Source organism: Dromiciops gliroides, chromosome 5 (genome assembly GCF_019393635.1).
Source record: "Dromiciops gliroides isolate mDroGli1 chromosome 5, mDroGli1.pri, whole genome shotgun sequence".
NCBI lineage: Eukaryota > Metazoa > Chordata > Mammalia > Microbiotheria > Microbiotheriidae > Dromiciops > Dromiciops gliroides.
Genome location: NC_057865.1, coordinates 182,512,325 through 182,643,079, shown reverse-complemented (window position 1 = coordinate 182,643,079; position 130,755 = coordinate 182,512,325). Strand labels below are relative to the sequence as shown.

At 37.3% G+C, this 130,755-nt stretch overlaps 1 protein-coding gene and 1 pseudogene across 5 annotated transcripts; one reads left to right on the top strand and one right to left on the bottom strand.

The window, feature by feature from the left end:
• Nucleotides 1-11,091: 11,091 nt before the first annotated feature.
• AEBP2 (AE binding protein 2) lies at nucleotides 11,092-70,720 on the top strand. Of its 5 annotated transcripts, none has more exons than XM_043966678.1 (10): nucleotides 11,092-11,914; nucleotides 25,899-26,106; nucleotides 34,206-34,313; nucleotides 43,854-44,040; nucleotides 46,020-46,144; nucleotides 49,452-49,519; nucleotides 50,185-50,298; nucleotides 50,559-50,625; nucleotides 52,661-52,687; nucleotides 69,859-70,720. In XM_043966678.1, exons 1-8 carry the CDS (start codon nucleotides 11,208-11,210, stop codon nucleotides 50,611-50,613), a joined length of 1,572 nt encoding a protein of 523 aa, XP_043822613.1. In that variant the 5' UTR covers nucleotides 11,092-11,207; the 3' UTR covers nucleotides 50,614-50,625; nucleotides 52,661-52,687; nucleotides 69,859-70,720. The 5 variants fall into 5 exon arrangements, with proteins under 5 accessions (XP_043822613.1, XP_043822612.1, XP_043822615.1 ...); XM_043966677.1 differs by lacking the exon at nucleotides 69,859-70,720 and adding an exon at nucleotides 53,219-53,236; XM_043966680.1 differs by lacking the exon at nucleotides 50,559-50,625.
• A 47,209-nt stretch (nucleotides 70,721-117,929) lies between these two features.
• Nucleotides 117,930-124,259, bottom strand: LOC122728882 (annotated as a pseudogene).
• Nucleotides 124,260-130,755: the final 6,496 nt, after the last annotated feature.

Here is a 130,755-nt window from a genome sequence, read left to right as displayed (position 1 = left end):
GACACATTCAGGGAACATATATGCTGGGGAACATGTATGACCAGGGAAACTCTTGCCTCCAGTACTATAGAGTCACTGATGTTTCCTGATGACATCATCAGGCTGCTCTCTACTGAGATGCCCTATTTCTTGCTGTTGGGCACTTCTACTGAGCTGTTCCTGCTGCTAGTTTTCTAAAGTCTACTGTCTTTTTCTTCTCTTTTCTAGAGGTATAATTATTCATAACATTTATCATAGTTTTTAAGTCTTTCACAGTCATTTTCCTCTAAATGTTATAATAATAACTAGCACTTTAAGGTTTGCAAAGTACTATTATCTCATTTTATCCTCAATAATGCTGAGTAGGTGCTACCACTGCCACCATTTTTCTTTTTTTGTGGGGCAATGAGGGTTAAGTGACTTGCCCAAGGTCACACAGCTAGTAAGTGTCAAGTGTCTGAGGCTGCCTTTGAACTCAGGTCCTCCTGAGGGGCCGGCGCTTTATCCACTGCGCCACCTAGCTGCCCCTGCCACCATTTTTCAAATGAGGAAACTGAGGCAAATAGAGATTGAATGAGTTGCCTATAGTAACACAACTAGCATGTGTCTGAGCAGGAATTTGACCTCAGGTCTTCCTGATTCCAGGCCCAGTGCTCTATCAACTGTGAAATCATTCTTCTGATTTTGTTCAATTTCCTCTGCTTCAGTTCATCCAAGGTCTCCCAAAGTCCTCTTAATCTACCACTTTCATAATTTCTTGTAGTGTAATAATTTTCATTGCATTCATAGACTATAATTTACTTCATTATGCTCTAATTGATGGGTATCCACTTTCCAAATTCTTTTGCTACAAAGATTTTTTGTACTTATGAATTTTCCCTTTTCCTCTGATGCCTTTGGGTATAATACTAGTAGTGCTGTTCCCAGGTCAAAAGATATGCAAACCGCCCATCAATTGGGGAATGGCTGGACAAGTTGTGGTATATGAATACAATGGAATACTATTGTGCTGTAAGAAATGATGAGCAAGAGGAGTTCAGAGAAACCTGGAGGGTCTTGTGTGAACTGATGATGAGTGAGATGAGCAGAACCAGAAGAACATTGTACACAGTATCATCAACATTGAGTGTTGATCTACTGTGATGGACTATATTCTTCTCACCAATGCAATGGCACAGAAGAGTTCCAGGGAACTTGTGATGGAAGAGGATCTCCAAATCCAAGGAAAAAAAAAAAACTGCGGAGTATAGATACTGAATGAACCATACTATTTCTTTTGTTTTTGATGCTGTTATTTTTTTCTGTTTTGAGGTTTTTCATCATTGCTCTGATTTTTTCTTTTATAACATGACTAATGCAGAAATATGTTTAATGTTATTATGTGTGTATATATATATATATAAAACCTATATCAGATTACCTGCTGTCTAGGGGAGGGGGGAGGGAGGGGAGGGAGGGAGAAAAATCTGAAATTGTAAAGCTTGTATAAACAAAAGTTGAGAACTATCTTTACATCTAATGGAAAAAAATAAAATACTTTATTAATTAAAAAAAGATATGCAAACTTCAATTATAAAGTACTCTCATGGGAAAAGGTGGGTGTCCTTAGGTATTCCTCAATAAAGAATTACACTATTGCACATAGTACAATTAGAATTAAAGCTGTCTTTTATTTGGCACTAGAGAAAGTGACCTAATGGGAAGTCAAAGACTTCACCCCTCCCCTCCAAAGTGGTTTAGAAACATTCTTCTCCTAGAACAGAAGGAAGGCAAAAGTTTTTATAGAGGATAGATGGAGTGTCCACTTGAAAACAGAAAGTTCCTTTTTGAAGTGGGGTGGGGAAAGCCTGAATGCTTGTCATATTCCTGAGAGTTTAGGGAGATTTTTTTGAAATGATGGTCCAGACATCTGGGGTTATCTCGGTCTCCTAGTTCCAGTCACCTAGCTGTCGCTAATAACAATAATACCCAGTATATACATAGTGCTTTAACTTTTGCCTATAAATATTATTTTAATTTACCTTCACAACAGCCCAGGAAAATATCAAAACTTTTGGGACTGGGCAAAAGCAGTCTCATAGGAAAATGCATACCTCTAAATACTTTCATTGACAAAACAAAGAACAGATTAGTGGCATAGAACTAAAAAAAAAAAAGTAAAAAACCAACAAAATTTTAAAAGCGAATTAAACACTAATAACTTTCTTTTTTTTGGTGGGGCAATGAGGGTTAAATGGCTTGCTCAGGGTCACACAGCTAGTAAGTGTCAAGTGCTGAGGTCACATTTGAACTCAGGTCCTCCTGAATCCAGGGCCAGTGCTCTATCCACTGAGCCACCTAGCTGCCCCCAATAACTTTTTTTTTTTTTAAATTTAGTGAGGCAATTGGGGTTAAGTGACTTGCCCAGGGTCACACAGCTAGTAAGGGTTAAGTGTCCAAGGCCAGATTTAAACTCAGGTACTCCTGACCCCAATAACTTCTTAATTACTACTAATAACCTTTTGTCAGTCTTCATTTGTTCTTGGTATATTTTTGCAGCATGTGATACCATCTATCTCCCTTTCCTCTTTAATAATCTGTTCTCCCTGGTATGACATGGCATTGTTCACTCTTAGTTTTTTTTTGCTTATCTGTCTGACTGCTACTCAGTCTTCTCTGCTAATTAATTTTTTATGATTTTTTTTTTTGGTGAGGCAATTGGGATTAAGTGACTTGCCCAGGGTCACACAGCTAGTAAATTGTCAAGTGTCTGAGGCTGGATTTGAACTCAGGTCCTCCTGACTCCAGGGCCGGTGTTCTATCCACTGCTCCACCTAGCTGCCCCTGCTAATTAATTTTTTAAATTCCCATCCCTTAAGTTTGGATATTTCTCAAAGTTCTTTCCTAGTCACTTCTATATATTCTTTCTGTTGGTGATCTTATTCACTCTTAGGGGCCCACTTACTATATTTTATCTATACTGATGACAAAACTATAAATACAATTCTAATGGCTCCTTTAAATTTCAGTACTGTTGCTCAAAGGGCCTGATGGATATCTTCATTTGGGTTTCCCAGCATTTGCAAAAACTCATTCCATCCCTTCTAAACCTGTTATTTCCCCTCTTGTTTATTTCTCTGAAATATTTTTTATTTTGCACTCACCTGCATATCAATTTGATTGCCAACTCCTACTGTTCTATCTTCATAATATTTGTCACAATTGCTATGTTGTTTGATTAAATGTTATTTTGTTTTTAAATAATGTGGTCTATAAAAAGCAAACCCATTACTCGGGGCTTGGGAGCTATGATTTTGAATGTAAAGAGATCCATATTAAACCTAAAGTAACTTTCTGGGCACCCACAAACTATGTATAATTTTACAGAGGAAGATAGTGGAAGATTATGGGCATTCAAAAAACCCCGGAAAAGTGACTGAAATGAAAACGTCTGTAGAAAATTTGGTCTTTCACAAAGCAGGTACTTAATGTTTGTTGAATAAAATTACATAAATAAATAACAGCTGTTGCTTAGCTTTGACTTCCTCATTTATGTTAAAGAAAAACATATTAATATTCTGTACTGTAGGCACAAGTCTGCTAGAAACAATTTCTATTAATTTGTTATTATTCTAAATTTAAGTATTGTTCTGCTGGAGAGATGTCCAAAGTGACAGAGTCCTCTATACCCTTCAGTATGTCTTTCCCAGAAGACATTTTGAAGTAATATTTATAACAAGATTCTTGAACACAGGAAAATTTCAAGATGATAAATTACACAGCTGACGATAGGGTAAAAACTAATATTTTTTTCTTCATCAATTAGAACAATAGTCACTTAATTTTGGACAACCATTTTCCTAAAACGACTTAATCCTTTGAAGACAACTCACTCCAAAAGGTTCTTTCCCCAGACTTCCTCCTCCTTCCCCCACTCCACTAACCTCCCCTCCCCCCCAAAAAAAACCCAACCCAAAAACAGGTCCAGGAAGTAATCCAGAGACTTCTTCCCTTGGGTCAATATGGTAATCCCTTCGGGGAAAGAGGAAGAAGGACCCTGATCTTAACTAAATATGGAGAATTTCTCATTCAAAATCTGGTTACTACCCTTAATTTAATGTCCTGGGTTTGTTCTTGACCTTTTACACACTTTCCTAAAAGTCAGGGGGTTAGGCCAAAGAGAAAAGGGGGAAAATATTAGTGGAGAATATTCCAAGAATTTTGATTAAGTACTGATAATGTTACCTTCTTTAATTAAGTCTGGCTTTAGAATGGAGAAAGTTATTGCTTAATATTTTGAGTTAGAATAAAAAAATGAGGTTTTAATATGTTTCTATATCTATAACCTGGAGATTAGTATGCCACTTTAAATGACACTATGTCAAAGCAGGTTTTTTTTTTTAAATCTTAATAGTATTTAATTTTTTCCCAGTTAAATGTAAAGATAGTTTTCAACATTTGTTTTTATAAGATTTTGAAATTCTAAATTTTTCTCCCTCCGTCCCTTCCCTCTCCCCTCCCCAAGATGGCAAGCAATCTGATATAGGTTATATATGTACAATCACATTAAACATATTTCTACACTAGTCATGTTGTGAAAGAAGAATCAGAACAAAAGGGGAAAAACCTCAAAAAAGAAAAAAAAACCTACACAAAAAGTAAAAATAGTATGGTTCAATATACAATCAGATTCTAAAGTTCTTTTTCTGGATGTGGAGAGCATCATGAGTCCTTTGCAGGATTTTTTTTTTCAGAATATAAATGAATAATAGGAAGACCTGAGTTCAAATTTCACATTACTTAGCTGAAAGATGCTTAATCTCTCTCAGCCTCAGTTTTCTCAAATATTTCAGTGTTGTAAGAATATAAAAAACACTCACCCATATTGATGAAATATATTAAAATGATTCCTACTGGGCCTAATAATTGCTGCCACACATTCTCCTCATTGCTCATAGAAATTTCCCTTCTCTTTGGATCCTGGTCAAATACTTTGAAATTGCTCCCTTCAGTGATTTATATTGTTAGCTTTTGCTCCTTGCATCCCATGTTAATGACTTATATTAATAGCATTTCAGTTTATACTTCCAAATGATTTGAAAATGGCAGGTAAGAGTTTATATGCGGATATAAAAAAAGGGCAGAAACAAGTCCCTTCCCTCGAGGAGTACATATTCAAATGGAGGAGACAACATGCAAACAGCTTTGTACAAACAGGATGTATAATACAGGATTAATTGGAGATAATCTCAGGAGGGAAGGAATTAGCATTAGAGGGGATTGGGATAGACTTCAAACAAATATTGGGGTTTCAGTTGAGATTTGAAGGAAGTGGTTTAGATGAGAGAGAGAATTCCAGGCATGGGGACAGTCAGTAAAAAATGCAGAGTTGGAACATGGAGTGTTTGAACAAGGAGGCCAGTGTCACTGGCTCCAGTGACCTGAAGGGGAATAAGGCGAGAGAAAAGACAGAAGAGGCCTGGTTACAAAGGACTTTATGGACCAAACACTTGGATTTTATATTCGATTTTGGGGGTAATAGGGAATCACTGGAGTTTCAGTGTGTGTTGGGGGGACAGAGGGGTAAATGTGGTGGGATTACATGACCAGGGCTAAGCTTTAAAAAGTTGACTTTGGCAGCTGAGAAGAGGATGGGTTGGAGGAAGGAAAGACTTGAAGGAGGGAGAAGAACCAGGAAGCTTTTAAAATAGTTTAGGCTTGGAGTCATGAAGGCTTGCACTGGCAAGGTAGCTGGGTCTGGGAAGAAAAAGGGGCGGACATATGCAAGAATATTTAAGAAGGTGGAACTGACCAGAGCTGGCAACTGATTGGATATGAGGAACATCCAGTTTAAGTTGTCCTACAGGCATTGGTAGATTTTAGACTGGAGGTCAGCAGAGGTGTACGACTGGATAAATAAATCTGAGAATTGGCTACATACAGTGGAATCAAATCCTTGAGAAGGGATGGAGGCTCCAGGTGAAATGTTAGGTGGAGGTGGAAAATTGGATGAAGATTCATCGAAGAAGACAGAGAAGCCCACAGAGAGGTAGGAGAAAAGAGACTCTTAGGAAGATCAATTTCAATTTGAAAGCTGAATGGAAAATGGCCTGGAAAGGGGAAAGACTTGAGACTGGGAAACTAATCAGTGCCAGAGTTTTGGAGGGAGGTGATGGGATCCTGTACGAGTAGGGTGTTAAAGAAGAGATGTTAAGAAAGTAAAACTGACAGGACTTGGCAACTGAGGTGACAATGAGGCAAGGTTGTCAGAGTGACTGGGAAAATGATGGTACCCTCAAAAATAATAGGGAAGTTAAGCAGAGGAGAGGAGTGGGAGAGAAGTTTTGGACATGCTGGATGCCCAAGAAGCAGAAACCTGAGACTAGAGATCAGGAAAGGTTAGAACTAGACCTGAGAATCATATGCATAAGATCACCTAGGGAAATAGTATAGAGGGTAGTGCTCAGGAAGGAGCTCTCTGGGAACCTCATGTTAGTAGTCTTGACCTGGATGAAGATTCAGCAAAAGAGACTGAGAAGTGGTCAGATACATAGGAGGATAACTAGGAGAGCTCAATGTTACAAAAGCCTAGAGAGAAGACAGTATTAAGAAGAGGGTTGTAGGGGCAGCTAGATGGCACAGTGGATAGAGCACCGGCCCTGGAGTCAGGAGTACCTGAGTTCAAATCCGGCCTCAGACACTTAACACTTACTAGCTGTGTGACCCTAGGCAAGTCACTTAACCCCAATTGCCTCACTAAAAAAAAAAAAAAAAAGAAGAGGGTTGTAATAGAGGAAGTCATAGGCTGCAGGGAAGTTTAACATGTATAAAGATGGAGAAAAAGCAATTAATGGATCGTTGGTAACTTTAGCCAGAAGGCTAAAAAAAAAAGTTTTAGTGCAAGTGAGGGTTTAAAGACATAGAAGTGTTGGTAGGCATTAGGGAAGGAAGCAGTCATTGGACAGGGGGAAAGAAGTTGAAGATTGTGAGAAAGTGGGGATGATAGGGGCAATTTGTTGAAGACAGAAGGGGATCGCTGGTGCATGTCGAGGGGTTGGCCACCTTTTCATGTGAGACAAGTGGAGGAGATAGTAGATAGTGGCAGAAGACATCAGGATGATGAGAAATGAGAAGTTCTAGAATGTTCAATAGGTAAGGTTCTCGGATAAAAAGGTAGGGGGAAGAGGGAGAAAGTTTAGAAGAGCCAGTGTAATAAGTTGAATAGTGAACCAAGATTGTCTTGTTGCAGAGAGGAAGGATCCAGTTGAGATTATATAACACAAATTTGTAGTGGTCCCAGTCAAATGGGTTTAGTGATTTTTTTTTTTAATTTTTTTGGTGAGGCAATTGGGGTTAAGTGACTTGCCCAGGGTCACACAGCTAGTAAGTGTTAAGTGTCTGAGGCTGGATTTGAACTCAGGTCCTCCTGAATCCAGGGCTGGTGCTCTATCCACTGCCCCATCTAGCTGCCCCTAGTGATTTTTTTTCTCTAACTTTTTCCAGCTAGTGGGAGCAAGGCAAGTGGATGATGGAACTAAACCAAGGCTGTTTTGAAAGAGCAAAATCTGTGATAGGGTAAGGGAAAAACCAAGTTGAACTGTTAAAACCCTGTGGGAAGGAAGAAGCATTTAAATTGTTCTGGGAGTGATGGCTTGGGAAAGAACCGAGGGTCAGATGGAAGGAGAGCACTGAAGACAGATTAAGAATCTCTAAATGGGAGAAGAGGGTGGAATGACAATAGTCTCAGATAAAGGATTGCTTTCAGTCTTCCAATTTTGTAACTTTAGCATTATGCTCGATTTCTCCCTCTCTCCTCATCATACTTTTCTAATTAGTTGTCAAATCTTGCCATTTCAGTCTTCAGGATTATCTCTTTTCTGTTCCCTTTATTTCTACTCAAAAGTTCAGGCCCTTATTACCTCTCCTTTATATTATTATTTTAAAAAAATGTCAATTAGTTTTTATCAAAGGAGCTAGTTAATTATGTCAGGTAGTCCAGCTTTTGATGTAAAACATGTATGTATTAAGCATTTTTCATGTGCCAGGCAAAGTGCTAAACTCTGGGGATACAATTACAGCTATCCAAAAAGCTAAATCCCTGCCTTCCCGGAGGTTACATTCTAATGTGGGAAGATAATCCATGCTAATTTGTTTTTTTTTGGTGAGGCAATTGGGGTTAAGTGACTTGCCCAGGGTCACACAGCTAGTAAGTGTTAAGTGTCTGAGGCTGGATTTGAACTCAGGTCCTCCTGACTCCAGGGCCGGTGAAGATAATCCATAAAACCGAGCTGAAGGAAGTTGGGGAAGTGATACCTGGGCATAGATAGTAGAGAGCTCTCCGGAGTATGAAGCCTGGCTGGTCTTGGCCATTTCTTAAAATGAAGGCTCTGGGGAGAAGAGGGCTGAATCTGTAGGAGAGGGCAGACAAAGTATGGTGGCAGACAGGTTTGAAAATATTTATCATAACTGGTATCAATTTCCCTGCCATGACTGCTCCACAGATGATGATAAAGGGCTGATTTGCATATGGTGCTTTATGCACATCATCTAATTTGACCTTCATAATGTATCCCTATGAGACGAGTAGTGCAACAATTACTGTCATTTTACAGATGAGGAAATTGGGGAGGTGAAGTGACTTGTTCAATAGTGCAAAACAAGTAAATACTAAGTCAGCTCAAACCCATATCTTCTGAACTTAAATTGAATGCCAGAAAAAGTTAAATTCCCAATAACTAGTCATTCTGTGGATATAAACACTTATGTTTACCATGTACTAAATACTTGGGAGAAAAAGAAAGTTAAGACAGTCCCTGCTCTCACAACCTAATGGGGGGAAAACAATATAGAAACAATTCTATACAAATACTTAAGAGAGAAGGGCTCTAGAATTTAGGGTGATCCCCCTTAATTTCTGAGAAAGGTGGGATTTGTACCTAGGACTTAAAAGAAAGCAGGGGGGAGAGAGAGTTCAGAGTGTCTTCCTGGAACAGCCAGGCAACAGCCTGGCAGCCAGTGCCACTGGATCAAAGAATACATGGGTTAGGGACAGCGAGGTGGTGCAGTGGATAGAGCACCAGCCCTGGATTCAGGAGTACCTGAGTTCAAATCCGGCCTCAGGCACTTGACATTTACTAGCTGTGTGACCCTGGGCAAATTACTTAACCCCAAAACAAAACAAAACAAAAAAACACAAAGAATACATGGGTTAGTGGGAAGGGTAAGGTATACTAGATTTAATACATGGCTCAAAAAATTTTACTTTCAGAACAAGAGTACTGAACAGTAATTGAATTAAAATCAGTTTGTTTCTATTACTGAAGCATAAAACTATGTAAATTTAATATTTTCTTTCAGTGAGCTTTTAATATATAATGGTATTTATTAGTGGTGACTTTTATTTAAACAGAAACTTCAACTTCCCTAAAAATATTTCGTGCTTTCTTTTTGTAGAGAGATTATTCTTGGGAATCAATCATTTAAATTTTTTTTAATAATGAAGGTGGGTAACATGCTTTATCATCTGTCTTCCGGGATACATGGTTGATCATTGCATTGATCTGGGTACTTTTTTCAAAAAGTTTTTCAAAAGCATTTTTCTTTACAGTGTTTTTGTCCTTGTACAAAATGTTCCCCTAGTTCTGCTCACTGCTCTACAACAGTGCAAACCCAAGGATTCTATGAAATCTCTTGCCTTTGTCATTTTTTTATAATGGAATAATTATTGTCTTTGCTGGGCACCCTCTTAGATTTTTTTGTGCTTTCCTTTTTGTCTTGAATTAAGCATTGCTTGTCACATAGTTTAATCCCTTTCAGGATCTGGATGGTTATTTTGCTTGGGGCTATTCTCTCCACAGCATTATCCTCCCTCTAAACCCTGCTTAATTTAGATTATTGTAACCGTCTCTTTGTCTCAGCCTCAAATTTCTTCCCCTTTTTCGTCCATACTTTTACATTGCAAAGTGATTTTTTTAAAGTATCTTTGGTCGTCACTTCCCTACATTCCATTCCATAGACTTCCTATTACCTTTATTTAGGTTAAATATAAACTTCTTTAACTTCTAACACTCCAAGCCACCTTTCTTTTTCAACGTCATTGAAAGTTAATTATCCTCCTCCCCCAAGTCGCCTCTCTGTTCACTTCCCTGGTCTCCATTCACAGGGAATGCCTGGACTGCACTCCCTCCTCAGGTCAGCCTCAGACTCTTCTTCCCTTCATTTAAGAAGCAAGTACAAACCACTCTGTATGAAGCCTTTTCTGAAATACTCCACTAAGTGCTCGGTGCTCTTTGCGCTTCTCCATTAGAGACTAAGTACCTTGGGGTTAGGGATTGTTTTCAATCCTTTATCCCATAGTCCTGGCATCGTGCCCAGCAAACATGATTTTTCTATTTCCCTTAATTGGCAATTTCTCATCGTCTCCAAAGTGTCAAAAGGTGTCAAAAGGACACCTCCCTCACACCCTTCTTCCAGGCAATCACCAAGATCCATTTCATTCATGGTATAATAACAAGAGAGACTTACTTGGACCTTGAGTAAGGTACTTAACCTCTGAGCCTCCGTTCCCTCAAACATTTTTTTCAACTGTCTACTGAATTTTTCCATATCTTTTTGTTTCAGGCACTTATTACTTTACAGCTGAAATACTTCATTTTGTAAATATCCTTCTCTTCCCCTACTCATCCCCAGGAGTAATTGTTGGAGGCATAGCGGCTCTAAGCACCACCCTGTTTTGCTGTAGGCACTTCAAAGCTCCATACTGCCCCCAAGACTGATGTTCCCTTACATAAGTAAATCTGTTCCCAAGTTCGCCTACCTCCCCACCATGGAGTTTATTTTCCTGCATTTGCTCACAGGTGCTCTCTAAGGGCTTGGGATACCAATTTCCTCCAATCTATTTCGAGTGTGTGGCTACGTAGTGGGGCTGATGAATTGGAGAAAGTGAAACTCCTAAGGAGCTTAGGGGATTGGGAGAGAACTAGACTTAAGCGCAGAAAACGAGAAACTGGGTTAGAGTGAAAGATACAAGCTGTCTCCCTCCCTTACCATAGCCCCCGCCCCGCCTCTCGCGCAGGCGCTCCATCACCCTACAACTATTCGAATGCGTGTGTGTGCGCGCGCGCGCGCGCCTGGTGACGCCGCTGGCAGTCCCTCCTCCTGCTCTGCGGCGGCGGCGTCTGGGGGCGGCGTCAGCGTCGGCCCAGGCTTGGGCGATTGGAAGGGAGGGCAAGAGGGAGGGAGGAGGCGCCATGGCCGCCGCTATCACCGACATGGCCGACCTGGAGGAGCTCTCCCGCCTCAGTCCTCTGCCCCCCGGCAGTCCCGATCTCACGACGCGGAGCCGGGCCGGGCCCTCTGGAGGAGAGGAGGAAGAAGAGGAAGATGAGGAAGAAGAGGAGACGGAGGCGCAGGCGGTGGCAGAGCTGCTGCTGAACGGCGACGGCGGGGGTGGGGGCGGCGGCGGCGGCGGCGGCGGCGGTGGTGGTGGTGGGGGCGAGGCGGAGACGATGTCTGAGCCGAGCCCAGAGAGCGCCAGCCAGGCCGGGGAAGACGAGGACGAGGAGGAAGAGGAGGAGGAGGACGAGAGCAGCAGTAGCAGCGGGGGAGGCGAGGAAGAGAGCAGCGCCGAGAGCCTGGTGGGCAGCGGCAGCAGCAGCGACGAGACCCGCTCCCTCAGCCCCGGTGCTGCCAGCAGCAGCAGCGGCGATGGAGACGGCAAGGAGGGCCTGGAAGAGCCCAAGGGACCGCGGGGCGGCCAGGGCAGCTGCGGCGGCGGAGGCGGCGGCGGCGGCGGGGGCGGCGGCGGCAGCAGCAGCAGCAGCGTTGTCTCCAGCGCCGGGGACGAGGGCTACGGCACCGGGGGAGGCGGAAGCAGCGCTACCTCGGCGGGTAGGAGAGGCAGCCTGGAGGTGTCCTCAGACGGGGAGCCCCTGAGCCGCATGGACTCGGAGGACAGGTCAGTGCCATCCCGCCCCCCTCCCTGGAGGCCGGGGTGGACTTCTCCGGCCCTCCCAGGGAAGTCTCCTATGGGTCGGCGATCTCAGTACCCCGCCCCTCCGGAGGGCCGCCGCTGCGGATCGGCGGCCAACTCTCAAACCAATTTTTTCCTCCCATCCTTTTCCCCGCCCCGTTTTTTTTCTCCTGGTTCCCCCCCAACAGTCCCAGAGAGGGAGCGAGAGAGACCCAAAGTCTGACCTAACTCGGAAACCCGCCGCCCGCAGAGGCTGCCCGAGGCGGTCTGCCGAGAGGCCGCGGTCCGTCCGATCACGCCCAAGGTTAGCTTCAACCATGTTCACGAACAGTTGTCAGAAGTATAATTGACAAGTGTTTTCCAACATGGCTGGTCTAGCCCGGCTGCCACCACCACACAACTTCCTCGTCCGGGGAAGAGCCTTGGCTCTCTATTCCTTTTTTAAATCTAGAAAGATTTTTGGGTTTTGTTTAGTGAAGTGAACAAAGTTTCTTAATTCAGTCCTGGAACAACGTGGTACCAGGACATTTTCTAATATGTTTATTTTTTCCCCTTTATTTACATGTGTTTTGCTGGAATGTGGGAGAAGCAGAACTTTTCTTAAGATTTCCTGGTTGAGTGACCAGGAAATAAGTTAAATGGGATTCTTATAGTCCATAATGGTCATTCAGATACTTTTAGGAGGGAAAAAAAGCGGGAGGGGGACGGTTTGCAATTTTGTTCCTAACTGTGCACTTGGAAGGCACAGAGCTGTGCAATAAATTTAACTGATTTTTTTTGACTGTACCAAATATCAGCAGTCCAATAATGAAATCTTTCCTTATAAACTTTTAAAACACAGTGTCCTGATTGCAGTTGACACATAAAGCACAAGGCTTGTTGCCATGTGGCGCAGAGGCCTTGTGTGAATTTTCTCGTTTGGTAATATTTGTATCCCAGTCACAAAACAATTAAGTGCCATAAATATAGAGATTTCATTGCTTCTTCTATGGAGATGATGCTTTTGAAAAAAAATTGCCATTTTTGTTAACTTGATTGCTTTTCATATATCTGACATAATATGCTGCTCCAGGTTAACGATCTGTTAATTGGATTTTAATTTGTAGTAGAATTTCAGTAAGATTGGTAGTGGGATGCAGCCAAAGCAGTCAAGAACCATTGGGTTAAATAAGATTGGTAGCATTAATATTTACTAAAATTAAGTCGTGTAATACTTCCTGGGGAAGAATGCAAATGTTTAGTGATCATAATTGCCCAAGTTTATTTGGTAAATACTTTGTTACAGATAAACATGCCAAAGTTTACAGTATTTTGATAAAGCCATCTAAGCTTGTTTGACATTTCTTTTAATGCTTAGTGTAGTAACAATCTTTAGAAGATGGCTGGATGCAAGGTATAGCTTTAGTAAGAATTCAGTACTGGGGAATCTTATTAAGAATGTGTTCTACCTAAACAGAACACTTTAGGCCTCATGCTCTCTCTCCTTACAGTAATCAGAACATTTGTTTATTTAATCATCTCCTAAGGGCAGCATGGTATATATTACTTTTGAGTGATAGACTTGGAATCTGGAAGGATGAATACCACTTCAAACATTTAACAGTTCAGTAACCACCAACCCACCCATCCCCCTCCCAAACAGACCACTTATCTTTCAACCTCAGTTTCTTCATCAGTAAAATGGGGATAATAGCATCTATCTTGTATTGTCATGAAGATCAGATGAGTACTTCATAAGCCATAAAGTGCCATTAGTTTAATGTTGACCTGTTCATTTTATGAATTCAGAAAAGTGGGAAAAGTAAAGATATATTTGCAGCTCTCTGTGTAGCCTGCACTAGGATTTTAAAGACAAGTATAATTATCCTAAAACAATAATTGTAAGTTTTTGGAAACCACCCTTTCAAGCTATTCTCTGGCATGTAATCATTCAAAAAATGGAACTTAATGAAAAGCCATAATGAGTTTATGCCTTTTAGGGGAAGTTTTTATTGTTTAACCCCCAGACAACCTAACTGTTACCTTTTGTTGACTTGGAACAATTTGTGTATATTACCTAAATTCGGAAATATGTTTCTTGCAAATTATGATACTAATCTGGAGAACAAAGGTGTTTTATATATAGTTTGACTTCATATTAGTAATTTTGGGGGGCAGGGGAAAGAACCTGATTACATGTAACCTTTTATGCTATGTTTACAATTTTTGCCAAGGTTTGGCAAGAAACTTTTCATCAGATATTTAATGTGGAAGTTGCCCGGAATGATCAGATATTCCTTTCATGGATGAGGTGGGACTTGGAACTGGGACTTGAAAATTGTAAGCTTTGGATGTTCAAGAGGAGAAATAGTTGATTAGCAGGAGAAACAAGCAGCAGCATGCCCCATGCTAGTTAGATATGGGGTGGACTTACCTGGCTAGACTTGAAATGCTCTTATGGAAGAGGAGGAGGAGGAGTTAAATATGAAATAATAGTTTGAGCATTGATATTAACTTCATGAAGTTTAAATTGCATCCTTTAAAAAAAACTAGCAAGGTGTAATGGTACAGTTAAAATTGGTTGCAACCCCATTTCTATTTAACTTTACCCATTGTACTTTGGGTCATTTGTCTAAATTTGTTTGACTTTGTCAGCTGTGTCAGAATTACATTTATTTCTTAAAAGGCAGTTTGAAGCCAGTTTGTGGCAGACCTAAAATAAAGGATAAAGATTTGAATATGTTAGAATCAATTTTCCTTTTTGGAATAGGGGAATGGTGAGAGTGAATTTCAAAAGATGCAGGATGAATTGGAGATGTTCGGTTCTGTATATAATTTTAAGAAAAAAGATAATTGAGGCATGAGCCAATTAAATTTTATTCACCTGAGAGAGTTCCAGAGGTATATAAATTCTAGCCTCATTTTCTTGTCCCTAGGCAATTTTACTACATGAATGAATTAACCCTCATTTATGGAGAATATTTTCTATTCTAGCATCCTCCCTTTTTCCTTCCACCTCTATTTACTTGCAGTTATAATTTATTAAGTGTTTGCAAATAGGAGTGTGGTACTTTGAATTTAGCTAAAGGAATGAAAGCCCTTTTTGTAACATCTTTTGTATCAATGTCATAAAGGTCCAGGAGATGGAGATTCTTTTCTTTCAAAGCTGTAAAATGAGGTTCCTCCACCTAGCCTGAATTTTGTCCTCCTTCAGTTGAAATTGGAGAAAAGACAAGATTTTGTGAATCCCTGTTTGCAATTATTAATTTTAACTTGCTGCATTTTATTTAACATTTCACAAATGTTTTCCATTATCCAAAGTGATAAAAATCAAGGAAAATTATTTCAATGGAAGATAGGAAATTTCAAGTTTTATGGGTACATGGTAGAGGCATTGTGACTTAGTGGATAAAGATTGCAGTCAGGGAGAATTGGGTGGGTATAAATTCTGCCTCTGATATATATTGGCTCTATGCCAGTGGTGGGTAAGCCATTTAAATTTTCACTGCCTGGGCAACTTTTTAAGGCTAAAATTTGCAAAGAAGGTTCCTGTCTCAATATAAACTTTTTACTGGTAGATCCCTGGACCACTGAAATCATAGGTCCAGTTTAAAAAAAAGTGAGTAGGCCTAGTTAATTTTACGCTTTTACTTGGTGGCACAATATCCAGTAAATTTTGAGCTAAAAGATTACTAAAGTGTTATGTTCTCAAAGATTTTTTTTTGAGATTTTGTTTGTTGTCCACATGGAAACACCATGCATGCCAAACGTGAATTTATTTTCCATTTTATTTAAGTTATTTGTTTTCAGTATAGATTCAGCATGGACTCAAGGCTATCAGTTTCATAAAAACTTGCCTCAGCTTGTGATTCTGTCAGTCTGTTAGAACCCAGGGTTACCTCTGGCATAAGATATCAGAGTAGGATTTTGTGAAGACACTGAAAATATGCTGCTGGTTTTTTTTAAAAACAGATTTTTCTCTAGTTTGAGATTCTCAGTTCATAAAGGGCAGAGACATTTTCTTCAGTACACAGGGTAATGCCATGAGGGAAGCTTTTCTTTTTTTTTTTTCCTACATTCTTAATGATGGCAAAATCAATTTAACATTGGTTTAACTAATTTTTACTATTTGAGAAGCAGGAAGCAAGATAAACTTTTATTGCTGTTAGGAATAGTAAAAATCAAGTTGTAAACTGAGGAACTTGAAGCCAGAAAAAGAAGCATTTGCAATATCTTAATGTTACAGAATGAAATATTTTTAAATCATTTCTGGATATGGATACAAGACTGGTATTTCAAATGATGATAAAAATCCAAGGTATGCTAACTTTTGTTTATGAAAGTGTTTTCCAAATAAGTTTGCAGGAGTCCAGTCACATACCTAGTTCCTTTCCTAATGAGTAGCACATATTTGTGGAACAGTGATTTTTCTTTTTTGGGCCAACCTGTGATTTCATCCATCTGGGAAACTCCTAGTATGGAAACTCATAATTCTGCAGAATGACACCAAAAGATTAAAGGACTTCTCTGTGGTTACATAGCTAGTATGTTTCAGATGCTGAACTTGAACCCAGGTCCAGATTTTCTTGACTTGAAATCTAGCCTTCAATCTAGTATACCACATGATCTTTCTGTTGATCAGCAATATGTAACAAAGAGATCAAATAGTACTTGAGACAAGTATAATTTTATTTCACTGTCTTAACTAACAACTATTACTTCTATGATTGACAGAAGTAGCACAGCAGTCACTGTCAAGGAATTTACAGTTTGGTTGTGGAGACAAAGTCTAGTAGAGTAGTAGAGGCTGGTTCTTTCTCTTCCATTCAGTAGGGAAAGATGTGGGTGGGCAAGGTTTGGATAGGTGATTTTTGTGGTATTTTGGGCACCACACCAAAAATAATTTAGGAATGTTAATGAAGTATATTTATAGAAGTGTGTTTAAAAATCTAAATGTGGGTTCTAATCTGCCCCCCCCCCCAGTTTTGGGGGGAAACTGGCTAAAATCACTAATAAAATTCACCAAGAGTTTTTAGGCTTTTAAGGGTTTATTAAAAGATATAGGGGCAGCTAGATAGCGCAGTGGTTAAAGCACCGGCCCTGAATTCAGGAGTACCTGAGTTCAAATCCGGCCTCAGACACTTGACACTTACTAGCTGTGTGACCCTGGGCAAGTCACTTAACCCCCATTGCCTGCAAAAAAAACCAAAAAAGAAAAAGATATAAGATAGTAAAGAGAGAAAGATAATGAACAGATTGCTTATAGCATGGAAATCCTAGCCTTCCTAACAGCCCACGTGAAGTCCTGCCACCAAACCAAAAGAGGAAGCAGCCTTCCACCAGCGTCCCTTCCTACTTTTGTGTCCTCCTCCCAGAAATGGGAGGCTCTTCAAGTTGGTTGGCTGAGAGCAGTCTACTAAATCGATCAAGTCAGACTCCTGGGTGTCTACCCTGTTTGTGGGATCAGATCGGGGTGGGTATAGGGGTCAGGCAGTAACAAAGATAGTTTCTCAACTTAATATTTTTATACAAGAAAGGTCTCTTTTCTGACTAATTAGACCGGTCTTTATTCACTTCCAGGGGTCTAAGTCTGTGATTGAGGAAGCAAGGTAGTCCTCCTTAGAGATCATTAAGCATCCTTTTTGGTTGAGGGGTCAAAAAAAAGCTTGAGAAAGGGAAGGGTAGATTCATTCCATGGCTACTTTGTAAATTCTGGACCTGTTCTTAAGACCATGACTGAGAAACTTGCCTTGAGCCAGTGGACTTAAGTTATCCTCTTCATTCTTTAGGTGAGGGTCTGCTGGACTCAAGACAACCAAAATAAAGGAAAAATATATCAAATACCTCTCTTACCTCTGATTAGCAATTCTTAAGTGTGACAAAATAAAAAAAAACAGGTTTATATTCACTCTGGTCTTTCTATTCGCTTTGAAGTTTTGTTCACTTTTTGATAAATCTAGATTGCATGAATGCTGGGGTTAAAATATTCAGTGTGGGGCAGCTAGGTGGTGCAGTGGATAGAGCATTGGCTCTGGATTCAGGAGGACCTGAGTTCAAATGTGGCTTCAGACCCTTGACACTTACTAGCTGTTTGACCCTGGGCAAGTCACTTAACCCCAATTGCCTCACAAAACAAAACAAAACAAAATATTCACAGTTGCAAAATACAGTTGAAATTCCAGTAAAGGCAATTTTAACTATTGACCAATGGTAAAAGGCTCATTAGAAAGTATTTATCTTGGACAAAGTTGACCCTACCATAAGAGTGTTCAAATGCTTTTGAGTTTTTAAAAGAAGGGTATGTAGATATTGATTTCAGTGCATTTTGACTCTTTCAATTATATACATAGAATTATCGCATTTAAGAACAAAAGGGGTTATTAGCGCAATGCCTGGCACAGTAGGCACTTGAATAAGGTCCTTTTAGTTTGGTATTCCTCCTATATTTTGTGGCCTCTTTGTTTGCAAGTCACTAGGATTACATGAGTCTTCCATCTCAAGGAGCTCATGATCTATTATGCAGAAAGACTCATAATTTTGTTAAGAAAGACTTATGATTTTGTTAATGTGGATAGTGTATTCATTCATTTGGCCAGGAAAATAGTTGTGAACCTGAGGATCACCCCTTGTAAACACAAACTTGACTGATCCTGTAATTGACAAGTTGTTTCCAGGCCTATCCCAGGAAACTCTTCTCAGCTATTGGCATAGCTTTTGAGAACCCAAGGTTACCTTTGCCACTCATTGGCTTGATGGATTGCAGAGAAGGGACAAGTAGACAATAATACATGGTAGAATATGATGTATTTGGTTTATAATTTTAAATGACATTCAGATTTTTCAGTTTATATTTCTAATAGCTAAACAAGATCAGCTTTCACCATCAGTTAAATGGGAATCAACCTCCCAGGATTTGTGTAATTTAAGATTCTAAATGTGGATTCTAATGTGTTCCCCCAGTTTGGGGGAAACTGACTAAAAATCACTGATAAAACGAGTTTAGGTTTTTAAGGGTTTATTGGAAAATAGAAAGAAAAAGATTGAGAACAGAATTCTAACAGTCTGGCATTCCTATCTTTCCTCAAATCTCCTGTGAAGTCCTCTGCCGCCACCACCATCAAGTCCGGAAGCCAAAAGGCCCGCGCTCTCTGCGCAGGCTCCCTTTCCTCCTTCCTGTCTCCTCCCAGACCATAGGAGGCTCCTCCAGTTGATTGGCTGGTAGACTTGATAGACAGCACCCATGAGCAAGCGTCATTTCCTGACGCCAAGGAAAAGCCACAATGCCTCTGAGGCATTTTCCTCATGGTGGAGCTCTCCACAGCAAGTCTCCAGTAGGTGGCGTCATTCCAATCATTACAGATTGTTGTAAGGATAAAATGATAGTTTCTGTAAAGTGCTACATAAATGCTTGCTATTGCTGCTGCTGTAGTACTTGCCTCCTAAGATTTTTGTCAAAAAGACAAATGAATTAAAAATAAACTTCAATGAATTCCTTGAGTACCACCACTTCAAAATAGATCCATTCAAGGTGTTAATTATATTAATGGTTGGCATTCTTTCTGTGTACCAACAAATGATTACCTCCATGTCATTGTAGTACTTTTTTCACAGATGAATGATTGCTTGCATACCATTTCAGAGTTTTAATACATTTTTATTGAAGATTTAAAAAATTTAACCATGTCATTCTTAATTCTGTCCTACATGTAGTGATGCAGAATGAAGCAGAGCTAAGAAAATGAGTCATATTGACTACAACATTGTAAATGGAAAGAAACATAAAATTAAATTAAAAGTAAAGTCACTTGTTCTCTGACCTTTGAACAAGCCACAGTCAGCCTAAGTTTTCCCAATTGTAAAATTAGTATAATAGTACCTACATCTCATTGCTTGTCTTTCATTTTCTAAGAGGACCAAGGACCTGTTTGAAGCAGACACTCTCTTAACTCATTGACAGGTTCGGTTACCTTCGATGTGGTTTAGCCCATCTGTCAAGGAGGTTTGCCTGTTCATGCTGCAGGAGACAGAAAAGTAGCCCTGAAAAGGGTTCAGCCAGCCCACACACCAAAGCCTCCCAGGGTTGTTGGGAAGATCAGATAAAATATTTGCAAAGTGCTCGGCACAGTGCCTGGCACATAGTAGGGGTACATAATAAATGCTTCTTCCCTTCCCTGCCCCCTATTTATTATTTTTTGTGTGAATAGTTGTTTGCATGATGTATCTGTGCCCCATAGACTGTGAGCTCCTTGAGGTCTTTTGCCTTTCATATTCCCAGTGCTTAGCAGTAGCACTGTACTGCTGTAATCACTTGACTGGCTGATCTGGACCTGTTAAAATGATTTTAATCATAGGAAATTCTCCATCCATAGAGATAAGAGTAGATAAATATATAAATATAAATTACAAGGTAATTTAGCTGGTGTTAGAGCTAGTTCTCCACTATAACAAAAGAAAAAAGAAATTGATCAGTAAAACTGATCTAAAAATAGGTCTTATGTACTACATTGGTGGACTCCCCACTTCTGCAGAGGTGAACTAAGTGTGGGGGCTATCTTCTCATCTATCTCTTTGAAGACATACTTTTTTCTTTGTTATTTTTGCAATATGTGCTTTTGACCTTTTGGTGGTGTTGTTTCCTTGGCTCTGTCTGCTTCATTCTACCTGTAGATTTTTACAAGATTCATCATGCTGCATTCTGAGACCATAGTAATTGCATTCATGTACAATGTTGTCTTTAGGCATTCCCCAATTGGTGGGTATCTACTTTGCTTCCAATTCTTTGCTGCTACAAGAGGTATGGCTATAAAAACAAAAATTAAAAAAAAACCACAAGAGGTATGGCTATAAAATGTTTAGTATATATGGGGACTTCTTGGGATAGAAGTCTGATAGGACATGGTCATTTTTAGTCACTTTGTTTGCAAAACTCCAAAATTACTTTCCAAAATGGTTGTACCACTTCACAGTTCCACTAGCAATACACTAGCATTCCTATCTTCCATTAACACCTCCAGCATTGGCAGTTCCATTTTTGGGGTCATCTTTGCCAAATTTGCAGGGCTGTTTATTGATTTGGATTTTTTTTTTTTGCGAGGCAATTGGGGTTAAGCGACTTGCCCAGTGTCACACAGCTAGTAAGTGTCAAGTGTCTGAGGCTGGATTTGAACTCAGGTCCTCCTGAATCCAGGGCCACTGGGCCACCTAGCTGCCCCTGGAATATTCTTTTTATGTTGTGTAAGAAGTTGGTGTTAAACCCAATTTCTGCTAGATTGCTTTCCAATTTTACCAGCATTTTTTAAATAAAAAGGAATTCTTTACTAAGTAAACATGTTTTCTAGTTAAACACTGAGTTATTGAGTTTGTTTTTGATTCTCACTTATATCTAGTCTATTTTATTCATATGACTTTCTTTTAAAGGAATACCAGATGGTTTTGATGACTTGTGCTTTATAATAGTTTTGGAAGTGCAATTCCCCACCTAATTCCTTTATATTCTTGATTTCTAGTATCTGGTACAGTACCACAGTCAGATCATCAAGATAGTTATTCTTGTTGGCCTTTTCCAGGTCAGAAAACAGACCTTTTTGTTGGCCTTTTCCTAATTGATGTTGTCTTTTTGGGGTATCATGTTTTTGGGTTTTTGTTTTCCTTGCATTTTGTCTGAATATAGGTTATATTTGACTCTCATTCTGGTTTTGGTTTTTGGGTTTTTTTTGCGGGGCAGTTGGGGTTAAGTGACTTGCCAAGGGTCACACAGCTAGTAAGTGTTAAGTGGATAGAGCCGGTGCTCTATCCACTGCGCCACCCAGCTACCCCCTTGACTCTCATTCTGACTTGACTAAAGCTTGGGTGTTGCTGTATCTGAATTTTTAAGCCTGCTAGTTTCTCCTGCAGTTGCAGCACTGGTAATAGTCTTTCGCTGAAAATATATTGGAAGAGTGTAAGAAACTTGCTTCTTTCTTTAACTCTTCTTCCTGCCCCCCTTGTCAACTGCCCATGGTAAAAGAGGAGTAATGAATGCTTCTCAGAGATGTTAAAATACTTGTTATTGGCCACATGTGGGAGGTGGTATTTGAATCTAGGTCTCCAGCTACTTATTCTACTATAATACCATATTGCCTCTATGTAATAAGTAGCTAGCATTTGTTAAATGCTTTAAGGTTTCCAAGACTTTCTAGATATTCTCCTTGATCCTTAAAACAATATTGTGATTTAAGTATTACAGGTTTATAAAGTCCCAGGGTATTAGAGCACCAGACTAAGAATCAGGAAAACTAATGAGTTCAAATCCAGTCTTAGACACAGGGTGACCCTGGGTAAGTCATTTAGCCCCTCACAGCTGTAAAATGAGCTAGAGAAGGAATGGCAAACCATTGTAGTCAGTAACCTTGCCAAGAAAACCCCAAGTGGGGTCACAAAGGGTTAGACTGAAAAACAACTCCCGATCATCACAGACTGTGAAATTGTTTTCTTTTTGTCTGTGTGATAAGTTCTTTTTTTTTTCCCCCATAACAAAGACTGTATGCTTTTCAGTAATCTCCTTAGCTCTCTTTTTCTTTACATTCTCTCTTGGAGAGTTTTTCTTGTCCCATGTTTTTCCATGCTTTCCATTGGTTTGTTACCTATGTAAATTGATTGCCACATCTGTATATTCAGTCCTGGGGCAGCTAGGTGGTACAGTGGATAAGCACTGGCTCTGGAATCAGGAGGACCTGAGTTCAAGTTTCATCTCAAACCTACTAGCTGTGTGACCCTGGGCAAGTCACTTAAGCCCAGTTGCTTTAAAATTTAAAGCAAAATATAAAGAGCCATCTCAAGTCCTGATATTTTGCCACTGGATCCAGATGGCTCTGGAGAGGTTGGTGACCTTGCACAGCCCTCCCTCACTTAAATCCAGTTCACTCACTGCAAGTCATGATATCACCCTGATGTCACCGTCCCCTTTGAGCATGAAGAACACACAACAAACAAAACATGTTCAGTCCGAACTTTGCCCCTGAGCTCCATCCATGCATTTGCAATTTTTGATCTGTTTGGTCACTCAGCTATTCCTTTGGCATCACAAATAGAACATATTCAAGCTCTTGATGTTTATCTCTACTTCCTTACAGTACCAAGCATCAGCTTCTTCCATAACTGGCACAGTGGACAAAACAATGAAGTTGCAGTTGAAGATTTTAGTTTGAATCCCACTTACTAGTTTGAATTAACAGCTTTAGTTTCCTCATCTCAAAAAATGAGAATACCCATTTCTCTTAAAGTTTTACAGGATTATTATGAGGGTCAACTGAGATAAATGTATCAACTATTTTCTACTTCCCAACTCCTTAAAACTCCATCCTTCTGAGTGTTTAATATACTTTTGGAATGGTTCACTTTTTGAATTAGTGAGGTTTCATGATATCTGAGAAATACCATTCTGAAAATACTTTATTCTAAAGGAATTGCAAAGCTATTGTATACCCTCCCTTATTTTGAAGATACTTTATTGATAGCTGTTTTTTTAACATTTATCCCCAGTATATCCTTCCCTCTTCTCCTCTCAGAGCCATCCTATATAGGAAAAGTATTTTTTAAACAGAAAAAAATGAGCACATCTGTTCAATACATTGAAAACGTCCAGTAACCCATAACACTTGTGGACCTCCCACTTCCAAAAAAAGGGTACATTAGGAACCAGTCACGTTTGATGTATAATTCTGTTACATTCACTTTTGATTTGTGTATAGTTCTTTTTACTTTGTTGACATTGTGAATATTGTTTTCTTGGTTCTGCTTATTTCACTATTCATGGAGATCTTTCCATGCTTCTTTGTATTCACATATAATTTCTTACAGGGTGGTAATAATCCATTACATTACAACTGTGTGCCACAGTTTGTTTAGCCATTCCCCAACCAGTGGGCATATGTCTACTTTGTTTCCAGTTCTTTTCTATCACAAAAAGTGACTTGCCGTCTTTATACCCCAGGCCTATACTTTGGATCTGCCTTTTCTGTCATGGACTTTGGTGGTCCTCTTTATTTGCTAATGCTATTTTTAGCATTTTAAAAATTATCAGTTCTGAATTCTCTTGCCCCTCTATCACCCTTTGAAGGCAAGTGATATATCAGTTAAATATGTGAAGTCACGCAACTAAGTCTTTTCATTATCACTCCTCACCCAAGTAGTTGCTGAGTATTGTTAGTGCTTCCTGAGCAGCATCTTTCACATCCATTCTTTTTCTCATTCATACCACAACCACTTGTTTGGACTATTTTAATATCTTCCTAATTATTCCTGCTTTTAGCTTCTCCCCTCTCATTTATCCTTCATAACATTGCCGGTGTTTTTTTTTTTAACCTGAAATTCAGCTCCGTTCTTGTCATTCTTCTGGTGAAAAGTGCAAAAAGCTTAATTGACTTTCTATTGACTTTGTGATATGTTTAGGCCTTTCTAAGCCTTCATAGATTCCCAACCTTTTTTTCCTGGATTATTATACTTTCCTTCCTTTTTCCCTCTTATTCCATCCAGACTCTTATTACATTAATGGTTGGCATTCTTGCTATGTACTATTAACATTACACCAATCACCACAATACCTTTATTCAGGCTGATCCTCTTCTCCCTATGCCTAGAATGTTCTTTTCTCATCTTTGTCACTTGGCACCTATGTCTTTGAGCACTCAACTCATGCCATGAGGCATTTTCTGATTTTTTTTTTGCCTGTATCCAGCTAGAATTAGTAAAACGCGAACTTTGAGAGCAGGGACTGTTTCTGTTTTTCTTAGGTACTTACCTATTTGTCTATTTGCAGATATGTGAATAGTTTTTGAAGGATTTTTGTTTTACATTTAATTCAATTCAGCAAATTCTTTCTTATTGCTAAGGTAGGGGTATACAAAGAAAGTCCCTTAGGGAGCTTATAATTACACCTAGAGTTCCTAGGATACCAATGTGGTATTGGGTTTACTAGATAAGTTAGAGGGGTGGCATAAGTTCCTACTATGTAATTTTAATCTAGTTCTATACCCCATTTTGTAGATGAGAAAACAGGCCTTTTAGAGATTGAATAACTAAACATAGGTTATACCTCTACTCATTATTCTCCAGTTCTTTTTTTATACTACGCCAATCTAGACATGGGTACTTATGTAATTAAAGAGTAATATGAGGAAGGTGGTAAAGCTGGTAAAAACATCTAGTTAAAATTTGTAGATAACATGGAAGCATTGACTTAATAAACAAGAAACATAATTAAGTAAGATTTGGTGTCATTCCATGGAATTTAAAGGGAACAAACAGAAAATTAGCTGAAGTTGTTTCCTATCTCCATAATCACATGAATCACAAAATGTCTTCTATGCCCTTTCTTGCTTAATTTCTACCTTTCCCTGCCCCACCCTTATGAAGGAAGAGGAGTAGTAAATGAAGCAGGCCTATCTAACCATTTGACCTTGTGCTTCCCATCTCATATTGCATTTGCTTGTCTTCAAATCTCCAGTCATTTTTTGGGGGGGAGAGAGGAGTAGCACTTTGTCATACCTTTCTTATCCCAGTGATAAGAACCCCTATACATCCGAATTTCCGTCTTTACCAGTTTCTTTTCAATTCTTTGAAATACTGTACTTGGCTTCAGCTCAACTTCCAGCCTCAGTTGGGAAGAGAAATGGAGCATACTCTATATATCATGACTTGACTCCTGTAGAGTATGATTCAAACCCCATTCCCCTCCTCCATTTTCAGCACCCTCAAACCTCTGATAACTGACATTGCTCTTGTATAGGTCCTCATCACCTTATGCTTGGACTGTCTTTTGCCTTTATATTTTGCCTTTGTCCCCAGTGCTTAGCACAATGTAGGTGCTGATTGGTGTAAGACATTTAAAAAGTAAATTTCGATTCATATAGAATGTCATGGTTAAGATATAGAAATTCAGGTTGTAATATTAGTTAATTATAGGATGTCTGCATTTTTGTATTTCTACAAATTTTTCTTTTCTTTTTTACAGCATAAGCAGTACTATAATGGATGTAGACAGCACAATTTCCAGTGGGCGTTCAACTCCTGCAATGATGAATGGACAAGGAAGCACTACTTCTTCAAGCAAAAACATTGCCTATAACTGTTGTTGGGACCAGTGTCAGACTTGCTTCAACTCTAGTCCAGATCTGGCAGATCACATTCGTTCCATACATGTAGATGGTCAGCGAGGAGGGGTTGGTTTTATTCCATTTTCTTCTCTCAAATCCTTAGCTACCCTATTTGAATTATTTTATAATTTGGAATTGCTACCTAGCATTTCTGTTTAAATTTGTAGAAATTTTGTTTCTATTTTATCATACACATCATTTTTCTTTATTGGAAATGCATTTGTATTACTATATGAATATCATTTTACTTAATAATATTTTAAACCAGTTTCTTCAGTATAGCTAAAAAGCAAGAGGGAAAAGTCTGAATATATTAATTTTAATAGTATAGCAGTATTTTGTTATTGCGTGCTGGGTTTCATTTTATCTTTTTCAAGTAAAAGATTTTGCCACTTTTGCTTTGTTTTTCAGGCTTACTTATATTTAAAATATATTTTATTGATGACTTTTGAAACCATCACAATGATTTCTGGGGAGAAAAACAAAATACCCTGTGACAAAAACAACTGTCAAACTAAAACATCCAATAGTGATCACATATATAAAACATTCTCTCCTGGTGATCTCGTTTGCTATGTATTATTCTTAGAACTCTTTTCTATCAATTCGTATAACTCTTTCTTGCACGCAAATAATCATTATCTTCATATAGTCATTTTTAATCATTCTGCAAATGATAGTCATCCATTGGATCATTTATCAGCTATTGCAAGAAATGATGATTATTTTGGTATTTATTGGGCCTTTTGTCTTTGTCTTAGATATTTTATATACTTGGGAATAATATCGCTGGTTCAAAGGGTATGAATAATTTAGTCACTTTTCTTGTAATTCTACACTAATATTCAGACTGGTTTATTCATAGTTGAGCCAGCAGTGCAAACAGGGTATGCCTGACTTCCTAGGGTCCGGTCCCTCTGACATCAACTCATTTTGCAATCTTTATACTAATTTGCATGGTACAAAATTTTTTTTACAAATTTTGAAAGTTTTAAGGTAACAAGGTTTCCTCATAAACAAAGATAGCACCAATAGAAAAATTAGCAAGAGCTTTATAAAATTCTAGCCCTGTATGCTTTGAGTTAGAAACATCCCTATTATACATTGGAATATTTGTAGCAGTTCTTTTTGAGATAGCAAAGTAGATGCCCATCAATTAGGAAATAGCTAAGCAAGTTGTGATACATGAATATAATTGAATATTGTGTTATAAGAAATGATAAATAATGATGAATACAGACAAGTGTGGAAAGATCTATGTGTAGTGATGCAGGATGAAGTAGGCAGACCCAATGACTATAAATAGAAAAGCATAACCACTCCCCAAAATCTTGTGATTGCTACAAAATTTCACTTTGAATTAAAAAAATTTTTTTTATATCATCTTTTCAGAAAATGATCTTCCTTCCCTGTGTTCCCCTTGAAAAAGGGACACGGTTAACTGCACAATGAACTGAAATTAACCAACAAAATCTGACTCTCTCTCTCTCTCTCTCTCTCTCTCTATATATATATATATAAAAATAACCCTGCCCCTGCAAACAAGGGATGTAATTGTGTTTTTCAGTTCTTCTCAGAGGCCAAACTTAGCCATTATTATAGCTTTTTTCTTTCCATTTACAGTGAGATATTTACATTGTTTTCATAGTTTTGCTTACTTCAGTTTGCATCAGATCAAATTTCTTTCAATCATGCCTTTAACTTCAATTCATGTTTTGTAATGTCATGAACCAAAGAATTACAGAATACCCTGTAATTAACCTCAGTTGACAACTAATAGTTGAGGGATATCTTGTTAGAAATAAACCTTAGTTCATTAACGAGTACCAGAAATATTTTAGTGGTTCAGAGTGCATATATAATAGGGAAATCTGTTAACCAAGGCTAAGGACAATTATAACAACTAAATTCTTGGGTCTGTGCTTCTGTGCATGACTGGGTTTCAAACACTAGCAAAAGTTTTGACTGATTTAAAAGTAGCTTTCTGTCCAGTTATGTATTCTGAGTTGTCCACGCTGTACAAGCAGGTTTTTTTTCTCTCTTGAGAAACTTAGTGTGTGGTGTTCCTTCTTTTGCTATTTTGTTTGTCTTAAGCTTTGTTTCTCACTTACTCTTTTGTAGCTTCTCTTCCTTGGTTGGTTTCTTTTTCTTTTGTAGGATGGTGTCTGAAGATTTGAAGCAGACCAACCACCCCATGTTGATATTCCTATTTTACTACTTTTAAATCTTTGAGAAATAGTCATAGTGTATTTTTGGATATAATCATCTTGAGGAAGTCTCTAAGGTCTTAGGTTATACTTCCACAACAATATCTTTTGTAAGAAATCAAAATATTTAATTGTGGTCAGAATTAGACAAATTCCACATTTGTATCTGTTTTTAAGCAGGGAATTGTCTCATTCGTGAGGGTGGTGAAATATGCACTTTATACATAGCTTTAAAATTAATTTGTTTTAAAAATGAGAATACTTTAAAAAATGTTAATTTTTTCACTTGTATCTTGCAAAGGAATAGGCCTTTATTTGCATCTGACAATTTTTAGAACAAAGAGTCTAGTTCATCCCTTTCCATTACTTTAGGTGGAATTTTACTTTCCCAATATATTTTTGTATAATTTTACTGCAAAAAGTCATGTTAATACAACATAATGGATTGATATCTAGCTGTGTAGCCGGGAAATTTCTGCAATAATGGATTATCTTTTCCACATGTGTAAATTGTTCTGCTGAAGTAGTACATTTCATTTATATTACTGGTGGATAAATTTTATTGCTTTAGTAGTTTAACTCAATTTCCTGATGTGCAGTTAGATTCTCTGTTAGGTTGCATTAAATTCTTTTGCACTGGTTTTATTAAAAATAATCCTACATAAAAATGTCACATACATACTTACAGTGTGCAGTGTTAGTGATGAAAAAGGGGTTCATCTTTTTGTACTGTCACACAAACAAGCCCATATAAATTATGCACACTTTCAAATAAATACACTGGTACATTTGTTCAAGGAGATTGACCAAAGTGAAGGAGAATAAGACTGCCCTTGGTTCCCAGTTTTGTACCAGCCTTCTTCATCTTGGGCATTCTGGAGAAGATCCTTGAAGGTAAGGTACTACTAAGGAACAAGCCTGTGCTTTAAAAAAAAAAAGTAAGGTTTTCTGATTCTCAAGAATGCTGAGCTAGCCCTTAAAATTTTGAGATCGCAGCTTTTTAGATATGGTTTGAAGGGACTTTAGTACAAAACATTCTTTAAAAGAGCTAATATATATTTGTTGTACTACCTTAGGATTAAAAACAATTTCTTATCACAAAAAATGGTGTTTGAGTATTTCCTCAACATTTGATTATCTCTTCCTTAACTTGTCCCAACATTACTCAACATTTATGTAGTCCATAACAGTTTACAAAGCACTTTCCTCCCAGTGTTCTTGTGAGAATGTGTAATTGTTATTATCCTTTTAGAAATAAGAATTTTAAGTGGATTACCTAAGGTCATTTAACTAGAAAAATGTCAAACTATGACTTCCAACTGGGGGCCTTTCGTTCCATGCTAGTTTTCTTTTACGTATCACTACTTCATCACTGTGTGATTAGATTTATGCAGTATAATGTCTTATAACATTTAGCTTGTCTCCACATTCATAAAATCAGACTGTCAGGATTAAGTCTGTTTTTCGATTGCTAAAGCTCACTTAGGATTGTAGGAGCAACTCTTAACTTTTCATATCCTTGGGTTTTTTTTGTATGTTTTTGTTTTTTTTTGGTGAGGCAGTTGGGGTTAAGTGACTTGCCCACGGTCACACAGCTAGTAAGTGTCAAGTGTTTGAGGCCGAATTTGAACTCAGGGCCAGTGTTCTATCCACTGCGCCACCTAGCTGCCTTTTGGTAACTTTTAGAATGGCCTGGGGACAGTGAGAAGATATGACATGTGACAAGGCTTGTGTATGTTATACTCTCAGATTCTAGAGCTTCCTTGAACAGGATGTCCGGTATGAATGTCAAATACAGCATGTGTAAAACAATTTAGTATCTTCCCCCTAACTTTATCTTCTCATCTTCTTTATTACTGTTCAAGATAGCAGTCATCTCAGTCATGTGTTTTCACAGTATCTCATGCCCTCTTCTCTACTTATGGGTAGCACTCTAAAAGATAAGGGCCATAATTAGAGTGCTACCCATATCTTTTGCTTGTACTACTGCAGTAGTAGCCTTCTAACTGATGTCTTTTCAAGTCTTCCTCTTCCAAACCATTTTCCAAATGCCATTTCACCTACCAGCGCCACCTTGTTAGCTATCAGTGGCTTCCTATAGCAAATATAGCAAAGTCCCCTTCCTTTTTTGTATACACTTCATCGTTCATGAATTCTGTAATGTAGTTGCTATAGCAGACTGTTGGCTTTTATACTGTACCTCATCTTCAGTTTGGGGGCCTTTTTTCACTGATTGTCTCCCTTGCCTGAATTTTTTTGTGAGGGTTAAATGACTTGCCCAAGGTCACTTAGCTAGTGTCAAGTGTATGAGGCCTGATTTGAACTCAGGTCCTCCTGAATCCAGAGCCGGTGCTTTATCCACTGTGCCACCTAACTGTCCCCTGCCTGAAATACTTTTATCCATCACCTCCCCTTTTGTTTCCCCTGATTTCCTTTAAGACTGACCTCAAATCCTACTTTAATCAAGAGGCTTTCTAGTCTTTCACCTATTAGTATCTTTCCCCTTGAATTACCTTCCATCTATCTATATCTTTTATGTACCTAGTTATTATGTACCTGTTATCTCCCCCTTTAGAATGTACCATTCTTGAGAGCAGGTGTTGGATTTTGTTTGGTATTATAAAAGTTTTATATTTCCAGTCTTTCACAGTGCCTGTCCACTGTGCCATGTTGACTCTTTGTCATAGATGATCTTAAGATTGATTTGTGTGTGTATAAAATTTGTGTAGTGGTTATGTTACATTATATATTATAAGCCACTACATATACATATACATTTATTATGTGTAAACAGTTTAAAGCTAATCCTCCACCCTGCCAAGGAAAAAGATAATCTTTTGATAGGCTTAATTTTATCATTATGCCTAGTGGTAGATAGGAAATGTCTCCAGTTCCTTGGAGTACCAACATCCTCTGGGGTTGGACCAGGGCCTACTCCTACTGAGGGGAAAAGGGAAGCTGGAGGAAACTAAAACATTATCTCCAAGTGGGTTTCTTAGAATGATTTACTTAGAGACTAAGGTAAAATATCACCTGAAAATGGGAATACTTTCTGTCTTATTTAACAGCAGAGCTGTTATCACTTCTATACATGAATAAGAAAGTGCTTTGTAAACTTTTTGTAAACAGTTTTTAAAATGTATATTAGATAATGAAATTTCTCTGTCATGGGGAAGTATTTCTGATATGGAACTGGCTATATTTCATTAGTTTTTTAAATCCTAGGTTAAACTCAGTTTTAAAATATTTTTGAAGACCAAATTCATATACAGTGGCTTTATATTCAAAAGTCATCTGTCTTAAAATCCCACTTTGGTTAAGACCAGCCTGCCTACTTTATTTTATTTTATTTTAATTTTTAATTTTTTTTTTTTGGTGAGGCAATGAGGGTTAAGTGACTTGCCCAGGGTCACACAGCTAGTAAGTCTCAAGTGTCTGAGGCTGGATTTGAACTCAAGTCCTCCTGAATCCAGGGCCAGTGCTTTATCTACTGTGCCACCTAGCTGCCCCCATAGCCTGCCTACTTTAATATGAAATCTTCAGCATAAAGAAAAATGGCTTTGAATTAGGGTTTTATAAGTGTTTTTAGAACTTTGCATTTTTTGATTGCTTTTTTTTTTAAAATAGGGAAGATTCTAAATAGGAACTATTACCATAGTTATTCTAAGCTTTGGCTAGAAGGAAAGGGGAAACATTACTATTTGTGGCCATAAGATTGATCTGGGATCATCGATATTCTCATCTGTATGTAACTAACCAAAGATGACTTTTTAAAAAGTTTAACTACTATACAATAACATGCCATTTAGTGTTTTTCCTTTCAAATTGATTTTAAAAGCAAGAATTCATTTTGAAAATGTCAGATCATGCTAGGTTTGACTTTAAAATACTGTAGTAGATAGAATTGAAGGGTTCCCATTGCTTTTTGAATTGATTTACTCATTAAATGGATTGTGACAAAACTTGAAAAAGATCCATATGAGGTTCACTTCCCCCCGCCATGAGTTGTTTTCCAAAAATTGGGTTAAGAGAATGTCTCCTTTTGTCTAGAATGGATTAAATAATGCTGTTTGTCAACTTATGCCAAGAGCTATTTACAACTGGAGTAGAACTCTTATGTTTTAGCAGTCATTCATAATTTCACATGATCCAATGCAAACACAATTATGTACAATAAAAACTAGTTAAAGCTTAAAAGTTGGTTGTTTTAATAGTGTCATTTATATATTAAAATGTATATGTGTGTATGCATGCATACATACAATGCACATACAATGTGTGTGCATGCCTATATCTCATTGTTGCCCTTTGATTAGACACAGAGATGAAATAAATAATGAACACATTATTGTCTGAATTAATGTATGAAAACAATATTGGTATTTTTTTTTTTACCAAAAGTAGGTTTCATTTTATTGGTATCTTTTTTTTCCCCCAAAAAGTAGGTTTCATTAAAATAAATTGGTTCCTTCTGTTAGTGGTAATTTTTTACTTCTTTAGATTTAAACTGGTTTAACTAATTATCGAACCTTTCACCTGGAAACCTCAGTTGGACATATAAAACCTATAGAGGGCGCTTTATGGAGGAAGTTTTAATTTCTATAGCTACTTTTCCCATATGACCTAGTAAACCTATTCTTGAAAAGGCTAGAACTTAGTCTTCCCTTCAGTCGACTTATTTCTTTAGTTCTCTCCAAAGTAAAAATTTTTGAGCAAATATAATTATTTTTGAAAGTTTGCTTGTTAGGCATTACCTGTCTTTATTTGAAAGCTCTTTGGTTTGAAATTTTGTTCCCTTTGTTCTGTGCTTTTTACTTGTATTCTGTTCTTAATATACAAAGTGATAGAATTTTATGTGCTTTGAAGTATGGCTCTAATAATTTCATCTTTTAGATAAAAGAACAGTGCTTAAATCCTCTGAAAGTAGTAATTATAATGGATTCATACTTTATTGCTGATGTTGAAGAGCATTCTTTTGATTTTAAATTTCAGAAACAGTGAATTTTTTTTTGTGTCTCACTGAGTAAGATTGAAATGGGATGTTGAGGCTTTTCTGTATTACAGAATGTTTGTTGGACAATTAAAAACCCAGTCATACTCAGGTTGCTTATACCCAAGAATGTAAATAGATTGTAATAGCCAAAGAATAAAAATTGTCCATGCTAATAACTTTTGCAATCATAATTTGCAACTTTATATTGTAGGGAAAAAAGTCAGTTTTTGCTTCCTTTCATTCACAGTCAAGATTAGTGAGAATATTTTTTAGTGAAAAACTAATTAAGAATAAAATATGCTTCTAAGAACAGTTTTTATAGAAAAGCTACACATTTTAATCAGTTACCAGCTTTTTATTTAGAGCTTTCAGACATCTTTGAAGCCAAGAAAATGTTTAAATGTTTATTCCATCTGCCTGAAATGATTGTTTATTTGTAATATTTTGTTTACATGGAATTCTCTCTTTATCTTAGAAAATGTTATAATTTTCTTTTATAAAATTTTCTTTAAAATGACCAATTAACATTTTGCTGGTTTTATATGCAGTAAGTCAAACTAATTTATACAAAAAGAATTAACTTGAAAAAGCAAATCAACTTAATGGTTGCCAATTAATTATGTATTTTGTGGGGAGGATACATGTTAACCAACCTCTTTTTTCCCTTTTAATGATGTTTTATTCTTCAATGATGAGTACATTTGGAAAAGAAGCAAATAAACTTAGGCTATCTTCTAAATAGCATCTACAAATTTGCTTAAAACTTTTATTATATATGCTGTAGTCATTATTACTTGACATTTAAAAATTTGGCATCTGAAAAGTTTACCATTTTAAAGTTGTATCATTCACGGATTTTTAAATGATTTAAAAGTAGTTATGGAAAATGTTTTTGAGCTGAAAAATGAAATCAAAGAATGTTGAAATTTTTATGGGAGAATTAATGGGAATTTTGTTCTTGACAGGTATTTGTTTGCCTATGGAAAGGTTGTAAAGTATATAACACTCCTTCAACCAGTCAAAGTTGGTTACAAAGACATATGCTGACACACAGTGGAGACAAACCTTTCAAGGTAAAAAGTTTTTGCAACTTAAATTTGTATTGCTTATTTTTTTATTTTTATTGCTTATTAATGAACAGTTTGTTTCAGAATAATTGCTGAGGAAGAAAACTCTCTAGAGATTGACTTTTGCCCTAAGATACACTGTCAGAGGAAGAGTTAGAATTTAGGTCTCCCAGTTCCATTGTTCATTCTTGTTTATAGCATGCTTCTTACTGAATGTTTAAATGTATCTCACATGAGTATTTCCTGCAAAAATGCAAATTTTAAGGTATATGTATCAAAGTATCTTATGTAACTCTTGTCCATACCCTTCCATAAGTTTGTTGAAGGGGGTCCACTGGGTGTTTGAGGTGAATATACCAGGGGAGTACATGGATGGTATATCATTTCCTTTTTTAATTTTTATTTATTTATTCATTTAATTCTTGTTTAGAATTTTATTTTCCAAATTACATGTAAAAGCAAATTTTGACATCAATTTTTTAAAAACTTTGTTCAAACTTCTTCCTCCCTTCTCCCCCCCCCCCCCCCCCAAGAACTCAAGCAATTCAAGGTAAGTTATGCATGAGTAGTCATGGAAAACATCTCTACATTAGCTAGGTTGTGAGAGAAAAAACAGATAAAAACAAGACTTCAGATTAAGAAGTCTCCCCCCCCCCCAAAAAAAAAATTTCAGTCTGTTTTCAGATACCATCAGTTCTTTCTCTGTAGGTGTATTGCAATTTTCATAAGTCATTCAGAGTTATATTGGATCATTGCCTTGCTGGAAATACCCACGTGCTTCCCAGCAGATCATCTTACACTATTGCTGTTATTTTGTATATAGTACATTTCTCTCTGCCTCAGTTCATGTGGGTCTTTCCAGGTTTTTCTGATAGCTTCCAGTTCATCATAATTTCTATAATAGTACCTTAAACATGACAAAGAATTTCCTTCACAATAGCCCAGGAGAGTAGGTACCATATGTTTTGTCATTGTAGTCAATCATCATAACTATTTCCCTCCATCCTATTCCCTTCCAACGATATTTACTCTATTTCCTATCTTATTTTGCCCTATTCCTCAAGTGTTTTGCTACTGACTGCCCCCTCCTCAGCTCTATCCTCCCTTCCTCCCTTCATTCACCCTTCCCTCCTTATCCTCTTCCCCTCCTACTTAGATTACTCCTCCCAATTGGGTGTGTATGTTTTTCCCTCCTTGAGCCCACTCTGAGGTTAAGGTCTTTGTGCTAATTCTGTTTTCTTAAATTTTTCTTCTTCCCTCCTCAGCTCTCCCTATGAAATCAAGCAATTCAATATATGTCATATTTGTGCTGTTATGCAGAACATCTTCACCTTCCTGGAAAGTGTTTTGCTTTTTACACCTCCCTCCCCCAAACTTCCCTTCCCTCCTTCCCCTCTTCTCCCACCCCTCCCTTGTGTCCTTCCCCACCCACTTTTCCACAGGGCAAAAATGTATTACCATGCCCACTTGAATATGTATGTTATTCCCTCTTTTGAGCCAATTCTGATGATAGTAAGGTTCACTCACTGCCCTATTCCTTCCCCTTCTTCCTCTCCCCATTCCACCTCCCCTTGCCCCTCCCCCAATCTATTCCTCCTTCCCCTCAACCCTATTTTAAAGATGTCATCATGGGTTAGCTAGGTGGCACAGTGGACAAAGCACCAGCCCTGGACCCAGGAGGCCCAGAGCCCAAATCCGGCCCCAGACATAGGACACCCCACCCTGTTTGCCCCACAAAGAACAAGGATAAAAAAAAAAAATGAGTGCTTTACAGACATCATCCCTTCATATTCAGTTCAGACTTGTGTCTTCTGTGTATTCCTTACTGAGAGTTCTTATGAGTTGGAAATACTATCTTATGTAAGAATGTAAACAGTTTAACCTTTTAATGTCCCTCATGGTTTCTTTTTCCTGTTTATCTTTTTATGCTTCTCCAGGGTCTTGTATTTGAAAGTCAGATTTTCTATTCAGTTCAGGTCTTTTCACATTGAAATCCCATTTTTTTTCCTCTGAAAGATTATACACAGTTTTTCTGGGTACGTGATTCTTGGCTTTAGGCCTAGTTACTTTTACTTTGCCCTCTGGAATATCATATTCCATGCCCTCTGGTCCTTTAATGTAGGTGCTGCTAGATCTTGTTTTATCCTTATTGTAGCCCCACAGTATTTGAATTCCTTTTTTCTAGCTGCTTGCAGTATTTTCTCCTTGACCTGGGAGCTCTGGAATTTGGCTATAATATTCTTGGAGGTTTTCCTTTTGGGATCTCTTTCAGGGGGTGATCAGTAGATTCTTTCAATTTCTATTTTAGCTTCTGCTTCTAGAATATCAAGGCAGTTTTCCCTTACAATTTCTTGGAATATGATGTCTAGGCTCTTATTATGGTCATGGTTTTCAGGTAGGTAGTCCAATGATTTTCAAATTATCTCTCCTGGATTTATTTTCCAGGTTAGCTGTTTTTCCAAGGAGATATTTCACATTGCCCTCTTATTTTTTCATTCAATTGGATTTGCTTTACTGTGTCTTGATTTCTCATAAGGTCACTAGCTTCCATTCAATCCTAATTCTTGGGCAGTTATTTTCTTCAGACAGCTTTTTTTTTTTTGGCAGGGCAATGAGGGTTAAGTGACTTGCCCAGGGTCACACAGCTAGTTAAGTGTCAAGTGTCTGAGGCTGGATTAGAACTCAGGTCCTCCTGAATCCAAGGCCAGTGCTTTATCCACTGCACCATCTAGCTGCCCCTAGACAGCTTTTTAATCTCCTTTTCCATTTGACTTTTCAAGTTGTGACTTTTTTTCTCATAACTTTCCTGCATCACTCTCATTTCTCTTTCCATTCTTTCCTCCCTCTCTCTAAATCTTCTATCTCTCCTACATTCTCTTTAAAGTCACTTTTGAGAGCTTCCATGGCCTGAGACCAGTTCATATTTTTCTTGGAAGCTTTGGATGTAGGGGCCTTGAGGTTGTTATCTTCTTCCGGGGGTGCACCTCAATCTTCTTTGTTGCTAAAGAAACTTTCTATAGTTCTAAACTTTCTTTGCTTGCTTATCTTGCCATCTTTTACTTGACTTTTAACTCCCTAGTGGGGGCCCTGCTTCTAGGCTACACTACTGTCCCCAGCTTTAGAGGGTCCTAGGTGTTTTGGTTTGAGGGAGGGCAGGTTTTTCTCTCACCTGGCCTGTTCTCTGGTCCGGAGATAACCTTAAGCCTACTTACTAAACAACCAGCAAAGCTTTCTATGGTGTGGTTCTTAGCTTGGAGCAGCCTGTACCCCATCTCTTCCAGGGCCTCCCACCACTCAGGATTTCTTCTTGATTCCCTGCTGGGGAGGGACAGCCGAATTCTTCCCTAGGTCCTGCTGACACCCCTGCACTGTAAACCCTCCCCCCTCCCCCCCCCAGCCGTTCAGCTCTGTCACCCAACTGCAAGCTCAGTTCTAGAAGACACTGGTGCCGTAGCTGATTCGGAAGCTCAGGGTTAAGTTCCTTTGGTGAGGCGTGCCTGGGGTCTGGACTTTACCAGTAGCTCAGTATGTGCCCCCTTTAGTCTGTGGCTGAAAAATAAATCTCAGCCTGTTTTTTGTGGGTTTTTCTGCTCCAGGGGTTGCTGTTTTGGGGGTAATTGTATCAGGAACTGTTCGTTTAATGTCTTTCCTCTGCCTACTTAGCTCTTCCCTGGTATATCATACTTTTGAGTTATAGATTGCTTTGATATCCTCTATACAACTTCAGCTTTGTAATTCCTTGTATTTAAGGTATTGCAGCTCATTCATGGCCCCTTGTGCCTCTCCAGGGTTCTTTATGTTCTTTAGCCCTTAAATTGTTCAATGACACTCCATACAATATTGCTATTAAAAAGGTACACTTGCGTTTTAGGGGGGATGTGTTTGACTTCATCCAGTTGTAATTGTTTAAAAGTAATCCTGCCTGCTTTCCTCCTTGTTCAGTTCTAGACCCATCTTGGCACAAGATTTAAAAAAAAATTTTTTTTTATTTTTTGCAGGGCAATGGGGGTTAAGTGACTTGCCCAGGGTCACACAGCTAGTGTCAAGTGTCTGAGGCCAGATTTGAACTCAGGTTCTCCTGAATCCCCGGCTGGTGCTTTATCCACTGTGCCACTTAGCTGCCACTCTAGACCCATCTTGGCTTTTTGTTGTGTCCCAGATGTCTTTCTAATTGCACATAATAGTCAGAGATATGGACAACATTCACTGTTTTCTAGTGTGTCTAGTTAAGCCAGTTTCTTTTTAAGCAGCTAGCTTGTTGGCTCAGTGGATAGAGTAATAAAAGCCTGAGTTCAAATCCTTGCTCAAATTCTTATTATCTCTATCTTGGATAAAGTCATTTAACCTCTCTGCCACAACACAGTTTCATCTATAAAATGGGGATAATAAATAGTACATACCTCAACAGAGTTGTTCAGAAGATCAAACTCTGCCAGCCTTAAAAGTTCTATCAACTACATCTGGAGGACAAATACCTAATTTTACTTTACCTTTTACTCTACAGTAGTGATAAATATCTATGAATATACATTTCCCTTTTTAAATTTTTTGGGGGCAGTGAGGGTTAAGTGACTTTCCCAGGGTCACACAGCTAGTGTTAAGTGTCTGAGTCCTGATTTGAACTCAGGTCCTCCTGAATCTAGGGCCAGTGTTTTATCCACTGCACCACCTAGCTGTCCCTTTTTTATTCTGTGCTTTGCATTAATAATCAGTGGGTTTTGGGGCAGCTAGGTGGCACAATGGATAGAGCACCAGCCCTGGAGTCAGGAGGACCTGAGTTCAAATCCAGCCTCAGACATTTGACACTAGCTGTGTGACCCTGGGCAAATCACTTAACCCCAATTGCCTCACTTAAAAAAAATAATAATAATCATAGTGTTTTTCACTTTATCATTGGCATTTTGTATAGTTTAAAAAAAAAATTGTGTGGTGGGGTTAATGAGGGTCATACAGCTAGTAAGTGGCATGTGTCTTGAGGCTGGTTTTGAACTCAGTTCCTCCTGAATTCATGGCCGATGCTTTAATCCACTGCACCACTTAGCTGCCCCTTTTTGTGTAGTTTTGACAAATTCATGGAAACATTTAATTTGGGGAAAGCTTTCAAATAGGTATTTTGTTCTACTGAACCATACTTCGGATAGCTAACAAATTCTTTGACCTGTTGTATGATTCTAGAACCCGTACCAAGGATATCCTTGACAAATGTGTAGTCGCATAAAAATTTTATAGTGATAGAAAAGTGAGAATATTGGTGTTTGAGTTACCTTTTGTTGCAAGATTCCCCCCCCCCCCCCATATTTTGGTCTTTCAGAGATTGTAAATTTGATCCTTCATTGTCTTCATCTTTTACTATCATCACTGTTTTCCTCTGTTTAATCCAGCTGTTTTTCAAAAATTTTTATTTTCTTCTGTCCAGTTTCTCATCTTTAGGATCACACCTTCACTGAGGTGATAGATTTTGTATTTCATATTTTCAAAGTTCTAAAAATGTTAGGATCTCAATTTTCTTTTAAAGTCTTGGTTGTTGTCCTGCTTTCATCTGCCATTTTCCATGAATGGATCTCTTTGTCAAGCTTCTTAATATCTCTTGTGGGTATCCTACTCAATCCACAATTTTATGCTGGTATTGCTCTGCTTTGCTGTAGCCTTCTTCTTGTCAAAGTAAGTCAACTATTTGCTAATGAAGGCAATTTTGGGCTTATTTGGTTTCCTTGTGGCATTTGATTTCATTGACCTTTTTTTCTTTATCCACTTCCCATTTTTGTTAACAGGAACTTGTTTATTTCAGTTGCACAAGTACCTGAGTTCAAATCCGGCCTCAGACACTTGACACTTACTAGCTATGTGACCCTGGGCAAGTCACTTAACCCCCAATGCCCCACAACCCCCCCCCCCCCAAAATAAACAACCCAACCCAACAAAAAGATTTAATCATTTAAATTTTCGTACAAATTTGTGTTTTTGCCACAGCCTTTTCTTATGAAAATATTGCTAGTTTAAATGGGTACCCCTTTTCTGACAATGTTTGAATTATGAAACTTGAACATAAGTGTAAGCAGTGTAAGAGATGTGATTAAGAACATGGCTAGAAGTTAGTTTCCAATTATTTTGCAAATTATAAGGTTAAAGAAATGAAGAGTTGAGATTTCTTCTAAAACTAGAATTGCTTAAAAATCTTTCAGAAATTTCTTGAGTCTTATGTTAATGTAAATTAGAGGTAGTGTAGAGATGGAAGTAGAACATTAGAAGACCTGAGAACTGTATACAATCCCAGTTTTTTCATTATTTCATTGCTTATGTGGCCTAAAATGAGTGGCATTGTGTAATGGAAAGTAGACTTGCATTCAAAAGACCTATGTTCAAATCCTGACTGCCACTTTCTATTTGGTACTTGGGACATGTCACCCTTTCTTAACTGTCAAACTAAAGATTTGGACAAGTCTTTCAGTGGTTAGGCTCTAGGGAAAAATTGCAGCACAACTATGATACTGCCTTTCTAAATTTCACTTTTGATAGAGAGGTCTTTCATTTCCTGTTTTGGGAGCAAAGATTCATTCAGTTACCTTGAAGTGTTTTAGAATTTTTCATAGGCATTATATATGGTATTCTCTTGATTTTCCTTTTGAATTCAAATTCAGTCTCCAAAAAGTCTTAAACTTATTGAATACTTATATTGTGGAGAATTTTTTTCTCTTTCCTTTTTGTGTTTTTTCCATGTGCCAAGCACCCAATATATTTTTTATTGTACTTGAAGGATAAGGCAAATCACAGCATGTGGTTACTAATTTTATGCTTTTTATGTACCTGGCTTGTCTAACCTGTTTTACTCATTACTTGTTCCTGAAGCAAGACATGCACATTTAGCTGTGATTAGGTGAATGACTTCACTCAAGCAAATAACACAGAGATGACTCTCTGCTCTTTCAAATTCACCAGCCGGGCAGCTAGGTGGTGCAGTGGATAGAGTACCGGCCCTGGAGTCAGGAGTACCTAAGTTCAAATCCGGCCTCAGACATTTGACACTTACTACCTGTGTGACCCTGGGCAAGTCACTTAACCCCAATTGCCTCACAAAAAAACAAAAAATCAAATTCACCAGCCATGATCCTTTTCTCTTCTGGGATCTTTCCTTCATTCTCACTGTTCTTTTCTGCCTTTTTCCTGTTTTCAGAATAAGTTACTCAGAAGAAATTTTTAAATATTACTAGGGAACACATCCAGCCCTGGGTAGATTTGGGAGCACAGGTGGTGAGGATCTGTTCCATTTGATGAGGATGTTGGAAGAGGGAGAGAAGGATGTGTGACAGGTTAATACCCAGTTTCTTACCTGGCATCAAAAGGACAGGATTTGTCTCTGTTTAAGGTACTATGCTTGGTATAGATTATACAAAGATACATATGAACTGGTACCTATTAATTGAGAAAATCGATTCTGCTGGGGGCAGTATATACTAGTGGTATTGAGGGAAAGTGCATTATTAGCAAGTTAATGTTGTCCGGTATAGCTTAATAGAGGAAATGATATCTCACGTGAGCCCCAAAGGAAGGCTTTGTGAGGTAGAGATGATCAGGGAATACATTGAGGTGGGAGAAATGGCTAATAGACAGAGGCAGGAAATGGCACAGGGGAGCCAAGTTGTGGAGGCCCTTAAAATAACAAGGTAAAGTATTTCTTAAAGGCAGTGGAAACCACAGTAACTTTAATGACATGATCGAATTTGAACGTAGATTGTTTTGACAGCTGTGTGGAGTATGATTTGGAGAGAGGAGGGACTGCAAGTATAAAGACCAAATTAGGGTTTGTTACAGTAGTGAGAGGTGAGGTGAGGGTCTGAACTAGAGTGGGAGCTATAGTGAACAGGAGAGATTATAGAGGTAAGACAAAACCTTAAGAACTTGAGCTGTAATGGGAAATAGAGGGAACTTTATTCAATTCAGGTCTTTTTTATAAAGATTAGGGAGCCTGCTGAGGTATTTGCTGCTGCAAAGAATGGAGATATCTGAAGAGAAGAGAGAAAGTGATCATGGTATTTGAAGAATGAAATCAAGGAGCTGAGCCAGTACTTAGGGGATAGCATTATGTGTGGAAGTAGGAGCTTAATTCATTTTTGGGGGAGGGGGTGAGGCAATTGGGGTTAAGTGACTTGCCCAGGGTCACACAGCTAGTAAGTGTTCACCTAGCTGCCCCTTAATTCATCTTTTATAAAATGGGGATACAGTGACATTTTGGAAGAGGCTAGAGAATATGATTTTAGAATAGTCACTTGGGTAAATGGAAAGAATTGTTACTTGAGTAGAAGGGTTTTTCCCAGCAATAGTAAAGACCCAGTTGAGGTTAGGTGCCCTAAAATTATAGAGTAATGAAAACAGATCCATTTATATACGTAATGCTCAGCAGTACAATAATAACATCTAGAAAGATCTGAGTTAGATAAGGAATAGTTGGAAATGAGTGATAGCAAGTGTGGGAAGAGGAGGAGAGGATTCTCTGTAAAGGAAGAACTATCCCATTTGACAAAACAGGCCTTGACCTGAACAAGTTTTATTGTACCCTAGTTGGTCCATCTACTTGTGTACATAAATATCAGCCCTGATGCTAAATGAGTGAACCAGAGGGATAGGGCATGATGTACTCCTTTTCTCTCTGTTGCTGGTCAGCTGGACAGTTTTTACTTTATCCCTTTAAGAATCTGATTATTTTGTTATCAAACAGATGGAGGATGTTATTAAAATTCAAAATTTTATAATTTGACTATGCTGGCCACTTGGAATAACCACACTATGGGTATTTTCACTTTTGTATTTTGGAATTTTCTTTTGAATTACTTTATTTTGGCGGGGGGGAGCAGTGAGGGTTAAATTACTTGCCCAGGGTCACACAGCTATTAGGTGTCAAGTGTTTGAAGCCTGATTTGAACTCAGATCCTCTTGAATCCAGGGCCTGTGCTTTATTTAAACACTGTGCCACCTAGCTGCCCCTTTGAATCACTTTAAATGATTTATTCCTTTTAATCCATTTCTAATTATTGATCATTAAATTTGGATGGAGCCAGAAAAAAATTAAGATCATTACTCGTTTAATACATCCTACTTGAATTTAGAGTTCAGATATTATGTTTTTAATTCTGTTAGGATTAGAATTACAATAGACAGAGTTTGATTTTCTGGCCAAAAATCTTGTTCCTTTATTTTTTTGGCCTGATTCCTATCTATTTCCATCAACAGACAGTGAGGGTATAGTGATAGTTGATAGTTGTATTTGATCTGTAAATAAATAGTACCTGAAGTACTTTGTGTAATTGGAAAATCTTTTGGTGAATTCCTATCAGACCAAAAAAAAAAAAAAAACCCAGCAGGGTAATGAGTTGCAATTTCTGGTTTTTTATTACTATAAACTTGAACTTTATTTTGAAATTAAAAGTTTTGGACTGCATTTTTTCTAAAAAAGAATTTGGGGCTTCCTGAATCGGGGGGGGGGGAGCTTAAATTAAAATTTCAATTATGTATATTATGAATATCATGACGTTTTGTTTTCTTTTAATTTAGTGTGTTGTTGGTGGTTGCAATGCCAGCTTTGCATCTCAGGGAGGGTTAGCGCGTCATGTACCCACACACTTTAGTCAGCAGAATTCTTCAAAAGTTGCCAGCCAGCCAAAGGCCAAAGAGGAATCTCCTTCTAAAGCTGGAATGAACAAGAGGAGGAAGTTAAAAAATAAAAGACGACGCTCATTACGTAAGTATTTATAGCCTGAGAATATATTAGCTATTTTTTTGTGTCTTTGACATTTCCAACAACCAATTTGTGGCTATCCCTTTTATTTCTTCCATCTTTTATGGGGTTCTTATCATTATGTAACCAGGGATTTAACTCTTTCATACATGTTTTATATGAGAATCAAACCAATTCTGTCCTATGGAGAATATTGATGTTTTGTACTGCATCAGAGTACTTGCCAAGCAGAATTTGAATTTCTATTTGTTTTTTAGGTATTACCTAGGAAAGAATTATTTAATGTAGAAATTTTAGCATACTTAAAATTTTATGGAAAATAAGCATTTTAATATTTGACACGTTTTGTCATGCGTCAAATTAACATCTTCATAGCCTTTTATTAATGGAACCCGACCTTAATAACATCTTTGGGTTCTTTCATAAATTAAAAAAGAAAAGATTTAAAAGTCAAATTTGAGTATATATGACACCTGTATATAAAGTATATCTGGCAGGAAAATACATTTTGCTTAAGAGTAAAATTGGTTCCTGGAGTAGTTCCTAGTTGACACAATATTGTTGCTTTTGCTATAGGTAGAATGTAAGCTACTTGAGTGGCTGCCCTTAACAGAAATAGAAGAAGAGGGGTTTAGGATGGAAGGTGAAATCAGTGCACAGATTTTATTTTGTGATAATAATGCATAGCTATGTATGAAAATGAGGAATAGGAAACTGAGGGGGGGGGGATTGTGAGGTAGTTATTCAAGAGGGAAGCCTCTCATCAAGATGGAAGGATAGTTTTAAGGAATAGTAATGCTGGTGAATGACTGTACGATATATGGAATGACTTGGATGTCATCTAATCTAACACTCTTACTTTACATATAATAAAACTGAAGCCAGGAGAGGTTTAGTGACTTGCCCAGATTCACAAGCTATTATTAAGTGACATAGCCAGTATTTGAACCTTGGTCCGAATTCCAAATTCAGCTCTCTTTATTACACATAATTCATGACAGTTTGCTAAACTGGCTAGCCAGGGTATTAAAAATGACAGCTTGATTATTGCAATCTCTCAAATTTGAAGGCAGGGCCTAGAGTTGACTGGCTTTTAGGGCTGATTCTGAACTCATTTTAGTCAGGGTAGCAGCAGCTATGTCCTAGGAACTTCATAAATCTGTCATTAAGCATTAGGTATGTTAGACTAATGAATTAAGGCATTCTTTTTACTGACTATTTCAGATAAGTTCCTAAAGTTTCCTGAGTTGCAATCATGGCAGCTCAGGAGTACATGGTTTTATCCGAGTTCCATGGCAACTAATCATATTTACTATTACTTGGGTACAGCTCTGTTGGAAAGCAGTTTGATAAGAGTTCAGCTTCTTTTAGGATTATGGTTTATTATATTGATTTTCAGATTGAAATCTGAAAAGATACTCATCTATTGAATCTTATTTTCAGGCATTAAAAGTAACCTCAGTATTCATTACAGTTTAAAATCATTCAAGCATTTAAATTCCTTATGTCAGCTGGAAAGGATATGTATAATATGATCCCACTTAATTAACCTACATTCTAATGTAGTAGCTGTGAGAGGAGGAAAGGGAGCTTAAATTCAAGATACTGCAAAAGTAGAAATAGTTAAAATCGGACAACAAATTGGTCTGTATTGGAGTTTAGGGTGAATAGAGTTTAGGTCTGTTGGGATTATGAACCTTTGACAAAACTTGAAGAGAGAAAGCTTTGGGTGAGGAAACTGAATTTTGGACATCTTAATTTTGAGATGTCTCAAGGACAGGTCCAATGATAAATTGGTTGTATGGGTAGACTCACTATGGCATTTCAGAAAATTGCAAAAGACAGTAATAGGTTGAAGGTAGAAGCACATGGTTGCAGGTTTACTTTGTCACTAATTTTATGGAATGGGTGAAATTAGGGAAAACCTTGAGCACATTTCTTCCGTGACAAACTCAATTTTTAATTGAATTTTTTTTTTTTAGCACGACCCCACGACTTTTTTGATGCACAGACACTGGATGCAATACGACATCGAGCCATATGCTTTAACCTCTCAGCCCATATAGAAAGTTTAGGAAAGGGACACAGTGTTGTTTTTCATAGTACTGTAAGTATTCTTTTTTTTGTTGTTTGTTAATATATGTAAATATACACATGCCCATGAATTTAAATACAAAGAAAGGTGTAGTTTTGTTTTGTCCTAACTTCCCTTAAATTTTCTCCCATAAATATGAATTTATCAAATTGCTGCTATATGGTAGCCATTGTATAGATGAAACACTATTCTCAAGGAGATTAAGTTATATTTGGAAACTACATCTAGACAGAAGTATATGAAAATTAAAGAAAAGGTAAATAGAAGGTAATTTTTGGAAAAAGGGAGTAGTGTTTACTGGAGATATTAGTAATAGTAAAGGTGTAACATACTCCAGATAAACTGGGATTTAAAATTTTTGCTAATGTGATGTTTTGGTTTGCTAATATTTTCAAGTTTGGATCTCAAGGTTTGCAAAAGCAGAATAGTTTTTTTTAATCCTCACAATAAATAATGTTTGGAATTAGGCACTTAGTTCCATTTTATAGTTGAAACTGAGGAAGGCAGAAGTTAAATAATTTGCTTAGGGCTATAGTGCTCTGAAACATTGTATTTTAATTTTCAAGTTTTATTTCAATGACAAATACATATGTAAAAAATTTGAACCATGTTAAAGCCATCAGGGTTTTAAGGTAAACTTGAATGATGGTGGCAGATTTTAAAAAAATAATAGTATTAAACTACCAAAGGAAAATAATACATTTCCTTATGCCATAACATCATCAAATTGCAGAATTTTAGTGATTGACTCAGCAGTCAATCTGGTTAAACAAATATCTAACTAAAAAAACCCAGGAGGATTTCTTCTAGCTTATCTAACCTCTCTGCCATTATGTCCAATTGTAGCCCATACTATTTTTGGATGACTAATTGTTATAATATTTTTCCTGATATCACCCTTACTTCATTTGCAACAATTACCCTTTTTTGGGTCATACAGAATTAAATCTAATTTCTCATCATTGTAACAACCCTCTCTTAAAGCTACACATGTAGTTTTTCCCTTCATCTTCATATAACATGGACCCCAAGCCCATCACCATCTCAGTTATCTTCTGTACCTACTCCAATTTATCAGTGTCCTGTCTTAAATTGCTACGAATTATCTTAATTGTGTTTAGAACTGAACAAAGTACTCATTTTTTTTTAAAGTGAGGCAATTGGGGTTAAGTGATTTGCCCAGGGTCACACAGCTAGTAAGTGTTAAGTATCTGAGGCCGGATTTGAACTCAGGCACTCCTGACTCCAGGGCTGGTGCTCTATCCACTGTACCACCTAGCTGCCCCCAAAGTACTCTTTATGGTCTAACCAGGGCAGAGTTTAGAGAGGGATTCTCCAGGAAGCTGCAGGATTATTAGGATTGCACTAGTTTTTTGCTCCCACATCACACTTTTTTGAGTCTCATTGAACTTGCAGTCAACTAATACCCCTAGAATTTTTTCATTCAGCCAATCTGCTGCTTGACATACTTAAAAATAAATTTAAAAAACAAAAGAGGATTCCCCCCCAGGGCAATGAAGGTTAAGTGCCCAGGGTCATAGAGCCTAGTAAGTGTCAAGTGTCTGAGGCCAGATTTGAACTCAGGTCCTCCTGAAATCCAGGGCCAGTGCTTTATCCACTGTGCTACCTATCTGCCCCCAAAAGAGGAAAAACTTGGTACATTGAAAATAGGCACTTGTGTACCTCCTACCTCTGTAAAGGGATGGGGTTGGGAGAGTTTCCTGGTAGTTTTACAACAACTTCTTATGTTTTTGAGGGTATTTTCTCCCCAGGTCCAATTCCTACTCATAAACCTTGGTTACACTGCTAGAGATGAGGAAACACATGGAATCCTGAGGCTTGCTATTATTTGCAATGTTCTAGTTGCTATATTGAAATGAAATCTCCCCTTTTAGTTTCTACTTAAAGCATCTCTTTTGTTTCCTTCTACTGATCATCACCTCTAGTATTCCTTGTCCTATTACACATTCTCTTATGGAGTTTAGGGAATTGGGAATAATAATGTTTCCTAAATGAACACAGTTTCTAATGGCGTGTGGTTTGTTTTTTTGGTTTGTTTTTTGGTGAGGCAATTGGGGTTAAGTGACTTGCCCAGGGTCACACAGCTAGTAAGTGTCAAGTGTCTAAGGCTGGATTTGAACTCAGGTACTCCTGACTCCAGGGCCAGTGCTCTATCCACTGCGCCACCTAGCTGCCGCCGTGTGGTTCTTTATGAAAGACTTTCGTAAGTGAATCCCATAGGAGGTGGAAAACAGTTTAAAAAACAACAGTAGCCTGTCATGAAATGAACCATTTGGTCATGGGCACAAATTTAATTTATTAAAATTTTCCAAAGAAAATGTTTATAATAAACATTATAAAGACTTTGAAGTCTTTAAGGAAATATTTCTTTCATCAAAAATACCTCTTCTGATGCATTCAGTCACCTCCATTTTAGGTCATTTTTTAGAAGTGTGATTCCCTTTGTCTTTTTGAAGAACTTGCTTTTGTGTCTTCTCCAGAAGAGGTCAGCAAAATCTTAGTTATCATTCAGCTAGCTTTAATTTTTACTATACTAGACTAAAATTAACTATCTTACAGTATTTTAAGTTTACAGTCCTTCTAGAATCCTTTAAGCTCCATTTGGGATGGACTAGACATAGTAATTTAAAAATTTAAAGTTAAAGGGAAAACATTTATACTTAATAAATCCCTAATATGCATAATTATGAGGTCTACAAAGGATTTTATTCTGTATAATATAATTGTAATTCTCATTCAAAATGATCTGACTCTTAAAATCTTTCTATTATGGACTGTATTAAAGTCAAATCACCATTGGTCAATCTAATATGTAAAAGACAATTATGGAACAAATAAAGATTCATCTGCCTGTTAGCATGGGACTTTAAGGTACTGACATGTCTTAGCTTTTCATATCTTGCCAATCATTCCTTACCCTATTTATCATTTCATAATTAACATTAATTTCAGTGTCTTTAAAACAAAACAAAGAAATTACAGACCTTTTTGATTTAACCTACTGTCCTTTTAACTTAAAATGCTTTTTTCAAAATAGTACTTTGGAGGTTAAAAACGAATATAACTTGGATTCTATATCTATGTTGAAATAGTTTTACATTGTACTCTTTCTCAAAAAGCAGTTAATGTTTTGGAATATCATCATTACAAAAATTTTTACATTGAATCTTGTTCCTTTTAAAAAAAATTATTCAAGTTGATTACTTGGCATAATGATTGCAGAAGGAAATTGGAGAAAGACAATATTCCTTATTTTCATGTTCTTCACATTTCTTTTTTATCTTTAATACTATTATAGGTAATAGCCAAGAGAAAAGAAGATTCTGGAAAGATAAAACTGCTGCTTCATTGGATGCCAGAAGATATGTAAGTATTAGACATTTTAGAAGTTTACTATCTATATCTTTAAATATAAAATTATATTGGTAAACAATTTCCTACATATTTTTCTTTTCACAAGTTGTTAACAATACATGAGGGCCAATTGTACTAAATTGTACATGTACATTTTAACTTTGCTTGTGGAGGGAGGTGAGATTCTTGGTCATAAGTAATGACACAAGTACATTATTAAAATTAGAGTAGGTAGGGGGCAGCTAGGTGGTACAGTGGATAAAACACCAGCCCAGGATTCCAGAGGACCTGAGTTCAAATCTGGCCTCAGATACATGACACTTAATAGCTGTGTGACTCTGGGCAAGTCACTTAACCCTCATTGGGGCCCACCCCCCCCCCCCAAAAAAAAATTTGAGTAGGTAGCTAATAATAGTATAGTAACTGTACAGACTGAGATTCAGGAGACTTGGTTCTAGTTTGTACTCTGACGTTGGCACGAGTTGGTTAAGAACATTAACAACTATGGTTTATTTCTTATCAGCAACACCCTTAAGCACCACCTTTCATAATTTCTAGCAAATTTTTTTTAAAAGCCAGAACATTACTTTAAGGATTATAATTGTTCATTTACCTTTTAACATAGGGGTGATAAAGAAGAGATCTTTTAAGAAATGTTTTGTTTTGTTTTTTCATAGTTTGCCTGATGTGTGGGTTAATGAAAGTGAACGACATCAATTAAAAACTAAAGTAGTTCATTTATCAAAACTGCCCAAAGACACTGCCTTGCTTTTGGATCCAAACATATACAGGTAATTTCATTGAGAAGTTTTCCTTTATAAAGCATAATCATTAAGACTCACTAAGCTTTTAAAAAATAATGGATGTAGCAATTAATGCAAGCGATTGTTAGAATAGGAATAGCAATCTTGGCTAGTACCCAGCAAATTCTGAGGTTTTAAGAAATTCTTAAGTCTACCTTCATGAACTGAAATCTAGAAAGAAAATCCTGAGAAAGAGGGAATGTGTTTATTTACCAAGTGTATTTTACTTTTTTGTGCTTGGTGTACAGAAATTCTAGTAAAAGGAGTACATACAGTGGAATCCTGAAAGATCACTTCTGTTAAGATCACATACTGGTTTGTATGCCAATTTTTTTCAAGTCCAAATTTATCATATTTACTGTTCAGTTGTAATACATGTAGTATTACTTTGAAACCAGTACTTTTCATATAAGTACTGCCAATTTTTTGTAAGACTTTGGGGGAGGGAAGGAAAGTGCATATCAGGTGTTCAAGGTAGTTGAAACAGTTTGATTATCTTTTTTATAATATTTTTATTTCCAATTTCATGTAAAGATAGTTTTCAACATTCATTTTTGTAAGATTTTTGAGTTCCAAATTTTTCTCCTCCCCATCCCTCCCCCTCCTCAAGATAGCAAGCAATCTGATACAGATTATACAGTACAATCATGTTTTTCCATATTAGTCAAAATAATTTGATTTTCAAGAAAATGTTTCTTTAGTTACACATGATTGTTTATCAGCTTAAAATGGTCAGATTTATAATAGATTTTTAAAAAAGAAACCTGTCCTGCTTTTGCAGTGGTGTATTATACTTAAATTATAACTCACAGAATACAAATAAAGACTTTCAAATAAAGTTTTTCAAATGCTGTAAGGCATTTAGGATATACTCATAAGGAAATTAAATTATATAACATAAATTATACTTTTATTCATGTAGCCAATTGTCATTGGCAAATAACTTTAGGTCTGATAGAATAACCTCAGCAATTAGCACTGTGCTTTATATACATTAGGCACTTAATACATTTTAGTTGAATTGATGTGTAATGGCCAACATTTGGGGAATTTTCCATTTCATTTGAGTTTTTGAGAAGAGCTTTTAATGGGAATATTTTGATTGTAGACATTTTTTTATTTGAGCATTATTCAGAACTAAATCCTGATCTAACAAAGTAATTGTTCAGAATTTCTCTTTAGTTTCACTCTTTGGGGATTAGAGCAGTGAAATATCCATTTCAGTTCAATAAACATTCCTGAAGGTCTAAGTAAAAGCTATGAGCTTTTGTTGTTGGATTGTGTTCCAGCTTCTGTTGGATTGACTCTACCCCACCTGATACCCCCCTCTTCCTTCCTTGAGCTTCCTATATTTGCGGGTGTGGGGGGGGACGGACACCCAACTTTAGCAGTATTTTCTCTATTTAGACATATATTCAGGTTTTATATGTAATTCTCAACATTATTATGTTGTATTTTGAAAGAAGTCTTTAGTTGCTAATATTACCTTTGTTTTGATATAGTAAGTGTATTGTGACTCTTCCATAGGCTCTTGCAATCTTTATAGAGGTGTTCCAGCACCAGCCTTAGAAATTAGGAAATCCTTTGAATAATGTATTTGACATGGGGTGTCACTATAGGAAAATCCCATAACCTCAACACCTCAGGCAGCTCTTAAAATTGTAACTTACAAATTGGTTTCTGATCTGCATTTTTGGAAATGGTTTCCACACTGGGAATTCCCCCATACTAATAAAATCACCCAAGCCCCAAACCTGTAAATACTAATAGATCTCTTTTTGATCCATTCCAACTTTGGAGCTTGTCCCCCCAATTTCCTGCTTTCCTTTGTGTCTAAGAAGTACAGTACTCTTGTGAGGCTGGCATTTAACATAGAGAAGTACAGTAGTAATTTCACAATTGAACCTCAATATTTGTACGTGTTTGGGGGTTTGACTGAATTGTTTCTAAATTCCCATCCAACTCTAGGATACTTTGATTTTATGATTCTTTCATTAGGAGACTAAATGAAAACATTTTAAAAATCTAATTTATGTTTATACCTAAAATTTCATATGATAGTAGAAATAATGCAGTTAATAAACTACCCTAATGAAAGAAGCAGATATGTTAATTACATTAAAGGAATTCCTTCTAAATGTATTTCCCTTAGAACCACTTATTTGTTATCTCATAGGCAAACATAACCATACCGTAGGAAAAAACCCCCAAATATTAATACTTAAGAATCAAGAAATTTCAGATATTGGGTGAACTAGTAATCTTCATATAAAAAGTCATTTCAATAGTTGTCTTATTTACAAGCTTTAAAAACTCTTTACAGTAAAATACATATTTTTCTTTTTTCCAGAACAATGCCACAGAAGAGGTTGAAGAGGTAAAAATAATAATAATAATAAAGCAAACAAACGGGGGATACCTACAGTCTTAGTCACTGACAATGGGTTTAGGAATAAAGTTGCACATTAGAGACAACCCCTTCCCTTTTTTCTCTTCCTTCCCCCAGTACTTAGATAATATTTATGCTTAGTGTAAACATTCTGTGAATGAAGTAGATGCTTCTGTGGAATGTATTAATATATTACTGTATATCCACATTTTCATGGAATGGTACAGTGGGAGACTGAGCAACCACTCTTCTGGCAACTTAGTGGAACAACTTCTAAAAAGCTTTGCATGCTTGCTGCTTTAAGCTGCTTTTCTTTAGTGATTCCAGTAGTTTATATTGAAAATTATTACAATTTTGTGCCCTTAAAATTTTTTTAAAGCACTCTTATATTTGTCTCTACAGTGTTCATTGATTTAAACTCAATTAAGATATTAAGACAATGAAAATTATCAAGAGATGATTTTAATTTTCAATTATGATTAATAGATGTGATTGGTTGCCATTTGTGTTCTTTTGCAGAACTCTGATAAGAAAAGTATTCAATTTGTATTTAAGCAAACAGTGAACGTCATTTGCAAGCAACCAAAAATTTCATCTATCGAATTAGGGCTGAAAATTAACTGTTAAGAGTGTTGCAGTATGTCTGGTGACTCCCTTTTCAGGCTTAGGGCTTTCTCATGGAGTACAGTATGTTAATATTTACTTATAATGAATCTGTTAATGGTTTTTGAAAAACCTCTTTCAAATTTTTTGAATACTCTTGGTGTTTTCATTTTAAGACCAATTTTTTCATGAGAAAAGCAATTGATTTTTCTTTTGATGCAAGAAATTTTTTCTTTTTTACTTATTTGGAAATTGAATTCTTTATGCACCAAAGTTGGTTTGGGAAAAGAAAATAAAATCACTTTCTTGCTTATTAAGCAAGAAGCCATATGGATTTTTTTTAAACTTAAAGAAATAGAAAATTGTGTAACTTGTTAGTCTTGTATGGAGACAAAAATGTTGCATAGAGATAATAGAACGTTGCTTGTAAATAATTCAGCAGATTTGTAATATATTTTTATATTATGAAATGTACTGTAGATGTTTTTCTAGAGGCATGAAAGTTAAAATGTATATATTATGGTAGAAATAATATTGAAGGATATTGTAATTCACTAGTGCTGCCAGAATTGTTAATAAAGCACCTTCCTTAACAATAAATGTCTTTTGGAGACTTAAGGGACTATGTACTACTGTTAATATCTGTTGTAAGAATGAAATACATTGAACATCCTTCCAGAAGTCTTTGAGGGATGCATGGTAACCATAATAGAATTATGGCACTCATTCCGACAGTGACAGTGAAATCAATTATTTCCTTACTGTTGGAAGGACCTATTGTAAAGTATGTGGTAATATGCAGTCAAACTGCATAAAATCCTCCTAATTGAGGAGTTTTCACTTTACTATAGTAAATATAAACCAGCAGTTTTTACACTAAATTTTTTAATGAAGAGACAAATTTAGAATTAACCCTTTGGTTCCAAGATGAGAATTTTCATGATACATGGTGCATTTTGCATTTACTTAATTTTTTTAAAAAAATTAAAAAAAAAATAAACATGAGAGGCCTTCTTGGTTCCAGTGGGTTAAAAAGCTCTAGAAATAATGAGTCATGAAATCAAATGAAGTGCAATTACAGCACTACTAATGTAAGACATTCTGGAAAGGTTGTTTAATAAGAATATTATACATAAGCTCTGTAGCAATGTGACATTCTTTTTTCTTTTTGATTTTTCTTTTGGTTTCTCTTCTTTTGCTGGAGCACTTCATCTACTGCTTTATTCTGTACCTATAAAGTAATCTACAGTCTCCATTGTTATCTTAAATTTGTTATGAAATTGCCAATAATCGGATATATAATTTGTATCTGTATTTTTATTTTATTGCTTCATGTCCTTGTAAGTCATTCATAATTGACAGATGATTGTAGCCCTTGCCTAAGTATTTTTTCTAATAAAACAAAGCAAATCACATCTAGTTTGAAAGTTGTTACCTTTCAATGAATTTTAAAAATGGTAATTGATTTAAAGTACATATCCTTTTTGATCCATCTCACTTAGTGAGTGAGAAGTTTCTCATTTTGACTCATTTGAATCCTGTGTACCTCTCCTTTAATTTTACCTTACTTCAATACCCACTGTTGTCATTAGCTAGATCTTACTTCACATTACCTATTAACTATACTTGAAAAGAGAATGTTGGAAGTAAAGCAGGTAAAGGCAATTAGTAGCAAAAGAAAGTGTTATTGCCTTTAAAAATTTTTATTTTAATTTTTTTGCGGGGTTATGAGGGTTAAGTGACTTGCCCAGAGTCACACAACTAGTAAGTATCAAGTGTCTAAGGCTGGATTTGAACTCAGGTCATCCTGAATCCAGGGCTGGTGCTTTATCCACTGTGCCACCTAGCTGCTTCTCATTCCTTCTTAATACAGGGTGAAGAGAATAAATTAAAGGGCTTCTGACAGTTTGTGCAGTACTTTTTATGACCCAAAGTACCTTTTATGACTCCATGAAACAATGCTATCTTTTAACATTAACATAATTTTGCATTGTGATAGCTTTAAGTCACTAGTCTCTGAATGTGGATGATCATTTAAAAGGTGACTTGTATGGTATATAACAGTAGTGAACAATATGTCAACAGATCTAGCATGAAGGTTGTCATGTCTGTGTCATGTGTGACTAGACAAAAAATATAGCCCAGTCACAGTTGTAAGGAAAGGGGTTGGGTAACTAACTGAAGGATATCATTGTTAGCCTGTATTAGTAGATCTACAGGAACAATTTTTGCAACCCCTTGTGACAGATACTGACAGGAGTTTTCACATTGATTGGTTTTGTTAGTCAAGATGGAGAATCTATATTGGTAAGATTCCTTTAGTTATAGAATCAATTGACAAATATTTATTAGGTATTGGCTAATGAGCCTTAGTTTTTGTATACAAAGAAAGATGTACTATAGACTAGCATTTATATTGGGCTTTAAAGGTTGCAGAGTGCATTACAAATTTCTTACCCTCACACAGCCATGAAATGTGTGAACTGTGTGCTTCATTCCGGCTCTAGTCCCTTCATATCTTTGTAAAAGGGTTTTCAGCACTCCTCATCCCTAGTTCTCTGGTATCATGGCTGGTCAATGAATTGGTCAGATTTCTTTAAGCCTTTCAAAGCTGTTATTGTTATCAGTTGTTTGCTAGGCTCTACTCCATTTTGGATCATTTCATTCAGGTCTCATCTGGTTTTTCTGAAACCATCCTTAAAAGATTTGCCAAGTTCATATAGGTTCAGCAATCAAAATCAAGTCCTCCATTTCCAAATCTTGTGATTTTCCATTGTATTCCTAGTTTGCTCATTTCCTCATGTTTCTTATGGTATACGTTATGTTTATGCCAATATTCCAAAAATATATGTACTCACTTTGCTTATTTTTAAAAAAGTTTTATTGCTATGTTTTGTTTCTACATTAAAGACATTTGTAGAGTGCCACCACTTCTTGAGGTCTCTAGTAAGAAAGTAAAACAACCCAGCAAAACTGACAATGATATCATTTGAAGTGCACGCTTCCTCTTCCTCTCTTAAAATTGAGTTTCTAAAATTTGTTGGTTTTCTAGTTGCATTGTCAATTCACTCTTTTCTCTTTTGTTAATAAAAGTATTTAAAGATAAATTTCCCCAAAGCACTGGATGTGTCCCCAAACTTTGCTACATTTTCTCATTGTTATTAACTTTAAATATATTCTATGATTTGTCCTTTGTTTTGTTTGTTTTGTTTTTGTGGGGCAATGGGGATTGTGACTTGGCCAGGATCACACAGCTAGTAAGTGTCAAGTGTCTGGGGCTAGATTTGAACTCGTGTCCTCCTGAATCCAGGGCTGATGCTTTATCCATTGTACCACCTAGCTGACCCTCGATTTTTTTTTTTTTCTTTTTTTTTGGCGGGGCAGTGGGGGTTAAGTGACTTGCCCAGGGTCACACAGCTAGTGTCAAGTGTCTGAGGCCGGTTTTGAACTCAGGTACTCCTGAATCCAGGGTCAGTGCTTTATCCACTGCACCACCTAGCTGCCCCATCGATTTGTTTTTTAACTCAACAATTTGTAAGGTTGATTTTAATTTAATTTTTTTAATGACCCTTTAGTGAAATTTTATTGTAGTCAGCAAAGGATTTTAGTACTCGGATTAATTTACATATTTAGAGCTACATTTCTTTTTTTGTTTTGTTTTGTTGGGGTTTTTTGTGGGGCAATGAGGGTTAAGTGACTTGCTCAAGATCACACAGCTAGTAAGTATCAAGTGTCTGAGGCTGGATTTGAACTCAGGTCCTCCTGAATCCAGGGCCAGTGCTCTATCCACTGTGCCACCTAGCTGCCCCCGTCAGCAAAGGATTTTAATGTGTGTATTTCTGCTTTTCTAAATTTGGTTATGAATTTATTGTCTTAAATCATGATAGTATTCGTGCTTTTGTCATAAATAACTCAAATATTTATGTTCCTTCCTATTTCCATTCAGTAACTTACAAAAGTATCATAAATTTTTAAAATTCTCTTATCCTTAATTTGTAGATTCTTTTTAAAATAGAGTTATCCAGGAGTAAATCTGTAGTCCTCCATTATTATAGTTTTGCTGTCCAATTCTCTTTGACATTTATTTAGTCTTTCCTTTAATAAGGAAGTATTTAGAAACTGTGCCATCTAGTGGTATGCCTTTCAGGAACATGCAGTTCTTAGCCATATCTCTTATTGAAGTCTGTTTCCTTCCTTTCTTCTTTTGTCTGAAATTGGTTTTTTTTTATTGTTTTGTTTTTTGTTTGCTCTAACCCTTTCTTTTAACTATTAGTCATTTCGTATTGTCATCTAAACAGCCCATTTTATTAACCTCTTTTTTTATGAGTAAGTTCATTCATATTCGCAGTTATGATAGTTAATTGTTTATTGCTTTATTTACTATTAAATTATATTCTTATACTTCTCATTCCAAGTTTATTTCAAATTTTTACTTTTTTTTCCCTTTTAATCTTTTATTTATCCCCTCTCCAAGGTTAAGGTTTGTTTTACTCCTGACTAAGCCCTCCCTGATCAACGCATGGCCTTATATATTTCCCTTCCCCTTCTTCCTGTTTCTATCTTGACAAAATTGAATGTATTCCTACAGCATACTGTGGATTCATTCTGTCCTTTTTAATCTAGTCTAGATGAAAGTGAAAGTTCTATGTATGTACTTTTATTAGCACACCCCTGATTATGGGAATTAACATGTTAATGCCATCTTTCCTTCCTTTTCCCCCTAATGTATCCTTTCTCCTTCCTCATTTTCTTATTTATCTATTCATCTATTTGTTTATAGAATTCCTGTCTCAACAATTGACAGTGTGTCAAGGGATTATGCCCTTATATTATTAGGATTTTAAAAGATACCTTTTAACATCATCCCCCTCCTTTAGAATATAAACAGCTCATCCATATAAAGTTCCTGATGATTACTCATTTCTATTTATCTTTGTATTTTTCTCTTGACTAAAGTGTTAATATTTCAAATTTACTTTGGGGGGGGTGGGGTAATGAGGGTTAAGTGACTTGCCCAGGGTCACATAGCTAATAAGTGACAGGTGTCTGAGGCTGGATTTGAACTCAGGTCTTCCTAAATCCAGGGCTGGTGCTTTATCCACTAGGCCATAAAATTGGCTTTTTAAGTTTTTTTTTTTTAATCAATTTGAATACTTCTTTCATCAAAGATCCATTTTTTTCCCTTCTAGTAGTATAGGTAAGTTACTCTTGCATTTTGAAGATTTTTATCCCCATAGATGTTAATCTATGGGGATAAATTCCTGATTGCGGTTCCTCACTTAAAATACATTCTTTCTGGCTACTTGCAGTATTTTTCTTTTTGTTTGGAAGAGCTGAACATTGGCAGTGATTTCTGGGGATTTTCATTTGGGGATGTTTATAATTGCCCCCTTGTTCTAATGTGTTTGGGAAATTTTCTTTAATTTCCTGAAATGTTAAATTCTGGTTATGTTTTTTGGATTTGGATTTCAGATAAACTTTCTTTCTAGGATCTGTTTTCCAGGTCATATTGTTTTGGTTTTGACTTTGTTATAATTCTTTGGTCCATTAAGGAGTTTGTTACAGGGATAAAATTTTGTACTTCTTGAGCTATTTATCCCTTTTCCAGTTTTCTTCTACATAGTTGTCATTTCATTTTTTCTTTTTTTAATTAATAGTCTTTCTCCCCCCTCCCCAATGACATGTAAAGATAATTTCAACATTTTTGGGGGGGTGGGGCAATGAGGGTTAAGTGACTTTGCCCAGGGTCACACAGCTAGTAAGTGTCAAGTGTTTGAGGCCAAATTTGAACACAGGTCCTCCTGAATCCAGGGCCAGTGCTATTGATACCTTGCTGCCCCATAACATTCATTTTTGAATTAAAGTTCTGAATTTTTATCCCTTCCTTCTCCCCCCCTTATACTTGTGCAATCATGTTAAACATAGTTCCACACTAGTCATATTGTGAAAGAGGAAACAGAACAGAAGGGAAAAACCTAAGGAAAAAAACAAAACAGAAATAGTATGAAGTTTGCATTCAGTCCATAGTTTTTTCAGTTTTCATACTTGATCATTTCACAAGGTTGCTATTACTGTGTACAATGTTCTGTTTTTGCCCTCCTCTTCCTGTTCTACAAAGCATCAGTTCATTTAAGTCTTTATAGATTTTTTCTGAAATTTACCTGCTTATCATTTCTTATAGCACAGTAGTATTCCATTTCATTCATGTACCATAATTTCTTCATCCATCCCCCAATTGATTGGCATCCTGTCAATTTATAATTCTTTGCCACCAGAAAAGAGCTACTATAAATGTTTTTTGTACATGTGTGTTCTTTTCCCCTTTATAGTCTCTTTGGGATACAGACTTAGTATAGTGGTATTGCTGTACAGTTTGAGGGCCCTTTGGGCATAGTTCCATATTGCTCTCCAGAATGGATCAGTTTACACCTCCACCAACAATGCATTATTGTTCCAATTTCCACCTATATTGCCCAACATTTATCATTTTCCTTTTCTGTCATTAGTCTGGGTGGACGGTGATACCTTGAGTTGTTTTTAGTGTACATTTTTTAATGATTTAGAGCATTTTTTTCACATGACTACAGAGCTTTGATTTATTCTGAACTTTTTTCATATCCTTTGACCATTTATCAATAGGAATGACCTATATTCGTATAAATTTGACTCACTTCAATATTTGAGAGCTAAGGCCTTTTTTAGAAACACTGGCTATAAAAATTGCTTTGTTTTCTTTCTGATCTTGGTTACATTGGTTTTGTTGGTTTAAAATCTTTTTAATGTGAAAAATAATCCATTTTGCATTTCATAATGCTGTATCTCCTGTTTTGTCAAATTCTTCCCTCCTCCATAGATCTGAAAGGTAGACTATTACTTGCTCTCCTAATTTGCTTATTGTATTACACTATGTATAAGTCATGAACCCATTTTGACCTTCCCTTGGTATATGGTGTGAGATGTTGGTCTGCCTAGTTTCTGCTATGCTATTTTCCAGTTTTCCCTGCAGTTTTTTGTCAAATAGTGAGTTATTATTCTAGAATCTGGAGTCTGGGTTTATGAAACAGTATCTTAGTGTAGTCATTTACTACTCTTTTGTGTACCTAATCTATTCCACCTCTCTCCCCCCCTATTTCTTAGCCATTGCCACATAGTACTATATGTGCACACACTATGTGTTTATATAGTTCCTATGGTTGTCTTGGCATCTAGAATCCCAAATATTTTATATTGTCTACAGTTATTTTAAATGGAATTTGTCTATCTCTTGCTGCTCTGCTCTTTGATAATGTCTTTTATAAATTCTTATACTGTAATTGCAAAGAATTCTCATGGTTGCTTTGGGCACAGTTTTTCTTTAAGGTTTTGATTGTAGGAGTGAGTGTTTGATTTTGTCTTCTGGGTTTTGTGTCTTGGTCATGTTTGGTATCATCAAAATCTTTACTGTGTGGATACTCTTCTTCACCCCCTCTTTCTCCTCTCCCCCCCAATACCTCAGGCATTGAGTTCTAAATCTCCCCTACTCCCAGTAGTCCGATTAGGTTGAAGACCTTTTCTTTGCCCTGGGGAGTCTTTCCTTAGACCAGATTCCTGTCTGTCCTCTGGGATTGACTCAGGTTCCTACCCCTGTCTCTTCCTTCACTATGTGATTGGCCTTAGTTGACATCTTTTTCTTTTTTTTTTTGGCCTCTCTTTAATCTTGTATAAAATTTGAGCTTGCCCTTGGTGGAACTTTGAAGCTTTTACCATACTGGGGAGTTGGAAGTAGAAGGGACTTTTTTTATTCACCTCATATTTTTCTTCTACCTGCAGAGGATGCACTCTCCCTTTCCAGTACATTGTTTCTCAGCGTGCCGCCCCCCCCCCCCCCCCAAAAAAAAAAGAGTTCAGGTTCTTCCTTCAGGGGATTTCTTCCCGCTGTGGCTTTTTTTTTTTTTTTTACCACCTAGTTGTTTATAAAGCACCAAAGACTTTCACTTTCGTGTATCTGGGATTTTTTTTTTAAACATCTGATGCTTTTTTTTTTCTCTTTGCATGAAATTCTTTTCAGGGCATTTCTTAGAGTCTTTTTGACCTGAATCTTTTTTGTCCCTTAGGGTATCTATATTGAATTTACTCCTTAACTAAGGGGGTGAGTTGTTATTTGGGTTGTTTAGTGTTTGGAGATTTTTTCTTCTGTGCCACCATTTTGGTCAAAAAACTATTTCTAATTTTTTGATACCACAAAAAAGCACTGTTGAATATTTTAATGTATCAAATAAAATATCTTTAAATCATGTATATACAGGTTTATGTGTATATGACTGATAGTGATATACTGCTGTATCAAAAAATATAATTTAGTTACTTTCATAATTCCACAGTGCTGTGACCAATTCACAACTGTACCAGTACGTTGGTGTCCCTATCCACCCCATCTTTCTGTTTGACTTTTTTTTTGGGGGGGGTGAGGCATTTGGGGTTAAGTGACTTGCCCAGGGTCACACAGCTAGTAAGTGTCAAGTTCTGAGACTGGATTTGAAATCAAGTCCTCCTGACTTCAGGGCAGTGCTCTATCCACTGCGCCACCCAGTGCCCCATTCACATTTATTATTACTTACATTTAATGGTTTCCAGGCATCAGTGCCGTCTAACACTAGTATTAAATGATAATTTTATTTAAATTGACAGACCTGGTTGCTTTAGAACTGTTTCTGATGACAAACTAATCATAGTCTAATCATTTAATAAGATGCCTGATTCTTCCCTTCCTTATTCCTCCTAATTATGTTATACTGTGACTGTGCACTATGTCAAGTTGCTGATCACTTTTTTACATGACCTCTAGTGTAAGATACATCCAGAAACAATAGATGGCTAGACTCTAGCTGGTATAATCCAATTGAATAAATGCCCAATATGTAATATACTGTGGGAAGACAGTAGAAACATAATCTCTTAGAAGCCTAAATCTGTGTTGACAGATTGTGAATTTCTATTGCTTTAGATATAGCTATATTGCAATAATGTCTAGTGATGTCAATTGTTCTGTGCCAGTAAAACAGGTGATGGAAAATTAAAATGATTTCAATGGAAACATTTTTAAAAACTTTGTTTCATCAAAAAATTATAGAAATACAGTGTTTGGTTCAAGAATGGGTAGAGCAAGATGGCAGAGTAGAGGCAGGGACTAACTTGAAATATCTCCCAACATTCCCCTCTATACAAACAGCTTTAAAATAATGATGCCAAATAAAATTCATGAGCACCAGATCCAAGAAAAGGTTGAGACACTTTTAAAATCCAAGACAATTTATGAGTTCTGTGGAGCAGGAGAGATCCCTGATATACGGGTCATGGTCATGCTGGGGCACAGTCTAGGCAGCATCATGGCAACACCAGCAGCAGGCCTTGGAGACTAACAGCAGCTTTGGGTAAGGGTGATCAGCAAAGTATTATAGAGGACTTTTGCATTACCCATATGTAATTATGGGTCAAAGTTCCAAGTGCTTGTGGCTGCAGGGGAGCAGGTCACAGTTCACTGTTCAAGGTGCTCATTTACAAGGCAGTAGGGGTCCTGATCTCAGTTCTAAGGCAGAAAGGAGGAGTAGAGCTTGAGACTAGTAGTGGTCAGTGGTCCTGTTAAGAGTTTCAGGTGCGAGAGGAGTACTAGCATTTGGGGCTAGAGGGAGACAGTGCCCCCACCTCTCTTTAGATCATACTGTCTTGCAAGCACTCCCATAACTAGCTCTGAAAAAAGCAGCACAAAAAACCTAGGGCTTGGGATGATGCCCCTTCCACTCTGGGAGCAGAGCCCAATTTTATCATAGAATTTAAAGTCGAAGAAATAAGCTGGGAAGATGTGTAAACAATTAAAAATAAAAACAAAAAACTGACCTTAAATAAAAAGTCATTATGGTGATACAAATCAAGACAGGAGCTAAGTAGACAATGCTGTCAAAATAGGTATAAATAAAACCTCAAAAATATGAATTGGACATAAGCCTAATAAGATTTTTGGGGAAAGTTCAAAAGAGATAGAGTAAAAATTTGGAGGAAGATGCAAGAAAATTGAAATGAAAAGGGTCAATAGCTTGATAAATTGGCCATTAGAAATACAGATGTAAATAAGATTTGGCCAAATTGGAAAAAGGTATAAGACCTCAATGAAGACAGTAATTAAATTGGGGAAGTGGAAGCTGATGACAGATATCAAGAAGCAATGTGAGATATGAAATTACATTAATGTGAAATATCTAATTGGAAAAACTGACCTAATTACACACTTAGTCACTGTAACTGCCAATGTGAATAGGATCAATTCACCCACAAAATGGAAGTAGAAAAGTAAAAAATAAGGTGGTGGTATAGATAATGTTTCAGTTGAAGTAAAAAGAAAAAAAGCAGGTGTAGCAATCATGATCTTGGACAAATCAACAGCAAAAATCCAGAAAAGATAAACAGGGAAACTGCTTTGTTAAAAGGTAACATTGGCAATAAATATCAGTACTTAACATAAATGTACTCAAGTGGCATAGCTTCCAAATTCTTTAAAGGAAAAGTTGTGTGTTAAAGGAGGAAATAGTAAAACAGTACTAGTAGGGGACTTCATCCATAAAATAAGGAAGAAGTTAAAAGATGAATAGAATTTTAGAAAAGTTAGATATAAAAGATCTCTGGAGAATTTAATTGGAATAGGAAGGAATATGTTTTTCTCAGCGGAGTATCACAAATTTACAGTGCATTGGGGTATAAAAACCTCATAAAGAAATGACAAAAGGCAGAAAGATTAAATGCATCCTTTTTAGAACATACCAGTTTACATTCAATAAAGGGCTGTGGAAATAGAGGTTAAAAAAATCAGAAACTAAATAATCCTAAAGAATTAGTAGAACAAATTATAGAAACAATTTTAATAAAGGTAATGATAAAAGAAAACAGTAAAACTTATGGCATGCAGTTGAAACAGTTACTTAGGATAACAATCTCCAAACATATCAAATAAAACAGAGAAAGCAAATCAGTATGCAATTTTTTTAAAGTGAGGCAATTGGGGTTAAGTGACTTGCCCAGGGTCACACAGCTAGTAAGTGTTAAGTGTCTGAGGCTGGATTTGAGCTCAGGTACTCCTGACTCCAGGGCCAGTGCGCCACTTTGGGCCACTGTGCCACTTAGCTGCCCCTAGTGTGCAATTTTTTTAAAAATTGAAAAACATTTAAAATCACCAATTAAACACAAAAATGGAAATCCTGAAAAATTAAAGAAATTAAGGAAATTTAAGAAAACCACTGAAGTAATAAAATTAGGAGTTGGTTTTATGGGGAAAAAAAAGGAAAAAAGAAATTGACCAATGAAGATGAAATTCAAGAAGTTATTAGGAACCATGTCCAATTATAAACCAATAAATGAAATAGACTAATATTTGCTAAAATATAAATTGCCCAGATTAGAGTGCTTAATCCCATTTTATGAAAAGAAATTGAACAAGCCATAAATGAGACCCCTAAGAAAAAAACCCCAGGACCAGATGGATGCAATTCTACCAAACATTTAAAGAACAATTCCAATACTACATAAACTATTTGGAAATGATACAAATATAGTGCAGATACCTAAACTAGGAAGAGCAAAACCAGAAAACTATAGATCAATTTCCCTAATTAATATTGATGCAAAATTGATCCTACATTAGGACCAGGTGGGATTTGTACCAGGAATTTGTACTGGTTCACTATTAGGCAAACTGTCAGCTTAATTGATCATACCAATAAAAAACCCAACAAAAATAATATGATCAAATAACACTAGAGAACATAGGAGTAAATTGAGCTTTCCTTAAAATGATGTGTAGTATCTATCATCTGCAATGGGCACAGGCTACAAGCTTCCCAATAAGATCATGAGTGACACAAGGATGCCATTACCACCACTGTTATTCAATATTGTACTTGAATGCTAGCTACACCAATAAATGAAAAAAAGTTGAAAGAATTAGAACAGGCAACGAGACAAAAACAGTATTTACAGGCGGGCGATATGATATTTAGAGAACCCAGGAGAATCAGTTAACAAAACTATTTGAAACAACATCAAGAAAGTTGCAGGGGGGCAGCTAGGTGGCGCAGTGGATAGAGCACTGGCCCTGGAGTCAGGAGTACCTGAGTTCAAATCCAGCCTCACACACTTAAGACTTACTAGCTGTGTGACCATGGGCAAGTCATTTAACCCCAATTGCCTCACTAAAAAAAAAGAAAAGAAAGTTGCAGGAAAATAAGTCCACATAAGTCAGCAGCATTTATCCATACTGCCAACAACTAGCAGCAAGAGATAGAGAAATTAATTTAAAATAACTGCAAACAACATAAAATTCTTGGGAGTCTACCTGTCAGGATAAACAAACTGAGCAGAATTACAAAACACTTTACACAAAGTCAGTTTTAAACGTTTGAAGAAATATTAATTGCTCATGTTTAGGCCAAGCAAATATGATAAAAATGACAATTCTTCCAAATGAAATTACTTAAGTTCAGTGCCATACAAATCAAAAAAACAAATTATTTTGTAGAGCTAGGAAAAAGAAAAATTCATCTAGAAGCACAAATCTCAAGTATATCAAGGAAATCAGTGGAAAAAAAAAATGAAATTGGCCTTGCAGTACCAGACCTTAAACTGTATTACAAAGTAGTAATCAAAACAATCTGGTACTGGGTAAGAAATCAAGAGAATTCATTAAGTACACAACATGTTTGATTAATGCAGATCCAAGCTTTTGGGATAAGAACTCACTGTTTGACAAAAATTGCTGGAAAAACTGGAAAGCAGTTTAACAGAAACTGGTATAGTATAAAGCAACATCTCATACTTTATATCAAGATAAGGTCAAAATGGGTACATGAGTTAGACATATGGTAGTATCATATGCAAATTATGACTATCAAGAATTATACCTGTCAGATCTAAGAATAATGGAATAATTTATGACCAAATAGAAGATAGCATCTTGGGATGTAAAATGGATAATTTCAATTAAATTAAATTAAAAAGGTGTTTGGCACAAACAAAACTAAATGTAGCCAAGATTAGAAAAAAACCCAAGAAACTGGGGGAAAAGTTTACAGCAAGTTTCTCTGATAAAGGCCTCATCTCATATATATAGAGAAGTGAGTCAAATTTGTAAGAAGGAGTCATTCCCTAACTGATAAGTTGTCAAAGGATATGAACAGGCAGTTTTCAGAAGAAGAAATCAACCTTATCTGTAGTCCTTTAAAAGAAAATGCTCTAAATCACTACTGATTAGAGAAATGCAAATTTGAGGTACCACCTCATACTTATCAGATCGGCTCATTTGACAGAAAAAGATGAATGCTATCATAATGGGTATAAAATATTCTGTCAAATACTTGTTAGGAAATTGACTCTACTTACATTCCATCAGTTAAAAAACATTTATTAAATATACTAAGCATTATGCTAGGTGCTAGATATACAATATGAAAGACAAAGCTTGCCCTCAAAGTGCTTACATTCTATTGGGCAGATTCACCATGTTAAAAATAAATTGATATAGGATATATGCAAAATAAATACAAAGTGATAGAAGTGGGGTAGGAGGGGGAAATGTAGATGTCAACTGTAGAAATCAGGCAAAGGCTTTTTGAAGGAGGTGGAAATTGAACTGAGCTGGTGAAACAGTTGATTCAGGGAGCATGGATGGAAGCTTGTATAAGGCACTGGGGTGCAGAAATGGAAAGTTATAAATGCTGAATAGCAAGTAGGGGGAGTAATATGTGATCAAATTAGGAATTTAAGCTGGAGCCTGATTAGGCTGGGCTTCAAATGACAGAGGAGTTTCTGTTTTTGTAATAGGGAGTCATGCGGCTGAACATTTAAATTTTTTTTTTTTTGTGGGGCAATGGGGGTTAAGTGACTTGCCCAGGGTCACACAGCTAGTAAGTGTCAAGTGTCAAGTGTCTGAGGCCGGATTTGAACTCAGGTACTCCTGAATCCAAGGCCATTGCTTTATCCACTGTGCCACCTAACTGCCCCTGAACATTTTAAATTTTAAGCATTTCCAAAAGAGTTGAATAATAGAAAATTACTACAAACATTGATGGTATAGATTTTTAGTAAGTATTTGTAATAGTAAAATGACTTTAAAAAAAAGCATTAGCACAGTCCCTGGCATATAGTAGGCAGTAAATGTTTATTCTTTCCACTTATTAAATGCTTATTCTTTCCCCTCCTGCCCACCAAGAGATTGCAGGCACCCTTCCCAATGCTTTTCAATTCTAGTGCCTTCTTCCTCTTAATTATTTCCTATTTATCTCATTTATAGCTTGTTTGTATACATTTGTTTGCTTGTTGTCTTCCCCATTAGATTGTGAGCCTCTTGAGTGCAGGGGATTGTCTTTTGCTTCTTTTTATATCCCCAGCACTTAGCACAGTGGTACATAGGAGGTAATTAATAAATTGAATTGACTGACTGAAATATTCACCTCACCTCTTTATGGAGAGGTAATGGATTCTAGATACAGGTTAAGATGTATATTTTTGGATATGTCCAATGTGGGGATTTATTTTGTGTGATTGTATATTTGTTACTTTGTTGTTTAGTTGCATCTGACTCTGTGACCCCATTTGGGATTTTCTTGGCAAAGAGATGGAAGTGGTTTGCCATTTCTTTCTACAGTTCATTTTATAGAGGAAGAAACTAAGGCAATCAGGGTTAAATGACTTGCCCAGGGTCACACAGCTACTGGATTTGAACTCAGGTCTCTGACGACAGGCCTGGCACTTGAGCTGCATATATTTGTTACTAAAACTTTGTTTTTCTATCTCTCTCCCTCTCCCACCACCCAATGCTCCTCCATAGAAGTGAGTTTTAGTGGGGCAGGGTGGGGAATAAGGCTAGTATGTATAGGGAAAAGAAGAAAGCTGGGAAGAAAGGGAAAACGGAAGGAAGAAAAGAAAAAGTAGGAAAGGAAAGAAAGAAGGAAAAGTAGGGAAGGAAGGAAGGAAGAAAAAAGAAGGAAGGAAGGTCATTGAGGCATATTTTTTTTTAAATGCAAAGAACAAAGGAAAAGCCAAAAAGAAGACAAGCAAGAGTGCTTTGAAAGTTACAGGTTAAATTTCTTTCTTTATTTTTTTTGCGGGACAATGAGGGTTAAGTGACTTGCCCAGGGTCGCACAGCTAGTAAGTGTTAATTGTCTGAGGCCGGATTTGAACTCAGGTACTCCTGACTCCAGGGTCGGTGCTCTATCCACTGCGCCACCTAGCTGCTCCGAGTGTATGAATTTATATGGGAAAAAGTTATATCTTTTTTTTTTTTTTACTAATTTCTAACAGATTTAGCATTTCTTCAATTATGAATATGGACAATAAAAGCAGTATCTGTGACTTTGTCCCCAATAGAAATCACAGGTATTTTCATATCACATTACAACTGTCATAGATATCTCAAAAAATCATTTATATTCATCACTATGTTAAAAACAAAGTCTGATGACTTGTTGGTAGATAGGATTTGTTTGAAGTCTTCTTTACAAATGCTTGTGGATAATGGCCAACTATAGGGCAATTCTGGGCCTAGTAATTCAGCCACCAAATAGGGAAGCTATGTGTTCTCACAATGGTGACCCATATAGCTATGTTTCTTTCCATAATTTGTTGATTCAAATGTGAAAGGAGGTGAATAATTTTTATTACTTTAAAAAATTTTTGTGAAACTGGTAAGTTCAAAATGAGAATTTTTAACTCTGTAAGGCTGTGTGGCCTTGTAGGACATGAGTTTAAACTAGGTAAATTCAAACATCTGTCAATTTTGATAAATGTTGGTGTGCTATTTCAAGTGATTTCCTGTTATTGCTAATAGATTTCATGGCAATACAGTTATTTATTTTATTTTATGTTTTCTTTATATTTTTTGTATAATGTGTTTTGAAATAAAGATATACAGATGCAGTAAGTTATACAAATGGTATATGTATATTATCTTTCCATTAAAATACTAGTTATTTAAAAAATAAATTTGTAAGAAAACTGAACAGTATCAGAATGAGAATCATAATTTCTAGGAAAACATAGAAAGCCTCGTGGACTCCACAAATAACAGTTTATTTATTTATTTTTTGTGAGGCAATTGGGGTTAAGTGACTTGCCCAGGGTCACACAGCTAGTAAGTGTTAAGTGTCTGAGGCAAGATTTGAATTCAGGTCCTCCTGAATCCAGGGCCAGTGCTCTATCCACTTCGCCACCTAGCTACCCCACACACAGTAATTTATGATGAATTTCAGAAAGGACCTGACTTCTGTGCTTCTGCTGTAATTTAAGTATCTATTAGAGGGTTAAAAGCCATGAAAAGTATTAAAACTTTGGATCAAGTAGAATACCTTTGTTATTTTACTTGACAGTCATACAATTTTCTTAAATTTCTTATACTTTATTTTATTAATATATAATTATTTGTATACCTATGAAACAAATCACCTAAAATCACAAAACATTGAGTTTTGAAAATGCTAATTAAATAAAATATTTTGCTTTTTCTCTATTACATGTATATATTTTATTTTTTTCACAGACCCAATTTAAGTTGATACATTGAAGGAAAGGAAGTGTGATGGTTATATTTTACATGGCTTCACTTGTACTAATGAACATGATGGAACACAAAAGTGTTTGCTGTGTGGAAAAATTCTTGCAAATGGAAGAATAAAGTCAGCAAAACTGAAAGAGCACCTTACATCTGTCCATTCTGAAAAATGCATCTTAAAATACCTTTTTTCTCCTTGTGAAGAAAGCTCAATTCAAAAAAGTTGGAATGCTTTCAAAACTTGGATTTGCCACTTCACAAAAACCTTGTCTTGAATCATTCTATAAGGATGCTTACCAGATTGCCAAACAAACGACAAAGCCACACTCTTGGAAAGACTGTATGTAGTAAAGCCATAGACACTTGAAATGGTTGAGCTGGTTTATAGACTGAGTCGAGAAAAATTGAACACGGTTTTATTGTCAAATGATGTGACATATTCTGGAATATTTCATATTTCTTTTAATATTATAAAGCAAGTCATTGAGGAAGTAGCAGCCCTGCCAATTCTCCTTTCTTATACTACTGGAGAAAACTACAGACATTTCTCAACATAGCTTCTTGTTTTTGTTTGCTAGGTGTGTGTTAATGCCATCAAAGAAAAAATTCTGATTTTATGAGTCTCTTTGGAAAACTACAAAAGCTTTCTATGTTTTGGAAATGCTAAAGGTTTGTGGGTTTTTTTTTTTCCCAAAACAAAACTCTGGAAAGAAAAGCTTCATAAGTTCTTGCATAAGTAGGATTCCTGTGATACTTGGTAACACATGTAGTTTTGTTACTCTAGTGAAGAAGGAAGCTCCTCATGTTGTCACATTGCCTTAAACATTTTTTAAAAAAGAGTATATTTTTTGCAATTGCAAAAAAAAATTAATTAACATTTGTTTTTAAATTTTGAGTTCCAATTTCTTTTGCTCTCTCCCCTGCACCTCCCTGTGACAGTAAGCAATTTGATAGAGGTTATACATGTCCAGTCATACTAAACATTTCCATATTATTCAGGTTGTAAAAGAAAATAGACAAAAAAGAAGAAAAAAGAAAGTGAAAAATAATATGTTTCAATCTGCATTCAGACTCCTTTCTTTCTCTGGAGGTGGATAGCATTTTTCATCATGAGTCTTTTGGAATTGGCTTGGATCATTGTATTACTGATAATAGCTGTCATTCACAGGTGATTATTGTACAATCTTGCTATTACTGTATACAGTGTTCTGCTTCTGTTTACTTCACTTTTCATCAGTTCATTTAAGTCCAGGTTTTTCTGAAATCATCCTGTTCATCATTTCTCATAGTACAATAGTATTCTATTACAATCATGTACAACAACTTTTTCAGCTGTTCCCCAATTGATGGGCATCCTCTCAATGTCCTATTCCTTATCACCACAAAAAGAGCTGCTATAAATATTTTTGTAAAAATAGGTTCTTCCCCTCTTTTTATCTCTTTGGGGTACAGACCTAGTAGTTGTATTGCTGGATCAAAGCATATGCATAGTTTGAGAGCCTTTTGGGTCTAGTTCCAAATTGCTCTATAGAATGGTTGGAACAGTTCATAACTCCAGCAAAAGTGCATAAGTATCTCAATTTTGCCATATACCCTCCAACATTTATCATTTTCTTTTTCTGTCATATTAGCCAATCTGATGATGGGTGTGAAATGGCACCTCAGAGTTGTTTTAATGCGCATTTCTCTAATCAGTGGTGATTTAGAGTATTTTTTTTCACATGACTATAGATAACTTTTATTCTGAAAACTGCCTGTTCATTTCCTTTGACCATTTATCAAGTGGGGAATGACTTATATTTTTAGAAATTTGACTCCTCTATATATTTGAGAAATGTGGCCTGTTACATTGCTTTTTTCAAAGATATGCACAGGCAAAAATACTCCTTCAAAACCTTTATATAAATTTTGTCAACCTCCATGAAAGTTATCAACTTTAATAAAAGTAAATCTTTGAATTGTTACATTTAAAAATATTTTGTCAAGAAATGGGAGCATAATATGGAATGTTTAGCACAGAAATTTGCTAGTTTTTAAGGAAATAAATCTTAAAGAGCTTGTTTGAACTAAGGGCTAAAGTTTACTTGTTATGGGGGAAAAACCCCTACTCTTAGAACACCTTGAAAGAAAATATTTTTTCTGTTGGTTATCTTACCTGGCAGATATTTTTAACCATGTAAATGAGATGTCTTTCAATGAAAGGAAGTTACAATTACAAATGGTACTGAAAAATTTAATTGTTTCTTGGCTAAGTGGCCAATATGGAAAAAAAAAGAATAGAAGATGACATCTTGTAAACTTTCAAATGATAGAGGAAGTGCTTTACCAAGAAGGAACTGAGATACAACATTCTCTGAATGACTTTGAAAGGAGAAATCTGTGAACACCTGGAAACACTTTGGATCTCTTTCAAATGTTATTTCTATATTTATGGCAATAAAGATGAATCATGGATTCTCAGTCCTTTTCTTTCTGATGTAAGCAGTATCAAAAATGTTGACCTAGTCAAGGTGGAACTCATTAATTTTCAGACAAAAAAAGAGATAGCCAATGTACTATTGGTTTTTTTAAATTATTTTTTTAATCCAAGTTTAAGCCTTATCTATTCCTATTCGACTTGATCTTGCTGGATTTGGCCCAGTGTTCTAGGCTGTCATATTCCTTATTCTTTCATGAAGTACCTTAGCTATCTCTTTTTTGTAGTTGGAATTTAATCAGAAACCTTGGGAAATCCTGGTATTCCTTGAAGGAAACCTATCCTTACCTTATAAAAGCAAGCTGTGTAAACTCTGCTTCTATGTGCAACAACATGTCTTTATCTATTGGGATTTTCAACACTTGTAGCCATTAGAACAAAAAAATAAAAATTAATTCGGTGTCCAACAAGACATATATGTTGCCTTGTCACGTACCACACCACAGTATTATGTTCTTTTTCAAGTTAAATAGCTTCCTACTAGTATTTGTTTAAAAAACATAATTTAACTTTGACTTGTCCATATTTTAAATGTACTTTGTTATTCAGTATGAAAAGAAGCACATATTATACATTTAAAAAATCTTCTGAAAACTTTATTTCAATATTATTTAATTCTTTTATGATCCTCTGTATTTTATTTTAAAAATATTATTCTAAAAAGGGATGCATGGGCTTCACTTTACTGCCAAAGAGATCCATGACATACAAAAAAAGTTAAGAACTCCTAGTGTAGACGTGTCTATAAACAATTTATGTGGTTATTCTCTGTGGCCCACACTCCAAGTTTGTATATCAAAACCAACTCCTCATACATGTTGCTAAAAATGTTACATAATATGTGGATTTCTGAGTAATCATCTTACTCCATTGCATTGATGAAAAAAGAACTCTTCTACAATGCAGTGGGCAGCACATTCCTCTTTTGGCTAACATTAATTTTTAGGAAATTTTTTCTCGTATCTAGCTTACATTTGCTTCTTTACCACTTATACTGATTTTTCACAATTCTGTTCTTTGTCCAGATAGAATAAGTCTAAAACCAACCCCTTCCATGTGATAGTCAAATACTTAAAGATAGCTGTCACATTCCCTGTGGGCCTTTCTGGGCTAAACATCCTGTCTTCCTTTGGTTCTTCCTCATTTAACATAGACTCAAAGCCTTCATCATCCTAGTTTCCTTCCTAAACTGGTACCAAGAACTGAACACAGTTCTGTTTATGTGGTCTCATGAAGGAGAGGGACTATAATCTCCTTATTCTTGGACACTGCCTCTCTTTTTTTCTTTTAGTGAGGCAATTGGGGTTAAGTGACTTTCCCAGGGTCACACAGCTAGTAAGTGTTAAGTGTTTGAGGCCAGATTTGAACTCAGGTACTCCTGACTCCAGGGCTGGTGCTCTATCCACTGCGCCACCTAGCCGCCCCTAGACACTGCCTCTCTTTAACACACTGTAACACACACATATTTATATGACATGATATATTTTATATATGCTGTAGAAGTATGTTTCATTCTAAGTAATAAAATATATTTTAATATATAATTATCTTTGGTTTTTGTATTTCTGCCTTCAAATGTATTTCTCATATATCCAAATATATGACTCAGGATGGTACAGTGATAAGAATTCTGGCCCTCCAGTTAGGAGACCTGGATTCAAGTCCTCTTCAGACACATACAAGCTGTGTGACCCTGAGCAAGTTAACTACCCTTGTGTCTTAGTTTCAACTTCTGTAGAAATCACAGGAGTGAATTTAATAGCCTCTAAAGTTTCATCTATCTCTAAATCTATGATAACATGATCCATCCTGAGAGAGAGAACTATATCTCTACTAGCATAGCTTATGATCACACAATTTTTGTTTGCCATATAATCCTGGTGACTTATAGAGCTTGTAGGCAACTAAAATTCTAAAATCTTTTTCAAACTCCTGTCTAATCATGTCTCCCTCCATCTTGTACTTGTAATTTTTTTTCCAACCCAAATTTAAAGCTTATCAATTTTTCTTCATTTTGATCTTATTGAATTTGACCCAATGGTCTAGGCTTTTAAGGCATTTTTGAATCCTGATTCTTTTATTCAGTACTTTGGCTCTCTTGCAGCTTTGTATCATCCGAAACTTGGAGGTCCATATCATCAATACCTTTATCCAGATAATTTATATAAATATGGAATAAGACACAGTCAAGCACAAATCTCTAGACACTCTATTTAACATTTCCACGTTGACACTGAACCATTAGTGACTATTCTTGGGGTTGGCCCTTCAACCACTTACCAATCCATCTTTACAATATTTTAATCCATACTTCTCAATCTTTGCCACAATAGCTTGAGAGACTTTATCAATTACTCTTCAAAATTAAAAGTAAACTATAGCTACAAGTATTTTCCTCATCTGTCTACTATCCACAAAGTTAGTCTGACGACTTTTTTTTTAAACAAGTAGAATTTTAAATTTATCTACAAGTAAGAGTTCTCAGGACAAATCAGGATTGTCATGTTTTTGTTAATAAGCAAATGCTTTTCTGAGTCCTATCTCTCCTTTATATTTTTTTTTTCCTTGGGACTTCTGAGAGCACTTCCCAGGAAATTTTACATTCTACTTGGTAGCACTGTTACTTAACTAAGCCTTACCTCTCCTAGTAGATGGTAAACTCCTCAAGGGCAGGGACCATCTTAATCATTTCAGTATCACTTCAATCCATAACAATTTATCCACTAAATCAGACTATAAAACATTTATAAGAAGGGTCAGCAGGTTGCTTTAAGCACTTGCAACAGTGAAGAAAGGGTAGGAACTCAAAGGTAAAATCATTAAACTTCCAAAGAGCAGAGATAGGATTTTAGATTTAGGTACACATCTCTACATTTTTTCCTAACTTCAAATGGCTATACTGAAAGCAAATAAAGAAGGCGACTTTTTTTCTGAATTACTAGAAGCATCTCTGTCTTCCCAATTTGCTAAACTATTAAAAAATTAACATTTTGTGTTGGAGAAACTGTGGGAAAATTGGAACACTAATTCATTGTTGGTGGAGCTGTGAACTGATCCAACCATTCTGGAGAGCAATTTGGAATTATGCCCAAAGGGCGATAAAGCTGTGCATACCCTTTGATCCAGCAATTCCACTTTTAGGTCTTTTTCCCAAAGAAATCATGGAAAGGGGAAAGGGACCCACGTGTACAAAAATATTTATAGCTGCTCTTTACGTGGTAGTAAGGAATTGGAAGTTGAGGGGGTGCCCATCAATTGGGGAATGGCTGGACAAGTTGTGGTATATGAATACAATGGAATACTATTGTGCTGTAAGAAATGAGCAGGAGGAGTTCAGAGAAACCTGGAGGGTCTTGTGTGAGCTGATGATGAGTGAGATAAGCAGAACCAGAAGAACATTGTACACAGTATCATCAACATTGAGTGTTGACCTACTGTGATGGACTATATTCTTCTCACCAATGCAATGGTACAGAAGAGTTCCAGGGAACTCATGACAGAAGAGGATCTCCAAATCCAAGGGAAAAAAAAAAAGAACTGTGGAGTATAGATGCTGATTGAACCATACTATTTCTTTTGTTTTGGGTGCTGTTGTTTTTTTTTTCTATTTTGAGGTTTTGCATTACTGCCCTGATTTTTTTCTCTTATAACAGGATTAATGCAGAAATAGGATTAATGTTATTATGGATATATATATATGTGTGTGTATAGATATATATATATGTGTGTATATGTATATAGATGTATAGATATAACCTATATCAGATTACCTGCTGTCTAGGGGAGGGGGGAGGGAGGGGAGGGAGGAGAAAAATCTGAAATTGTAAAGCTTGTATAAACAAAAGTTGAGAACTATCTTTACATGTAACGGAAAAAATAAAATACCTTATATGTAAAAAAAAATTTAAAAAAAAAAGAAAAAATTAACATTTTGAATCTGAAATAAAATGTCACCTAAAGGAAGAAAAAAAAAACAACTTGGCAGAATTTTGAAACTACCAGCTAAAAGAAAATTCCCACCAACTTCCTGAATTACTACTGTTACAGCAATGTTGTATCTGATGATTGAGGATAAGTGCCCTAAATTATTAACTACCAGTGTTCAATTTCAGGCAGTAGGTTTTATTTTTATTTTTTTATTGAAATTCTTAATTTATTTATCTCTGTTAATGCCTTTCAAGTGGAAGTAAGGACCCTTTCATCTGCCCAAATGGATTAAATACTGGTTGCAAACTGACTTTTCTACAAGTCGATAGGTTGTATATAACCTGAAAAATGGGCAGATGTCCTTTTTCAGATCAGTTTTTATTTGTACATTCCATGATACTGTAGAGAAATGCTAACACGAGTTGTTTTTCTGATATATCATTCAGTGGACCCACAAACTGGTTGTTATCACTTCTTACAGTACACAATTAGGTAAGAAGCAGCACATTCAAATAAATTATTCTAGGCCTTTTCTTCTTTCATACTCTAAAATATCTTCTATATGTTGTTGGAGGAGGAAGGCCCAAAGGCCTACAATAGTACCCAAGGTTAGTATAACTTTCAGCCAGTTGGGTTTGTCATTTTGGTTGTCCCAAATGTAAAATGCTGAACAAACTGAAGCGTGGCCTGGGAGCTGGGACAGCTGCAGCATCAGCAACAGCATCAGCATCAGGAATGGCACCATCTTGGTCCATGGGCTGTCCTGATCACATGATCCTGACAAGCCCTGCCCCAGGCTCTGCCCGTGACATGTCCTTGATGAAGCCATGCTTTTTGATCAGTGCCTTCTTCTTCTAAGATATTACCTAATCTGTAATAATACATTGTAGAATATTGCCACTAATCCATGTCAAACTCACTGGCCTCTGAGTGAAGAAACCAGTATCTTTCCCTTTCTGAAAATCAGAAAAACAATTGACCTTGAATCCTATGGCACTGCATCTATGTCTGCCACTTCCTTTGGTACTCAAGGAAATCATTCATGTATACTCTTTGACTTCAACTAGTCTCTATCATCTCCTTATCTTGGGAACTAGCTCCCTATTAGCCATATTTCCAGGCCAAAAATAGTTTTCCTTAAAACGGTAGCAAAATAAGAAGCCTCTCTCTGTGTTTTGTCTTTAGTTACCATGATCCCATGGACTTTGGTCCTAGACTGTCTTTGATTACTGTTTTTCCCCCCAATATATCTAACAATAAAAAAACCCTTTTTATTTTCTTTGACTCTTTTTGCCAGCCTTAATTTATTCTGAGCATTAGCATTCATAACTTAGCTTTATCTTTCTTCTTTGATTGTGCCACACTTTTGTATTCATCTTCTAATGAAGAGAGAAGTGAATTAGAGGCAGTGTGAAGTAGTGGATAAAGAATACCACACTTGGAGTTAGAAAAACCTTGGCTTGAATCCTATCTCTGACATATTTGAGCTGTGTGATTATGGGGAAGTTATTTAACTTTTCTGAGCCTGGGATGGGAAGAGAATGGAACAACAACAATACCTTACTTAAAGGATTATTGTAAGGACAAAATGAGCTAATGTGTTTAAAGTATTTTGCAAACCATAAAAGGCATGAACTTTTATATTTTATTGCCTCTCTTTGCTTTCTTCTTCTGGCTATGTCTTTTAAAAATGTAATTTTTTTTCTAAATTTCCTGTGCATCTACATTGTTACCTTTCAATAACTGTTCTTTTTCTTTCTCACTGAAATAGCTTCTCTTTGTGTCTTCAGAATTTCAGTTTTGAGAATTTCTCATCCCTTTTGGATTGACTTCATATGTGAGATCCTACATACTCTTCTGAGTTTGGCTCTTGAACCAATTTTGTGTGATAAAATAATGGAATTTGGCTGATGCCCAGAGGTCCCACCTGATTGATTTAGTATTGTTTGAATTAGGTGAGAATGAGAAACTGATTAAGTACCTACTTGGGATGATTAGATATAGGCCATACCTGGCCTGCTCTGAGTGACATATCCTGCTGATGTCAGCAGGGGGACCAATCTCAGCCATGCAACTTGAAGGACCTCCCTTTTGGGGGAGGGAGAGAAAAGGTAGAGAAGAGAATGCTGAGGCTAGGAGCTCTCTCTTCCTGTTGGCGAGCTTCTGAGAATAGATTGGAGAGGGGCTGCACAGCTGACTCCCATAGAAACTACAGACCCCAGGTGATGAGTTAATAGAAATGAGGCCAGCTCTTTGAATTAGCTGAGCTGGAAGCAAGTTTGGGGATTGAGTCAGTCTTTGCTAGAGCCAGGGAGCTTATCCATTTTTCTCTTCCCCTATTCCTTTGTCCCTGGCTTTATTAATTTCACCTTTGTTATATATTTTATTCCTATTAATAAAACCTGATTTGTTTGTTGAAAAGATGCTGTTAATCTCCTTTCTTATTAGCCTGGGAGAAATAACTAAAAAAGGCAGTTTGGAAGGGAGAACACTTTGGACCTAGAGGTCCCTCATTATTTTCTGAACCCCAATATTATAGCGAGCCACCCAATTACCTTTCCCTATATTAAATTTGGCCACTACATTTGTGAGTGTATGTGTCCATGCATATATGTGTGTGTGTTTGTGAGCATAATTTTCCATTTTCACTGGAATAATTCAAGTATTCCCTAGTCATGATTAATATATATTCACATATTTTGAAAAAGAGTTTTTATGTGCACCAGGCAGGTATTTTTAAGTTGTTATCTTTGAGCTATTAATTAAATACTGGGAATGATGAAATTCAAACTTACACCACTGTGAACTGAGGCTGCACCTTTGGAGTGTTATAGAAATAAATGCAAATCATTGTGTCTGTAGCAAGCTAACATGGAAACCTGGAAGAGCATTCAGTTAAAATTTCTTAAGGAAAGAAGATAATTTAGAAGTGCTCTTCACTTCATAATGTTTTTCTGTTTTTAGGAATGTATACACATGCATGTAAGATTCAGTTCAAACCAGCAATAGATAGCGTGGTCCCTTGGAGAGGACCATGAATTTGGAAACAAAGGATCATTGTTCAGATCCTATACTTGTCACTGACTGTGTGACTGGGCAATTCACTCCATCTCTTTGGGTCTCAGTTTCTTCATCTATAAAATGAAGGGGTTGGTCTGCTTGACCTCTAAGGTGCCTTTGAGTTCTAAATCTATAATCCCATGAAACCATTATTCATTTGCTTGGAAATTCATTTAGTGAAGCCTCATACAACCATTTTTTTTAAAAGAAAAAAGTCATAATTAAGCACTTTAAATGATTCTTTGTTGAATCAGTCAGAATATGTATATAGCATAACCAATTAAGATAAAAGATATTAACCCTCAGTTACTAGATGTGGTTCATGCATTAAGTACAATAAATTGTGTTTAGGGATTATAAATTGTCAGTTGTGCTTAGCACAGTGTGTGTTTCCTTATCAAATGCTTATTTCACATCTGGGTTGTTTGCAGAACATTCATTACTTCAACAAATATCTAGTAAATGATGACTTGTATGCAAGGAATTGTGCTAGATGCTGGGGAAGATAAAAAAATTTTATTTCATTAAATGCCTTTGCTTTGGAAAAAAAGGTCTTTAACCTCAGTTGTGAAAGATGTAACCTTTTAGTCTTTTAATTTTTTTCTAGAGTGACTTAAAATTCAGATCGCATCCTTTTAGAATTTGTTGTAACTAAGCTTATTTTATTTTCTGTTAGATAGAAGAAAACTATTTTTAATAATGTAAGCTTCTTTTTTTAATGTGACCTTACTGTCACTTTTCACTAATTCCTTTCCATGTCTAATAGAACTCTCTTTTGTATTAAATAATTCCTAATCTGAAACTATGCTTTCAGTTCTTGATTTTTTGGAGTTAACACAAATTTCAATCTAGATCCTCTCTCATTTTGCTTCTATGCTTTTATGTTCTATGTGTGTTTCTTGTATGGAACAGATTGTTGAGTTCTGTTTTCTTTTTTTTTTTTTCCCTTTTTTTTAAAGTGAGGCAATTGGGGTTAAGTGACTTGCCCAAGGTCACACAGCTAGTAAGTGTTAAGTGTCTGAGGCCAGATTTGAACTCAGGTCCTCCTGACTCCAGGGCCGGTGCTCTATTCACTGAGCCACCTAGCTGCCCGAGTTCTGTTTTCTAATCCTTTCTTCTGTTTTATTTAAATGTTTTTAATGATCTTTTAATTTTTTCCTCCCTCAGGTTCTGTTTTATTACCTTATAAAAGTCAACCCTAGGTATCTACAGCTTGTTTTGCTTCAAGGAATCATATTCCAGTCTCTCCCCTTTCCCCCTATCCCCCAAATACATTGCCCCCTCCTCTTCCCATGCTCTGCTCAGCCTAGACCCAGATACTTGGATATGACCCTTAAAAAAACAAACAACCCTTACTGCCTACAATTTGTTTTTCTTGAAACAAAATCTGACTCCATACTCTAGCCCGACAGAGTGATAGACTTCCTCCCTTTCCCACTCTCCTATGCCTAAATCAAGACCCAGATTCCTTGATCCTGCTTTTACTCTTATACATTTTTACACTTTCTTTGCCTAGCTAATATAGTTTAGGAGCCTTCATCCATCATCAGACTTCTTTGTTTTATTTTTATTTTTTAAATTTAGTATTTATTTATTATTGATTTTTTTGGTGAGGCAATTGGGGTTAAGTGACTTGCCCAGGGTCACACAGCTAATAATTGTTAAGTGTTTGAGGCCCGATTTGAACTCAGGTACTCCTGACTTCAGGGCCGGTGCTCTATCCACTGCGCCACCTAGCTGCCCCTAAGACTTCTTTTTTATTTTTTGTAGTATTTATTTTTAATATCCATCTTTTTAAGATTTTGAGTTCCAGATTTTCTCCTTCCCTTCAGCCCCTCCCACACCCATTGAGAAAGCAAACAATATGATATCAGTTATTCATATGAAATCATGTCAGACATATTTCCATCTTAGCCATGTTGCAAAAACACAAAGAAAGTAAAGAAATTATACTTCAATTTGCAGAGTTAATCATTTCTCTCTCTGTAGGTGAAGTGTTTTTTATCACACTTCTTTGTCTTGAATGACTGTCCCTTATAAGTTCAGAAAATAACAATTCAGTTCTTTCTTCCCTATCTTTTCTTCTTCTAGGATTAATTCATAGATGTTCTCCCAGTGACCTTCAAATATTCTACCTAATTCAATTTGTTTGTTTTGGGTTTTTTTTTGTGAGGCAGTTGGGGTTAAGTGACTTGCCCTGGGTCACACAAGCTAGTAAGTGTCAAGTGTCTGAGGTCGGATTTGAACTCAGGTCCTCCTGAATCCAGGGCTGGTGCTTTATCCACTGTGCCACCTAGCTGCCCCTATTATGCTTGTTATTATCAATTATTTTGGGATAGGCCAATAATTTTCAGATTATCTTGCTGAACTCTGCTTTATAGGTCATTTACTTTGGTTTGCAGAGACTTGGTTTTCTTTTAGTATGTTTTCCTTTTGCCCTGATGTGTTCCATTTTTGTGTTTTGTCTCTTTCATTCTCTGAAGCAGCAAGGCACTTTGGAGGGAGAGGAGGCAGCATGGACCAGGCTAATATAATAATCACCACCACTGCCTTGATTACCTCTTCCTTTTGGTCTTTAAAGGAGATGGTTCAGAACACTGAACTAAAAAGCCTTGGAAATATTAGTATCCTCCCGGCCACCAGATTTGCTTCCAGACCCGTCTCTGAAGCCATCACTGGGGAAACAACTTCTGCAGAGAAGGGATGGGCCATCATCTTCACTAGCAGTCACTTGGATGTAGACAAGTCAGCCTAGCTGAAGCAGCAAGATACCTTTAAGGAGAAACAGGAGGCAGCACGTGCAAATTAGACCTCTACCACCACCATCACCACCCCTTCCCCTGGGATCTTTGGTTACTCAGAAGAGATCTACAAAACCAATAAAGGAAAAACAAAGTGGATGAAGAACATGTACTCAGATTAGGATGAATAGTTTATATAGTCTTGGTAGTTTATATTTAATAGTGGAATGAAATGAAATATTCTTCTCCCTCCCCCCATTCTTCATAATACTTTATTTTTTTCCAGTTACATGTAAAGATAGTTTTCAACATTCATTTTTATAAGATTTTGAGGCCTAAAATTTCCTCCCTCCCTCTCTTCCTTCTCCCCTCCACAAGACAGCAATCAATCTGATAAGGTTATAAATGTACAATCATGTTAAACAAATTGAAATGAAACATTCTTAGGTCATCTGATAGTTAACAAAAGGGAGATTCACTTAGTCATAGCAGGAGTTATTCATTGAGGATGCAGCTATTTGATTCAGCTGAATGAAGCTTTTCTGACTTTTAGTTTACTGTCGCGGTAAATGGCCAGTCAGATGTCAGATCTAGGTTGAAACTCTTGTAGGCTCTTAATACTCAGGCAACCTGGAACTGATGAAACTCAAGAGATTAATGTCTTTTGAGCCAGGGGCACTAAATCTCAAGGATAGTTTCAACACCTTTTAAGGAAAAACTAGACTAATTTTCACAGAAGTGGTTAGTATGTTGCTCTTACCACTGGGCAAGTCTGTCTTTGAATCACAGCCTTGTAAAAAACTACCTGTATAGTCGTGGGTGAATCTTGTTCTTGATGGTCTGATTTATCATTTGTAAGCTAATCAGGGTGGATAAGATTAGCTAGAGTCCTTCCCATTCATGGGTGTGCTGGTTAATGTCTAACTACTTGCTTTCTGCATGCATAGAACATGTTTTTAAGTTTAATCTGTATTACTAACGTTTTCTCCATTACTTTCTACACTTTCTTTCTTTTTCTTTTTTTTGGTGAGGTAATTGGGGTTAAGTGACTTGCCAAAGGTCACACAGCTAGTAAGTGTCAAATGTCTGAGACCAGATTTGAACTCAGGTACTCCTGACTCCAGGGCTGGTGTTCTATCCCACTGAGCCACCTAGCTGCCCCATGTCTACACTTTCTTTCTTTCTTTCTTTTTTTTTTTGGTGTTCATTACTTTCTTAAGTCTTTCTTAAGTAAGACAATAGTTGAACCCCTGATTTGTAGAGTTTGTCAATTTCTGGGGTGTAAATACTCACACTGAAGTTTTAACAATCACCTCTTCTGACCTGGTTTGAAATTGCTCCATCATATCCCTAGACAGAGGAGTGATTTTTCTTCGTGAAAACAAAAATATGTGTGACTAGAATAATAATAATTGCTAGTTATGTAGTGCTTTAAAGTTTGCAAAGTATTTACATGCATCTGCCTCTTTTGACTAGTATGATAGTAACAGAAAGGAAATTGTTCTCACTGGGTGACTGAATAAAGAGCCAGAGTGAGTTATATATTTAAACACTACCATAAGAACAACAGAATTAGAACAGCATAATTGGTGAGAAAAAATAGAACTCTAAATTAGGGACTTTAAAAATATATTTCTCTAAAATTGTATCTTTAATTTAAGTGAATGTTATTTAATTTTTAATTAACAAAGCCACTTTTTACTTAGTGTTTATTTTTTCTATTAACAAGCATTTATTTTCTCTCTCTCCCACTTCCACATTTAACAAATATTCATAGCCAATAAAAACAAATTCCCACATTGGCCGTATCCAAAAATATATGTCCCATTCTGCATCTTGAGTCTTATCATTTCTCTGTTAGGAAGTGGGTAGCATCATCAGTCCCTTGGAATCATGGTTAGTCATTACACAGTTCTTCAGTGGTTTTATAAATTGTTCTCCTGGGTCTGCTCATTTCACTCTGTATTAATTCATATAAGTCTTCCTAGATTTCTTTTAAACTATCTTCTTTATCATTTCCTAATGGTACAAAAGCTTCCATTATATCGATATACCATAATTTCCTCAGCCATTTCCCAAATGATGGGCACCATCTTAGAAATTTCCAGTTCTTTACTATTACAAGAAAAAGCTGCTATGGATATATTTTTTTAGTTGAAATAAGGATTTTTAAAAATACATATTGGTTCTTTTACTCCTTCCTTGATCTCTTTGGGGATATAGGTTTAGAAATGGTAGCATTGGATCAAGAGGTATGCATAGCTTAGTGGCTTTTGGGCCACAGTTCCAAATTGCTTTCCACAATGATTGGACCAATTCACAGTTCCACTGATACTGCGTTAATGTTTCCTTGTTTTCCTAAAGCCCCTCCAACAGTTATTATTTACATTTTTTTGTCACCTTTCCCAATCTGATGAGTATGAAATGGAATCTCAGAGTGGCTTTAGTTTACATTCTTAGAGATTTGGTGCATTTTTTTCATATAGTTGTTTGTAGCTTGGTATGGATTATCTTCCTTTGAAAACTGACTATTCCTAGTCTTGTTACCATTTATCAACTGAGGAATGGCTCTTATTCTTAGAAATTTGAATAAGTTACTTATATATGTTGGAAATAAGACCTATATCAGAGAAACATGTTTGGGTCCTCCCTCCCCCATGCTAAATCCTTGAATAATCTCCATTGAAAAATTAGCTGTTTGAGGCTAGAGAAAAATTAGTGTGAATCATATTGGTCAGAGAAACATTTAACTGGCAGACCAAAAGCTACATCACTTGTGTCCTTAGCTATTTCTGAGTTACTTTATTATTGTGTGATGTCTAAATTAAAGGAGTAGTTTTTGCTTTATTTTGCCAGCACTGTCAGTGCTGCAGTTATTCAGACCAATGAGGTCCAAGGCAATCAATGATTTGGTGATCCCTCATCCCAATATTTAGTTTGATATTACAACCGATACATAGATTTTTTTTTTTAAAGTACACTTCTTGCTTCTCTCACAGAGTGAGTCCTTAAACCTAACTGACAGTTAATAATGATAGAAGATTTTCCTTTGCCTCTTGAGAAAAAGCTGGGGCTGCAACTCTTTCATAAGCATCTGGTTGTAATTTTCTTCACTACTGCCACTGATTCATAGAATCGTAGCATTTCAGAATTGGAAGGGATCTCTGTGGTCATTTGATCCAGTCTATACTTTTATCTTCTGAAACTCCAATATAAGACTCCCAGTTAGATAATTTAAGTCAATTCCCTAATCATCCAGGAAGGGAGCAAAGATAGGCCATAACCACTGTGGTGGTGATTATCATCTGGGGAAAGGCTTAATGTTGCCTGTCTGATTTACTTGTTTTATTAGTCCATGAAATAAGGTCCAATTGCTAGCAACTTCTCTTAAAAACCTATCTTTTTCCCAGTGTAGTGGTACATGCCTATCATCTCTATTACAGGGAAGTCTGAGGTTGGTAAATGCCTTGAATTCTGAGCTGCAATGAGGTAGACCAATTTGGTAACCATACTAAGTCTGTCATCACTGCGGTTTGCCCACAGGTGCTTACTAGCCTGCCTATGTATGTGTGGGTTGAAGATGGAGCAGGTGAAAGCTCTCATTCTGATCAGAGCCTGAACAAGATAGGGGAGAAAAAACCCCTAACTTTCCCATGACATGACCTTAGCCTATACATCCTTTCTGAATATGGTGAGCATATTTTCTCAACTGAATAGTACCCATGGCTACTCCTTTTGTAAAGTCTCATTGAAAATACAGTTTCTTTTCTTGAACTTGGGCCTTCCCTGGAATATCCTGGCCATAGGGTTGAAGTATTTGTAAATCAAACACTAGCAAAGAGATTTGCAGGGATCTGGAGTAAAGAACAATTTATTGGGGTAATCTTTCTACTTCTGTCCTGAAAATAGAGGCTCTATTATCCTTTAGCTTTCAAATGCTTTGTGACCAAAGTAATTTTTGTGATTCAAGGTAATGCTATGAAAGATCATGCCATTTATTGTCTTTAAGTAAGAAGGGGTTATATTGTTGTTGTCCTTTGTTCTCGAAGAGGGCTATGACATGGGGAGGTTATGTCATGACTTGCAGTGAATTGGATTTAAGTGAGGGAGGGCTGTGCAAAGTCATCAACCTCACTCCTTCAGGGCCATGTGGGTCCAGTGGCAAGATATATATTAGGATGACTGGAGATGGCCCCAGATGTTTAAGACAGTTGGGGTTAAGTGACTTGCCCAGGGTCACACAGCCAGTAAGTATATGAGGTGAGATTTAAACTCAGGTCCTCCCAACTTCAGGGCCAGTGCTCTATTCACTGTGCCATCTAGCTGCCCTAAGAAGGGGTTATAGACAGAAATGAAAGACAAAAGCAATTATCTTTGAAGAGGAAAAAAGAAGGCCAACACTCAGCTGCTCAGTATAAAAACAGTGTAAATGACATATAGGGTAACCATTGGCTTCATAACTTTTCTCTGGAAGCATGGAAATAATTCCTTATCAAACATTTAAGACAATAATCCCCAGAGGACCCTAAGCTCTCAATATTTCTCATTCCATCTTTTATTTGAACACAAAAGCCTATGAATTGTTTGGGGGTGGGAGTGGAGGGAGAGGATGGTATTGAGCCTTCACTGATAGACTTTGGTCTACAGAAGACTGCCTCATGCTTCCTTGTGAAATGAAGCAAGATCATTTTAATTACCAATCACAAACCAACTTACTTCGTGTCAGCAGGATGCTGCTTGAGGGCCTTCTAGATTTTTTTCCACCTCTTTATTTGCCTGGAAAGAGACGCCAGCTGCAGGCAATTGACGCAATGAAATGCTTTTGATTTCTATTCCAGGATCCTGGTGCATGCCTGTTTGCTGGGCAGTCAACACGGTTTTAAGTTTAATAATAATATTTTCCATGCTTCAGGAAAGAACATTTATGATTCTGATGCTAAGAAACAAAGATTTGTTTCCCTGTTAACCAAAAAGTACAGTTATAAAATGCTATCTAATTAAAGCAGTAAAGTCACTTGGTAAATGAAAATGACTGAAGGCTAGAATCAGAATTCCTAAAGTACCAGTTTGTTGAGTATCTTCTCTTTTCTGGCATAGCCATAGGTTAGGCATTTGCATTACATTTTTTAAAGTAAGTTTTTATAAACATATTTTTGTTACAAAGCTCCTATATTTCCTAATGTAGCTTTTCCCCTCCCACTTGTTTTCCCTCTTTCAAAGAGTCAAACATTACAAAAGGGAGAGAAAAAGGAAGAAAAAAGAAAGGATGGGAAAACACTTCTGCAAGACTAAAATATCTAAAAGAGTCTGGCATTAAATGCAGTGTTCTGTACCTATAGTCCTCCATATCTGTAAAGAATAAAAAGTAGGGAGATGTCTTCTCATATCTCTTCCTTGGGATGAAGATTTTTTGTTAAGATTTCAAAGCTTTTAATTTTGTTTTGTTATTTCCATTTACATTGTTACAATCATTGGGTATATATTGTTCTCCTACCTCTGCTTACTTTATCTAAGTCCTCTCTTGCTTCTCTGTAGTCATTGTATTCATCATTTCTTATAGCACAGTAATAGTCCATTACATCCTTGTATCACAACTTGGTTACTCTTTCCCTAATTGGTGGGTATCTCTTTTGCTTCCAGTTCTTGGTACTATAAAAAGTGCTACAGGGCAGCTAGGTGACACAATGGATAAAGCACTGGCCCTGGATTCAGAAGGACCTGAGTTCAAATGTGACCTCAGACACTTGACACTTTACTAGCTGTGTGACCCTGAGCAAGTCATTTAACCCTTATTGCCCTGCCCACCCCCCCAAAGTGCTACTGTAATTTTCTTGGTGGATATATATCCCTTCATACAAAATAAACATCCCTTCTAAAGACAATGTGGCTCATATGAATTTAAAACTTGAAAGGAAAAGTCCCCTAATCACTCACTTCGAATGGAATTATAAACAAATCTGGCTGCAAGATCTTTCTTTCTTAGGGAATAGAAGAAAAAGCAAAGTGTTTTCTAAATTGTGTATCTCTTTTAATCTCAGGACCAACTTGTATACGAACTTTTAAAAGTAGTCTTACGACATGAAGTAGTTCTCACAGTCTCCAGATGAGACAACTCATGCTGCCTTTTCATTGCAGTACATTATCCTTGGGATGGAACACAACGTGACAAGTCAATGCACATGAGAATGGTAAGCATCCAGGAAGCAGAGGCAATCCCAACAGAGCTACCAATCAAAACAGCCGGCTTCTGTGGAGGCTCTAAGCTTACTTAGTTACCACATCCAACACTTGCACTTTACTTCCTCCCTCACTAGGCACTACCTAGGACATTTTGAGAGAAGCTCAAAAACAATCAACCACAATCTCAGCAGGAAGAAAACTTTCCTGAGTGTTCCATTTTATCACGCTACAGACTCTCCTGAATACTCACTGTTTCCATCTTAGCCCTTTTTGCTTGACCCACCATATCATTTGTTCTTTGTAGAATAAGAAGAAATTCTTATCTCGGCACATTTACGTCAGCTCTGCCTCCCTCAGCCCTCATTTGTTTGGAGTCAAAATAGTTTCTACTCTTTGGTCTTTGGCTTTTGGAAGGCTGACTAGGGGGTTGGAATAGGGCACTCTTTTGCCTGTGACCTCTGTGGAGAGGAGACGACACAGACTCAACAGTAAAGAAATTAAACTTGACCAAGTTTTTGAACATTAACCAAAACAAAGTTTTGGGGCTTCTGGAAGCAAAGCTGCCTGAAGGAGAACTAAACAAATCAAGTTTGTCTCTCTCCCTGGAACTAAGCATAAACAGGAATCTGCAGTCCATCAAAAATAAGTGACTTATTTTTAGATTTATGACAAATCCCAAATCTGACTGGGGATTCAGAACACTTTCTAGTAGTTGAATATGATTCCTTGGGGATATTGTTAGGTAACTGTTATTTAATAATAATAATAATAATAATAATAATAATAATAATAATAATAATAATAATAATAATAATAATAATAATAACTAGCATTTATATGGCACCTATTATATGCCAGGCAGTCTACTAAGCATGTTAGAAATAAATCTTTTTTAATCCTCACCACAATCCTGGGAGGTGGTATTGCCATTTTGCAGTTGAAGACACGGAAGTAAGCAGAGGTTGAGTGACTTGCCCTGAGTGACACACCTGTTAAGTGTCTGAGGATGAATTTGGACTCAGATTTTCCTAACTCTAGCCCCAGCACTCTATCCACTGTGCCATTTAGATGCCTCATTATTATTGCCTATTATTTAAATATTCTTCTTATTATATTCCTATTATTTACTTACTCTGGTACTGAATGGATGTTTCTAAGTTCAGAAGGGTTGTTTCTAAGCTAGACTGGCAGACAGCTTTGTGACAAGTATAGGTAAAATGGTATCAGAAATCGCATTATGAAGCTATTCTTATCCATACCTGAAGATGTGATTATGGCAAAAGCAGCTTGGATTTTCATATATCTTGGGGTTGTTTTTTTTTTTTGTTGTTTTTTTGGTGGGGCAATGAGGGTTAGGTGACTTGCCCAGGGTCACACAGCTAGTAAGTGTCAAGTGTCTGAGGCTGCATTTGAACTCAGGTCCTCCTGAATCCGGGGCTGGTGCTTTATCCACTGCACCACCTAGCTTCCCCAATATATCTTGTTAATGGTATGAAACCATTTTCTTGAATCATGATAGTGATCAATAGGGTAGGAATTAAGAAGGAGATTTCTTGTTGACAGAAGATTTCAGTTTTGGATAAGAGTTTACTGAGATGTTGAAGAGAGGAGTTACAAGGTCTCGGAAGGAGGATCCGCAAATGAGAAGAACAACTTTAATAGGAAGAACAGTAATCTCTGTCTCAGAAAAGAAACAATTTTGCAAACTCAATTCAATCATCAATCAAATGACATTTATTAAGCTTTTACTACAAGCCTAGCAAAGGCAAAAAAGTAAGAGTCCCTGTACACTGGGGAGGAAACACATACACATATAGCTTTATACAAAGTACATACAAAGAAGACTCAGAGCCATCTTGAAGTGGATAGCCTGATTTGTGAAGAGGAACTGGAGAAAATGATCTATTTCTCTTGCTCACGTGGACAGAAAAAAAGACCAATTTTGGCTGGAAACAAAAATAAATTGCACTCAAGGTAGCAGTTATTTCTAAACTGAAAGAGAAATGGTGGGATTGTACAAGAAGGCGGTTCTAAGAAAGATACAGACCTTCCTGAGGAAGCTTCTGCATAAAACTGATCTTTTTGTGATCTTTATTAATCTGAATCATCCTGAATTAATCTAAAGATAGCAATTAGGTGTTCTGTCACCTTCAGAAGTAAGAAGTACATCACTTTATTCTTGGGGTGCTTGCCTGCCTTAAATAGGAGGGTCTATTTAAGGCTTCAAATAAAGACAGGATATGTAGATGATATGCTGGTGGTGGATACAAGGTAGCTTTAAACATTTTAAAAAATTATTTATTTTTTTACTATGAACTTGACAAAAAACAAAGCACCTTGAAAGGAAAGATAGAAGATTACATCTGACAGGAAGATCAAACTGCCAATACCATCTCAATCACTACCAACACTGACCCAATGGACATAGTCCAGAATCACATGCAATGGAGATAGGACCCCAAATTCAATAGACTTGAAAATAGCATTATCATTCACAGAACACTGATGTTGCTTTTCACTCCAGGCTCACAGCCATTACTGAGGTCAGCAATGACTGTGGAGAAGGGACCCACATGCCTTGCTGTTACCATTACTGCCTACTAACCAAACACCATGGATGGCAGCAGGTAAGCCCAAGAACCTTGGAAGTGTCAGCACCCCAGAGCACTTATCCTAATTCCAGGTTATCTCCTATAGTCACCACCCCAGGAAGTAATTCCTATGGGGATGCAGTCTGCCTATTGTCAGAACTACTAAAGAACCAGAAAAAAATTCTCACCATCACATCTGGAGCTGAGATGATTTCATCAGAAGAAATGATATTGAAGAGGCATTACCATCTGCTCTTGTACCCAAAGAACCCTGGTACTTTCCCATCTGATTCATAGCTGGAACCTTCTGTATGTGTTGTCTTCCCCAGTAGAATGCAAGCTCTTTGAGGGGAGGGAACATTTTACTTTTCTATTTGTATCGCCAACACTTAACACAGTACTTTGACCATAACAAACATTTAATAAATGCAAATACTTTTTCATTGACTCACCCATTTATTCATCAACAAAAATAAACAGGTCCATGTTCAAAGAACAGAAAAGGAGTATTAGATATGGGACAATGAATCTCTATTATCTACTGCTTTAAAAAGTGTGAGTGTAAGCATGTATCTATTATAAGCACATATACATATATATGCATATACATGTAGGCTTTTGCCTATATAAATATAAATACTGTAGTATATACACTGATATGAGTAGTTCCTGAAGCTGGAAATTCAAGATATTTGCCATATTTTGGGAACTAGACAAATGCCAAGCCCCCTTGCTAACATCCACGACCTCTCTCCATTATGTGCTCCAATAATTTGTGTTTAGGATCCACAGGAAATGGCATACCAGCTTCCCACCGATTTCTAAGCTATTACTTGGCCTTTTCTTTGTCTCAATTGTCATTCCACATGAAAATAAATTGATTGTTTTTTCCCTTGGCTATTCATTGTTAGAATATGTGCTCAGTTATGAGAGAACTTGGAGATACCAAGAGAACAACAAAAATAATTGAATTCCTAATGATTAGTCTCAAAAAGACTGAGAGGTTTGTTTTTTTTAGTGCATTAATATTAATTTAGAAGAATTAATTTAGATTCTTCTAGCTTAGGATTTGTGACAGTTTGACTAGTGCTGAAATTAAGAGCTCTCTGAAAAAAGGATTGATTAAATATAATCATGTAATGGTTCTGCTGCTTGGTGACAAGCAGGCCCAGGGCAGAACATACTTGCGTGGGTGATGACAGACATGAGGGTAAGTGTGTGAAAGAGAACACCACAAGAACCATGAGAGTAATAGTGAACCCATGTCTCCTTGCAGGCTTTTGCCTTAAGAGGGACTCTGATAGTTGGCAGCACTCATTCCCTTTGGGGGAAATCCAACACTTTGTTTAAGTACTAATGGGACAGGTGTAGACAGAGCTTTATTATCCCGGACTGAGGCTGACTGCAACATCTCCTTAGGATTCTATGTAAGTTTGTGGTGGAGACAGCTTGAACAGGATTGGGACACCTAATGGTTAAATTTTCAGTTTGAACATTTATGCTTTGGAAATCAGCAAACACTACAAATCAGAGCTTGTTTTATTGGTTTGTTGAGTGTCTAGACTTAAGAAAGTGATGAAGAAAACAGTAATATTGCAGATTAGACGTAAAAATGTGTTGTGGGTACTTTCCTCCCACCCCCTGGAGAGCAGTTAAAAATTTACCAGCAGTCACTGGTTCTAGTGAGGGGTGGTGAGAGGAGTTTTCTCTAACGTTAGTGACTTTAGCCCTTGGTTCCTAGGGGTTCCCTTCACTGTTAACTGCTAGTGAATAGTGCCCCAGTTTCATGGAATAAATTAGCATTAATTAACTTTTACAAAGGGATATTTTCTGCAAAAACCCAGCAAGACCACAAGTACAAACGTGGGGTGGGAGAGAGGGAAAACACCTTAGTGCACACTTTCCATCTATATCACCTTGGCCTGAGTGATGGCTTTTGTGTGAATTAACATTTGCTCAATTCCTTCTGTGTGTGGGAGGCAATTGAGAACTGAACTTCCAGGATCCAGCTTTTCTTGAAACTCTGGGGTTGGAGTGGGGATTGAATGAGGATCATAATCTAGGATGTGTGTGTGTGTGATTGGATGCTTTGTAATTGTAATGATTGGAGTGAGGCCACCTGCTGAAGAGTGACTGTAGGAAAGCTCCGCCATGAGGAGGCGTCCGAGGGCAAGCCATGCAGTCAGGTCCTTGGCGTCATGAAGTGACAGTTTCTCGTGGGTGCTGTCTATCAAAGCTGCCAGCCAATTAGCTTGGAGCTGTGGGGGGGGAGTGGGGGGTGGGGGTGGGGATGTTCCCAGCTTCACAGGAGGCGTTGGGTCCTTTTCTGTTCCTGATCTCATCATGGTGGGTAGGATGATGGGGTCTTTTTTTTTTTTTTTTTGCAGGGCATTGGGGGTTTAGTGACTTGCCCAGGGTCACACAGCTAGTAAGTGTCAAGTGTCTGAGGCCGGATTTGAACTCAGGTACTCCTGAATCCAGGGCCGGTGCTTTACCAACTGGGCCACCTAGCTGCTCCAGGATGATGGGGTCTTTTAGAAATAGTTAGATTTTTACCTTTCTCTCTGATCCTAATGCTCTTTAATAAATACTTAAACACTTAAATACTCTTGCTAAAGCTTATAATGTATTGGCGACCACTCATTAGATATTTTAGACAGACTAGCTAGAATTTTAGCCCCTTACATAATTCATATGCTTTTTTCCATTGTTCTAATTAAATTATTTCTATAATGGGAACTTTGGTGAAGTTGATTTATAAAACGGTTGCCAGCAATGGCAAGAAAAAGACATTGCCAAGTAGGTCTCAGAGGCTGAGTATTCGTTGACATCTAGGATATTTGATGTGAGGACATAGATGTATATGCTACAGTTGTTAGAACCAGGAATAGCCTAGTCAGGAGGCAGAGCTAATGAATGACCAGCAACCAGTTGTTCTGATGAACCAGACTACAAAGAAATATGTAATGGGAGTTTGGGGCATGTGCAGACCCCATCAGCCTGCTCATTTGGGGTTTCTCCATGTGGAGGGAGCCAGAAAGTTGCTTTCAGAATTGTGTAAGGAAATGCCTCAGAGTTATTGGAGCATGTGTGGACATTCAGTAATTGCTTCTGGTTGGCTAACAATGTGGGGGTAAGGAGACTCTTTGACTGGATTTGGTGGCATTCAAAAAGGCCTGTTATCTTCAGCTACTCACCTCACTACTATTCTTGGGGAAGCAGTTTCTTAGCACCCTTCATATGGAGAGACACAGTCTGAGCAAACTGATGAGGTCTAGACATGCACCAGCCCTCATTACAAATGGATAGCTTGGTTTAGTGCCCTTGGGGTCAGACATTCAGCTAGTCCACAAACATATATTATGTTCCTATCACTGGGTTAAGTGCTGGGGATGCAAAAAAAAAAAAAAGGCACAGGGAACATACATTCTGATAAGAGATACAATAATAATGATGTTGATAATAATAATCAACATTTCTATAGCGCTTTAAAGTTTGCAAAGCACTTTACATGTTATTTGATTTTCACACAAAACCTATGAAGTAAATTGTATTTTTATCTCTATTTTAAGGAGGCAAGTAAAGCTGAGAGAGGTTAAATGACTTGTCCAGTGTCATACAGCTAGTCAGTATTTGAGGTAGGATTTAAATTCGGGTCTTGCTGACTCAAAGACCTGCACTCTATCCACTGTGCCAAATGAAAGAAAAAAACCCAACAACTCTGTACATTCTCCCTCTGTTGCTCTGGTAATGTGTACTCAAAGACCTGAACTCTATCCTTTGTGCCAAATGCAAAAACGATATACATTTCTCTTTCTCTTTCCACATACGCACACATGGAGGGAGAGAGAGAGAGAGAGAGAGAGAGAGAGAGAGAGAGAGAGAGAGAGAGAGAGAGAGAGCGCACGTGTGTGTGTGTGTGTGTGTGTGTGTGTGTGTGTGTGTGTGTGTGTGTGTGTAATCTCAGAGGGAAAGTACTAGCAAACAATGTGGAACACTGGAAAAGGCTTCTTACAAAATGTGGCATTTGAGATGTCTTTTTTTTCCCTTTTTGGGGCAATGAGGGTTAAGTGACTTGCCCAGGGTCACACAGCTAGTAAATGTCAAGTGTCTGAGGCCAGATTTTAAGTTAGGTCCTCCTGTATCCAGGGCCGGTGCTTTATCCACTGTACCACCTAGCCGTTCCTTGAGATGAGTCTTAAAAGGAAGCCAGGGAAGTCAGGAGGAGATGAGGAATGAGAGCAGTCCAGGTATGAGGTCAGCCAGTGAAAAGGCAAGGAGTTGGGTTCAAGGAAGAGCAAGAAAGCCAGTGTCATTGGATTCAAATGTACATGGAGGAGAGTAAAATGTAAGAAGACTAGAGCTGTAGGAAGGAGCCAGTTTGTGAAGGGTTTTGAAATGCTAAACAGAAAATTTTATAATTGATCCTGGAGGTGATAGAAAGCTACTGACGTTTATTGGGCCAGTCAGATCTGTGCATTACAAAGGCCTCTTTCGCAGGCTGTTCCAACTTCGAAGAATGAAGTGATGAGCATGTGTACCAGTGTTTTGTCTATGTGAGTGGAAAGAAGATGTATGTGAGAAATACTGTGAAGGATGAAATAAACTGTGATCACAATTAACATTTGTTTTTTTGTTTGTTTTTCCAGGGCAATGAGGGTTAAGTGACTTGCCCAGGGTCACACAACTAGTAAGTGTCAAGTGTCTGAGGCCAAATTTGAACTTAGGTCCTCCTGAATCTAGGGCAGGTGCTCTATCCACTGTGCCACCTAGCTGCCCCCACAATTAACATTTGCAAAACACTTTATATCTATGATCTCATCTGAGCAAATTAAGAATACAAATAAAATTGCAAGAGGAGTGTTTTGCCTGTTTAATAGAACAAACTCTACAAACATTTGAATAGCACTGTTTCTACATAGAAGATTAATATGTTGAATCATATTGTACATGAAAGTAGAATGGAAAACAGCTCTACTTGGGATTTAAAAAAAAATAGCTGGAGGGGGCAGCTAGATGGCGCAGTGGATAAAGCACAAGTTCTGGATTCAGGAGGACCTGAGCTGAAATCTGATCTCAGACTCTTGATGACACTTAACTAGCTGTGTGACCCTGGGCAAGTCACTTAACCCTCATTGCCCTGTAAAACAAGCAAACAAAAATACAAACAATAAAACAAAAACAAAATAGCTGGAGATAGTTTAGGCACTTAAAAAGTACTAAAGTATCTTCCTTTTTTGTGTGTGTGTGAGGCAATGAGGGTTAAATGACTTGTCCAAGGTCACACAGCTAGTAAGTGTCAAGTGTCTGAGGCTGGATTTGAACTCAGGTCCTCCTGAATACAGGGCTGGTGCTTTATCTACTGCACCACCTAGCTGCCCCACATCTTTCTTTCTTGATCTTATAATTCATACTCATTAACAATTCATATTGGTCTACCCAAAGCAGCCTAAATGAGTGTGATTTTATTGAATATGAAGCCATAGTATATGATTATGACTGACTATATTTTCTAAACCTCCACTGAGGGCCTGAAGGAATGGAAGAAATATTGAGGCCAACAATTAAGAAAAAACTTCCATGGTATAATTGTTTTGTAACATTAGAATGGGGGTTGTGGGGTTGTCTTCTATTCCTGGCAAAATTTGAGAACAAACGAAAAGGATCATTTCTAATTCTTTAGAAATGGAAGTAGCTATCATTACAAGTAATCATTAAGAAACTATGACAAGGGGCAGCTAGGTGGCGCAGTGGATAAAGCACCGGCCCTGGATTCAGGAGTACCTGAATTCAAATCTGGCCTCAGACACTTGACACTCACTAGCTGTGTGACCCTGGGCAAGTCACTTAACCCCCATTGCCCCGCAAAACAAAAACACAAACAAACAAAAAAGAAACTATGACAGACTAATCTAATTTTCTTTGTTGTTTGGATATCTCTGAAATGTATAAATCAATAGTATTTCCATGAAGCTTTTCAGGATCACCTTTATTATATAACATTACATACATATTTATAAAAAATGGTTTACAGAAACTTGAGTAAGTTTAACCCTGAAGGAAAAGAGTTGTTCTAATTAAGCAAGAGTGTAAGGGGGCGGCTAGGTGGCAAAGTGGATAGAGCACCAGTCCTGGATTCAGGAAGACCTGAGTTCAAATCTGCCCTTAGACACTTAACACTTACTAGCTGTGTGACCCTGGGCAAGTCACTTAACCCCAACTGCCTCACCAAAAAAAAAAAAGTGTAAGGGAAATTCTTGGTCCATTGGCTACTCATTTTGTGTGTGTCTGTATGTGTGTGTGTGTGTGTGTGTGTGTGTGTGTGTGTGTATACAACCTGTGCACCTGCCTTACCTTATCTCTTCGAATTATTATTTTCCTTTTAGCCTGGGATGATGGGGATTGAGAGTGACTGGCAGAATAGTCTCTAGTGATTTTGACACACAAGAGTGTTTGTTTCTCCTTGCCTTTTTTTTGTGGAGGGATTATGTCTCACATAGAGTTTACATATAATAGGTAACAAATCATGCATGTTTGGAGGAGAGGGCCTGGCTTTATATGCTGAAACATCCATTCCTGTTTTTCTTCTCTTGACCCTGGGTTTGGACTTCCTGCCTGCTGTGATGGTGGTTGCAGCCACTGCTATAACTTCTGCTGAGGCTAGACACAAGTATCCATCTGTGGACACTTTACCCCCATGTACTTTTCAATCCAGAGACACTGACCTCCATGCTGTTCCTTGCCCAAGATACTCCATTTCTTGACTCTGGGCATTTTCTCTGGCTGTCTCTTATGCCTGGAATATTCTCCCTCCTCATCTCCAACTCCTGGTTTTCTTGCCTTCTGTCAAGCTCCAGCTAAAATTCCCTCTTTCTACAAGATATCTTTTCTGATTCCCCATAATGCTAGTGACTTTCACCTGTTGATTTCTCCAATTTCTCCTGTCTACATCTTGTTTGTACATAATTGTTTGCATGTTTTCTCCCCCATGATACTGTGAGTTCCTTGAGAACAAGGATTATCTTTTGCTTTTTTGGTATCCCCAGCATTTAGCTAGTACCAGGTACCTGGCAGGTACTTGGTAAATGCTTATTGACTGACTGACATTTTATGTAAAATAAACTATATGAATATAGTGTGCTAAGCCTTTGAATCCCCAAATCTGGATGAAGAGAGATCATATAGAGTAGGAGATCAGAAACAGAGTACAGATTCTGTATCTACTATTACTTTAAAATTCTATTTATCCATTTATCTATCTATCTATCTATCTATCTATCTATCTATCTATCTATCTATCTATCTATCTATCTATTCATTTATCTATCCATTTATTCATTCATTTGCTTATTCATTCATTTATTTATTCACTCACCCATCCATTTATTTATTTTTCTATCTACTTATTTATTTATCTATTTATTAATTCATTAATTTATCTATTTATTTATTTAATGGGTCTATTTTTTTTTTTTGCGGGGCAAGGGGGGTTAAGTGACTTGCCCAGGATCACACAGCTAGTAAGTGTCAAGTGTCTGAGGTCGAATTTGAACTCAGATCCTCCTGAATCCAGGGCCAGTGGTTTATCCACTGCACCACCTAGCTGCTCCCTATTTTATATTAATATTGTATTACTCAATTTTGTCACTGAGATTAATTCCAGACCTAGTCTTTGGAAGCAAAACTATATGGCTTAGTGTTCTTAATGCATGGGCCTTTGCTGTAGAGGGTAATCATATTCAGGTTCAGTGCCCTCTGTTGACAAATGGGGATGATGTAGCCTTTTAGGAAGGCTATCCAATGCATGTAACCACTGGGCAGGGGCCTCAAGTAGCCCTTCCTACTGTTGAATACCACTCAGATATTGTCCGTCTCTTGCAGTGAAATGATTTTTTTCCTATTTACTTTAGCATGGCATTACTTAAGCCACATGAGCAAATCTCTACCCAAAAAGTACCAGCAAGTGTCACATGTATATAGCACAACCATAGTAGATTGTAAACTCCAGGAAGATGGGGAAAATGTCTTATCTAAATGTTTTACCTACAATAAAAGGATTGTTATAGGGCCTAGCACCTAGAAGTTCTCTGGGGTACATCAAAGAACCTTCTCCTTGAGAAACTAAACCAAAGGACAGACACACCTACAGAGATAAGTGGAACCTTATCCGGACTGAGCTAGCTCTAGTCTCCCCCATCCCTGGGGAGATAAGATTAGGTGTGGCTGCTGCCTTTGTGAAGGGAAGAGGAGAGAGATGGTTTGAGAGATCTGCAGCCACCCCTCACCCAATTCCTCCAGCCACCACCAGTGGGGGATAGTCCTCCCTCAATAAGGGAACTTTCCACAGTCAGATGATCATCCCCATCAGTCCTCTATAAAAGTACCTGCCCATCTCCTGCTCAAGGAGACTGGTATCTCAGAGCCAAGCTCTGTGCCATGCCTTCTCCCCATGAGAAATCCAAGGATTTCTCTCTTGGTTTCCTCTTCCCCACTCCCTAAATAAACTATTATCTTATTCTATTGAATTTGTGTGCAAGAGGGTGTATTTCTTTAAAGAGGAATTCCTAAGGACCCCAATCCCTACCCTTACCCCAAACCCCCTACCCTTACCCCAAACCCCCTACCCTATTTCCCCATAACAGGAATGTATGTGTTTATTGCTTTATAAATTTTTGTTTTCTGAAACTTTGGTATAAAAATTTTGTTATTGCACTTTTTATTGTTTTTTTCACCAGTAGTGGGAAGTGTTTTCTTATTTATAGAAGCCAAGAGTTGTTGGGTAATATACTCAGTTGAGCATGAATCATCTTAAACTGCTTCAAATATTCAACAAAACTCAATGTGTGTTTTATTAAATGTCTTATCCATTAGTTCATATATATTTTATGAAAAAGTTAATACAAACTTCATATTCATTTTTACTCATAAAAATGCATGTTTTTTTTAAAAAGACAGTATTCTATTATTTTTTCCTATTATATTACCTATTAGGTCATGTTTTGCTGAGACAAAATGAAATTCAAACTTCAAACAGATCCAGTTCAACTTTATATGTTTTTTTTCATCTCCACTTCCCCCTCATTGGTGATAAACAATGTTATGACACATTAAGGGCATAACCTCTAAGTTGCGAGTAAAAGACATTTCCAAGAAAGGGAAAGGGGCACTGATGGTTATCGTAAGTGGTTAACATGGAGAGAGAGATTCTAAAATGAAAAGACTGAGTGAGGGGGGAAATGTTCCCAAACACAACTCATGAAGGGAATATGGGAGAACAAAATTAGTGTTTACATAAGCCTTCTGAAGTGGAGAGTTATGTAAATTATGTTAATAATTTAAGATAAATCACCTGCTTAAAAAAATTGAAATTAGGAAAGACCTGAATCATGATAAACATTTGAATACTTGTTTTTTATAAAATGTCAGGGAGTGTACAAATTTGACTAAAAGTACTCTATAAACACTTTACTATCTAGTTATACAGAATATATATGTATATATATGCATGTATAAAAATATTAAATGCTGAAAGATGGAAGTAACCATTATTCTTTAATTTAGCAAATGTTTATTAAGCCTTTATACTGCTTGAGTTGGATTTTGGGAAGGGTTTGGGTTTGAATTTCAATTAAATCACTATACCAATTACAGAGTTCTCACATTATGCAAGTAGAGCATTCCACAAGTCTCCACATAAAACAATTTTTACATAATGCAAATTTGCTCCTACCCACCCACTTCACTTAGCCTATATAACAAAGGCACATACCAAATAATACCTTTATACAAGTTATAAACTGTACTAAAATGCAGACATACTAAAGATTGTAGTAGTAGTACGCTTCCACCAGTCATGGATGACCATGGATCAGCGCCTTGAAGAGCCACAGGCCACAGTGTGGCTATGTAGTCCAATATGGGAGCCACAGCTCCTGCCGCAAGGAGGACATTGGAAAACTGTGCTCTCTGTTGCCCATTGGTTCCTGCATCTCATTCGTTTTTCTTCCTCCCGGGCTTGAAGGCCCATCTCAGCTGTGCGCAAGCTGCTCCTGAGTACTGAACTCCATCTGGCCCGGTCCTTGGCCATCTCCTCCCAGCTGCCGATGTCTATTCCCAGAGCCCTCAAGTCTTGCTTGCATACATCTCTGTAGCGAAGCTGGGGGCATCCAGCAGGTCTTTGGCCTGAGGCTAACTCGCCATAGAGTAGGTCTTTAGGAATGCGCCTGTCTTGCATGCAGTGCACGTGACCGAGCCAGCGCAGCCATCTTTGTTTCAGTAGCATGTAGATGCTTGGAAGTTGCGCACGTTGGAGCACTTCTGTGTTGGTGATCCTTATCTGACCAAGATATGCCAAGGATGCGCCGAAGGCAGCGCATGTGGAAGCTGTTAAGCTTCTTCTCTTGTCTAGTATACGTAGTCCATGCTTCACTGCCATACAGTAAGGTACTCAGTACGCATGCTCTATAGACAGCAAATTTTGTTTGTCTTATCAGTTTACTGTTTGCCCAGACACACATGCCAAGCTTAGCCCTGGTTGAAGTAGCTTTCCCAATCCTCTGATTGATCTTAGAATCAAGTGACAAATTGTCACTGACAATAGAGCCAAGATACGAGAATTGGTTTACGACATCCAACTGGTAGCTACTGATGTGTATCAGTGGAGGTGACATAGCACTCCGACACATGACTTTCGTCTTTTTAAGATTTATCATTAAGCCAAAGTCTGTGCAAGCCCTGCATCTTGCAATGAAAGGAGCGAATGAGGCTATGGAGTTTAGGAGGGCAATCAGTTCTTGAGAGAATTTCGAAAAGACCTTCTCTGTTTAACCACATCAAATGCTTTGGTCAGGTCTATGAAGGCAATGGAGAGGGGTTTTCTTTGTTCTCTGCACTTTTCTTGCAGTTGGCGAAGCAAAAACTCAAAAGCCACATTGCGATTCGGGGTAAACACGGTCGGCAAGTTTACGCAGTCTTAGCAAGATGACCTTGGCAAACATCTTCCCAATGACACTGAGAAGTGAAATTCCTCTGTAATTGTTACAGTCACTCCTGTCTCCACTGTTCTTATAAAGAGTAACTATACAGGCATCACTCATATCCTGTGGCACTTCACCTTCTTTCCAACACAGACACAACAATTCATGCAGGGGCTTTAATAGGATGTTTTTAGAGCATTTGATCAATTCAGCTGCGATACTGTCTATACCCGGAGCTTTTCCACATCTTAGGGAGCTAATTGCATTCTCAAGTTCCTCAAGTGTGGGTACATTGTCCAACTCCTGTAGTACAGGGAAGGACTCCATGGTGTTTAAAGCTGATTCTGTGATAGAATTTCTGACGGTGTACAACTCAGAAAAGTGCTCTACCCATCTTTCCATTTGCTTAACTCTGTCTGTAATGTACTCTCCAGTGCTGGACTTGAGGGGAGATGTCTTGCTCTGAGTGGGTCCGCAAGCTTTCTTGATGCCTTCGTACATTCCTCTGATGTTTCCCGTGTCAGCAGCAACCTGTATTTCCTCACGGAGCTCAACCCAATATTCATTTGCACACCGCCTCATGATTTGCTGAGTATTTCTTCTCGTAGCATGTAGTTTCTGAAGAGCACTTTCATTCGGGGAGCATTTGTATTCAATGAGTGTGCTGTGCTTGGCCTCAATGACGGGATTCATTTCACTGCACTTGGCTTCAAACGAGTCATTTGTTTTGCTGTTCTTCTTCCCAAAGACATCAAGAGCAAGTCTGTGGACACTCTCATGCATCTGTTTCCATTTTTCAGCAGCTGATGTAGCAGAAGAAGATGCGATCAATGCATTCTTTAGAGATCTCAAAAACTGATCCACCTTGCTGAAATTCATGGTTTTGCTAATGTCAATACGAGATTGCTCTGTTGGTTTAAGGTGATGCAAAGTTTTGGGCCGGAGCTGTACTTTACAACAAACTAACGAGTGATCAGTGTCACAGTCGGCTCTGTGGTATGATCGCGTGTTAAGAATGTACTTGAGAGCAGACCGCCTGGTTATTATTAAGTCCACTTGGTGCCAATGTTGTGATCTGGGATGTCTCCATGATACTTTGTGCTGTGGCTTGGACTTATAAAATGAGTTGGATACACACAATGATAATAAACAGAATTATGGAATGAAAGGTAAAGTTAATGATAGAGTATGCGCAGTAATGTACAGTAAAAATAAGTGTGTACCCTTCACCATCCACTGCCCCTAGCCTTTATCACTAGTGGTTGGCTGCATAACTTTTTTTTTTTCTTTCTTTTTTTGTTTTTGCAGGGCAATGGGGGTTAAGTGACTTGCCCAGGGTCACACAGCCAGTAAGTGTCAAGTGTCTGAGGCCGGATTTGAACTCAGGAACTCCTGAATCCAGGGCTGGTGCTTTATCCACTGCACCACCTAGCCACCCCCAGCTGCATAACTTTTAAAATTAAGCTATTGAGAGATGTTTCAATAGTGGCTCTCTTTTTTCCCCCTTGCATCCGATGATAGCAAGCAACTAGTCACTGAGCTTTTAAAAGTCTTGAAGTATTTTGATTCATCTTTTCAAAACAAGAAAAAATTCACTTAAATGATTAAATGCACCTGCCAATTGTTTGGATGTGAACCTTTTTGGTTTGACTTCAGCTTCTAAAACTTCCCTTTCTTTTGTAATTTTTGCAGCGAGCAGCTCAATCAGATCCTCATTTGACAGTTCTTCTCTATTAGACTCAATCAACCACATCATTCTCATCCACTTCTAGCTCTAGTTCTTGTGCTAATCTTACGGTCGGTCGTGCACTTCTTTGAACATTTCGTCTTTGTCAAATCCACAACAAACTGTGGGCACATTTCCTCCCCCCCAAACCCTTTTCATACATGTTTCTGTTAAATTTTCCCATGCCTTTCAGAATTCCTTACATAACAATGACTTCGTATAATGTGAATTTACATAATGTGAGAAGTGTATATATTAACCTCTTTTTTTTTTTTACTTTAACTCTTTAAGTCTGTTTTCTTATCTGTAATATGGAAATAATGATACTTGTACTACATGGGATTGTTTTGAAGAAAGCACTTTGTAATCCTAAGAGTGCTATACAAATATGAGTTTTATTACTGTATGCAGAGTACTGTGTTAGGGATTGAAGGTGACACTGAATTTAGATAAGACAAGGTCCTTGCCCTTATTTTCTGGTAGAGAAATAAGCTCAATTGGAATGGGATGTAGTGTTTGGAGGGTAGTTAATGAGATAAGACTTGAAAGAGAGGGCAATTACTGATTGTTAGGGGAAAAGAGTTCAAAGTTTTATCTGCCTATCAGTCAATAAACAAGTATTTATTAAACTCCCACAAAGTGCCAGGCAGTATGCTAAGCTATGAGGATACAAAGACCAAATAAAAAAAAGAAAGAAATCATGCTTTTATATATTTATTTATTTTATATTTTTATTTTTTGCAGGGCAATGAGGATTAAGTGACTTGCCCAGGGTCACACAGCTAGTAAGTGTCAAGTGTCTGAGGCCAGATTTGAACTCAGGTACTCCTGAATCCAGTGCAGGTGCTTTATCCACTGCGCCACCTAGCTGCCCCAAAATCGTGCTTTTAAGGAGCTGACATTCTATCAGGGCAACCAACACATACATATCTAAGTATCTAGAGATGAAATACAAAATTAATGCAATGTACTTAAGTGAAAAACAGGGAGGGAGGGCTTTAGCAGTTGGGGCCTAAATGTAGAAGCTTAAGCTGGATCTTGCATGAAGAGAATAACTATGAGGTGGAAGTGGGGAGTGAATGCTCTCTAGCTATAGTGAAGTAGCAGGTTCATGGCAGTGGGATAAAGAATGCTATGTGTGAAGAACAGAGAGAAGAGCAGTCTGGTTGGAAAGGTAAATGATGTACAATGAGCTGGAAAGATAGGTTAGGTTTTCTTTCGTTCCATAAATTGAAAATAAAATAAAAATTTTAAAAATAAACATTTCTATTGATGCCTTTTAACCCCCCCTCACCCCCCCCACACTTAGAGGATGTAAAAGGTGTGTGTGTATGTGCGTGTTTGGGGGGCAATGAAGGTTAAGTGACTTGCCCAGGGTCACACAGCTAGTAAGTGTCAAGTGTCTGAGGCCGGATTTGAACTTAGGTCCTCCTGAATCCAGGGCCTGTGCTCTATCCACTGTACCACCTAACTGCCCCAAAGGGTGTGTTTTTAAAATCCAAAGGAGTTAATATTTCATCCTAGAGCCAATGAAGAACTTTTATAGTTTATTGAATAGGAGAGTGACATGGTTTGATGTGAGTTTAAGGAAAATAATTTTGATAGCTTTCTTGAGGATATATTGAAATGGAGAAAGAGTTGAGATTTTATAGGGAAAAGACTTGAGAAAGATTAAAGATTAGAATTTTTCCTTTTTTAAGACAGAGACTTGAGAAAGACAGGGAGACCAATGAGGATGCCATTTCAATTCAGTTATCCCTTCCACATGGATGGGGTTAGGGATGAGCACCCCATGATCTGGAAACCCCACTTAAATTTTTTTTGGCTCTCCCTTTGTACCAGAGAAGTCTGAATTTTTTCTTTTTCTTTTATGAGGTGTTTTAGTACCTTATCGTAAAATTTGGGTTAAGTATTTGGTCATAGGCTCCGTGTCGTCTGCTGGCCTTCACATGTTCTCTGTGGCTTCCACAAAACTCCCCCCAAATTCCCATTTAATTTCTGCTCTAGGAATTGTCCTATGGCATTATTTTCTACCATTTAATTTCTTATGCCTACCCCACAGTCTATTGAAACTTCAATGCGGAAAGACATGATGTTGAAAGGATAACTATATTCTTGTGTAGAAGTGATAAAAACCTATGACTACTTATGGAAGCAGAAGGTTTATATTTATATTTATGTGTAAAAATATATGTATATGTACATATAAATATTCCTACCCACATATGTATATGTACATATCTGCATATATACACACATAAAATATGTAGAGATATAATATACATATAATACTATACTTTTGTGTATAGCTTCCATGTACTTGGTTGTTTACATTATGTCTCTCCCAAACTTTACCCTCCCAAAGAGGAAAATGACCAATATGTACATAAATATTTATAGCAATTCAGTTCTTTTTCAGAAAAAACTATCATCTATTTGTGACTTCTTTATCCTATATTTTTGAAGCTGATTTTTAAAAAAACCCAAGTATGATTTTAAATTTATCACTATTGAATTTCATCCTATTAATTTTGGCACAATGCTTTATAGTATCAGCGTTTTTGGATCTTGACTTGTATTAGCTGTCTCTTCCAACTTTGTGTCATCTGTCAATCTGATGAGCACATCAGCCATGCCTTTACCTAAGGCATTGATAAAAATGTTAAATAACATGGGGCCAAACAGATCCATCCCTAGGGCACATGACTAAAGACCTCTTGCCATACTGACAATGACTGATTGATTGATTGATTGATTTTTGGTGAGGCAATTGGGATTAAGTGACTTGCCCAGGGTCACACAGCTAGTAAGTGTCAAGTGTCTGAGGTCAAATTTGAACTCAGGTCCTCCTGAATCCAGGGCCGATGCTCTATTCACTGCACCACCTAGCTGCCCGACAATGATTTATTAAGGACTGACTACTCTTTGAGACTAGTAATTCAGTTTGTTCTGACTCTATCTAACTGTATTTTCATCTAGTTCATGTTTCTCTATATTTCCCTAAAGAAAAAAGATCATTTTTTTATTGTCAGGGAAAACAAAATCAGAGTTAATAAACTCTGCCTTCTCTGTGTGGTCAGTTAACATAGTCCCATTCACTCCAAACAGTGTCCCTATCTCTTCTTTGGTTCCCTTCCCCCCAATATAGCTACCTCCACTTTTTATTGCCCCTCCACTTTTCATGAGCCTTCCTTCTTCTCCCCTTTCCATCTCCTCTCTCCTCTTTTCCGCTCCACTCCATTTTACTCTTCTCTCCTCATTGGACTTATAATTAGGAAGATTTGAGTTAAAATCTTTCCTCTGACACTTACTAGTCATATGCCATGGGAAAATCATGTATTGTCTATGAGATTCAATCTTCTCATCTATAAAATGGGCATGATTTTCTTACCTTGTAGAGTTGCTATATGCTCAGATGAGATTATATATTTAAGATACCATAGAAATGCCAGTTATATGATTATCACTACTCTTCTCTAGGGCTCAATTTGACCATTTTTATGATGAGAGTGTTAAATTACATAATTTCAAGGTTATTTCCAATTCTAAGATTCTATAATTCTATTTTCTATGATAACATCAGCAAGAACTGCCTTTAAATTCCTTAATCTCAGCTTCTAAATAGTCCAGGAAACACTACAGAGTCGAAAGTGCTCCTTACAGTTTCTTCTCAGCATGATTGCTTTTAATGAGCAAGCCAAGAGTTGCAAAATGTAAAACTCTGAGTGGAAATAGTTCAATAATAGCACAAGTGCCACTTTTCCTGTGACTTCCTTTATACAATGAGTCTGTTACAGAAACAAATGCAATTAGAAGACTGTAACCCCCTGAAGGAAGCTCACAAATTATTTTTCTTGAAGGACACAGCAATGGAAGCATTTTTCTTCTTGAAAAACCAAAAATCAAGATGGGTTTTTCAAAGTTTTAAATTCTGATTAATTAATCATTTAATTTTACTCTTCAAGTACACTATATCAACAAATGATAATGTTTGCTTTGCATGCCCTCCCCCTTTTTTGAACAGGACCACATAGAGGATGTATTTTTAAAAATTATCTCTAGGCATATCTTCATATGAATTTGCCTTATTCTGTCCAACTAAGAAACCCAGAGAGGGAGAGTGAAGGAGAAAATATACAATTTAAAAGTAAACTCTTTGACTTTCTGTTGTTCAGGAAAGGTTTTCATGGGGTTTTGGCCCTTTCCTTTGACTGTTATTTTCTAATCTTTTGTTCATTTTGGTTCACTTTGATCATTGGGCAGCTAGATGGTGTAGTGGATAGAGCATTGGCCCTGGAGTCAGGAGGACCCAAGTTCAAATCTGACCTCAGATACTTGACACTACTAGCTGTGGTGTGTGACCCGGGGCAAGTCACTTAACAAGTCACTCAAACATCCAGATCTGTCTCCAGTCATCCTGATGCGTAGGGGCCAAATTTAATATGGGGAGAGTCAATTGGGTGGCTCGCTGAAATATTGGGGTCCCAAAAATAATGAGGGACCTCTTGGTCCAAAGCTCCCTCCCCTCCAAACTGCCTTTAGATATTTCTCCCAGGCCAATAAGAAAGGAACCTAACAGCCTCTTTCCCACAAACAAATCAGATTTTATTAATGGGAATAAAATACGCAGCAAAGGTGAAATTAATAAAGTCAAAGACAGGAGAATAGGGAAAAAGAAAAATGGATAATCCCCCTAAATTTAACCTAAGTCTATACAATCCCCAAACTCGTTTCCAGTTCAGCTAATTCAAAAGAGCAGGGCTCGTTTGTTAACTCACCACCTGGGGTCCATAGCTTCAATGGGAAATAGCCATACAGCCAGGGCCCACAGGACAAACTTCCAAGAAAAAATTTCTCTCCTCTCTGCTCCTGCAGCTCACACAACCAGAAAGAAGGTGTGCTCCCCTCAGCGAGTGTTTACTCTCCCTCCCCCAAAAGGGGAGGTCCTTCAAACTCAATAGGAGAGTAGTTTCTCCTGCTAACATCAGCAGCATATGTCACTCAGGACAGGACAGGTGTGGCCCATCCCAATCAGTCTGTCAAATTCCATTATTTTACCACAGATGTATGTCTTGCTACTGGATCCAGATGGCTCTGGAGGAGAGAATGAGGCTGGTGACTTTGCACAGCTCTGCTGTGCATCACTTCCCAATGTCATGGTCCTCTTCAAGAATGCAGGACAAACCACAACAATTCTGATTATACTCCACATTAAAAAAATCTCAAATTAGAGTTTAATATTGATCAAAGTAACTTATTTAGCAGCTTATTACAGTCAATAGACCAGGGATAAATTGCTATGGACAAACCAATTCCATTTATCTTGAACTGATCTGTGAAGGGACTGGATAATTTTTTTTTTTTTTTTAGTGAGGCAATTGGGGTTAAGTAACTTGCCCAGGGTCACACAGCTAGTAAGTATTAAGTGTCTGAGGCCGGATTTGAACTCAGGTGCTCCTGACTCCAGGGCCAGTGCTCTATCTGCTGTGCCACCTAGCTGCCCCAGGACTGGATAATTTCTAAGGATGATTTAGCTCAAGCATTATATGATTCCAGTATTACCTCCTCAATAATAGCATATGACCTACCTCAATACACTGATCTGGGAATTTTCTCCACCAGTGCAGATTGTAACTCATTCATACCTGCTTAGCCTGTGCAACTCATGTCCATGTCTTTTTCTAAGTGTGCCATAGGGACTACACCTAATATACTGGAGACCTTTTTGTAACTCTTTTTTCACATTGTACAAATACTAATGGAGCACTGAGGCTATTTATCAGTTGTCTCTTATTTTTGCTATGTCATCCTTTTCCCTCTCTGGGATTTCATTTCTCTGATGGTATCCTTTATACTATGTCTTCTGAGTAACTCCTCGTTTATAATACATTGCAATCTGCTTGTGCTCACAACATATCTCTCTGTTGTCCTTTCAGTGGGCTTCAACATCAATTTTTCATAGACTATATGTAATATTCCCCAACCATATAGATGTTAAATGATGTATATTTTTCAGGGAGAAGTGAAGGATCATTAAAAGAACTGAGCAGCTTCCCAAAAGCAACCAAGCAACCTTTTCTCTGTTAAATTTTGAGCCCATCTTGATTGTCCATTATAGTGTCTAGCCAAGATTTATGCAGTGATGAATATGATCTATAGGATAACTATCCAACTGCAATTTTGAGGGCATTGAGGAACTCTATTCTTTTTTTTTGGTGAGGCAATTAGGGTTAAGTGACTTGCCCAGGGTCACACAGCCAGTAAGTGTCAAGGGTCTGAGGTTGGATTTGAACCCAGGTCCTCCTGAATCCAGGGCTGGTGCTCTATCCACTGCGCCACCTAGCTGCCCCGAGGAACTCTATTCTAAAGGATTCTCAAGGAAAGAGAAGAAGGTACCAAAGTTAGTAAAAAAAATTCCAGACTTTATTCTTTCCTGCTTTTATAAAATTTTCATAGGAAGACTTAAGTTGGGATTTGCCAGCCTGGTTTATTATGGGATAGTAGCCACTAATATCCCCTCCTCCTCAATTCAAAGAAATTTTAAGTGGGTAGTAACAATCTGTTAAAGAAATACTTCCTGTCCTCCTCTCACACATTGAGGGATTGACTTTCTTTTAAGAATGATGTAGGGGAGGGCGGAGCCAAGATGGCGGAGAGGAAGCAGCAAGCTGCCTGAGCTCTCCTTCTGTTCCCTCAAAACGAACATTAAATCAAGCCTCTGGACGGATTCTGAAACTACAGAACCTGCAAAGAGACAGAGAGACACAGTCCTCCAACCAGAGATAATTTAGAAGACTTCAGGAAAAGGTCGGTCTGACTCGGGCAAAAGGGAGGCCCAGCGCAGGGCAGCAACCCAGCGCCGAGGGGGTCGGGGCAAATCAGCAGGAGCTGCGGGTCACAGCCGAACAACTGAGGCTCCCGGAACCTGGTTCAAAAATCTGGTGGCCAAGAAGGACAGTGGAAAAACTTACCTGCACCGGCCGAGAGGGCCACGAACGGCGGGATCAGACGCCGGGGTCTGGCGCCTGGCTGGCCGAGCACAATCAGACAGGAAGTGCAGGACAGGGGATCTCCACACACCATAAAGGCCTCAGAGTAAAAGCCCGGTCACACAGCACCTATACACCTGCACAAGAAGCCCAAAACAGGGACCCTGGTGCCCCCAGAGCAGACCTCAACTTAAAGAATAAATAAATAAGCTGCAATAATGAGTAAGAAGCAAAAAAGAGCCCTCTCCATTGAGAGCTTCTGTATCAATAGGGAAGAAGCCAACACAAACTCAGATGAGGACAATAGCCTCAAATTGTCTACATCTGAAGCCTCACAAGGGAAGGTGAATTGGTCGCAAGAACAAAAAGCCTTCCTGGAAGAGCTCAAAAAGGATTTTAAAAATCAATTGCAAGAGGTAGAAGAAAAAATGGGGAGAGAAATGAAAGCAACACAAAAAAACTATGAAAAAAGAATCAGCAGCTTAGAAAAGGAAGCTGAAGAAAACAAAGCCTTAAAAAATTCACTTGGCCAAATGGAAAAAAAGCTGCATAATCTCACTGAAGAAAACAATACCTTAAAAAATTCACTTAGCCAAACGGAAAAAAAGGTACATAATCTCACTGAAGAAAACAATACCTTAAAAAATTCACTTAGCCAAATGGAAAAAAAGGTGCATAATCTCACTGAAGAAAACAATGCCTTAAAAATTAAAGTGGGACAGTTGGAAGAAAAGGAATCCATGAGACACCAAGAATCGGTCAAGCAGAATAAAAAAAATGAAAAAATAGAAGAAAATGTGAAATACCTCATTGGAAAGACAACTGATCTGGAAAACAGATCGAGGAGAGACAATTTGAGAATCATTGGACTGCCTGAAAGCCATGACCAGAAAAAGAATCTAGATACCATATTCCAGGAAATTATTAAGGAGAACTGCCCTGATATCATAGAATCAGAGGATAAAATCATCATTGAAAGAATCCATCGATCACCTCCTGAAAGAGACCCCAAAAGGAAAACTCCAAGGAATATTGTAGCCAAATTCCAGAATTATCAGGTGAAGGAGAAAATACTCCAAGCAGCCAGAAAGAAGCAATTTAAATATCATGGAGCCACAGTCAGGATTGCTCAGGACCTGGCAGCTTCAACATTAAAGGACCGCAAGACTTGGAATATGATATTCCGGAAGGCAAAGGAGATTGGATTGCAGCCGAGAATCTATTACCCAGCAAAAATGTGCATTTTCTTTCAGGGGAAAAGATGGACATTTAATGACATTGGGGACTTTCAATCTTTCCTGGTGAAAAGACCAGAACTGAATAGAAAATTTGATCTCAACATACAAGACTCAAGAGAAGTTTAAAAAGGTAAACAGAGGGGGAAAAAAAAAGTTACCCTATTAGGTTAAACTGTTTATATCCCTACACAGGAAGATAATACTCATAACTCTTAAGAACTGTAAATGTATTTGGGCAGAGAGAAGGACTTTATATAGAGGGTATAAATATAAATTGTCTTTGATGTGATGATACAAAAGAATTAAGGAGATAAAAAGGGAGTCTATGGGGAGGAGAGGAAAGGGGAGGTGGAATGGGATGAATTATATCATATGAAGAGGTGGAAAAAAACCTATTATAATAGAGGGAAAGAAAGGAGGGGGGAACATGGTTTCAACCCTATTCTCATTAGATTTGACTCAAAGAGGGAATAACATATACGTTCATTGGGATAAAGAAACTTAACTCACTCTTTAGGGAAACAAAAGGGGAAGGGAAAGGGGGGGACTGAGAAGGGAGGACAAAAGCAAGGGAGAAAAGGGTAAAGAAAAGAGAGGGGGGTGATAAAAAGGGAGGGCAGATTGGGGGAGGCAGGGGTAAGAAGTAAAACGTCGGTGAGGAGGAATAGGGTGAAAGAAGGGGGGAAAAGTACAAAGGGGGTAAATAGAATGGAGGGGAATAGACAGTCAGTAATAATAACTGTGAATGTGAATGGGATGAACTCTGCTATAAAACGGAAGCGAATTGCAGAGTGGATTAAAAACCAGAACCCTACAATATGCTGTTTACAAGAAACACATTTGAAACAGAGAGATACACACAGAGTAAAGGTAAAAGGCTGGAGCAGAATATATTATGCCTCAGCTAAAGTAAAAAAGGCAGGGGTAGCAATCCTTATCTCAGACAAAGTGCAGGCAAAAATAGATCTCATTAAAAGAGATAAGGAAGGAAATTACATCTTACTTAAAGGTACTATAGATAATGAAGTAATATCAATATTGAATATGTATGCGCCAAGTGGTATAGCATCCAAGTTCTTAGAGGAGAAGTTAAATGAGTTACAAGAGGAATTAGATAGTAATACTATACTAGTGGGGGATCTGAATCTCCCCCTCTCAGAATTAGATAAATCTAGCCAAAAAATAAATAAGAAAGAAGTGAAAGAGGTGAATAGATTACTAGAAAAGTTAGACATGATAGATGTCTGGAGAAAATTGAATGGGGATAGAAAGGAATATACCTTTTTCTCAGCAGTACATGGCACATTTTCAAAAATTGACCATGTATTAGGGCACAAAAACATCATAGTCAAATGTAGAAAGGCAGAAATAGTAAATGCATCCTTCTCAGATCATGATGCAATAAAAATTACATGTAAGAAAGAGCCAGGGAAAAGTAGAATGAAAATCAATTGGAAACTAAATAATTTCATTCTAAAGAATGAATGGGCCAAACAAGAAATCATAGAAACAATCAATAACTTTATCCAAGAGAATGACAATAATGAGACAACATACCAAAATCTATGGGATGCAGCCAAAGCAGTGCTTAGGGGAAAATTTATAGCTCTAAATGCTTACATGAATAAAAAAGAGAAAGAGGAGATTAATGAATTGGGCATGCAACTTAAAAAGCTAGAAAAAGAACAAATTAGAAATCCCCAATTAGACACTAAATTAGAGATCCTGAAAATTAAAGGAGAAATCAATAAGATTGAAAGCAAAAAAACTATAGAACTAATCAATAAAACTAAGAGCTGGTTTTATGAAAAAACCAATAAAATAGATAAAATACTGGTTAATTTGATTAAAAAAAAGAAAGAAGAAAACCAAATTACCAGTATCAAAAATGAAAAGGGTGATGTTACCACCAATGAAGTGGAAATTAAAGCAATAATTAGGAAATATTTTGCCCAACTGTATGCCAATAAATTTGACAATCTAAATGAAATGGATGAATATTTACAAAAATACAAACTGCCCAGGTTAACTGAAGAGGAAATAAAATCCTTAAATAAACCGATATTAGAAAAAGAAATTGAACAAGCTATTAATGAACTCCCTAAGAAAAAATCCCCAGGGCCAGATGGGTTTACGGGTGAATTTTACCAAACATTTAAAGAACAATTAATTCCAATATTATACAAATTATTTGGAAAAATAGGTGAAGAAGGAGTTCTACCAAATTCGTTTTATGACACAAATATGGTGGTGATACCAAAACCAGGCAAAGCAAAAACAGAGAAAGAAAATTATAGACCAATCTCCCTAATGAATATTGATGCTAAAATCTTAAATAAGATATTAGCAAGGAGATTACAGCAAGTGATCACCAGGATAATACACTATGACCAGGTGGGATTTATACCAGGAATGCAGGGCTGGTTCAACATTAGGAAAACTATTAACATAATCAACCACATCAATAAGAAAACCAACCAAAATCATATGATTATCTCAATAGATGCAGAGAAAGCTTTTGACAAAGTACAGCACCCATTCCTAATAAAAACACTAGAGAGTTTAGGAATAGGGGGAGCTTTCCTTAGAATAATAAACAGTATCTACCTAAAGCCATCAGCAAGTATTATATGCAATGGAGATAAATTAGAGGCCTTCCCAATAAGATCAGGGGTGAAACAGGGATGTCCATTATCACCCCTATTATTTAATATTGTCCTAGAAATGTTAGCTTTAGCAATCAGAGAAGAGAAAGGAATTAAAGGAATTAGAATAGGCAAGGAGGAAACAAAACTATCACTCTTTGCAGATGATATGATGGTATACTTAAGGAATCCTCGAGAATCAAGTCAAAAATTACTTGAAACAATTAACAACTTTAGCAAAGTAGCAGGATATAAAATAAATCCACATAAATCATCAGCATTTCTATACATGACCAACAAAGTCCAGCAGCAAGAGATAGAAAGAGAAATTCCATTTAAAGTAACGGTAGGTAATATAAAATACTTGGGAGTCTACTTGCCAAGACAAACCCAGGAACTCTATGAACACAACTACCAAACACTCTTCACACAAATCAAATCAGATCTAAATAATTGGAAAGATATCAATTGCTCATGGATAGGCAGAGCTAATATAGTAAAAATGACAATACTGCCTAAATTAATTTACTTATTCAGTGCCATACCAATCAGGCTACCTAAAAATTATTTTATACAGCTAGAAAAAATAATAACAAAATTCATCTGAAAAAACAAAAAATCAAGAATATCCAGGGAAATAATGAAAAAAAATTCACAGGAAGGTGGGTTAGCGGTACCAAACCTGGAGCTTTACTATAAAGCGGCAGTCATCAAAACTATCTGGTACTGGCTAAAAAATAGAGTGGTAGATCAATGGAATAGGCTAGGCTCAGGAAATGCAGTAGTAAATGACACTAGTAATGTAGTGTTTGATAAACCCAAAGACTCCAGCTTCTGGGATAGGAACTCAGTATTTGACAAAAACTGCTGGGAAAACTGGAAGATAGTATGGCAGAAATTAGGCTTAGACCAACATCTTACACCTTATACTAAAATAAGGTCAAAATGGATACATGATTTAGACATAAGAGGTGATACCATAGGTAAATTAGGAGAGAAAGGAATAGTGTACCTATCAGATCTTTGGAAAGGAGAACAGTTTTTGACCAAACATGAGATAGAGTATATTATAAAATGCAAAGTGGATGATTTTGATTATATTAAATTAAAAAATTTTTGTACAAACAGAAGCAATGCATCCAAAATTAGAAGGGAGGCAGAAAGCTGGGAAACAATTTTTGAGGCCAGTGCTTCTGATAAAGGCCTCATCTCTAAAATATATAGGGAATTAAATCAAATTTATAAGAATCCAAGTCATTCCCCAATTGAGAAATGGTCAAAGGATATGAACAGGCAGTTTTCTGATGAAGAAACCAAAGCTATCTATTCCCATATGAAAAAATGCTCTAAATCTCTAATGATTAGAGAGATGCAAATTAAAACAACTCTGAGGTACCACCTGACACCTATCAGATTGGCTAAAATGACAAAAAAGGAAGATAATAAATGTTGGAGAGGCTGTGGGAAAATTGGAACACTAATGCATTGTTGGTGGAGCTGTGAGCTGATCCAACCATTCTGGAGAGCAATTTGGAATTATGCCCAAAGGGCGATAAAGCTGTGCATACCCTTTGACCCAGCAATCCCACTTTTAGGTCTTTTGCCCAAAGAAATCATGGAAGGGGGAAAGGGACCCACATGTACAAAAATATTTATAGCTGCTCTTTACGTGGTAGCAAGGAATTGGAAGTTGAGGGGGTGCCCATCAATTGGGGAATGGCTGGACAAGTTGTGGTATATGAATACAATGGAATACTATTGTGCTGTAAGAAATGATGAGCAGGAAGAGTTCAGAGAAACCTGGAGGGTCTTACGTGAGCTGATGATGAGTGAGATGAGCAGAACCAGAAGAACATTGTACACAGTATCATCAACATTGAGTGTTGACCTACTGTGATGGACTATATTCTTCTCACCAATGCAATGGTACAGAAGAGTTCCAGGGAACTCATGATAGAAGAGGATCTCCAAATCCAAGAAAAAAAAAGAAAGAAAGAACTGTGGAGTATAGATGCTGATTGAACCATATTATTTCTTTTGTTTTGGGTGCTGTTGTTTTTTTTTTCTATTTTGAGGTTTTGCATCACTGCTCTGATTCTTTCTCTTGTAACAGGATTAATGCAGAAATAGGATTAATGTTATTATGTGTATATATATGTGTGTGTATATATATATCTATATGTATATGTATAGATATATATAGATATAACCTATATCAGATTACCTGCTGTCTAGGGGAGGGGGGAGGGAGGGGAGGGAGGGAGGGAGAAAAATCTGAAATTGTAAAGCATGTATAAACAAAAGTTGAGAACTATCTTTACATGTAACGGAAAAAATAAAATATCTCAAAAAAAAAAAAAAAAAAAAAAGAATGATGTAGGGGGTGGCTAGGTGGCGCAGTGGATAAAGCACTGGCCCTGGATTCAGGAGTACCTGAATTCAAATCCGGCCTCAGACACTTGTGACCCTGGGCAAGTCACTTAACCCCCATTGCCCTGCCAAAAAAAAAAAAAAAAAGAATGATGTAAATTTCACTTGATTCAAAACTGTGATTTCACAGTATGTCATATGGACTTCATTGAAAGAGGTGGATTTCTCTTTATGAATAGGGTCAGATTCCTTTCAATTAAAAATTGACTCACGGGCAGGACTTGGAAGACACATTTAACTATTGGAGCAACCTTGGATTATAGCCAAAAGAAATACAGGACAACGCAACCTCATTTGACTAGCAATAGTGGATAGGGATTTAGGATATTCCTTCTGTGCTCTTTTGTTTCACTTTGCTATCTTTCACTTTCCTTCCATTTGACAAGGTGAACCCTTTTAGCTTTACTCCAGTCTTGTTTTCTGTCATGGTTACTTTACCTGCTTTCTGAAAGATGGAACAATGGGAAGGATAGGAGCTCAAAGGTGAAGAGTTTGAGAGAAGTCTAGGAGTTGTTCCTATTGAAACTATTGTTTCTATGAGAAAATGAGTTCAAAGTCCTAATCTAGGATGTTAGGAACAAGTCTTCCCTGACTACCTTTTGTCTGCTTTGTGTATAGCTTCTACGTATCCGGTTGCTTACATTATGTTTCTCCCATTAGAATGTACATTCCTTGAGAGCAGGGATTATTTTTGCCTTGGGTTTTTAATTTTTATTTTATTTTTTTATTTTGGTAACTCTAATACTTGGGATAGTGCCTGGCATATATTAAATTGACTAATTAACTTCAGCACCATGGGCTGCTTGGTCCCTATGACTTTGGCAATAGTAAGAGAGATTCCTCCTTGCCCTTTTATGCTGCTGCCCAAGTGGCAGGATGAAGGACTTATTTCTGTGCTGGTATGGGGTCTGGGACTCACATATATTTAAAGAGCTTTACAAACCTTAAAGTGATATGTAAATGATGGTTACTGTCACTGTTATTTATAACGTGGAACTGACTTCCCATGATGGTACTTCCTTTTAAATGCTGTCTTTTTTCCCCCAGTGGAGCATTTTATTTGTGTGGATATTTATACCCTTAGAAAAAGAATTGCAGAATTTTTCCTTTTGTGTTTTCATCTTGCTGTTCCATACCCCAAAATGCTAGCTAGGGTTGTAAGCACAAGGAGCCCAAACTGACAGTGTGGTAGCACATTATTCTGCCACTTTTCCAGATCTTTCAATTGAACATCAGATCTGGGGCTTATTATATCACGCCTGTTTAATCTGCCTGGGAGGTTCATAACACTTTTTCCTGCTCTCACGATCATTAATGATTTCAAATTTGCCAATTTCATCATCACAATTAGGAAGCAGATACTTACTTCAGAGCATGGCCTAATGAGAACCTGGCATTTTCCTCACTTCTCTGCATTGGTGAAGCTTTTGAGAACATCTGCCAGGGCATTCACACGCACCAGAGTAGTGGTCCTGCAAAGTGGCAGAAAGAGGACTGGAGGCGTGAACCTGGAAAGATACTGAACTGTTTTAAAATTCTTAAATCAGTATACCCTAGGAATAAATGAAGAATTAATTCCTCTCTGATTAAGTTTAATGGTCACTGAGATGATTGAGAAGGCCTGGTGGAAAAACCTCTTGTTAGGTGGTTCCAGAATATAAAACTCCGTATGGCTGGAATTCCAACTCCTTCCTGAGTTCTCATGCTAGGACATTAGAATAAGATGACTTTTGATTCAATCTGGCATAAGCCATGTGGATTCTTGTAATTCCTATAGTTTTGGCCCAGAAAAGAGAGAAGATTATAGCAGACCAAACTGAAATTCTGTTGCCCAGATGTGTTAATTTCATGCTGGAATAGTGTACCTGTCTAAGCACATAGGAATTAGGGTATTAGGTATTTAAGGAAACACAGATGTATGAAACAATTCCAGACCCCTTCCATATTCTGCAAAATTTTGTTTTTGTTTTCTCCTGTCCCCTTTTTTTTCTCCTCCTTTATTCTGTAAACTAAATGAATATATACAGTTAAATGCATCTTTAAATTAATGTAAACATGAGGGTTGTGTTTGGACAATTTTTACAACTGGAATACTATATTCAAAATATGCTGTTTTCATGGACTGCAGTATTTAATTTACTTTCAGAATTGTTGGCATATGGAAACCATTTGCAAAAAAAAAAAGTCCTGATTCTTCTATGCTTTATTTATTGAAGCAGAAAAATAAGCAAAAACTATAAACTGCGTAAATCCCAAAGATCCCAAATCCATAATAGAGAACACTCCAATTGGGGAAGTCAGGAAAGGCATTTTGTAAGAGATGGAACTGTAGTTATGCTTTGAAGGAATCCAGGATTTCTGTGAGGTGGATGTGAAAAAGGAAGAGAGTTCCAGGTTAGTGGGAGAGACTGGGAACAGGCCTAGAGGTTGGAGAGGGAACGTCATACACTGGCAACAGCAAATAGGCCAGTTTTGACCACAAAGTTCATGATTAGAAGATCATAGGATATGATCTTATGATTAAAAACTGACCTGTTTGCTTAGAAATTATCTAGTCTAGTGCCTTTAATTTACAACTGAGAAAGTTGAGACCCAGGAAAGTTAAGTCATTTATCCAAAGTCATATAGGTAGGAAGCAACAGAAGCAAGATTTGAATTCAGGTTCTCTGATTCCCGAGACAGTGTGTGACAGGGAGTAATGTGACTAGTTTGGAAAAGCAAGTTAGAAAAATATTGTGAAGGACTTTAAATGTCAGACAAAGTAGCATGTATTTTTTTTTTCTGAGAGTCTACTGACATTTCCTAAGTGAGGAAGTGACATGGTACAGGGGAAAGAGGGCTAGATTTGGATACAGGGCCCATGCTCAAAACCTCATTTTAACCATACAATATGGGGCAAGGTGTTTAGCTTATATGGACCTCAGTTTCCTCATCTGTAAAACAAGAGGGTTGGATTGGATGATTTCTAAGATTCCTTCCAACTGTAGATCTATAATCTGTTTAGATGGGTAAGATGAGATTTAAGGGGAATAAATGTAAAAAATAAATGTAACATGGGTTCAAAAAATCAACTATATAAATACAGTTAAAAGGATTGGTCTTCATAAGCAGTTCTGAAAAGATTTAGCTCAATATGAATCAGCAATATGATATGGCAGCTAAATAAGGTAATGCAGACCTAGGCTGCATTAAAAGTGAAACAGTAACTAGAATAAGGAAGGTGATTGTCTCACTCCACTCTGTTCTCATTGGACTATAGCTGGAGTCCTATATTCAGGTCTGATACTTACATTTTAAGAAGGACAGTGATAAACTGGAGAATAAATATCTAATGGTGAAAGGCTTTGAGATCATAGTATATAAAGACTGATTAAAGAAAAATGAGGAGAATATTTAGCCTGGAGAAGAGAAGATTTAGAGGGCACATGATCTTCATGTATTTTATAAGTTGTTGTGTAAGAGACTTGTTCTCCTTTTCCTTACAGGGTAGAACCAGGAGCCATAGGTGGAACCCAAAATTAGAACTGTCCATAAGTAGAGTGGACTGCCTTGGGAAGTTCCTTTTCATTGAAGGTCTTCAAGTGAAATACACGTCTACTTGTCCCAGATGTGGTAGAGGAATAATTGCTCAGGTTTCAGGTGTTTTAAGCTCCCTTTGAGGTTGTTTCTGGTCGTGGGTTTGTGTGATGCTATACTCCCTACAAAGTTGGATCAAAACCAAACTTAAATGTAATACAATGAAAATAATTTTACTATTTTGTTCTCAAGTTAAGAACATATTAATCAATCAACCTATTGATGATACCTATACCTATAACAGATCTTTTCAACTTTTTTTTAACCTGCCTATTATATGGAAAACACTCTGCTGGGTCTGGGGATATAAAGACAAAATGAAAAACATTTTCCTTAAGGAGCATTCATTTTATGGGGCATATATATGTGTTCATGATATAGATACACATATATGTATATATGCATATATGTATATGTACAAATATATACAAATATGTGTATATATATATATAAATATACACACATATACATGTGTGTATTTTTGGGGGTAGTGGGAGAAGAGGCCACTAACAGCTCAGGGGGTCAGGTTTAGGATAATTTAGGTTACAAGAGGAGATGACACATGAGTTGAGCTTTGAAAGAAGCTCAGAAGTGTAAGATATGGAGATAGGGAGAGAATTCATTCCAGGCATGGGAACCAGCCTATGATAAAGCCATTCATGTCTTTTCATTTTGCATACTTTATTTTTTCTGTGTTTTCTCCTATTTCCTCTACCTATTCAAAATTTTCTGGTTACCTGAGTAGCTTTTGGACTGTCCATCTGTTGTCCTTCCCTCTCACATCATGACTGGCTCAATTCCAAAGCAAACTAGTACATGCCAGATACCAAGCTAAGTACTAGGGTTACAGAAAAAGGCTTCTCTTCTCCCTCTATTCTATCTTGCTGGGTGATTTCATCAATTCCTATGGGTTCAATGGTCATTTCTATTCATATGACTTCCAGATTTATAGTCCTGGTCTCTCTTTTGAGCTCTAGTCACATATCACCAACTGACTCTTGGAGATCTCAAAACTGGATGTCTTTTGGGTAGCTTAAACCTAACCCATTCAAAACAGAACTTATTATCTTTCCTTCCCTCCACAAACCCCCATCTCCCAAACTTCCCTTTACTGTTGAAGGCACCACCATAATACTCCTAGTCTCCCAGGATCTTAAACTTGGCATCATCCTCAACCTTCCTCTTGAAGTCACTCCACATATCTGTTGCCAAATTGTCTTGTTCGTTAACATCTCTCCCACCCATCCACTTCTTTCCATTCATGCTGTCACCACCCTGGTATATCATCGATTGCCTGGATTATTGCAATAGCCTTCTTCCTGCTTCACTTGTCTTCCTACTATAGTCCATCTTCCACTCGGACGCCAGAATGATTTTTCTAAAGCACTAGTCTAACTATACCATCCCCTATTCAGTAAATTTCATGATCAAGTAGAAAATGTTCTGTTTTGTATTTAAAGCTTTTCACAATGTTGCACATTTCTCTTTCTGGTCTTCTTATATTTTATCCCTATTCATAGACACTACTTGGTTTTCTACACATACCCATACATACATATATATTTTTGCATGACCCTCAATAGGATATTAGCTCCTTAAAGGCACAGACTGTTTTTACTTTTCTTTGTATCCTTAGGGCTTAGTTTGATGCCTGACATATAGTAAGTACATAATAAATGCTTGTTGGATGACTGACTCATTTCATTTTGTTTCTTGTTTTGTTTTTTTGCAGGGAAATGAAGGTTAAGTGACTTGCCCAGGGTCACACAGCTAGTAAGTGTCAAGTGTCTGAAGCTGGATTTGAACTCAGGTCCTCCTGAATCCAGGGCTTGTGTTTAATCCACTGTACCACCTAGCTGCTCCCGACTCATTTCATTTGTACAGGGAACTCATAGATGAAGAATCTCTTTGTACTAAGTGAAATCATCACTTGAATGCAGCTTAGAGTTACATAGAGTTGTTCTGGGCACTGAGACCTTTATTGACTTGCCCAGGTTCATCCAGTTAGTATATGTCCAGAGGCAGAACCTGAATCCAGGACTTCCTGACTTTAAAGCCTGCTCTGACCCACTCTATCACATTGGCTCTCATGCAGAAAAGCAGAAACAATATTCCTGGATGATGGAAATTTTGAAGGGGGGGTCGGGAATAAAGGAAAATGGAGGAAAAAATTGAAAACAGATTACAAGAAAATGAAGTTGGAATCATGCCTTATGGTTCTGATCTGTTTGGAGTTTGCACATTATTGCAGATGAAATGACTTTTTTAACCTCAGAGACTTTTGGACCAACTCCCTAAAAGAGAATGTAAGTCGGAAAGTTAGCTGATATTGTAAAGGACCAAGGCGAAGGGTCCAAAGCAGCCAATGTGTTTATGGCTCTCTTTGTTATTCATGAGTCAGCCAAGGAATTTCACAAAGCTTTTCTTTTGTTGTAGATTTAATATCATCAGAAGTTGGCTCGATATTTTCCATGTGCCTGGAATGGTGGTTCCACCTACATAAATAAGAAGAAAATAGGAACAATATTGATGTGGCTGTAGGCATTAAAGTTATAGCATCTTGATTAAGTTGCCTTATTTATAGGCTAAAGTTTGAAACATTTCCTATGTTGGGAGCAGTAGAATTTAAAACAAAATGAAGATGCATAAGCACTGTTCACTTATCAGAGATCAGTTTCTAACAGTCTGCTCTGAAAAATGATGCCTTAACCTCTAACTGATCTAAAAAATCAGAGGGGAAGGACCACATTAAGTAGGGAATTTAACTTCGCAATCTCAGAGGCAGGAAGTTACAAAGCTATTTAACACGCTGCTTTGTTGTTCAGTCATTTTTTAGTCACGTCCAATTCTTTGTGATCCTATTTGGGGTTTTCTTGGCCAAGATACTGGAGTGGTTTGCCATTTCCTTCTCCAGTGCATTATACAAAAGAGGAAACTGAAGCAAACGTGGTTAAGTGACTTGCTGAGGGTCACACAGCAAGTAAGTAGAGGCCGGATTTGAACTCAGAAAGATGGGTCTTCCGGTCTACAGGCCTGGCACTCTATCTACTGCGTTACTTAGCTGTCCAACAAATTGCACGCTGGTACAGATATTTAATAGCACAATTATTGCATCACAAACCTGAAGTATAAATTAAAAAAAAAAACAAATGACATAGAACCTCTTACATCTCTTTTGCTCCTCACAACAACCCTGTAGGATAGGCACGCCAGGTATTATGATGTCCATTTTACAGAAGTTGAAACTGAGGCTCAGAGAACTTCAGAGATTTGCTATTGTCACATAACTGGTAAGTTTCATAGATAGGATTTGAATCCAGGGCTAGCATTCTTCTCATGAAACTAAAGACCATGTTGGAGCTGCTGTTAACCAAACACAGTATTGTCTTTTCATCTCTCTCCTTCTTACCTAGGCTTTAATTTTGACCTTTGCACTTATAAGACAATGAATGAGCAGATGTTTGATTCAGAAATGATTACCACATCAGTAATGAATTATTTTCTGACTTTTATATGATTCATTTCATTTTTTTGCCTGTTATTGGTTGGGGTTTATCAGGTTTAGTACCTTCTACTTCTTACTGAAGCATTCATTTCATATACACATGAGGGTTCTGAGTAGTTTATAAGCCTGTTTCATTTCTTAATCCCAAACATATTTCCCAACATATTTTTATCTTTGCCTTTGCATTAAAATTACTGAGTACAAAGGGATTTGTTGACTGGGAAGATACTGTCAAATTCTTTGTAGAATTTTTCTATCTCTTCATCTTCTGCAACAGATGTTGGTACATAAACTCGAATTTTCATGGTATTCTTTTTGTTTACCTTCATTATGAGCCTCACAAGATGAAATTGTCATATATTCCATGAAATGGTGCTTCTTGTTACTTTTATCTGCCTCTCCAAGAAGGACATACTTTTATTTAGCTGCAACATTCTTATTTTTGTTTGTAGTGAGAATGTCAAAGTTCTTTCACTTTTGCCAGGACTATGCCATTCAATGATCACTTGATAAGGATCCAACATTTTGAGTATCAACTAGTGAATCACTATAGAGATTCTTTTTTTTTTTTAATTTTTTAATTTTTGGTGAGGCAGTTGGGGCTAAGTGACTTGCCCAGGGTCACACAGCTAGTAAGTGTTAAATGTCTGAGGCCAGATTTGAACTCGGGTCCTCCTGAATTCAGGGCCAGTGCTCTATCCACTGCACCACCTAGCTGCCCCTTATAGATATTCTAAAGGCAAATTTTTTTTTTAGTGTTGTCTGTCTTTTTTTTTTTTTCCACCAATGGAACATTACACAGAAAAAGAAGGGGGCTCCACAGGATTGAGAGCCATTTTATATTTTTTTCATGAGTTACCATGTCCAAAAAAATAATTAAAATTTGTTATATAATTTCTGAAGCCAACTACATACCTCCTTCTTTCTCTCTTGGCAGAAGAAAGACTAGATAACCTTCTACTCTATTAAGAATATAGAGGCTACTTTTATGGGTTTCTAATTCTTCCTGGTTCTTTACTTAAACTTCCCTTAATATTCCCCATTCTTTTCTTTGCTCCAGTTTCTGAAGAGGTGGCTCTTTTCTTTGTCAAAACTACTAGTGTCTTTGAGGCTATTCTCTCTTGTCTCCTATAGGAGACAATTATTTTCCAACTCTTTCTCTGTCTGTCTCTTTCTCTGTCTGCCTGGCTGCCTACCTGCCTGTCTGTCTGTCTCTTTCTTCTCCCATTCCATTTTTCTTATCAGTTGCCTATATTCGTACCCAGAATTCTTCTTTAACTGATCATGCAATCTGCCCAAGTTATGGTCCTATACTTCTTTTTTTTTTTTTTCTTTTTTTTTTTTTAGTGAGGCAATTGGGGTTAAGTGACTTGCCCAGGGTCACACAGCTAGTAAGTGTTAAGTGTCTGAGACCGGATTTGAACTCAGGTACTCCTGACTCCAGGGCCGGTGCTCTATCCACTGCGCCACCTAGCTGCCCCCCTATACTTCTTTATCCACTCATATTCAAGCAAGCTTTAAAAAATTGCCAGCTATGCTTGTTTCCTTTAATACTTCACATACCATTCACTTTTCATTCTCTAATAATCTGCTTTCTGACCTCATAGCTCATCTGGAAATACTATATCCAAGGTTACCAATGATCTCTTTGTAGGTAAATCTAATGGTCTTTTTTTTTTTTTCAGTCCTTGTCCTTCTTGTCTTTTTAAATTTTATTTTTATTTATTTTTTGTGGGGCAATGAGGGTTAAGTGACTTGTCCAGGGTTGCACAGCTAGTGTTAAGTGTCTGAGACCGGATTTGAACTCAGGTCCTCCTGAATCCAGGGCTGGTGCTTTATCCACTGCGCCACATAGCTGCCCCCACTTCTTGTCTTTTTTGAAGCATTTAAAAAAACCCAACTATTTACCTCTCCTCCTATAAAGTCTTTTCTCTCTTAGCTTCAATGACATTTCTCTTTCCTATCTAATCCTTCCTTTTTAGTAGCCTTTGTGTGGTCATACATGAATTGTACCTTAAGGTCCTAGCTTGGGCATTCTTCTCCTCTTTTTCTACAGTCTCTCTTTGGTATATGGGTTCAGTTATCATCTTCATGCATGTAGCCCTCAGACATATCTGTCTAGCCTTACATTCTATCTTGACCTCCGATCCTGCATCTTTGAACTTCTGTTGTTTGGGAGAACAAATCTGAAATAGTTTTAGAAAGAAATTTATTAGGGCATTTGGTAGAGAAGAGCAAGCTGGAAAGGAGGTATGGCTCTGTCCCATCTAGGCTCTGAAAGGTTTACATTATATAGGATTTAGACTAGAGTGCCCTAACACATAAGCCACAACACAAGGGAACATAAAACACAAGCTTGGGTGGGGCAATCACAAGTCCCGTGGGGACACAAAACAAGATTGTTTTGCATGGATCCAGTACCTGTAGGAACCCCAAATATCTTGTAGCCATCTCCAGCATTCCTAGAGAGTTATTGGAATCGGGTGACATTCTGGGTATGGGCAATTTTTAATCACATAAGGTTGGATTTAAACAGTATAATAATTTTCCCCAAACAATATAATAAATAATTTCTCCCACATATCATATTGGACATTTCCAACAGAATGCTCCATAGGTATCACAAACCTAACATGTCCAAAGGAGAACTCATTTCTCTCTCAAACCTTTCATTCTTCTGATCTTCCCTGTTTATGTGAAAGTACCACTACTCTTCTACTCTCACAGATTTGTGACCTCAGTTCTTAACTCTCCTCACCCACATAAAATAATAATGATGATGATAGTAATAATAATTTGTGTGGTTGCTTTAAAGTTTGCAAAGTGCTTTACATATTCTATTTTATTTGATACAACAACCCTATGAGGTAGGGGCTATCATTATTCCCATTTTAAATTTGAGGAAACTGAGGTGAGAGAGGTGAAGTGACTTGCCCAGGGTCATATAGCTAACAAGTATCTGAAGCAGGATTCAAACTCTATTCTTTTTGACACTAAGTCCAGTGCTCTATCCACTATGCCAATGATTCCCAAATCAGATACAACCGCGGTATCTAAGTTACATAAGGATTGACTTACGTAACCACATATTAACATTATCTATGTTATATTGTGGTTTTTATTTATTTAGTTAAATATTTTCCAGTTATACTATAACTTGGTTTAGGTCACGCCTGAGAGTGTTGTGGGTCATGTATTTGATTCCTCTGTTCTATGCCACCTAACTGCCTCTCAAAACAAAGCCAAAATTTAAAACAACTCTGAGGTATCACCTCACACCTATCAGAGTGGCAAATATAACAAAAATAGAAAATATTGGATGTTGGAGGGGATGCGGAAAAGCTGGGATAATAATCCACTGTTGGTGGAGTTGTGAAAAGTTCCAACCATTCTGGAGAACAATTTGGAGCTATTTCCGAAGGACTATAGAACTGTGCATACCGTTTGATCCAGCAATACCACTGCTATGTTTATATCCCAAAGACATCCCCCAAAAGAGAAAAAGACCTATTTGTACAAAAATATCTCTTTTTGTGGTGGCTAAGAATTGGAAATCAAAGGAATGCCCATCAATTGGGGAATGGCTAAACAAACTGTGGTATATGATGGTGATGGATTATTATTGTGCTATAAGAAATGACTTCAGAAAGGCCTGGAAAGACATGTATGAAATGATGTATTATGAAGTGAGCAGAACCAAGAGAACATTGTGCACAGAGACAGCAATATTGTTTAATGAAGAACTGTGAATGACTTGACTATTCTCAACCATACAATGATCCAAGATAATCCCAAAGGACTATTGATGAAACATACTATCCAGCTCCAAAGAAAGAACTGATATGGATGGAACAGACTGAAGCAGGCTATTTTTCACTTTCTTTCATTTTTTTCTTTTAATCAAGTTTCCTTGTACAAAATGACAAATATGGTCATGTTTTACGTGTAATCCATATTTGATTGCTTACTGCCTTAGTTAGTGGGGGGGGGGAGGGAAAGAGAGATAAAAATTGGAACCCAAAACTATAAATAAAAATGTTTATTATTAAAAACAAAAAACCCCAGAAAACTCCACAGCCAATCCATTACCAAGTCTTGTCAGTTCTACCATGGCAACAGCCTTTACACATGTACCCGTCTTTCTACCCTCACAGCAAGTTGTCCGTCACCACCACTCACATGGATGGTTGTGGTAGCCTTCTTCTAGTCTGTGCAGACTCCAGTCCATCCTCTCTGTAGCTGCCAACATAATCCTCCCAAAGAACAGGCCTGACGATGCCACTCCCTGTTACAGACTCCCTTGCTAGACATCTAGCTTCATCCTTCCTTTTCATATGTATCTAATATTACTCTTCCTCATGGACTATGTGATAGGTTAAATTGGCCTGCTCCCTATTTTGACTTCCTACGTGATAGTCCATTTCTTACCTCTGCTTTTTTTTTTTTTCGGGGCAATGGGGGTTAAGTGACTTGCTCAGGGTCACACAGCTAGTAAGTGTCAAGTGTCTGAGGCCGGATTTGAACTCAGGTACTCTTGAATCCAGGGCTGGTGCTTTATCCGCTGTGCCACCTAGCTGCCCCTTACCTCTGCTTTTGATCATGCTCTCTTCCTTGCTTGAATTGCTGTTTCCTCTCAGTTCCAACTCTTGGAATTCCTAGTTCCCTTCAGGGTTTGCCTCAGTTGCCAACTGCAAGACTCATCCTGATGCCTCTAGTTGTTAATGGTCTCCTAACCACCAAAAATACTTTATATTCATTTATTAGCACGGAAGCTTCCCAAGGGCATTGGACATTTTGTTTTGCTCTTTGAATCTGCCAGTACTTCACACTGTGCCCTGGACTTCAGTCAGAGTCAGTCAATAAGCATTCATTAAGTGCCTACTGTTTGCTGGGAGACAAAGAAAGGCATAAGACAGTCCCTGCCCTCTGGGAGCTCACCATCTAATGGGGGAATCAACACATAAAATGAAGCTGTAAAGGGAAGGGAGATTGGGGGAGGAGAGAGGTTACCTGGGACATGATGAAGAGGTCATGAAGACAAAGTGATATCCTGAAATGGAGGATCAGGGAGGATTTCCCAGATGTCCTCTTTCCCAAGGGCCAGAGGGTTTTCAGGGTAGGGGCAAGGGGTGCTGAGTAAGGATGAGTTTCTGAGTTGATTTCATCCTGTGGAATTATGAGTTTCTTGAGATGATGAAGTCTAGGAAAGTATCTGGGTAGGAAATGACAAGTAGGTGCTTGATGAATGTTTATTGAATTGATGTTACTGATTTTCTACTCCTAGCTGTATATAGTCCTCTACTTAGCAGTGTTCTGGCAATTCACTTGGTTGAGGCCCATAGCATTTGGTTTAGATGGGAAAAAAGAGTGCATGAGAGGGGGCAGCTAGGTGACGCAGTAGATAAAGCACTGGCCCTGGATTCAGGAGGACCTGAGTTCAAATTCTGCCTCAGACACTTGACACTTACTAGCTTTGTGACCCTGGGCAAGTCACTTAAACCTCATTGCCCCCCTCCCCCTCCAAAAAAAAGAGTGGATGAGAGAGGAGTCTAGAGACCTGTTAATCATTTCCTATTTATCCTGCTTATAATGTGCTTTGCATATATTTGTATGTTTTCTCTCCCATTAGATTATGAGCTCCTTGAAGGCAGAGACTGTCTTTTGTCTCTTTTTGTATCCCTAGCACTTAGCACAGTTCCTGGCACCTAGTAGGCACTTAATAAATATTTATTGATTGATAGATTTTTTTTTTTCCTGTGGGGCAATTAGGGCTAAATGACTTGCCAAAGGTCATACAGCTAGTAAGTGTCAAGTGTCTGAGGCTGGATTTGAACTCAGGTCTTCCTGAATCCAGGGCAGGTGCTTTATCCACTGCACCACCTAGCTGCCCCAATTGATAGATTTTATTTTATTTTATTTTTAAAGCATTATCTCATTTGTTCCAAATGACTATGGTCATTTGCATCAATCTGGCCGTATCTACATCCAAGCTAGTGATTCTTCCACTATGAGCCTTTGAAGGAGTTTTTCCATATGATACAAAGTCAGGGCCTCACCCTTCATGTTCATCAAAGGCATAAATGAATTGAATCTAGCCTTCCTGCATAATCTCTGTAACACCAAATTTTCTATCTGCTTTCTGGAGGGCAGTACCATTGCTCTCTGCTATCATCTTCAGTAATGCTGCCTTTTGGGTGTGTTGATGTCAGAGTCCAGCGGCTAAACAGCTTTTCCCTTTGTGTGGGCCAAATTTAATATATGGAGCGTTAATTGGGTGACTGGCTGAAATATTGGGGTCCCAGAAATGATGAGGGACCTCTAGGTTCAAAGCTCCCTCCCTCCGAACTGTGTTTTTAGATATTTCTACCAGGCCAATAAGAAAGGAGCCTTACAGCTTCTTTTCCACAAAAGGATAAGATTTTATTACTTGGGAATTAATGAAACAGCAAAGGTGAAACTAATAAAAATCAAAGATAAGGAAGTAGGGGAAAAGAAATACAGATAAATTCTCCTAGCTCTAACCTAAGTCTATACAATCCCCAGCTCATTTCCAATTAGGCTAATTCAAAGGAATGCAGGGCTTTTATGTTCATTCATCACACCTGTGGCATCTGCTAGTTGCTCACACCACCCGAAAGGGCAGAGGAGGGAGAAGAGAAGAGCCAGACTCCCCTCAGTGAGCGTTCAATCTTTCTCCCTCAAAAAGGGAGGTCTTTCAAAAACTGCCCATGGAGAGGTTTCTCCTTCTGACCTCAGTAGCATACATAACTTCAGGGGGGGCCAGGTGTAGCCCCTCCCAAACGAGTCAGCTAAACTCCAATAATT

Coding starts and splice junctions, on each gene's coding strand:
- AEBP2 (XM_043966676.1), top strand. CDS start 11,208: ATGGCCGCCGCTATCACCGACATGGCCGACCTGGAGGAGCTCTCCCGC. Junction 11,915..25,898: donor CGCATGGACTCGGAGGACAG/GTCAGTGCCATC, acceptor TCTTTTTTACAG/CATAAGCAGTACTATAATGG. Junction 26,107..34,205: donor TAGATGGTCAGCGAGGAGGG/GTTGGTTTTATT, acceptor TGTTCTTGACAG/GTATTTGTTTGCCTATGGAA.